Source organism: Ochotona curzoniae, unplaced genomic scaffold, assembly GCF_017591425.1.
Source record: "Ochotona curzoniae isolate NIBS_2020 unplaced genomic scaffold, NIBS_Ocur_1.0 contig_4895, whole genome shotgun sequence".
In the NCBI taxonomy this organism is placed as follows: Eukaryota; Metazoa; Chordata; class Mammalia; order Lagomorpha; family Ochotonidae; genus Ochotona; species Ochotona curzoniae.
Genome location: NW_024466413.1, coordinates 3,232,380 through 3,362,147, shown reverse-complemented (window position 1 = coordinate 3,362,147; position 129,768 = coordinate 3,232,380). Strand labels below are relative to the sequence as shown.

At 43.2% G+C, this 129,768-nt stretch overlaps 1 protein-coding gene across 1 annotated transcript; it reads left to right on the top strand.

Annotated features, from left to right (window-relative positions):
* The first annotated feature begins 10,173 nt into the window (after positions 1 to 10,173).
* On the top strand, positions 10,174 to 84,923 carry KHDRBS3 (KH RNA binding domain containing, signal transduction associated 3). Its single transcript, XM_040988508.1, has 9 exons — positions 10,174 to 10,288; positions 10,819 to 11,018; positions 14,224 to 14,340; positions 16,844 to 16,990; positions 26,281 to 26,420; positions 27,905 to 28,100; positions 55,441 to 55,523; positions 82,607 to 82,665; positions 84,320 to 84,923. Exons 1-9 carry the CDS (start codon positions 10,174 to 10,176, stop codon positions 84,409 to 84,411), a joined length of 1,149 nt encoding a protein of 382 aa, XP_040844442.1. The 3' UTR covers positions 84,412 to 84,923.
* The last annotated feature ends 44,845 nt before the right edge of the window (positions 84,924 to 129,768 follow it).

The following is a 129,768-nucleotide window of genomic DNA, read 5'->3' as shown; positions in this document are numbered from 1 at the left end:
AGAAAAATAGAAATTTACAATGCCATGAAGTTAAATAACATGCTGCCAGATGTGACTAATGTGTCGCTAAAGAAATAAAAAAGAAAATCAAGAGCCTACTTGAAGAAAACAGTGCTACTGTATGACCTATGAGTCAGTGAAGAATTTAATGAGAAAGAGTTTTGAAGAGATGAAACTAAAAAAATCAAAATCCAACAGATATAGTTTCCACTGATCTTTGTTGGCGAGATATGTCTCCTGTATGCAACAAATAGGTGGGTTTTGTTTTTTCAATCCAGTCTACTCATTTGTAACATTTGATTGATGAGTTTAAGCCATTTACATTCAGATTTAATACAAATAGGTGGTAATTTGGTCCTGTTATCTTAGCAATGGATTGTTCATTGATTTAGTCTTCTGTTGTCATTTTACTGGGATGTTCTTCGCATTTGCCTTTGGTTTTGTTGGGTACTGTTCCTTTTCTCTGTCAAGGGAACATCTTAAAGTATCATTTGTAGGGCAGGTTTGGAAGAGGCATATTCTTTTAACTTTTCTTTATTGTGGAAGAATTTTATTTTATTTTCAAAGACCAAAAGAAAGCTTTGTTGGATATGTTATCCTGGACCGACAATATTTTTCTTTTACAATCTGGAATATATTGCTCCATTCTCTTCTTGGATTTAGAGTTTCCTGTGAGAGGTCTCCTGTGAGTTTAATTGCCATTCCTCTATGTATCGATTGATTTTTTTCACATGCACATTTAAGGATCTTTTCCTTATGTTCAATTGAAGAGAGCTTGATTTGTATGTGGTGATGAACTTCACTTTTGGTCAAGCCTATTGGGAGTTCTGTGCTCTTCCTGCATGTTGTTTCATAATTCATTCTCCAGATTAAGAAAACTCTCCTTTAATATTTCATTAAATGCCTTTTTAAACACAAGTTCTCTTTCTGCACCTTCCGGCACTCCCGTAACGCTAATATCTGTCCTTTTAATAGTGTCTTTCAATTCTTGATTACTTTTTTTGTCCTGATCTAGCTCTACTTCCAGCTTTTTGTTTGTTTCCCCCTAGTGACAAGAAATATTTTCCAATTCTGAGATTCTTATGATTCCTTCATTCTGTTTTGGAAACTCTCCACTGTACTTTTAACTTGCTCCACTGTATTCTTCATTTCTGATATATCAGCTTTCATTTGATTCATTTCCAATGTGACATATTCTTTAAATTCCTTGAACTCCTGCATTACTTGCTTCTTTTTGTTGATATTGGCAGAGTAGAGTAAGGACATATTTAAACAGAGAAACATTAGCCGGTGTGTAGCAGAGAGGGCACATTCCAGCAAGTAGGAGAGGACAGAATGATAGCAGAAGGTCACCTCTAAACTGACAGACACAGGGAATTAGTGGACACAACTGTGTGGTGTGGCAGTGACCAATACCCCAGTGACATTCAGTGAACGGCAATCTGAACTTCACCAACAGTTGGAACTGCACCATCTGCAAGCTGTGAAGGGACGTTGCCCAGGAGCTCCGGAGGTGAACCCAGACAAAGAACTGCCAATCCTGCCTGTCTGTTTGATTTGACCAGTAGCAGAGACAGAGCAGCAGGTCCCAAATGGGCAGTGCGAGAACAGGGTGGATTTCACAGCCCAGTCCACCCTCAAAGAGCCAGTCGGGCGCCATTTCGTTTAAGGAGACAAAGGCTGTAGGACTGGATTGTGCACGCACTGAGCTGGGAGAGAACTCACATCTTGCTTGGTGAACTGCACAGGTTCCACCCAAAATAGATGGCTAGCAGATCAAAAACTCTAATAGGGGCACATCAAGTGCCATTTTGCACAGTGTAGCAAACAAAACCTTTAAGAATGCAGGGTACAATATTGAGCTACACATGCATTGAGCTGGGAGTAAACTCACCAAGTTCATTGCATTGCACTGGTCCCACAGAAAAATAATAGCAACTTCTTCATTGTATGGGTTCAAAATAGGTTCATGTGGTCCAGAGATCTAACAGCCAGCAGGTTCCCACCAGATCAACACCACCAACAACCTAGCTATATATGATTCCTGGTGTCTTCCTAATCGTAGGAACTGCTCAAACTGGAAGTGGGAGAATGGTTGTACAGAGAGCAGTGCAGCCTCAGCATGGTATCTCGGGAGGAGGAGAGTGGTAAACCAGGAGCTGGGGCTACAGAGACCATGGTGGAAATCTAACATTAAAACCCATTCTGGAACTTGGTGGAGGGAGTGGCACAAGTGACTGTAAATAAAGAGCCGTGTACCAACCACAATATGTAAAATTGAATTGTACACCTGTGGGTGACACAGCTTAGAAACCTGCCCCAAGGAGAAGACTCTGTTAAACAAGGACAATGACCAAGAGCCAAAGAAGAGACAAAGGCACCATGAATATTACTGAAGATTCCCCTGCAAAGTAGCAATGGCGTTGCCAGCCTCAGACTTAACTGAGGAATACATGAAGAAAATTGGGGATACTGAATTCAACATACTTGTTATATAAATATGTTTCTCTTTAGAAAGTGTTTGAGTTATTTAAAGAGAAACACATCTCTCAACTATTGATTCACCTTTCATATGCCTACAGTAACCTTGGCTAAGTCAGATTGAAACTGGGAGTGTTAATCAATCCCCATGTGAATGGCAGGGACCTAAAAATTGAGTCATGATCTGTTAGCTAACAGGGTGTCCTTTGGCAGGAAGCTGAAGTTAGCAGCAGAGTCTGGAGTGGAGAAATTGAGGGTTAGTCTTGAATCCAGGCACTTGAGCTATCAGCATTGACTCCCAGAATCTGGATTGGAAGGAAGCTAGAGCCAGAGGCAAGATTAACTGAGGTACTTCAGTTGTTGGAGGCCGTAACTGCTGGGCTAAATGTGCAGTGCGCCAACCTCATCTCTTCTGTAGGAATTGGAGGGAAGAATACGTTAGTTCTTGGGATCCCAGTCACACAGCCCATGTACCCCGTGACTGGGAAAGTCAGTTAATTATTAAAATAATTTTTGAAAATCTTTTAGAGGGATTACATACTTTTTTCACTTTTTTAAAAAAAGATTTATTTTGTTGGAAAAGCAGATTTTACAGAAAGTAGAGACAGAGAGAAAGATCTTCCATTCAGTGTTTCACTACTGTAATGGCTTCAATGCCCTGAGCTGAGCCTGTCTGAATTCAGGAGCCAGGAGCTTCTTCCTGGTCTCCCATGTGGGAGCAGGATCCTAAACCCTTAGGCCCCAGGGAACTGTATGGGAATTGGAACATTCCGGATCTGAACTTGGGCCCATATGGGTTGCCACTCTTGGAGGTGGATTAGCCAGTTGAGCCGTTGTTCTGGCCCCTCTCTTACTCCTTTTTTTTTGGGGGGGGGTGACTAAGATCGTATGTCATTATATTGTTATTTTTAAATCATGCTTTAAAAAGAAAATCTAAAACATTATCTTATATATCTAATAGACAAAAATAACAGAATTTTTTCCAACATGCTCTATTTTCATGCAGAAACTAGGAAAATTCTATGAACAAATAGGATTGAAAGTTGCATAAGATGAATATCAAAGCTGTTGTTATTTAGACAAAAATATGTAATATTTAAAAATTATCTTTGATCTCATCTCTGCAGTAGCTTTAGTCCTGCAGGCCAATTAAATTTTTATTTTATTATTTATCTTTTATTATTATTATCATTTTATGATACATTTTGTATCCTCTCATCTGGATATGATAGTCTGGATTGCACAGCTACTATACATCCCCTTAAAAATGAAAAACCACAATATAAAATCAGCAACAGGAAGAGAAATAGAAATTTATGACGCCAAGAAGCTAAATGACATCTTTTCTTTCTGTTGTTGATTTTGTTTTATGGCTTTTCATTTAAGTAGATATATGGTAACAGTGTAATGGGGACTATCTCTTGTTCTTCTTAAAAATGCTTAAATATGGAGTCAGAAAGCCTTACTGGAACTTCAGTTTGTTAGGTGGAATCCGCAAACACCCGGGTATATATTAAGAGTGTCTAGAAGAATTCATTCTTATTTCTTGATGTTTTTGCTGTGACTTTTCTCAGTCAGTCCAAATTTTAGCATTTGGTATATATAGACTCTGTGAGACGTTCTTGATGTCATTGCAGTCAGGGCTGGAATGGCCCAGTACACATGCTTTGAACATGAAGCACTGAAATAATTCGTTTTTGTTGATTATTATTATGAATAGCTGAATCACATGTTTGCTTTTTGGTTGAAGACTTGTTAGAGAATAGATCATGTGTGTTACTGAGAAAAAGATATAAAATGTTTTTAGTGCTTTTGCAATATGTTACTGGCTTATGTATCTTGGTTTGGGCTCCCTTAAAATGATCAGTTGATCAGTTGGAAGTTGAATGACTGCAGTGGTATTGGAGGTGGGAAAAATGAGCAGATTTTTGTCCCTTGAATGAATCTCTTAATTTTAAATGTTTGAATTCCAAAATTTGTATGTATCAATACCGTGGAGGATGCGCCTTTTGGAGCTGGTTAGGATTAGCTGAGGTCATGAGGGCAGGCTCCTGACAGTGCATCCCGTTAGTGGACAGCGTGGTGCTCTTGGAGGTGTCACAGTGCAGCATGGTGGTACTCCCCGATTCCTGTGCCATGCTCTTGGGAAGCTCTATTCTTTGTTGATTTTAGGGAGTTTCGTTGTAGTAACTAAACATTTAGACACCTGTCTTCTGATAATCAGTCTATTTGAGAAAAAATGGCAGAATCTCATACCATCGACCAAAATATAAGCCTGTATCAAAGCTAGACGCTGTTGTTGGATAGTTCTGTGAGACAGGGAAATGCCACAGAAACTTTGTTACAGACTAGCGTGAACTCAGGATTAGCTGCGAGTCCGGCTTCTCTTTTGTGCAGCTGTTTTTATTGGCACTGAGTATGTCACCCTTGTTTTTGCTGAGTGTCATACCAAACCCCTGCTAGACACTCCTTCTTGGATTCCCAGAAACCCCTTTTGATTTGATGTAAATAACTGAAATTTGTACTGCCACTTCCTAGCTCTCCTGAGGTTCTTCTTGTGTTCCAAATTTCAGTAAATGGCAATCAACAGTGTGTTGAAGAGCCACTGCCAGCACTTGGGACATTGGTTTGGTCTACTTTCCTTCTGGTTAACTTCTTCCTTCAAAAGCTGTTGATTTACTTCCTCATTGTTACTGTTTTTTCTCTTTGCATTCCATCATCACACCTAAATCAAAACCATTGTCATCCCTCATTCTGTCTATTATAGTAGGGTTTTATTCATGTCATGTTCTTACTTGTAGAATTCAATTTTCCAGTTAAATTTTCATACTTGTAGATGAAGTGTTACAGTCTTGAGATTTTCTAATTTGTAATTTCAAGCTCATTAATATGTGATACATGATTATTCTTTTGTAATACTGACTCTCAAAGACAGGTGCTGAAGCATTGTAGAAAACATGTGATGCTGATTATTTCAGGTTGTGTATTAGTCGTATGTGTTTGTACACGTGTGTGTTTATTATTTGACTCATATCCCATCCTGAAAAGTTGGTTGCATTAGTTGCTGAAGCTCCTAGTGCTGCAGGGCTGTGTCCTTTGCTGTTGACATTTGAGGACGTCCTTGTTGTCAGATTCCTGCAAAGGCAGGGCAGCGCTCACCCTGTAGCAACCATGCAGCGGCCAGCCTAGGCTTGGTTCTTCCTTTCAGAGGGAGCTGATTCTGATTGTCTGCATGTACGTTTTACATTTTACTAGTCTTTTGTCTTCTACACTGGAATAAAAAGCTCATAAGTACAGGGAGCTAGGTATTCTTTGTTTACTGACCACCACAGAGAATGTGTTTACCAGCACCAATGTCTTTTTTTTTGCTTAAGATTTATTTGTTTTTATTGGAAAGCCAGATGTACAGAGAGGAGGAAAGACAGAGAGGAAGGTCTTCCGTGCACTGATTCACTCCCCAAGCAGCCACAACAGCCAGAGCTAAGCCGGTCCAGAGCCAGGAGCTTCTCCTGGGTTTCCCATGTGGGTGCAGGGTCTCAAGACTTTGGCCCATCATCTGCTGCTTTCCCAGGCCACCTGCAGGGAGCTGGATGGAAAGCGGGGCAGCCAGGACACAAACCAGTTCACATATGGGATCCTGGCATTTGCAAGGTGAGGACTTCAGCCATTAGGCTACTGCTCCATGTCCAGCCATCATAGTTGTAGCAGCACCAATACGTACTAGGACAGGACACTGTATAGATTTTGTTGAATTTGCCAGTATTAAGTATGATCAGTTTTCTTTTCCTTCCTGTTGTAGATTTTGTTTAGGAGGTGTAATGAAGCACTGGACTAAGAGATCTGCCAATTTGAGCAGTGGCTGCTTCCCCCTCCTGCTAATCCTTTCGGGGGTGGTTCCAATATTGCCCATGTCCTGGCCTGCATTGTAAGCATCTGGGGTTGCAGAGTGGCCCTGCAGAACAAGCCTTTTCAAAGGTTTCCAACCCTCCTTCCTGCATAGTTCACTCTAGACAAGCAGATGCTTGAATTTGTGCTGTCCCTGCTGATGCTTCTTCTGAGATGTGGGATCAGACTTTAATTAGCTTTTTGTTTTATTTTATGCATTTCAGAAGGGGGATAATGTTCTCTGCAATTTTTTGCCTCCAAGCTGAGTGGGTAATTTTTGGAGCATAGTAACTTTGAGAAACAAATGCAGAATGGATCAAATTAAAAGCAGAAATGATGAGGCTTAAAAGAGGCAAGGGCTCATGATATGTAGATCCATTACAGCAGTGTCAGCAAATTTGGATTTAGATCCTAAATGTAGCTGAACAATAGTATTTGAATTAGATATGGAATAAAGCCAACTTTGTGGGTTTCTGGGGTTTTGTTTTGTTTTATTTTTGTAAACCTTCTTTGCAGTGAAATTATGTAGATATGCATACAGAGAAAGGACACTGGTTACACAGTGATGTCCTTGAGAGACGGTGACCTAGACCAAGACAGATATATTGGGACTTCAAGACCTTTGGATACGTGAAGACATGAATAGAAACATTTAAGACATAGTTAATAAATTCATTGTCTCCGAGTTGCTGTGCTTCACAGGTGCTGGAAGTGAGGCAGTGAGCACGTGAGATCTCGTCTTTGCTGTCTGGAGAAATAGTCAGTGTGCAGGCCGCTGTCACTGCAGCGACTGGAGCATTCCCTGGACCAGGGACTCCGGAAACCCAGTGTCAGCTGTAGCCAGGAATCAGTGAAACATGCTTATGCTAGCGTTGCATTTGGTGAGCTCTCTATTAAGGGAAACCTCTTAATGGGGGAGACCTGGCGTGTTCTCAAAGTTTAGTTGTTTATGACATGACAACTTTACTGTAATTGTTCCCAAAGGAACAGCACTTGTCACAAATATAGTTTAGCTCAATTAAGGCGAGTTCAGAAACACACTTACCTTTACAATGAGGAATGTAATTGCCATTTATACATTACATCATAAAACTCAAATATTCCCTACTCTGTGTAGGTTTGCCATTTCATAATCTCTTCAGAATTTTCCCATTTAAAGTTGCAAAACTTAATGTGTTTTTTAGAGTTTTTGGCATCTAGAGTGGAGTCATTTGTCTAAGAAATAATAATATTGGCCTAAGAAATAAGTTATTAATGAATAGCTATTCATTAGAAGATAAGTGAGTTTACTTAGGTAAATGAATTATTTATAAAAATGAATACTAGTTGTATCTATTTTGCAGATATGGTCATTAAAGTATAAACTGGACTTAAACTAAAGACTTTATTTGAAAATATTACTGCAAAAGCATGGAAGTGGACTTTTAGACTGGGGAGTTCCAAATGACATCTTCAAGGTCAAGCAGAAAAAGACCTTTCACTCCTGGAAACAAATGTAGAAAAGTCTGCTGGTTGCAAGATGGCATGGTGTCAGAGAATCTTACACCCTGAGCTTGGTGTTTGTTTTTTGTTTTTGTTTTAGTATGTACTTTGTTTAAAATGTAGATTTATAAAGGAGGTGGAGAGAGGTGCCTGGTTCCATGGCTCAGTGGTTAAATCTTCAGCCCGCACTCACCGGAATCCTATACTAGCCCCAGATTGTGTCCCACTGCTCCGCTTCCCATCCAGCTCCGTGCTTGTGGACCTGGACAGTAGTAGAGGACGGCCCAGAGCCTGTGGACACTGCAGTCACGTAGGAGTCCTGGAAGAAGCTCCTGGATCCTGCTTTGGATGGACTCAGCTCTGGCTTGTGAGGCCAGATGGCGAGTGAACCAGCAGAGTGAAGATCTTTCTCCTTCTTTCTGTAAATCTGCCTTTACAATAAAGTTAAATAAATCTTATGAGAGATCTTGTCTCTACTGGGTCACTCTTCAGATGACCCTAGTTGCTGGGTTGGGCCAGGCTGAAGTCAGGACTCTGGAGCCCAGAGCTTCATTTTTTCTCCCATGTAGATATAGGGTCCTAAACAGGCCATATTCCACTGCTTTCCCAGGTGCATCAGCTGGGAGTTGGATCTGAAGTGGAACAGACAGGGCTTGAACCAGCTCTGAAACAGGAAAACCGTGTTTCAGGCAGCGTATTTGGCATGTTTACCTCAGTACTGCAGTACTTCAATGCTGGCCGCTTGGCTTGCCTTCCCTATTAGGAAGTTTGATCTATTGGGGTATGAGGGTTTTTTGTTTGTTTGTTTTCTTGAGAGAACCAGTCACCCTTATCTTTTATGAAGCAAAGTGTGGGCATGTGAGGAATCTGGTTGGCCTTGAAAGAGTCTATTTGCTGGAACGTAAAGGAACAAGTGAATTGCTTTTTTTTAAGATTTATTTTATTTTTATTGGAAAGGCGGATATACAGAGAGGAGAGACAGAGAGGAAGACCTTCCGTCCAATGATTCACTCCCCAAGTGAGCACAACGGCCAATGCTATGCTGATCCGAAGCCAGGAGCCTCTTCCAGGTCTCCCACGTGGGTGCAGGGTCCCAAAGCTTTGGGTTGTCCTTGACTGCTTTCCCGGGCCACAGGCAGGGAGCTGGATGGGAAGCGGGGCTGCCACGATTAGAATCGGCACCCATATGGGATCCCAGGCATGCAAGGCGAGGACCTTAACCACTGCGCCATTGCGCCGGGCCCAACAAGTGAATTTCTTAATCATCTCTGATTTTTCGGAGCATAGGGCTCAGAAAAAAAAGTAAATATTGTCACAGAATTTAGCACTTTATGTGATGTTTTAATTGCCATAATAGCTGCAAAGTCTTACAAGGCACACTCTGGTAAATACAGTGCAGTTGAGGGCTGGAAGGACTGACGTACCACCGTGATCGGTGCTGTGAAGAGCTGGCATGCCAGAGCTGCTTCTGCAGAAGTTCATGTCCAATGTGATCTCAGCAGGTGCTGTGAGATAAAGGCAGGTGAGAGAACTGTATTCCATCATCTGGATCCAGAACAGCCTGTTCGAATTCCTGTTGGCTAGGGTTTGTCTTGTTAGACATGCTGACTGCTGCTTGCTTATCGGACTATCCTAGTCTTTTTGTTTGTTTTTAACTACATTTATGCATATTATGGTATCCATAAAAGGATTGAACATGTAGACTGAAAGTCTAAGTAACAGAAAGTTGCCAGGTCTGTGTCTGTTCTGCTTGACAATGTTTCTTGGCAGCTGACACTCCTGATGTGTAATATACTGGGCCTTTGCCCACTAAATCCCAGTAGTGTCCTTCCTCATTGTGACAACCAAACAAACTTGTTAACGATTTTGAAACACCCCTGGAGAGGTGATGCAATCTGACCAAGCAGCCACGTATGTTGTGTGTCAGCTCTGAGGACGTGCTATATCTGCACAGTTAGATCTCAGTGTCAGATAACCTGGGCCTGGTCATATCTTTTCAGTGTGGTGGCTTCCTTGACAGCTCTGTGGATTTAGCTGGGTCATTTCTAGTGAAATGTGGCTATTATTCACATAAATAATATATATTTATATATAAGCACATACACATGCATATATAATATTATATATACCACATGTGTGTATATAATATATACATATGTGTATACAGTATATACATACACACATATACACTCAGAGAGTAGCTAAATTCAGTAATTTATTACTTGACAATTTGACACCAAGTATGTAAAATATACTGGGTGTTCTGCTGGATGACTTTTTTTTTTCTTACACATTTTTTGATTTAATTTTGTAGCTTTGACAGGCATGTGGCAGGGTAGTGAAGATGCCATTGAGGGACTTCCGTATATTAAAGGAAGTATGTACATTCAAGTCCTGGCACGACTATTGATTTCAAGTTCTCAGAAGTACAACCAGGGAGGTAGGTGGATGGCATTCAAGTGGATGGCATTCCTGGTGGCTAGTGTTGATTTAACTCAGCCCTGACTGTCGTGCACATCTGGGGAGTGAACAAGAACATAGAAGATCAATGAAGCAGTGTCTGTATTTCTCTCTCCCTCTCTCTTCCTGCTTACCTAATCCTCTGCCTTCCACTCTCTCACTCTCTGTTTTTGAAATAAAATGAAGATGAAATAATTCATCAACAGATATTGGTATAGCTCTCATCCCTGTTATAGCTGAAAATCCTGAGACTCATGCAAGTTAATTTAGCTAGGAGGCTGTGTGTGGTAGAGTAGAGCTGAGAAGGACAAAGAGAGAGATGCAAGTATGAAACCACACCATTCTGTGGGCTTCAGTGTCTTTTTAATAAAATTACATATTAGGATTGAATTATGTCTACAAACACAATTTTCATCACCTGGGATGTATTTGGACATCTAGTATACAGTATAAATGTGGAAGGAATACAGAAATTTACTCAAATTTTGACACCCGCTAAAATGAATGCAGGTGAAGGTGAAAGTGTACAGATGAGCCATTATAGGCAGATGGTGTCAGGAAAATTTCCCTTGCTACAGAGCAAATGGATAGATGCTAGAGACTCAGGAATAGGGAAAGCCTTCAGGGTGAAGAATTTAAGTGGAAGCATGGTGATTTGTATGGGGACATCTGGAGAAGATTCACAAATTGTAGATATTAATACTGTGAAGGTAGATTTATGGAGTAGAACTGAAAAGGAGGATCTTGGCTGAAACTTACACATGAAATTTTTAGACCACTGAAATGTCTGTCCATGACACCCCAAGGAGAGACTAAAGATTCCCCGAAGAGATGAATAAGGTGAATTCCAGGCTTTAAAATACATGCATGCGATTGAGGACTGTAGTGAGAGGCACATTGATTAGGTGGGAATTATTTTCATTAAATATAAGCTTGCACGCTTGGCAGAGTACTATTTGCTAGTGAACTTTTGTTGATATAATACAATACATATGGGAACTAACTTTATATAGAGACAGTGCTTATTCTTAGCTCTGATTGTTCAAGTGCAAAGTATGTGGCTCTGTCAGTTGGCTTCTGGTGAGGGTGGTGGTGGTGGAGTGCAGAATGCTGTGAGAGGAAAGATGACTTGTTGAGCCAGCAGGCAGAGTGGCTGCATCCTTTCAAATAGACGCCCCGTGACAGAAGTACTTCCCCCTAGGTCCACTCCCTAGACATCATATTTAAGTTTCTACTGTCTTAGTCACATAAACGTAGGACTCCACAGTTTAATTATTGGAATGGGTTTGGGAGCCAAACTATAGCTTTGGGATTCCAAGCATCTGGCAGCTGGACTGATACCTCTTCTTAGAAGGCTGTGGAATTCTCAAGGAAAGTGCCTAGCCTCAGAGAAAAGAAGTGCAGGTTCTGGTATTTGAGTAGCTGTTAATGGATAACCTGTGCTGCCATGTTGACAGTAAAGCCTATCAATTTTCTAGCCCACTGTGTGAAGGCAAAACTTGCGGTTAGCATTTTAGAGCCCTCCCCCTCCAGTTAAGATTTTTCCACGGATAACAGATACAGTCTATTGTGTATAAAGAGACCAGTTCTGAAAATGAGGGCACAAAAACTGTTGGGAGGAGCAAATACTATCAGCTGCTGGTAGGAAAGAGTCACTGTCATTAGTGTACCAAGAATGTTATATTTTATCCCAATATCAACAAACAGCTATAGAAAGAAGCAAGTAGAAGAAATACCTAATTAGCTGATAAACATTTAAGAACATGAATGAGAGGATCAATGGATATTCTAGACATAGAGTTAATTCTTCCATTAAATAAACCCAGAGACAAAAAGATAACAGAGAAAACCATGACTAAGTGAAGAGGCCCAATATCCCAGGGATAGAATTTCCAGCAAAATGGAGAAAGTCGACAATGAGAACAAAGAGTGCAGGTGGGTCAGGGCACTGAGTGGGGTTTTCGGGGGTTTGTTTTTCCTACCTAGACTGGCATTTGGCTTTTAAAACTCCATTAAGTTATCTTTTATAGGAATTTATAAATTTACCTAAAATTAATTTCAAAAATCACCACATTTGGAGATAAAAATGTATATTCAGTGGGCCAGTGTTGTGGTGTTGTAGATGATGATGGGGCTGCCTGCAAGTCCAGTTCATATATTGACTGTTCTGCTTCCTATCCAGCTTCCTGCTCGTGACCTGGGAAAAGCAGCAGAAGGGGCCAGGCTGCTTGGGCCCTGACACCCACTTAGGAGATTCGAAGAAACTCCTGGCTTCTGGCTTTTGTGGCTCTGGCCTAACTCTGGCCTTGCAGCCACTTGTGAGTTGGGCCAGTGGATGGAAAATCTCCATCTGTCTCTGCTTCAAAGAAGAAGTCCTTTAAGGAAGCAAAACAAGACAGCAATCTGCCTGTCTCTCGTGTGTGAGTGTGTGTGTGTGTGTGTGTGTGTGTGTGTGTGTGTGTGTGTGTGTGTGTGTGTGTGGTGTGTGTATGTGTGTGTGTGTGTGTAGAGAGAGAGAGTTTTGATTATAGGGATTGTGCAAGGAAAGAACAACATTCTGGTATTTTCCAACTGCTTACTACTTATTTATGGCAAGCAGAATTTTCATAGATTGAGGAACAGTTTCCTCTTAAAAATAGGAAGAACATAGTAGTGGCATGGATCATGGAAAAAGTATCAACTCTGAATTTGTTATTAAAAGTTTCTGCTAAACAGGGCGAAGTTCTTTGGGGGACCAAGAAGTATGCATAGTTTATTTTCATGAGACCCTTTTAAAACTGTGAAGTTTCCAATAATAATTTTTGCATTTAAAATATATTATCTGTAATACATCATGCATTGTTCTAAATTACTAAAACAGTAGGTGCTAATATCCTTTCTGCTTCACAAATGAAGAAACCAAGATACAGTGAGTTTAGGCAACCTGCTCGTGGTCACTCAGATGGAAAATGAAACAGGCTTTGTTTTTTTTTTTTAAGATTTATTCATTTTTATTGGAAAGATAGATCAGCTTTACAGAGAGAAATAAAAAAAAACCAGAGATCTTCCCCTGATGGTCATAACAACTGGAGCTGAGCCAATCCTAAGCCAAGAGCCAGGAGCTTCTTCTGAGTCTTCCATGTGGGTACAGGGTCCCAAGGCTTTGTGGAGCTTTTCCAGACCACAGGCAAGAAGCTAGATGGGAGGTTGAGCAGCTGGGGCACAACCTGGTACACAAATGGGATGCTGGCACCCTCAAGGTGAGGATTTAGCCATTGATCCATTATACCAGGCTTGGAAAAGCAAATTTTAAATGGATCAAGCTAACCTAGAGGCCTTCTCTTCAGTTGATTCACTTTTACGTTGCTTGTTAAAAAATAAACTGTTCGAATGCAGGGTGTATAAATTGTCCACATTCCCATAGCTACGTACTTTGGTGAAGATAAGTGGATTTCGTTGTTGTGCTCTGACAGTTATTGGTTCCTTAGAAGCTCATTCAGGCTAGTCCCTGAATTGGTTGCAGAAGCAGCTGAAAATGCCGAGATGGTAGAACTCAGGTGTTCCATGATGGTCTTGGACATATCATGTTACCATTTTTTGTCACTTCCAGTCTGATGCAAGCGTTGTTCAGAGGTGATCCTTAATGTGTGCGGAATAGTCAGGATTACCATCTATAAATTCTGGGAAACTAGCCTTGTTGAAATGATCGGTATAGAGAGTGTTTAAAAAAATGCAACTTTTAATTCCAGTGTATATGACTTGTGAAAAACATCACGAGTGAGTTGTACTTGTAACACATGTTGTACATGTCACAAACTTAAATATTTGTCATTGACTCTGTGTAGCATACTCTAGTGTTTCAGGTTGTTCAAGACTGATAAAGTACTTTTAGATATGAATGTTACAAATATGTTTGATTGATTTGTTTTTTTCTAGTTCAACTTTGTGGGGAAACTTTTGGGTCCACGTGGCAATTCTCTGAAACGTTTACAAGAGGAAACTTTGACAAAAATGTCCATCCTTGGAAAAGGTTCCATGAGAGATAAAACAAAGGTAATATTTGCTGCAGACAACAGCTACTTTATAGTTTATACATTTAGAACATCTATAAATGAGCAATTTATAAAAGCTAGCAAGAGCCTCAAATGGAATTAAATGAAAATGTATGTAAGGCTATAATTGTAATACTGTTTAGAAAATTGAGTCACTCTGATTAATTTCAGTGTATATAGTCTCATCTGTACCAATTGTATTAATAAATAAAACACACTGCTTATATTTTTGATTCTGGAAGAAATAAATCATCATTTAACAAGTTAAAAATTATTGAGTTATTTATCATTTTGTTACATATGCTAATTCTGAAAATTTTCACATGTGTCATGTTATTCTCTATCATTGTTTAAAGATTTACTACTGAAAATTAAATCTACATTCAGTTATCAGTTTTCATGAAATGTTGATTCAAAGTGATTTTAGATATGGAGGTTAAGACAGAGTGAGTCTTCTTCATAAAAAATTCAATCTACATGATAGCGTTTATAATACAAATAGCCACCATTTGTTTCTTGGGCACCACAGTTGCATGAGGTCTATGAGGTGTTTTGCACATGTTATTCCGTGTCATCCCGGGAAAAGGATATAAATTTCACATGTAAGAAAAATTGAAATTTAGAGAACATTTAGTATATTATCTGGGTTAATCAGGAAAATTAGTAGAGTCTCACACGCCAACTTATTTTGGATAGAAACACAAAGTGAATTTTAGCTACACAGTTGAAATGATTCTAATACATATCTAGATTGTTCATCTCTGACAGTGTACTATTATTTCAGGTGGTGGTATCTGAATTCCTTGGCTCATTTGGTTCACTCCCCAAGTTCCTACATTAGCTAAGGATAGGTCAGGTTAGAGACAGGAGTTCTGTCTGGGTCTCCCATGCGGATGGCAGGAACACTGGTACCTGGTTCATTGCTGCTTCCAAGGAAAATTAACAGGTTGGTGGATTGGAAGTGGAGTAGCCAAACTGGCACTCCCATATGGGATGTAGGTGTGTGAAATGACAGCCTAACCTGCTGTGCCACAATGCCTTCCCCCTTAAAATCTGAAATTTTTTTAACTTTGGTGTGATGGCACAAATGTGAATTACACACTTGACCTTATGGGGCAGTCTCAATCAAAATGCAGGCATGCTGAAAATATATTAAATTACATTCAGGCTGTATCTGTAAAGTACATATAAAATAAACATGAAACTCATCTTTGAAGTTGGGCTTTTCCCCAAGATATGCTATTAAGCATATGCAGATATATTAAAATATGGATACTCTGAAATCCAAAATATTTCTGTTAACAAACATTTTGGATAAGCAATATTCAACCTATAATTCTCAGACTGCATTGGTATTTATCCTTCCAGATCTTTCTTGGGAAGACTAGAATCTAGTCACACACTAGAAGTGATAGAAATTTGGTGTGCCTGCGACCTTCTTCAGATTCTGTTTTTTCCCTTTTCTGCAACTCTGAAACAAATGGGGGTGTAAGAAGTGCATCAAGGGGAAAGATGAGGCTGCCTCCTTGTTTCAAGGAACTGTCTGCCATTCCAGCAGCACAAGGACAAGTCTGAGCATAGGCTTCTGCCAACATTTGTGTGCCCAGAGTGATCTGAATGCAACCCAAAGGTTGCCAGTGCTCCTCTCGGGTTTTCTTTGTTACCCTGCCATTAACCTAAGATTTACATCAGAAAGGGTTTGAGCACTCAACCCTGTGCTTGTCTTGGGTCAGTCTGTCATTTTGTTCTTTCAACTCTTGGTTACAGTACAAAACAGTCCATTTCAGGCCAGCCCAGTGCTTTGTACTTTGCTGTTGTTTCTGCCACTGGAAGCTTCTCACTGAAGCTGACAGTGATGAATCAGGTAATGACTGCTCCTTAAGTGGGTATTACCAATGACTGTGTTATAGTCATTTGGTCATTGCAAGATCTTGAATACTGCTTTCATTTATCCTTTTTATTACTTTTGATTTTCATAAATTCTAGTTAATATGTATATTTTTAGCATTTCTCATTAGTTTTATAACCACATTCTAGAGAGATCTCACTTTTAGATTCTGAACCTAAGGGTGTTTACTCTTTGTGAATTCAGTTCATTTCCTTGTAGCTGCTACATTGATGGAATTAATGATATCCTGACTAATGTGTGTGTCAGCTGGACAGAGCACTGCAATCATGAAAATGTTGTGATCTGTATAGCTAGCCTTAGCGGGAATGGTTGGAGCATGGAAGTGAGGCGCAGTAGAAGGAACAGGCAGCAGTGGGTAGGTGATTGGCATAGGGGTTGCTCCTTGTAGACAGTATAGAGTGTCAGGCTTGTCCAGTGGCGGTGGAAAGCCAATTGGGAGTTAGTAAATTCCTTGAAGTGGAAAGAACAGATTTCGCAGTTATTTCCTTCTTTAGGGAGGTATTTGCTACTTGAGAAAACAGCTAAGTTGTATGTAGTTTTAGTCTTTTTATCTCTTTTAATGACAGATTTTTAAATATGATTTTTCCTTCTCCAGGAAGAAGAGTTGAGAAAAAGTGGAGAAGCAAAGTACTTCCATCTCAATGATGACCTCCATGTGCTCATTGAAGTGTTTGCGCCACCAGCAGAAGCTTATGCACGGATGGGACATGCTTTGGAAGAAATAAAGAAGTTCCTCATTCCTGTTAGTACAGTACTGAGCTCTAGCTCACTCAGCCTTCCAAGTATTTCCTTTGAGTTAGTCCTTGATAGTTCTTGCTAATAACTGCAATGTTCATGGATCTTCATTTGTTCAGAAGTCTCATGTGAAGTTGCAAGTAGACAGCACAGGTCCGTGTGAATACTGTCGTGTTGCTCCTTTTTGTGGATGTGAGGAAATGCGGTTTTGGAAAGTTGAACACTTTCATGTGACACTGAAAATACTTCACAAATTCATTGTTGTCCAACGTTAACCCATCATTTCCTTCTCCATGTCCAGCCCTATGCTTGGTGTTGGCCATGCAAATATGAAAAAAAAAAAAAACAATACCCAGTCTCAAGAAATTAAAAAAAAAATGTGTGGGAAAAGAGAAGTATCAGCAGGTGATTTTGTACAAACATGATAAACACAATGAACAGAACCATAATGATCATGGATTAGGGAGGGTACTATTCAAACCTGCCAGGTTCATTGTATTTTAATAGTTGATATCTGTTTTAATGCATTTAGGCACTTTTTAAAATGTGCTTATTTGTTTATTTGAAAGGCAGAGTTAAATCAAGAGAAAGATTTTCCAGCTACCTGCTTTCCCCAAATAGGCATGTGGTCAGGGGGCTGACACCAGAGCCTAGAGCATCCTCCAGCTCTGCCCTGGGAATGGGAGGATTCCTAGCATTAGACTTTGTTTTGCTGCTTTCCTAAGTATGTTAACAAGGAGCTGGATTGCAAGTGGTGCAGCTGGGACCTGAACCAGTTCTCCTGTGGTGTGTTGGCATTGCAGGAGCAGCTTAGGTTGCTGTGTCACAATGCTGTGCCCTACCTACATTAAGCTAGGAGTGTGATAATTGAAGGAGTATAGAGCTCTGTTTCTTATTACCAAAATCTGTTTTAATGTTTTGTGTGACTTAACACTTTGCTTTGTGGTCAGTTTATTCTCGAGAAGTTAACCTATCTGCCAAGTCGCTCTAGGTAGAACAGTGTTTTCAGTGATCCTGGGCTTGGCTGATTGGCTTCCATGCAGAGCACATATACTGTGGTCAGCTTGTCTCTCAGGAAGAAAACACAGAAAAAGGATGTTTTCTATCACATTTGTCTTAAAAGCTAGGATGTGGGCAAAGCCCACAGGGGGAATGTGGGCTCCCTTGCTGGGCAGCCACTCCCACTGGAGAGCGTGGGTGGGGATGGGGGCAGACTAGAACGGGCCGGGAGACAGCACCTGTGGGCCTCATGCGAGCTACATTAGGGAAAAGCCAGGTTCATTAGGGAAAAGCCAGGTTGGGCCGACTATTCCAACTGGTGCAAGCAAAAATCAGAGTGGGTGAGGGTTGGTTGGGCTTTTCCGCCGCATCAGCGGGCAGAGGCTGGCACTGGGGGCTGAATTTGTCAATTTAAGCTCCAGAACCACCTGAAGAAAGCATAATCAGGGAGTGGGAGTGGCCTGGTAGGGAAATAGAGGGCACATCCTCCTTGGGTTACCACTCCCACTGGAGAGCATGAAAACCAGGACTGGGGCAGGGGTGGCTGGACAGAACAACACCCGTCAGTATGTGTGGGCTGGATGGTAGGATTGGTTGGGTTGAACTAGGCTTCAATGCCCATTGGCATGTATGAGAGCCGAATGGGATGTGGGATAGACTGAATGAGTCTGCGGTACATAGTGGCAAGCACAAGAACCAGGGTAGGGGGCAGGCCTGGTGGGGGGTTATGGGGAGTCACCTCAGCTAGGCTGCAGCTCCCACTGGTTTGCGTGAGAGCCGAGTATGAAGTGGACAGGATCAAGCTGGACTGCAACAACCATTTGTTTGTGAGGAAGACAGGGCTGGAAACAGAACTGACCCAGCAATTGCAACGACCAGCATGTGCATGAGCTGATTGGGGCGTCAGACTTTGCCGGACCCTGTACTGGCAAGCACACACAAATATCAGGTCTTCTAGATCACCTCAGATGGAAGTTTCCTTGGAGATCCCTCCAACTGAACTGCTGATCTCAGAACCCCAACCATGAAGAGACTGTGTCAGCCAGTGGATTCTGAATAGATTTCACCGTGCTTGGAATGGCGAGATTAGCAGCAATTCAGAACCGTCAAACTATCAAAACTGCTTGAGCAAGACCCTTGGAGCATGCCCCACATTGGGGACCTAGGATGGGTGGGAGCTGGGTGGGGCTTCTCCCTTTGTTTCTCCCCTGATCGCAGATATTAGTGTGGAAGCAATGGTCTTACCCACTTTCCTGTAGCCCTTGACAATTTGTACCCTAATCAACTATGTAAGATTACAAAAAATAAATAAATAACATGCAATATGCAAAAATCAAATATAGGATGTGGGATTGCATTATTTAATAAATTAGCAACTGAAATGGTTAATGTTTTCTTCATTTTTCAGAAGCAAATATGTTATTTATTTACTTTAAAAATAGTACTTACTGTGTGATAGGTGCATATGAACACTTGGAAAACATGGTTTCCACCCTAATTTTAATAGTTTGAATCAAACAGTGCTGAGCTAATCAAACATGAGAATTTCTGTTTTCCAAGCATGACTGTACCTAGTACATTGTGGTCCATGACCTTGAAATCTAAGCAGTGGTTCCACCAAGAGGTGCGTGTAATCTGATTTTCCTCACAATCAGGGCTGCGCAAAAGAAGCCTGTTGCATCCTGTCACAAAGATCCTCTGCTGCTTTGTTCTAAATTTCATATAGTAGTATTCTATCTAAATCTGTAATCAGTTTGAGGGTTTGAGGTGTGTGTGTGGTCTGGATATTCATACGGACAATCTGGATTATAAACTACACGTGATTTAGAGTTTTCTCTTATGGAGAAATGATACATGCATGTGTATTGAGATTTGCCAAACGCTTTTGTTGCCTACGGAGTATTTTTTTTTTTTTAATGTTAGTGGTGTCTGTGGTAGTTGATTTCAGGGGTCAAGCCTTTGTATAGGTTGAGGGGTATTTTTTTATTTATATGTGGTAAGATGGGTCACGTGTGATCACAGGGCTTCAGTAGATAGAACAGTATCCCTGTAGGGTCTTTTACATTAACCTGTCCCTTTTTCATTTCTGGTGCCTTGTGTTTCTTCCTCGTGACAGAGGCCCTTGTGGTGTCATTTCTTTTCTACCTCAAGCACTTTCCTTATGTTTTCTTGTTAAGCAGATGTAGCAGCAAATGGTTTTTGTTTTTCTGGAGAGTTCTGTGTCTTACTTGTATTTTAAAGGGTAGGTTATAACATTGTTGGTTGACAGTTTGGGTGTTTCGGACATTTTGAATGTGCACTCTTGCTGCTTCCTGGTCTCTGTTGTTTTAATTAATTGTTGTTCTGCTTCATACAGCATTCCCTCCTTTCATTGTAGCTGTGTCTGGGTTTGATTTTCAGGTTTGTTTTGTATATGTTTATCCAGCCTGTTGACTAAATACCATTGATCTGTGTGTTCATGTTTTCCTGTAGGTGTACCAAGCTTTTAGCCATCCTTTCTTTGTGTTTCCCTGCCTTCTCCCTTTCTCTCTTCCCCGTAGACAACATTGTGGATGCTAACTCAAATGCTGTTGTCCTCCAAGGCTCATTTTTTTTCACTTTGTTTTTGCTTAATATTCCTCACATTGAATCATTGAAGTTGACTTGTCATCTGCTCTGCTGTTTGTTCTGCCATGTCAGCTGTGTTGTCTATCTCTTGTAGTCAGTTTTTTATTGCGGTTACACATGCTTCATTTTCTTTTTTCCCCCCAAGTCCAACATCTGTACCTTTTCTAACATAGTTTCTTATTATCATGTTTCCTCTTGAGTATGGATTATAATTTCCTGTTTTCTTTGTGTTGCTTAATTTTTGGTTGGAAATTGTATGATAGCTAACGTAGAGGCAAACCTGGTTCCTGCTTGCTTTTCTTGACACATGGGATTGGGACATCTTTTTATCTTCCCTTTCTGTTGCTTTGGTTGTACTAAATCTGTTGACTTTTTCCTTCTGCTTTTATTTTTCAATGTGACTTCTTTGTGTTTTCTCTAATGCTGGAGCGTGGTGCACTGTGCTCTATGTGTAGGCTGGGGAGTGCTTCCGACTCACCCTTCATTGGGATTTCTCATGTCTTCTCCATATGTGAGCATAGTCCTTCTGAGACAAGGATGTAGGCAGAGCTGTCTCCGTCTTTGCTATGCATATGTATATATAGCCTTGCATTTGGGCAGAAATAGGTGGGCAGCTTATTCAGGGCTTGTGTGCTCTCATTTCCTGCATGGCTGGGAGAGTTCTGACTGATGTTTTTATGTCATTTGCCCCAGTCAAGAACTTCAATACCAGGCTTGTTGATTGACTTATCATTCCTGTTCCTGTGCTACCCAAATGGCTATGGTCATTTACGTTGCTCCTGGGTGTAGGGTTTTCCACATATCATTCCTAGTTAAGTGAATCTTCTAGAGAAAATTGGGGACTGTCACTTTCCCAACTCTAGTGATACTAATGTTCCAGCTTATGCCAGGGAAGAAAGGGGCTGACACCTCATAAAATACTCAAATCCCACTTTTCTTGCCTGAGACTTAGCAATTTTTCATTAATAGGAGCATTCTCAGTTTAGTATGTGCTTTAACTCAGTTTCCAGCTTCCTTAAATGATTGCTTCGAATTACTTTATCAAGTTTTATTATTGTTTTTTGTGGGATGACACTATGCATTTCTCTCATGTAACCAAATGTCTTATTCTCTTTGTGTTTACCTTTTAAAGACTGCTTGATTTGGGGATCCTTATCTATCTGATAATACGTGAAGCTTCATTTCATTTTTTTTAATGTCTGCATAAAGCTTTATTATATGCATATACTGTAAGTGTTTAAAACATTTATTTTCATTTGAAGCATAGTGATGGGGGTGGGGCAGGGAGAGAGATCTTCTGTTGACTGATTCACTCCTGAAATTTTCACAGTACTTGACATTGGGCCAGGCAGTATCCATAAGTCAAACTCCATCCTGGTCTTGCCTGAGAAGTGAGTGGCTCACAGGCACTCTGCCATTGTCTGGTCCCTCCAGGATGCATTAGCAGGACCCTGGAGTGAAGGTGAAGGAGCCGGGGCTCTGCACTGCACTCTGACATGGAGTGCTCGCATCCCAGTCAGTCCTGAGCTGCTGGGCACAACATCTGCTCCTGGCTTATGTCTATTGCAGTACAGGCAGTTATCCCAGGATACTCAGACACAAGTTTTAAAATATTTTGGTAAACATAGATGAAGAGTAAATTCCTGGGAAAGAACTGTGAATTGTAGTATGTTACTTTTAAGAATTTAAATATATTTCCTATTCTCCATACCAGCATATGAATAGATTCTAAACTCATGGGATAGAAAAATTCTGTTATACAAACTTAATTAGAATGATAATCCCCTTCCTAACCTTAATAACTGATATTGTTAATATTCATGTTGTAATGAAATAATTTTTCAGATGAGACATTAAATGATCATTTAAAATATAACATTGTAAAAATAGAATACCATGTGTATTTCTTTTTCCCTACTGCTTTAAAACAGTATTTCTGGGGCTGGTGTTTCACATGGCAGTGAAGACACCACTCCAGGTGCAGGAATTCTTTGGGTTTATGGCTCCATTCCCGACTCCAGCGTTCCTGCTCACGCACACCCCGGGAAGCAGCAGGTGGCAGCTCCGTTGTTAGATCCTGTGACCCACTTGAGAATTCCACGTCCAGGGCTCGACTTACCCCAGGCTGTGGCAGAGCATCTGAGGAGTGAACTAGTGGATGTCAGATTTCTGTCACATTTTACTCAGAATTTGTTTTAGAAATCGTTCATTAATCTTCACACATTTAAGAAAAATTGTAGGGAGGCTGAAATAGCAATAGATGTAAATGAGTCTCTGACAGTACACTTCCCCAGGTGAGGAGTCTGTTGGATACAGGGCACTGCTCCTAGATCTTCCTTCTGACCGCGGCGATGGGATGTGTCAGCGTGTGTCTGCTCTTTCTCCCGTGTGCTTCTGGTGATTCTTCCTTTCTAATTCATGGCAGTCACCTTGCGTTCTTTCCGAATGCTGTCTACTAAAAGTTGCAAGTCATTTTTATTCTGTTTTTGAAAAATAAGGACGACATGATGTGTATCTTATCAGTTTACTAAATTTCTTTCACATTTCTAATTTTAAACAACTCATAGAGGTGATTCTCTGAATCTTGCATCTATAGTCAGATATACTTCTATTTCTGCCATCTGAAAACCTTCCCTTTTAATCCTTCCTCTTGTCTTGTTTATAGCCGTCAGCTGGAGGAAGACACCTGCCTTTTGCTGTGTCAGTGACTGAGTTCCATTCACTCCTAATTCAGTTGTTTGACAGAATGTGGCCTTGGGGAGAGAATTCAGTCTCTCGTGTTAAAGTTTTGGGGAGTTATCTGTCTCCCTTAAAAAAATATTTAAAGGCAGAAAAACCAATCCCCCATCTTCTGCATCATTCTCCCAGCCGCCTGTGTTCAGGGGAGAGCCAGGGATTAGTCTTTGTGTGTCTCCTTTGTGGGTGAAAATGACTCGACTGTTGGCACTGTTTACCTGCTGCACCGCAGAGCACATAGCAGTAGGAAGCTGGGACTCCCCCCCAGCATTCATATGAGGTGCTGCTGGGGACTTGCATTGAACTTCCAGCTCTTGGTAATGGGGTGCTGCTGGAGACTTGCATTGAACTTCCAGCTCTTGGTAATGGGGTGCTGCTGGGGACTTGCATTGAACTTCCAGCTCTTGGTAATGGGGTGCTGCTGGGGACTTGCACTGAATTTCCAGCTCTTGGTAATGGGGTGCTGCTGGGGACTTGCACTGAACTTCCAGCTCTTGGTAATGGGGTGCTGCTGGGGACTTGCACTGAACTTCCAGCTCTTGGCATTGTTCCACCAGGGGCCTTGTGCTGTTCCAGGCGTATGGAGAATGAACCAACAGTTGGGAGTTTTCTTTGTCTTTCTCTTCCCATCTGTTAAATATATAACTAAGATAACATTTGGTAGAATTCATGAGTCGTGAGTAAAATCATACGGGTGTGAGACTTTTTTGAGGAAGGATGGGACAGGAAAACTTTGAGTACTAATTTAGTCTCTGTTTAGCAAAAGAAAAGCTTTGTCCTTACACAGTATTTATGGCCACCAAATATTATGGTGTTATGTTATGTTATGTTATGTTATGTTATGTTATGTTATGTTATGTTATGTTATGTTATTTCAGCCTGCCAATTCTCAAACTCTGTAGACAGCAAGTGGGTATTTGCAGTGTTACAGTTCTGACACTCAGGGTTTGGTATTGTCATCAGCTTTCACAGGTTAAGGCTGCTCCATTGAGGTGCCGTTCTAAAGTCCCAGGTCTCCTGTACTTTTCGCCAACTAGACCTCACAATCCGAGTCTCTTAGCCCCCTCTTCCAGTTTATTAAGTTGTTATAATGACTCGCATAACACAAGGAAAGCATTTACTTGCTGGTTTAGTTGGCTATAAAGATGTAGAGGAATTACCAAATGAAGAGCTCCGTAGATGAGCTCTTGAACAGTCCTGAGTGTGGAGTTTATATACCTGCAGAACTGGAGTGCACTTCCCCATGGCCTGTCGATACACTCACCAACTCGGTAACTCTCCGGGTCCTTCAGAGTTTGTGTGGAGGCCCCGTTGTGTATGATTATTGATGAAATCGTTGGCCCGTGGTTACTAAGGCAGTTTCCAACCCTTCCCCTCTTCAGTGGTTTTAGGCAATTTGGGGCTGAAAGTTCCAGTGCTACAGTGAAACCTCAGGCACCCAGTCCTTCGACAGTCACGTCATTAGCATATATACCAGTTGGATGAAATGATGTGACTGTGAATCTCAGAAGCTTCTGTCCCCTCTGCCATTCTTGAAACTCAGAATTCTGTGGCAGAGACCAGTTCTGTTTCCTGTTATGTCACATTACTGCCTGTTGAGCTTTGGTAGATACTGTGTTTTCAAGAATCGATCCATGTTTTCTAATTGCCTCTATTTTGATGGCATGTAGTTGTGCATAATATTTCCCATATGCATTTTTTATTTCTCTCAATTCCAAATGATACTTCATTTTATTTCTAATTTAAATAATCTTGAATCTTGGTTTTTTTTTCTTCCTTGTTAGTCAAGCTAAAGGACTAACTATCGATTTTATTAATTTTCTTTTTTTTTTTTAAAGATTTATTTTTATTATTTTTTCATTGGAAAGGCAGATATACAGCAAGGAGGAGAGACAGAGAGGAAGATCTTCCGTCCGATGATTCACTCCCCAAGTGAGCGCAACGGTCGATGCTATGCCAATCTGAAGCCAGGAGCCTCTTCCGGGTCTCCCACGTGGGTGCAGGGTCCCAAAACTTTGGGCCGTCCTCGACTGCTTTCCCAGGCCACAAGCAGGGAGCTGGAAGGGAAGCGGGGCTGCCACGATTAGAACCGACGCCCATATGGGATCCCGGGCGTGCAAGGCGAGGACCTTAACCACTGCGCCACCGCGCCGGGCCCGATTTTATTAATTTTCTAAAGAGCACTTTTTAATGTTTTTTCCTTTTTTGTTCTTTATATCTATTTCTACTTTGATTTTATCTTATGTTCTTTTTGGTATTTAGCCTTTTTCCTTTTCCATTTTTGTCTCTGAATTTATCATTTCTTTTTAAAAGGTAGGCATGAAAAGCTGTAACTTTTTCTGACCATTGTTTGAGATTTACCCCATACATATTTGGGTGTGTTATTTATGTATTTTCCTTCATCCCAGGGTAATTTCAAATTTTTCTTTTGGTTTCAGTCTTGATATAATGGTTATTTTGTGTGTGTGTAATTTCACTGTTAAATATATTTGAATGCCCAACTATATAAATGAATTTCTTATTCATTCTGCTGTATTCAGAAGAAACACTCAGTGTGACTTCAGTTAATAAGTCTTGGGTAATGAGTTAGAGAATCCTATAAATAAAGTACTTGACTTTATTTATTCCATGTCTTTGCTGATGTTTAGTAAATGTTGGGGGAAATTAAATTAATAAATTTGTGAATTTTAGCTTAGTATTTTAACCATTGTTGAGTATTCAGTAGTAGACCTGCTTTAAAGGGTTATAAAACAGAACATTTTCATTTTAGTACTCTTAGAGCTTGTTCTGTGAACTCCACTACTTACGTATCCTGTTTAAAATGTTATTAATATGGAGAGAATCCATTTTGTTTATCTCATAGATTCAGTTGCCTCAAGAACTGTTTGTGTTTTGCTGTGGGTGCTGTGACATTTTGATGCGTAGCAGATCGTGTTGTCCCTGTCTTCCGTGCAGGACTATAATGACGAGATCCGGCAGGCACAGCTCCAGGAGCTGACGTACTTGAATGGTGGCTCTGAAAATGCAGATGTTCCAGTGGTTCGAGGGAAGCCCACCCTGCGTACACGAGGTGTTCCGACCCCTACAGTCACCAGGTAGCTGTTATTTGTGGAGTTGCTGTTTTTGTTTGTTTTTTATGTTAGTGTACGAAAACATTAAGTTTAGTGTTTCCCTAGGCTTAACTCTAACCTTTACTACTTACTAGTTTATAACTCTTGACAAGTTATTATTCACTGTAACATGGATTCTTTAAAATGTGGCTTGTTTTTATGTAAAAAGCCTTTGGATAAGCAGATTGAGGTAAGCCTCGGCCCTGTTCTACCTTTGAGCACAACTGGGCGTTTCACGACGCCATCCCTGCCCCGCACAGCGTTGTGCACCCAGGGTGGATCCAGATGGCTCTTAGTGACGTCAGTATAAGTATGCTGTGACATGTGCAGTTCCTTCACTGTTCAGGAAGCAGAGCTTTGCTGTGTCCCTGGATTGATGATTACTTGTAACAGAGAAGTGATTTAAGTAAATTGTTTATCTGATGTGAATATCCATGTTTAAATCTGACATGAGTGTCTCAGAATTATTTGAGAATTATTTCTTAAAATTTTATTTTAATTTTTCTCCCCACAGAAGTTAATGTATGAAATTAATGCAAGTTTTTCAACTAAATTGGTGTCTGTAGTGTTTTTATATAGACTTTTATATGAATTAATTTATAATAGCATTCTTCTGTATCTCCAAGTTAATTTGGAGAAATGAAAAACACTTTCTCCTTGGATGTTGCTGATCTCATCAGTGGCGGGGAAGTTGCACTTGATACTGAGTGTGGTACAGGTGGGATTTCTATAATTAAAGCAAAACAGCCAACAGTAGGATTGTTCTAGATGATTTTGCATGATAATGAATATAGATTCTCAATATATGATGATCTCTTTGATTTTTTCCTCATTAAATATATTCAAAATTATTGGAAATTGCTTTAAATTATTTTTCTATATCTATAGTCACAAGTTACCACAAATTTCTTGACAGAATAAGTATAGTTTTTTGTTTGTTCATGTATGTGTGTGTGGTTATGGAGGCCAAATGCTCAGAATCGGCCGATTAGGTCCAAGTCAAGCTGTTGCTCTGAGCTGTGCCCTGCCGGTTGGCTTTGGGTTACAACCTTGCCACCCTTCCTTTCTGTTTCTCTTGAAGCTGACGCTACTTAATTTGTGGCCACAGACCTGTAACGCCTCCTTCGGTCTTGTCACTGCATTCTTCTCATATTCCATGTCTAATCACTGTCTGTCGCAATCTTCAGTACTTGGAGCTGCCTGGACCTTGTAGCTTCCAGTCAGCAGTTTAACTAGAAATATAGTCTGGGTTTCTTTGGTGTTTATTTTTTCTTGCTGACTTAGCTGCCTAAGGGACTAGCTTCCTTTTGGTACAAACCTAATTCTTGTTTTCTTGAATTCTTATAGCATCATTTTTTATTCCTTGTTTCAGAAATATGGAAAATGATTTTTGTAAAATATAGATAATTGTGAATTAAGGAATATTAGCAATGTGATCAATGTGACTCATTTGATTCGCTTATTTGCAGGGGAAGGGGAGGAGTCACAGCCCGACCAGTTGGAGTTGGTGTCCCACGAGGAACGCCAACTGCCAGGGGAGTCCTGTCCACCCGGGGGCCAGTAAGTCGAGGAAGAGGTCTTCTCACTCCCCGAGCAAGAGGCGTTCCCCCGAGTGGGTACAGGCCGCCGCCACCGCCGCCCACCCAGGAGGCCTACACAGAGTATGTAAGTGAAGATGTCTCACCACGTTGTTTTGTTCATACTGCCTCAATGCAGACGTAGATTGATGTTGGAACGAAGTGCCTCCCTCTGTTTTAGTCCTTGGAATATTCTTCAGTAAGCACTTATTAAATGCCAAAGAAGTGGTCCAAAAAGTGAGAAAGAAGTCATGGCCTCTTTCGTTGAATAGCTTAAAGGTATGAAAGAGGAATTGTTGTTGGCAGAGAGATAGAAGATTAGGGTCATGGAGATGTATCTTCAAGCTCTTGCCAGAGTTTACCACTGCTTGATTATGTTGCTCCTGAATAAATCAGTTATTTAAAACTAATCACCTAATAACACCATAGTGATTTTGCTTTTAAAGTGCTTCCTTTTAGGATATGCAGCTAATCGTCTTTAGTAGTAATTCTCAGTTATTCTTTTAATACCGGGATTATACAGTGACTCTTTAGCGGTAAATCTTTTCAGTGAAGAAAGCAAATGTTTCATGTTTTTAATTAATGCAGGTTAATGTTTGATTCGCCATTCAGTAATTATTAATATGGTTCAATATGGACTTAACATAAGGCTATCCAGGCATTAAAATTGAGAGAGAGGGATTCTTTAAGAGCAAATGTTCCTTAGATTACCGTAAGTAAAGAAAATAAGGTACAGTAGATAAATGATTCCTGTTTTAGGTAATTGAAAGTAAGGTGATTGTCAGTGACTGGACATCAATGATGGAAATAAAATGCAAGAATCAGTAGGTTTTCATATTTTATTTTACAATTTCTTGCTAAGTGCATTTGTTAAACTCATCTTTACATTGGACGCCCTGAGTTTGTAAAGATTGTCTGAAGGTGCTGTGTCCTTTCAGGGCTTTAAGCCTTTGGTCATAGCCTACTTGGCCTAGAATAACTTCTCATATTTCGTTTGACGGTCTCCTGCTTGTCCTTAGAAACTTGGATTAGTGATTGCCATGGAAATTCAGAAGGTGCCAGCTGACCTGGCACAATTACTCAGATCACATGCTCTTCTCCCTCCTAGCCTGTGACCTCCTGGAAGGGCAGGAATAGGGAGGGTTTATTCCTTTTTTCTGAAGGAGTGCCTCCTGGGAGCACAGCAACATTTCATTCTGTAATTAGCAGTTCCAACATTTTACCACTCGGTGTTTTCATTCCTTACAATTGGATGTGTTCCTATTTTCTGGTTCTCCTAAAAAATTCATAATAATAGTCCTACCTTGAGTTTTTCCACAAATGCTGAGTCTTCTGAAAGTAACTAGGATGAAAAGAAAGAAAACATGTTGAATCCTTTTTAGGTAGACCTGGTGTCTGCTTACTTCCTCCTGCGTTTCCCGTGGTCTGTCTGGTGCTGGGTTTAATGTAGAGGTGCCGTGGGTAGCAGACCTACAGTCTGCTTAGTTCCTCCTGCGTTTCCTGTGGTCTGTCTGGTGCTGGGTTTAATGTAGAGGTGCCGTGGGTAGCAGACCTGCAGTCTGCTTGTTTCCTCCTGCGTTTCCCGTGGTCTGTCTGGTGCTGGGTTTAATGTAGAGGTGCCGTGGGTAGCAGACCTACAGTCTGCTTGTTTCCTCCTGCGTTTCCTGTGGTCTGTCTGGTGCTGGGTTTAACCTGGATGTGGCATGGGTAATGTGCTGGGATTTTCCAGACAAGTGCCGTGTGAAATGTAGATGCTAGACTTAACTTCACAATAAAAGTGATAGGATTTAGGCAAGCTATGTAGTTTTTTTTTTTTTTTTCTGGTTTCATAGTGCACAGGCAAGAGTTATTGTCTGCTTTGAATATATTGTGTGTCTTCCTTTTCAGTAGAGATTGGGTTAACCAAATACTTGCCTTCTCTGACTCAGAAAGTATAGAGTAGAATGAAATTTATGAATAAAAATTGAAATTTCTTGAAATATTTAAGGTCAAGAAATAGAAAGCAAACTCAGATGCAACTCAAAACACTCTGTCTTTCTCCTTGTTGCTCTGATTTTTAAAAATAGTATTGAATATCAAGTATTAATAAAATAGACTAGACTGGTACTCTGTTGAACAAGGCTTTCCACCCACTAATGTTGAAAATAACTCAATGGCATTGTGCAAGAATATTTGGCTTCCTCCCAGAACTGACAGAAGTTGGCCATCTCCAAGTGAGAAAGGAGCGTGGTGAGAGCCACACCGTCAGCCCCGTCATTCCTGTCACTGCAGCTGCAGTATTTCAATGCAGGGTCGGTACTCAGTCTTCCACACGCTAGTGTTGCCTTCAGATGACTGACAGTCATATTTGCCATTGTTGCTTTAATTTAACTGGAATGTGGCGTCACAATTTTCATCAACTTCATAAAATACCAACTGTTAACATACACAAAGCGATTGCGTCCTTTCCAGTTATTCTTCACATGGTAAAGTGAGACTTAAAAACAAATATTTCTTCAAGTTGAGTTGCTTTATTATTTAGTATCTTTTCGTAAGTATTTATTATTCCTGCGCATATCTTTAAGTAGTCAAGAAGAAGGATTTTCATCATTTAACTTAGCATTTTTTAAGCCCTGTTGATACAATATAATAAGAACTCTGATAACTCCATGTTGTTTATAAGTAGATAAAATCCCTTGCCTCACTGGCTGTAGCATGCCAGCAGCAGCACCTCCTGCCACATACGCTGTTTTGGCCTCATCTTCCCCTGAAAGTGGGAGAAGTAGGAAGTGATTTTTATTTGAGGTTTTTTTCTGTGCACAAGCACATGCATTCTTTTTAAAAAATGTTTTATAAATGTTATTTTAGATGATGTTTACATAATTGCTCAGGATGGGAAGGATCTAGGGCTAGGGAAGGGTGTGATAATCATTTCCAAATTCTCCTTCCTGTATCTGGAGGAAGGGGAGGGATAAGGGAGGAAGCCATACCCAGCTTCTCAACCACCCCAGTACCCTGGGATGGGGAACAGCTTCCCAGTGTCAACCCAGGGTCCTGATGTGGCACATGCTCCAATGGTTCTGCACAGGTGGTTTAGATCCGTAAGGCATCAATCTTGCTAATCCAGTATCCACTGGTTGACATTCCTCTCTCTCCTTCCCTCTCTGTCTCCCCTGCTTCCCCTCTCCATCTCTCTGTAAGCCAACCTTCCAATTAGCAATAAATCAGTTTTAAATAATAACATTATTTGGGGAGGGGTATAAGTAGGTGGCATGGACTGATTTCATATACCATATAGTTATGTTACTGCCAAATTACTTAGCACAATCCAGAATACATTCACAGTTAGTATACTTACAAAGGCATATCTGATACTGACTGGCAGAAGCCAACCACAGCTGACTTTTCTAATGTGAAACTGCTTGTTACCCATTGCTTCAGAGCAGCTTGCAAACAAAATGCAATTAGAATAAATGTATGCCCCTATAACTCTTAAAGCTTTAGCTATATTTACTAGCACAATGGTCTCCTCCTGCTGAAGTTTACAGTTTCATGTTAATTACTAATGAAAGGAAATTCCTGTTTCCTCTGCTCCATTACTATTCTCATTACTTTGTTTTTGCACATTATGTATGTATGTTTTCCCATACTTAACAAATTTCTTCCTAAATTTGGACCCTGTGTGGAATTAGTGTAGACTCCTGACCCCCAAGTGAAGGGCCTCATCTCACAAAATTAACCCATATTCCAGGTGCTAATCAGAGCCAGTGTTCCTGCCGTATACAGATGGGGAGATTTCTGTCTGTTTCTTTCTACAAGGATGAGCTCAGAACATTTAGAAGGAAAAGACACTTGAGGCTGTCTAGGGTAAGCCTGGGACCTCCACACCCTCTCCAGGCGTTCCCCTTGGTACCTGTGTTCTCCTGGATTCTAAGGCGCAGTTCTTTGCAAACTGTGAAATATACCAACACAAAGGGTTTCATTCTTCCCCAGGTTCCTAGTATCTCATTCTTTCATTGTGTTCTTTTTCTATAATTGGTTACTAAGTCTTCCCCTTCTCCCTATGATTATTTGAGCTGAAGCCTACGCGTTGCAATTGGTATGGTTATGATGCAGTTATGAGCACCCAGCCCCTTAACTCACAGGTGCTTTGTTGATATCTGTCAGAGTCTTACATTGAAAGTATGAAAAGTTGGAGCTTGTATCAGCTGTTGCGTATTGAGAAGGAACAGTGACTGTGTGACCAACAGGAAATTTAAAAAGTGTAAAAAGCAACAATGCCCGTAAATTCTGGCTGAGTTTCTTGAGCCCTCGAGTACTGACTGGTATTTTGGTCATTATGTTCTTCAGAGGCGTGGGCCCAGAGGTGACCAAGATCCCCGAGCATAAACTGTTCCTGAAGACACCGACACCTCCCACTCTATTTTGAAAAGCTCTTTTAGTGTTGCATTTGTCATTGTTTACCCCTGTTGTTTTATTCCTCTCTTCACATATCTAAGATGTGTTCTGCTGCAGTCCACTCTCCAACATAAGGAAAGAGAATTTTTTAATTTTTTTAATGTTTTTTTGTTTGTTTGTTTGTTTGTTTTTATTTTGACAATCCTTACATATTTAATTGGGGTAAAAAAAGGTTCAAGGCCTAAAGGGGGATATGGAGGAAGAAGCCCCAACCAGTTTTCCACCCACCCTAAGTCCCAATTGTGGGGCATGCTCTGAGATACTCGATCAAGTGGTTCCAATAGTTCACCATTCATGGGTCGCTGCCAGTCTTGCCACTCCAAGCATGATGTGGTCATTGAAGAGTTCATTGATTGACACAGTCCCTTCTAGAGTCTCCATTTGCCCAGTATTTTGCTGCCAACAGATAACTGAGGTTGTTGCTTGACTTGTTCTGTCTTTTCTTGGTTAGGACTCTGAGTCCGGTGTCTCGACTGGGGAAATCCTCAAAGAAATTTTGAGGTATTCCCAGTCCAGATTTCTGCGTGTTCTAGTGAGCATAGGGCCCGGCACAGTCCATTGCCCCGATCAGCTGGTGGTTGCAGTTGCTGGGTCGGTTCTGTCTCCACCCGTGTCCTCTTGCAGTCCGGCCTGGTTCCGCCTTGGACACACTTGGCCCTCGCACATACCAGTAGGAGTTGCAGCCCAGTCAGGGCGGCCCACGGTGACCCCAACCAGGCCTACCCCCTACCCTGGCTTGCCAGTATGTATGGCATACTAGTCCAGTCTGTCCCAAATACCCTTCTGTTCATATACTTGCCAACAGGTGTTGCAACCTACTTCCATCCAACCATCTCATCCAACCGTCCCTAACGGATGTTGTTGGGTGTCTGTCTAGCCACCCCAGCCCCTGTCCTAGTTCCCATGCCCTCCCGTGGAAGGTGATGACCCAAGAGGGAGGAGCCCACTATTTCCTTCCCAGGTCGCTCCCATTCCAGTTGTGCCCTCTCCAGTTGGCCCTGTGGTTCAACTCAACGTGTCTAACCCTTTGTACCAGCTTCCGCCAGCTGATGCTACAACTAAGCCCCAACAACCCTCACCAACTCTGATTGTAGCTTGCACCAGTGGGAATAGTCAGCCCAGCCTGGTTTTCACCCAATCTGGTCCACAAGATTTATTTTTTTTTATTATTTTTTATTGGAAAGGTGGATATACAGAGAGGAGAGACAGAGAGGAAGATCTTCCGTCCAATGATTCACTCCCCAAGTGAGCGCAATGGCCAATACTATGCCGATCTGAAGCCAGGAGCCTCTTCCGGATCTCCCATGCGGGTGCAGGGTCCCAAAACTTTGGGCCATCCTCGACTGCTTTCCCAGGCCACAGGCAGGGAGCTGGAAGGGAAGCGGGGCTGCCAAGATTAGAACCAGTGCCCATATGGGATCCCGGGCGTGCAAGGCGAGGACCTTAAGCACTGTGCCACCGTGCCGGGCCCAAATTTTTTAATTTTTTATTTATTTATTTATTGAAAGAGAGATTTACAGAGAGAAAAGACAGAAAGTTAATTTCATTGCTTCACTCCCCATATGACCAAACAGCCATAGCTGAGAAGATCTGACACCCAGAGCCAGGAGTTCCTTCTGAGTCCCCATGTAGGTGCAAGGGCCCATGGGCTTGGACCATCTTCCAGTGCGTTCGCATGCCGTAAGCCATCGATAAGCTGAATCAGAAGTGGCACATCTGGGACCTGAACTGGCACTCATACGGGATACCAGTACTGCAGGGTAGAAGGATAGCCTGTTAAGCCACCGTGCTGGCACAGGGAAAATTTGTAGGATTATGGAAGACATGGTCTTTGTATAATAAATTTGAGTCTGCTCTGCATGATGTCTGACAGCTTTCCCACCAGTCCTGACTAGTTCCCTCACCAGCTTGCTCTTCCCCACGTGTCACTTCACACTTCATCCTTCCCAGCCTGCATTCCTTACACACGAAGGAGAATTTAGAGCTGTTTCATTCCATGTGCTCGTGGTTCTCTTTTAATGAACTTGCTTACCTAGAGTCAACTCTTTTAACCATATTTGTCAGTGCAAAACCTAGTAGAACATAACTAAAATGAAGCTACAATGAGTAAGGTTTTAATTGGCTTTGGTTTTGATTCTAGAACATAGATTGCCAGAGATAGCAAAAAATAAACCAAAAAGCTGAATGGTGATTTCAAAACTACTTTCCTTGTGCAAGGAGAAACAAGCAGACAGAATGAAAAAAAAAATAGCTAAGTAATGCCAAATTATTTGTGTGAGAGAGTATGTGTAAGCATAAGGAGTTAGTGAGAATTGAGTTTTTTTGGGAACTGAGCTGGGTTGTTGGAGAAACGTGGCTGTTATCTCTAGTCCTGAGATACTCTAGTGTGAGTACCTTCACACTTGGTGAAGTGAAACTTTGATAGAAATGACTCCTTTCTGTGTTTTAGCTCTGTTTGATTTGAGCTGCTGCAGGAACTCGGTCCAAATGAATGGCATGCTATAATCTTTATGTAGCTTTAGTCTGGTCTGTTCTGTTTGCATGTGTCATTACCTCCATGTTTGCTTTGCTTTGTCCTCAGTAAATTGTGGGTGCATTGGGGTTAGCTTATTTATCCAGAGACTCTCGCTGGATCTGACATTTTGGAAAGATTTACCAAATGTGAAGAAGATGGACAACTTGCTCTTTATTTATTTCAGATAATTCCTGTTATATATTGTGTTGTATATACTTTTCAGCATATTCGCTCAAATAAAATTGAACATATGAAGCCACTTTTAGCATGCATAACATGGATCATTTAATGAACTAATAAATATGAAAGACAAGGTAATCTCATTATTCTCTGTGGCAAAATACTTGGTTTTTAATCCCTTGTTAAAGCAAAATTCTTATGATGATGGGATTTCTGGAAAAAAAGTGTTGATTGAACCTTTATATAAGCTTGCCATAAAACATCCAAATCTGAATCTTACAACTGTAGTAAGGTTACTTATCAGGTGGGAAAATCTAAGATAATCTGCAAAAGAAAACTTGAGAAAGGGAGGACCTTTTTTGTTTGTCTGTCTGTCTGTCTGTCTTCCTATTGGGCCTGCATTGGCTGTAGGTAAGAGGCGTGTGATAATGCCAAGCAAGGAAAAGTTTTAGGATAGGACAGTCCATAAAGGAATCCACTTATAGTTTCAAGACTACTTGCAATCAGTAGTCCAGGAAATTTATACTTAAACTGGTTATAGTGGCTGTGATAATCAGAGTGTGAAAGTGTCTACTATTGATTCCTTCCTTGATTGATTTGAAAGGCAGAGAGAGAAAAAGAGGCACACCTTCCAGCTGCTGGTTCACTCGTGGCCAGGGCTGTGCCAAGCAGAAGCCAGGAGCCTGCCCCTCTATTGAGACGAGAATAGGGTTTTTATTCCTCATTGCAACCAGAAGAGAGTGGAGAGACGTATTACAGATCCTAAAAGCAAAATGGTGTCAGTCCAGAATAACATACCCCGCAAAACTCTCATTTGTATTTCAAAATGAAATAAAAAATGTCCAAAGTAAACAAAAACTGAAAGACATTGCCTCTAGCAGACCTGCCCTACAAATGTTGCTTAAAGATGTGCTGTAAAAAGGAAGAAAAAAATAATACCGGCCACTCAAATTCAAAGGCAAACATGGGAACCATGCTAGTAAATTGACAACAAAAGATTAAATCAAACAATAAGAAATCCAGTGCTAAAAAGACAGGACCAAATTACTGTCTGTGGATATTAACCTTTCATGTAAGCTGCTTAAACTCATCATCAATTAAAGCCACAGATTAACAGACTGGGTCAAAACACAAGACCCATACATCTGTTGCCTACAGAAGACACATCTCACCAATTAAAATATTCAGAAACTGAGGGCAAGTGGATGAAAAAGGATATTGTAGGCTAACGGAAAGGAAAAACAAGCTGGTGTAGCCATTCTAATATTAGAAAACAGAGACTTCAATGTGAAAAGCGTTAAGAGGAATGAATGCAGAAAACACATAGTAATCAAGAGATGCATTCTCTAAGAAGTCACAGTATGTGCACATGCACCAAGTGCCAGGGCAGCCAGGTGTGTGACGCAAGTGTCAATATATGTAGAGGGAGAGACAGACTGCAGTACTCAGCAAGGAAGCAACATAGCTCACCCAGACCCAGAACAAACGGGCTTAACTGAGATCTGTAGAACTCTTCTGCCTACAGACACAGAATACATTTTTTTTTTCATAAGAACCTGGAACTTTCTCTAAGATTGATCACATTCAATGCCAAAAACAAGCCTCAATTTCAATTAAAAAAACTGAAATCATAGAATGAATCTTTTTTAGATCATCTTGGAGTCATACTGGACTCAAACAAATCCTAGTACCACAGAAAAAATGGATATATTTGGAGACTGAACAGTGTGCTGTTAAGTGAACAGTTATAGAAGAAATCAAACACGAAGTAGAATTACTTGAATTAATACATAAGCACAATATATCAAAACTCGTGGGACACAGACAACACAGTTCTAAACACAGAGTTTATTGCAGTTCATACCTGAGTCAAGAAATTAGAAATTAACCAGGTAAATGAGCTATTTGTACAACTGAAGGAGCAATAAAAACAATAGCAGAGTAACCTCAAGATTAGCAGAAAGATATAATAAAAATGTGAAAGGAAATAAACCAGATATCAAAATTATAGTACATAAGATCAATGAATCAAAGAGTTGGTTCTTTGATAAAATGAAGAAAACAGATTCCTCACTAGCCCAACTAATTAAAAAAAAAAAAGAAAGGAGAAGATACAAATCAATAGAAATATAAAGACGGATAGGTCAGACAAGTGTAGAATAACCTGGGATTACTGCAAGTAACTGTACAAACAAATAAGAAGACCTAGAAGAAATGGAAAATTCCTGGACAATTTAACAAGCTGAGTCAGGAGATAATTAAAACATAATTAGTCCTATAACCAGGATAGAGATTGAGTCCGTAAATAAATTCCTCCAAACCAAGAAAAGCCCTGGAGCAGATGGCTTCACTGCTAAATTCTATCAAGCATTTCAGCAACAAATGAACTCTATTCCACAAGCTACTTGAAATAGTAGAAAGGGAGGCAGTCCTGCCAAAGCCTTTCTAAGAAGCTAACATCACCTTAATACCAAAGCCAGGGAGAGACATAATGGAAAAATAGGACACAGACCATTATCCCTGAGAAACATAGATGCATAAATCCTCAACAAAATCCTTGCTGATTGGAATGATGGACTGTACTGGGCCGCATACTTCAAAGTACACACAAGAACCTGGTCTGGGTTCACCTCAGACAAAGTTCCTTTAGGGATCCCTTCGATTGAACTACCAAACTCAGATCCCTAAGCATGAGGACAGAACAAATCAATCAATTACCCTAGCCATATGTTGGCAGTGAAAAACAGGGCAAATGGAGACTCTAAGATGGACTATGTCAACCAGTGGATTCTGCAGCAATTTCTTCAGGCTTGGAATGGCGATATTGGCAGTAATTCATAACTGTTGAACTATCAAAATCACTTGAGCAAGACCCTCGGAGCATGCCCCACATCGGGGACCAGGGATGGGTGGGAGACTGGGTGGGGCTTCTCCCTTTACCTTCCTCTTTACCCTACATATAGAAAAAAATGTGTGGAAATAATAGTCTTGCCCACTTTCCTGTAGCCCTTGACCCTTTGTGCCCTAATCAACTATGTAAAGATTGTCAAAAACATAATAAAAAAATGGAAAAAAAATTGTCAACAGAATCTAACAGTGCAGCAGTTTATTCACCTGGACCAACTTGGATTCATCCCTGGCATACAGGGATGGTTTAACTTTTGCAAATCAATAAATGTGATATAGTGCATCAACAAAATGAAATGGAAAAAAACATTTGGTTGTCTCAGTAGAACCAAAGGAGAATTTTGATAAAATCCAATACAACTTCTTGCTAAAAACCTTAAGCAAGATAAACATAGAAGGAATATTTTGCAACACAATCAAAGCAATATGTGAAAAACTCCAAGTCAACATCAGACTGAAAAGGGGGAAGAGTGGAGGTTTTCCCACTAGGATCTGGAACTAGACACAGATGTCCATGTTCACCACTGGACTTCACCATAGTATCAGAAGTCGTTGCTAGAACTATCAGGCAACAACAAAGGAAAGGAATTCTAATGATAAACAACAAGTTAGGATTTTTCCTGTTTGTAGGTGACCTGATTGTGATATTACCTGTTTGCAAGAGGGAGAAGCAAGGCCACGCCATCAAAGGGCCTTCAAGCCCTTGCCTTGCTGTGGTTGCTCTCCAGTTAGCAACACAGTGGAGGCACTCCAGGATAAAGCAGCATAGCAACATCCACGTGATGGCAATACCCGTGTGTTTTTGTTTCTAGACCTTGAAGTCAGATTTGAAGGAGGTAGTGTGTGGTTAGGTATATGTTTGGGAAATTCCATAGGGTATTGGATCTGTGTTATAGTGTCACATCCAGCCCTCAGGAAGCCTCCCCTTCTGGAATTAGTTTGCATTGCCATTGTGTTTCAGCTACGAAGAGGTAACCAAGTGACCCAAACTTTCTAACATCAGCTCTAAAATGTTTATTCTCCAAATTCTCTCTTCATAATGTCATGGGCTGGAATACATGAGGGAAGAATACCAGAGTGGGAGCTGGAGTTGTGCATAAACTGATAAACTTACACATAAACTGGGCATAAACTTATCAAGTGCATCTTATTGACTGAGGAAGAGCCTGAGATGCCTTGACCATTCTTTGCAAAACCATTAGGGTATAGTCTTAAGGCCCATAAAGAAAGTACTGCTTTAATTCATTAAGTTTAGAAGAGTAATGATGTATTAGGAAACAATTAAAAAATGATTATTTAGGACAAACCTTTCTCTCTTTTAAAGATTTGTTTCTTTTTTATTTAAAAGTCAGAATTGCAGAAAGAATTACCTAGAGACATCTAGACATTGTGGCTTAGGGCCACAGTGTGTAGAGCTGGGCCTATCCAAGGCTGGATGTTTGGAGCTTCTTCTAGCTTTCCCACATGGATATAGGGTCTGAAGGCTTTGGGTTGTCTTCTGCTGTTTCCCCAGGCCATAAGTAGGGAGCTTGATTGGAAGTGGAGCAGCCAGGACTAGAACCACTGCCCAAATGGGATGCCAGCACCACAAGTTGGGGGATTAGCTGTTGAGCCAACACAGTATCCCACACCTGACTTTCATAATTTTCCTGTTCCAGTTATTGTAGAAAATCAGTATCTTTTTCAGTTTTCAGAGGAAAAAGATGTAGCTGATAGATATTGGATATTTGCTGTATGAAAATTGCTAGTGTTTATGGTACTTGTATTAGCTCAGTCCATCCCCACATCAACCCTGTGAAATGAATATTACCATGTCGAGGGCATAGAGTGCTCAGTTTTTCCCAAGTTGCACTTCCAGTAAGTAGTAAAACCATGTGGCTTTATTTCCTGGTAAGATTTTTTTCTGTGCCCTTTATTTCACTGGAAATACCTGTTGTCATTTAGAATAGCAGTGCACATCGTTTGAATACCGCTGTGATTTAGACACCTTCCAAAGCCAAGCAGCTGACAGGGGAAGCGTTGGGATTGGAAGCTCAGCAGTCTTGCCTTAAAGCCAAGTGTGGTACCCTGTCCATTTCACCTACATTCAAATTGTGTATTTGGTGCTGGAAAAACTGACAGATGAGAGAGAAAAATTGTTTAATCTTTTCAGGCTTAAGTTGCTATTCATAATTTAGAGCCAGTGTTACATAATTATGGAGTAATTGGCGTTAACCAGTACTTAGGCAAATATTGTAGACACTCCTCAGAAAAGATCCGACAGTGACTACTTAATGTGTTCCAAGAGTCAGAGAGGCTGTTCTGCATAGGAGCAGGCATCTTACGTCTCTGGCAGATGCGTGCTTGCTGCCTGTTGCGTAACTCACTGTTTATGTGAGGTGGACATTGTGGCAGTCTCTCTGTAACATGATAATACAGTATCCCTTTAAGGTGAAGACTCTTCTGAAACTTTAAGAAGATGGAAAAAACAAATTATTTTTAAATGTGCTTACAATTTTTAAACTTAGAATTTTGTTTGAACACTAAACTCATAATGCTTCTAATCCTATCAGAGAACTAACACTTACCTAAAGCTCCATAGGGCTACTTTGGGGAGTTGTAACATATGAAGATTTTACTAGTGGAAGATTTTCCCAATATAATGAATACCGGTGAAATCTTTGACAGTTGAATAATTTCTAAACTGCTTCTATTTCTTGTTTCCCACAATAAGAAATTGATTAAAACAGAGTACAATTTTTGAACAAATTATTTGTGAAAAATACATTGTAGATATGAACTGAAAAGCCTGCAGAAATAAGAGATAAAAGCCTGCAGAGATAAAAGTTCTACAATATTTATATTCACTTTTATATTCATTTTTTATATTCATTTTCCCAGAAGGGAGGGCAAGAGTAGAATGAAGCTTACTTGAACTGCTCTGGAGCCTCACGATCAGTATTTTGCATAAATCACTTGAAAGGTCGACTTATTTTAGAAACACAAAACTTCCAGTTGTAATTCCAGATTTTAAATATATTAGTATGGATATCCCCACCACCATTCGTTTAAACTCCACAACAAAAAACAAACCTCATCGATTATTTTTTTCTGCTTTTCTTAATTCTTGATTGGGATGGACTCCTATGATAAAAGAACATTAAAAAGTGTATTAACACATTTCTTTCATGTACGTTAATGCATGGAAGATGCGCAAAAAGTGAATAAATATGAAAAAGGAGACTAACGTCAGCGTACAAAGCATCTTCAACATAGAACAGTAGTACGTTTTCTAGAAAAGTGTCAGGACAAAGAAAAAGGACTTTGAGTCTCTGTAGGAAGTGTACTGTGGGAGAATGTGTGGCTGGTTCCCCTGTGCTGTCTCAGTGTGCCGAGGGTCAGAAGTTGTCTTTGAGGGCCAACTTGGGGATGAGAGATGTCAGTGCTTCCCATGCTGCATTATTCTAGTCTTCATTGCTTGAACTGAAAGCCAGAGAGGAGCTCCTTTGGGACAGACAGGTGTGTGTTTGTTTGTTTTTGTTTTCCAGTTCACAGTTTGAAAGTTATGGTTCATCATTGAAGTGCCATGTAGTCTGGCATTTGTGAATTTTGGTCATGGTGAGCATGAGGCATGGTCACTCAATGGCCCATAATTAGAGAAAGAGAACCTAGCCTAAACTCTAAACTCAAATTGAAAAAAAAAATCATTTCATTTGCTTGAAAGGAAGAATTACAGAAAGAGGGGAGCAAGAGAGATCTTTCCTCTGCCAGTTTACTGCCTAGATGGCTGTATGTCCAGAGCTGGCCCAGCCTGAAGCAGGGTCCTGCAGCTTTCTTCTTCTCTTTCACCTGCATGTAAGGGGTCGTGTCACTTGAGCCATTCTCTGCTACCTCCATAGTATCATTAACAGGGAGTTGGATCAGAAGTGGAGCAACTGGGGCCAGCACAGTGGCTCAATAGATTAATCTTCTGCTATATAGTGCTGGCTTTCCCTGTGGGCACCAGTTCTGGTCCTACCTGCTCCATTTACAGTTCTGACCCTGCTTGTGGCCTGGGAAAGCAGTAGAGGATTTCCCAAAGTTTTGGGACCCTGCACCCATGTGGGAGATCTGGAAGAAGTTCCTGGTTCCTGACTTTAGATCAGCTCAGCTCCAGACATTGGAACAATTTTGGGAGTGAAGCATTGAATGAAAGATTCTCTTTATCTCTATATCTTTCTCTTCCTCCTCCTCTCTGTAAATTTGTCTTTCAAATAAAATTAAATAAATCTTTACCAAAAAAACAGGGGGGAGGGAGGGCTCATATGGAATGCCGTGCCCTGACCTGTTGCACTGTAACACACACCCTCAACACTATTGAAAATCACCTTCAGAAGACATGAAGTCTGGTGACCTCAGCTCTTTCCACGAGGTTCACCTCTCAGGTGCCAAATTAGTTCAAAAAATCCAATCTTATTTCATCATTAATATTAAAACATTGGCATTTCATCATTAATATTAAGACATTGGAATTTGGGCCCGGCATGATAGTGGAGTTGCTGAAGTCCTCACTTTGAGCATGCCAGGATCCCATATGGGCACCAGGTCATATCCCAGCAGCTTTGCTTTCCATCCAGCTGTGGCCCCATCCATCCCATCCAGCTCCCTGCCTGTGGCCTGGGAAAACAGTGTGTGACAACCCAAACCCTTGGGACCCTGCACCTGTGTGGGAGACATGGAAGAAGCTCCTGACTCCTGGCTTCGGATCGGCTCAGTTCCAGCCATTGCAGTCACTTGGGGAGTGAATCATCTGCTGAAAGATCTTCCTCTCTGTCTCTCCTCTTCTCTCTATCTGCCTTTCCAATAAAAATAAATAAATCTTTAAAAAAAAAAAAGACATTGGAGTTTGATCATCAGCATGAGTTTAGAGGAGGCAATTCTTCCTCAACCATAACATTTGTTTTTAGGCCAATAATGAAGAACAGAGAGCCTTTTTTTGTATCTTCTTGTTTTCAGTTGCCTCCATCCCAAAGTAAACCCTGCTTGAAACGTGTTTCCAGGTGGTGTTTCCTACCAAAGTTTCCCCTGTGTTTTGAATCCTTTAATAATCATCTGTGCGTTAGGGGGCTGCTTGGACTCACACACACACACACACACACACACACACACACACACACACACACACACATTATGTAACATATTTTTTAAAAATAAAGTCACCCCTTTATTTGTCTTACTGTTAACTTGTTATAGTTTTTTATGTTAGAGCTCTATCTTTTCATCTACAGAGCCCAATGTGTAATAGAATCTCAAGGTTTGATTTCTTTCTTTCTTTTTTTAATAATCTTACATAGTTGATTAGGGTACAAAGTGTCAAGGACAACAGGAAAGTGGGTAAGACCATTGCTTCCACACTAATATCTGGGATCAGGGGAGAAACAAAGGGAGAAGCCCCACCCAGTCTCCCACCCATCCTAGGTCCCCAATGTGGGGCATACTCCAAGGGTCTTGCTCAAGCAGTTTTGACAGTTCAACGGTTCTGAATTGCTGCTAATCTCGCCATTCCAAGCACGATGAAATCTATTCAGAATCCACTGGCTGACACAGTCTCTTCATGGTTGGGGTTCTGAGATCAGCAGTTCAGTTGGAGGGATCTCCAAGGAAACTTCCGTCTGAGGTGATCTAGAAGACGTGATATTTGTGTGTGCTTGCCAGTACAAGGTCCGGCACCATCCGTCGTCATCTCAGTAGGCTCATGCACATGCTGGTCGTTGCAATTGCTGGGTCAGTTCTATTTGATCTCTTAATAATAATAATAATAATAATAATAAGCAGAATTAGTACTCAGGGTAAGAATGCTGAAAATGATCAACTTGTGTACCAAGAATATTCATGGGACTGACAAGGGAAAAATAAATGCCTGAAAAAATGCAGAAAGGCTTGCTAGAGTATGTGACTCCCCAAATGGCTGTAAAGGCCAACGCTGGGTCAGTCTAAAACCGGGAGTCAGGAGCTTCTTCCTAGTCTCCTGTGTGCATGCAGAGGCCTTGGGCCATCCTCTGATGCCTTCCAAACCTGGATCAGAAGTGGAGCAGCCAGGACTTGAACCTGTGCCCATTTGAGACGCCAGCACTACAGCGCGAGGACTAGTCTGATACACCAGCATGCAGACCCATGGGGTAAATGCCAGTTAAATCCAGAATGTAAGGTGACTAGGAGTGTTCGCATAGGAAAGCTGGGGGAATTTCAGAGCAGCTCCATAACAGCCCAACACATAGAAGTACTGAATGTGTGACTAAAAGCCACAAGAATTTTGTTGGTGCTATACTTGTAAATTTACATTTGCTAATCAGTTTTTTTTTATTGGTAGACCATCAAGTAGTTAAAAGCATATGGGTTCTTGAAAAATATTTTAGGATTTACAGATGTTTAAAACAAAGTTTTAAAAATTTTAAAACCTATTTGTCAGATTGTGTGATAGCAGTGGAAAGCTGGCTAGCCGTTTAGATATATCCTGCAATGTTGTTACGTATTATCCAATCTTATTTCTGGTTATCTGGAATTCACTGCAGTACAGGGTTGATGTTTGGCTTCAAAGGGACAGCCATTTCTTAAAATAGTTAAAACCAAAACCGCAGAACAAGGCAACCTCAGTCAGGTGATTCACTTACTCTGTGCGTCAGTTCCTCATCTGCCACTTGGAATATTACTGTGTATTTCACGTGAAGAGGATTAGACAGGTAAGCAACGGAAACTGGTTGAAGTAGTACCTGACGAATAGTTACATATAGGCTTTTTATTATTGCTGACGTAGAAATGTAATGATGCTGTTTCTAGTGTGACTGTGTCTTTCAAAAAAGACTCTTAATTTGTCTCACATATTAAGAAATGAAGGCAAAATTCGGAGTACCATTCATATTCACTGGAAATTCTAAAGTTTAACAGGTCATTTCAGGTGTTGGTTAGCATGAGCATGATGAGACTTTGGCACTGCTGTAGGATTGCAGACTGGTACAGCATTTGGCACTACTGTTAAAGCTGAGCAGTTTTTTTTTTTTCACAAATTTATTTTTATTCAGAGAGGAGAAACACAGAGAGAACTTGCATCCATTGGTTCACTCCAGAGCTAAGCCTATCTGAAGCCAGGAACAGAAGTTTCTTTTGGGTCTCTTCTTTCAGCTCCCTTCAGGGGCCGAAGGACTTGAGCCCTTCTCCACTACTCTGCTTTCCCAGGCCGTAAGTAGAGAGCTGGATTAGAAGTGGAACAGCCATGTACAAACCGGAGCCCATATGGCGTGCTGGCGTGATAGGCTGGAGGATCAGCCTGCTGTGCCACCATTCTAGCCCCTAGATGGGTCCAACATTGTGCAGCAAATTAAGTTGCTGACTGGTTCCTTATTGAGTGAGTTCAGCATTGTTTTTCAGCAAGTTGAACTGCTGCTTGCAGTGCTGGGCTTCCCATGCTGAAGCAGTGCTGCCAGTCCAGCGCTCAGGTCCCATACCTTGGAAATCAGCAGACGAGGACACAGGTCCTTGCCGTGTAGAGCTGAGTGGCAGTAGTCGTGCCTCCTAAGCAATCAGCACTCAGCCACCACAGATTGACTTCCAGTCCCAGAATGTGCCAGGCCCAGCTGGGGCACTGTGGGCACGTGAGGCAGTGAGCCTGCTTCTTTCTCTTGCCTTAGCTCTCCTTCTGTCAGATCAATGAAATTTTAAAAACCAGTTACATAAAGACACCTGGAGTCTTTGTTCTGGCCAGTCTTCATGCAAACAGGAATCATTCTTGCTGCCGAAGCACAACTAAAAAGGAGTGTGTCTGCAAACGTATTGCTGTCTTCCATAAGTGAGGACTTACTGATTGAATGTTTTATTTCTTCATTCTGTGCCAGGCTCTGGAACCTCAGTAGTTAATAAGGCATAAGAAGCTGCTGTTCTAGTAGAGACTGCATTGTTCATGGCAGACATGGTCATAAACAAATACTGAGTATTAATAAGAAAGAATTCTCAAGTTTTCCTGCCTAGAACAGTTATAAAAGATGAAATGAAAATGACAACTACCCCAGCAAAAAACAATCTTTGAAGAAGCAAAACATAAACAAGTTTAACAAAATAAACTTATAGACAAAAGCTTAGAGAAAACAAAGCCAGAAAGATAAGCTTTGGATCTGATTCTTCCCTTGGGAGTTGCTTGTTCACCAGGGAATTCTCAAAATCTGAATCATGCAATCACAACGGTGACTCGTGTGTTTCCTCAGCTGTGCCAGTTGTAGTCCGTCATTGTCTTAGGATCAGTGCACGGGAAGGTGGTTTTTATGTCCAGTGGACACTTGAGGGCATTGAGAATGGCCCCGTCAGATTGCTGCTGGTTTCTTCCTGGAAAGCTCCACTGAGTCTAAAATTCTAATTTTTTTTAAAAAGTTAAAAAATTAAGTATAAGATTTACTAGTTTGGGTGAATGAACTGACACGTTCCAAACAGGGTGTACCTAAGAGAAAGACCCTGATAGTATCTCAGTTATCTCAGTCCTTTGTTGGATGAACGTTAATCTGGAGTTGCTAATATCCTATCCTACATTAAAATCAAGTGTAAATACTCTGTGAAAAAAGTAATATCAGCTGTCTAACAGATTTTATGTAATTATAAATATTCAGACATAATAAAAATAACAAAAAAGCAAAACAGTAGACTTCTATATTAAATACATTTTAAACTGTGCTTCTTATAATGAGTTATAAAATAGGATTGGTGATTTAAACAAAGAACTGGAAAATACAAAAAAATAAACATTCTGGAACTAAGGAATAGAAAAAGTGAAAAGAACTAAATAGATAAACATAATAGCATAATAGTTAAACTTAATAGCATATTAGATACAGCTTGACAAATAGTCCTCTGGAAGTTAGATCAGTGACCTACAGACTAAAGAGAGAGTGGCATGGAAAGTAACATGGCCAGCTCATGTTCAGGAAGTTCCGAAGATCCAACAGGATCTGACCCTTGTATTTCTGGCTCAATCCATTTTATTTTACTTCCTGCTTTACTCCATTGCTGCTATGGCAGCAAAATATCTTAAACTGCATATATATATAATAAGAATTTGTCCTGGGCCCAGCGGGATGGCTCAATTGGCTGATTCTTCCCTTTCTTCCCATATGGCACCAGTTCATGTCCTGGCTGCTCTGCTTCCCATGCAGCTTACTTCTTGTGGCCTGGGAAAGCGGTGGAGGATGGCCCAAAGCCTTGGGATCCCATACGCACATGGGAGATTTGGAAGAAGCTCCTGGCTTCAGATTGGCTAAGCTCCGTCTGTTGTGGCCATTTCAAGAGTGAACCAGCAGACCAAGGTCTTTCTCTCTTTCTCTCCTCTCCGTAAATCTGCCTTTCCAATAAATAAATAAATTTTTAAAAAATGTCCTGCTTCTGATGAATGTTTAGTTCAAGCTTAGGGCACCAGCTTGAGTTTCTTCACTTGCTTTTTGATTTCAGAAATGGCATCTCATTCTGTGTGCATGGCAGAGGGGCAAACAGGATGCAACGGAGGGAAGGCCGTGCAGTTCTTTGAATCTTTTCTTTCATGAGAGCAATGCCCCTTGTTAATCACCTCTCAGAGGCTCCCAGCCTCTTGATCCAATGACATGGTGATATTAGCTCCTGTGTAAGTTTTGGAAGGTTACCAGCCTTCAGACCGTAGCACCCTTCTGCTTAATAACTCTTGTCCTTGCTAATTATTCTACCTGAAAGGCTCTCCATGAGCCCCTGGAAAGTATACATGTTTAGTTCTCTTGTCTGTAGGGGTTTCATTGAACACCCTCTCTGGACACCCACATTAGCTTACTTACGATATGCTTTATGATGAGTTTTCTCTGCTTTCCTGCTAGCATGGACCAATGTTAATAGTTTAGTGTATCCGCAGTGGTCAGAATCATGCCTCGCGCTGAGGTAGCCAGTTAACAAAAGTCCACTTCTCAGCATCATCAGTGAAAATGGTTTAAAAACAAATATTTATTATGATGCCAAGTTAATAGGGAATCAGTAAAATTGAGTTAGTCCCATGTCTTCCTGTCTTTGATTTCTTTTTAAATTAAATTATATTTATTTTATTGTACAGTTCCATATGCTCTGGGCTTTCCGTTCCATCTTCCCCAAATCCTGCTCCCCACACACACTGATTTCCCCTATACAATGGTATAGTCTAATTTTCAATTTACAGTTTGCTTTCCTTTGTCTTGATTGTAGAATTTATGGGTTTACTTCCTGATGTTCTGTTTTCATTTTAGGTTCCTAATGAATCTGAACAAGTATAATTCTTCGCTTTGATATTTGCGCATTTCTTCACAGGGTTTTTTGTTTTGCTGGCCTGTAAGTCATGAATGTTAATCCCCAGTTGGTTGTGTTAGTGTGCAGATTTTCTCCATGCCTTTTGTTGCGTCCTCGCTTTGCTGATCCTTTCCTTTGCTCTACAGAAGCTTTTTAGTTGGATGTCATCCCATTTGTTTATTTTGGCTTTGCCTGCCTGTGCTTTTGGTGACTTTTCTAAGAAGTACCCCCATTTCTGTGTCTTGGAGGGTGCTCCCTGTGTTTTCCTCTAATAGTTTCATGGTTTCTGGGAGCGGATTTAGGTCCTTGATCCATTTAGTGCTGGTTTTTATATCAGGTGGCAGGTGGGGTCTTGCTTCTTAGCTCTGCAGGCTGCTGTCCAGTTGTCCCCACGGCGTTTGTTGAAGAGACCAGACTTTTCCCCTTGGTTATTTTCAGTTCTCTTGTCAAAGATTGGTTGGCTGTGCATATGTGGGTACTTCTGTTCCATTGGTCTTCTCTATTTCTCTACCAGAACCAGGCTGTTTGATTTTTATTCTTTAGAATAGCTTTGGCTATTTAGGTCTGTTGTGTTTGCAGATACACTGTTATATCATCTTTTCTATTTCTGAGAAGAATATTGTTGTGATTTTGATTGGTGTCATGTTGAATCTATGTATTGCTTTTGTTAATATGAACATTTTGATGATGTTGATCCTGCCAATCAAGAAACATGGTAGGTTACTCCATCTTTTAATGTATTCTTCTATTTCTTTTTTTTTTTTATGTTCCGTAATTTTCATCACAAACATCTTTCATATCTTTGGTTAGATTAATTCCAAGGTATCTGAGATTCTATTTTAAAGAGGACTGTACTTACAGTTTCTTTCTCAGCCATGGAGTGATTTATGCCATTGATTTGTGTTCATTAGTTTTGTTCCTGCTACATTGCCAAATTCTCCTATGAGTTCTGACAGTCTCTTGATTGGTTCTTTTGGTTCTCCTATTTAAAGAATCATGTTATCTGTAAACTGGAATAATGTTAATTTCTTAGTTCCAGTTTTAATTCTTTAATTAATTTTTCTTGCCTGATAGCTCTGTCAAGAACTTCTGCTTTTGCTAAACCATCCCTGTAGGCCAGAAACAAATCCCACCTGGTCAGGGTGAATGATCTGCCTGGCATGTTGTTGGATCCTGTTGGCTAATATTTTGCTGAGGATCTTTGTGTCTGTTCATCAGTTAATTGGTCTGTAGTTCTCTTTTTCTGTTAGTCTCTATCTGGCTTAGATATTAAGGTGATATTGGCTTACTAGCACTTGGAATAATTTCTTTCCTTCCTATTGTTTTTGAATAGCTTGTGGAGGACTTGGGTAAGTTCTTATTGATACCTTTGGTAGAATTCTGCAGTGAAGCCATCTGGTCCAGGGCTTCTCTTGGTTGGAAGGGATTTAATTATTGATTCAATCTCAGGCCATGTTACAGGTTTCTCTGTATTATTAATTGCCTCATGATTCACATGATTCAGGTTTTTGTAGATTTTATGTGTCCAGAAACCTTTCTATTTATTCCAGGCCTTCTAATGTTGGTATATATTTGCTTGTAATTGTTCCTAATAATTCTATGTATGTTCCACATGCCTATTGTTATATTTCCTTTTTCGTCTCTAATCCTATGGATTCATGTCTTCCGCCTTAGTATTGTTATTATTATTATTATTAGTTGAACTAATGGGGAATCAATCAAAGAACCAGCTCTTTGATTCATTGATCTTATGTATTATTCTTTTGGTCTCTATTTGATTTATTTCCTCCCTTGTTTTTGGTTATTTCTTTTTTCCTGCTAATCTTGAGATTGCTTAATTGTTTTTCTAGCTCCTTCATATGTATGGTTAACTCGTTTATTGCTGCTTTTCTAATTTCTTAACATGAACTTTCTTTTTAATGTGCCCCATAAATTTTCATGTATTGTGTTGATACCTTCATTCCTTTCAAGCATTTTTTTTTAAATTTCCCTTTGATTTCTTCTATTACCCATTGTCCATTTAGTGGTATATTATTCAGTTTTCAGGTCTTTGCATGTCTTCTTTGGGCATTTTGAGCTATTGGTCTCAAGTTTCATTCTAGAATGGTCTGAGAAGATACATGGTACAATTTCATTTTTTTTTTTTTTTAATTTTCTGAGGCTTGTTTTGTGGCCTGTAAGATGGTCGATCTTTGAGAAAATTTAAAGAGCAAAGTTTTAAAAGCTAAAATAAAAAATGAATTTCTGAAACTAGCATTTGTTTTTATTAAGTCAGTGTAGTCACAGTAATAATAAATTGGGCCTTCTAACACTGGCATATATGATTTTTTCTTTACATTTTAAAATGATCAATTATCACTGTAAAATTAAATGTTACTAGCATTAACTGTCTCCTTTGAAAGGAACTCAAAAGTAAAGCAGTGTTTTTAAAATCACTTCTGTGTAAAGTTTTCTGTTTAAAATGCCTCAGGTTTAAATGTTGGGCTTAATTTTCTTTATAACAAATTTAGAAGTGATTGGGTCATGATATTTCTTTTTCCCTCAAAAATTTATTTGCAAAGCAAGATTTCGCTGACATTTGGCCATATGTCTATTTGAGTTTTAATGGCCGAGAATGACCATGAAGAATCTGTACTGGTGTTAGAACCTGCTTGGCTTCCACCAAGTGTCCTGGCCATCGCCCTCAATGCATTGCCATAAGCTAAAAGTCGAGACATATAGCTTGGTGACTGAACAAATATTTTTATTGAGGCAAAAATGTATGCTTGTCTGCATCTGTTCTTTTAATTTTCTTCCAACTTTTAGAAATAAAATTGTTACAGAGGATTTTTTTTTTTTGGCTGAGGCAGAGAATATAAGACTTACATTTAATATTTGATAAAGGCTAATGCAGGTGATTTTTTCTATAACAAATAACAATATTTTAATACGTGCTGTTACTAATTCTACAATAGAGCCTTGTTTTTGCATTCATCTAAGGAAAAACTTGAATTTCCTGACATTTGATGGCTAATTATTTGCTTTCTTCATTCATATATCAAACATTACAGCCTGTTTGTTCAATGCCAGACAGTGTGAACATAAGGAAACTAACCCTAGTCCTTGCTCTGAAAGCCCTGCCGACTAGTGAGGCGGGAAGGAGACAAAGCAGCAGCTGTGTATTGTGTGCTGTGTATATGGAAGTTGCTAGCGATAATTCAGCCTTGGGCATTCTCATGGGCAAAGAGTGGTGGCAGAGGAGGCAGTGCCCATCTGAAGCTGTGTGGCCCCTGCAGGTTCCGCAGCACAGTACGGCAGCACTGGAAGCACCAGCCTACCGTGCTTACCAGGTGCAGCAGTGTGCTCTGTATTTGAGGAATGGAAAGGCAACACAGGAAAGCACGAAGCATGGGGTTGCATTTGAACCAGGTAGTGCGGAGAAATGTTTGAATGAAGAGGTATTAGAACCAGGGAGACATATGAAGATATCAGCTGACTCACCAATTTGGAAAAATCAGCTTGATTCTCATGAAACTTAAGAAACCTGCATGGAACTGAGATTTCTGTTGGGAATGTCAGAAAGGGGTAGATGTGTGGGAAATTTAGGAGAGTGTAAAAAAAAAATGTCAACATGTTGGCTATTTGGACCAGTGTGTGACTGTAAAACAAAAAGCACACCTTGTGTCCAGATGGAAGTGTCTTCCCAGTTGCTGCAAACTGATCGCTTTTGATCACTGTATTAGATCACAGTGCAGTTGCCTGTCCTTAGTATGACCCTACTCACAGTGCAGTATCTTTTCACAGTAAATGCAATAAAGAGGATCAAATATGTTCTAGAACTCGGAGCAGTGTGTATTAGGGCTGCTGTAGCACAGGTGTGATGGACTGTTCTTTTGGGATGGAAAGTTGGAACTGAAGGTGCTTGAGATTCATCTTAAACATTCGCTAGAGAGAAGGGGCAGGCACAAACACACAGAAACACACATGAACTGAAACTACTAGTACAGTTGAAGCCCAAGACACATAGCAGAAAATTAGGCTGATGTGTGGCCTGGGGCCATGTTGTCAGGGGATGTTGTATAAAAAAAATAGGGAAATGTGATAAATTTCCTTTACACACAGAGATTTTGGGTGTAAAGAAAATTGTCACATCATCTGAGCAGTGCCAACAATGAAGTGTGGTAAATTTCCCTTCTGACAAATTGTAAGCTTAAATGTATGGTGCTTTCTCATCTTTGACATCCCCTCTTGTGTTATATCTTCTTCCATGCAATTATATATTAAATTGTGTCAAATAAAGTATTGTATTTTCAAAAATTCCTACCTCAGCCTCAAAAAAAGTGTCAAGAGTGATTTTATAAATATGAAGGAAATAGCCAAACTGGAAGATGAAAACATTCGATAAGCAAAGAGAGGATTTTCAAAGCATCAGATCTTGCCGTCGTCGGAGAAAGCTCTGGTGTGGCCCACAGGCTCCTGTCCAGCCCCCTTACCTTCTGCTAACCCTCGTGTTAGTCACTTGATGAGCCCTTGCTGGTCCATCTCTGCTGCTCTCAGCCAGTGAGCCCTTCACCTACCTTGCCGTAAAAATAGTAAATGGTCAACAAGTTTCCTCTCTTCTCTATCTGATACATAGATACTTACCTGCTCTCATATTCAGTTTGTCTTCCTATTTCCCGTGTAGCACTGAGTCTTTGTACTTCCCTATATTTTTTTAGGTGTTGTCTGATGAACACATGGAACTTGTTATAGTAAAAGAGAAAGCAGAATTTTCACCCTATGGCCAAGTCTAACTGGCCCAAATAATCATGAAAGAAATATCATGAGAATGGCGAATTTAGTTTTTTAAAAATGTGGGTCAGTGTTGTGGCATAACAAATGAAGGTGATATCTGTGACACAGGCATCCCATGTGGGCACCTGTTCAAGTCCTACCTGCTCCATTTTCAATTCAACTCCCTGCTGATGCACCTGAGAAACCAGTGGAAAGTGGCCCAAGTGCACCCACATGGGAGACCTGGAGCAGGAGCCCTCTTGCCAGCTGGCCCAGCCCTGACCGTTGTAGCCATTCGGGGAGTGCACCAGTGGACAAAAGATTTTCTCTCACTTACTCAATCTTGGTCTCTCCCTTTCTCTGTAACTTTACTTTTTAATTAAAATAGATTTTCAAACACATTGATGTTACTACTTAATTGATGTAAACTATTTTAAATTTTAAAGCAATTGCTAGCACTCAAGTATCTGGCAGCAGCATTGATCAGGAAATTAATGACAAAACTGTACTATTGAAACAGTGCAGTACTTACTATTTTAGTTCCTTTTATCGTTATGCAATCTTGATTCTTCAGATAAGCATAGAAATGTGTCTTCACATAACACAAGGTTGTGTTCATGCTAATAACAAGTTGTGAAAGGAAACATGTTCCCTACATTTGTATGCACGATTCTGTGACCTAGTTGCAGGTCTCCCCTTCTGCACACACCTTTTCTGTTTCTGGCTCACATGCCTCCGTGAGTTCTGAAACATATAGTGGCCACTGCTTGCCATGCCAGCATCTCAGAGTTTTAAGTCCTGGCTGTTCGACTGTCTACTGATGTACCTGAAATGCAGTAATAGATGGGCCATGTAATTGGGTCCCTGCCGCCCATAGAGGAGACTGGAATGGAAGTCCTGATCTAGTTATGGCTACTGTGGCTAGTTGGGAAGCAAACAATCAAACGGAAGATAGGCAGACAGACAGACTAACCCTTTTCCCATTCTCTTCTATCAGTCTTTCAAATAAATAAATATTTTAAAATAAGATACATAGAGCATTATGGCCCTAAAAATCTGTAGCAATTTTAACTTCATGCTTGTTGATTCAGCTACATGTTTCTCAGTTTCGTTGTGTGTTTTCCATGAACTCCTAGCCAGTGTATCCAGAGTACGCTGTTTGCCTCTCCAAATGAGAAAGGTCCTTATATTTCTATAACACTACTCTTTTGCACCTGTTGTTGATTCTGTGCAATTTTAGTGTTGTGATTTTTGCTTTTCTCTACTTTGAAACACACATATAGCATTGACACTTGTGGAAAGGGTCCTTCCCCCTTACCCTGTGCCTGCTGGACTGGTCAGTCCCACCTGATTAGCGTTGACACAGCATTTATTATACTAAATCTTAGTCGTCTCCTTGGTTGTCCATCACTGCACACATGAGGTGATCATTCAGTGTATCTTAATACTGTTGTTGCTTTATGTTAATATTTGTTAAAATATCAAAAGCATTTCAGTAAAAATTTCTGTTTAGATATTTGTTTCAGCAAAGTCAATGCATTGAGGTCTTACATTTGTTAGAAGCTTTTCAGAACAAAGTGATCTATTTAAGCAGGTGTTGGCGGGGATGCGCGTTTGGGCTTGATTGTGTCTACCTGAGTGCAGCACCAACTTTTGCTTACCTTTCAGCTTTCTGCTTGTGCTAAACTCCGGGTATGTCAGAGTTCAGGGAGTGCTGACACACCCTATGCTTGAATGTTGCCTTTTAGATTCTTAGGAACATTTCAGTGCTTTTCAAAGCCGAAATGGACATTTCTTTCCCCACTTTAACTTTGAAGCTTTCTGATTAACATATTGTTTGACCAGTTTTTTTCTGCCACTTAAGTCAGCTGAAATCTTAAGCTATTGCTTTTTTTTTTTTTTCAGATATCCCCAGGGCAAAGGCTTTTCACTCTGTGTACCATCCCAGTCAAGTCAAATAGAGTGCTCAGGGAATGGGTCTTGGGAGATCCACCCTTCTCTGTCCCTCCTGGTAGCTTCCAGGCTGCTGGTGACAAGGCTTCTCCGAAGTGTGGGCAGGAGGGTAAAACGGGCTGTTACAACTGCACGAAACTTCCTCAGAAAATCAGCGCTTGCTGCTGTATTTCTGAATCCTTTGATTAAATTCCAGGATTCTGAAAAATGTGAAAATGTCCTTCCAGTTTCCTTGTAGACATGTAGAGAATGCTTGTAAATTCACAGTCTGCGATTTCCATTGAAGTCACACATGTCTTTTTTTTTTTTACACTGAAGACTACCCGAATTAATGAAAATTCACTTAGAGCAGGATGCTTCTTTGTAGAAACTTCTCTGATGTTTTTGTGCACCTCCTATTATATTTTAGGACTATGATGATGGATATGGCACTGCCTATGATGGACAGAGTTACGATTCCTATGATAACAGCTATAGCACCCCCGCCCAAAGGTAAGAGTTGTTCTTCACTACCAAACCCACAGCAGGCCCTGCCCTTTCCTAGGTGTGTCCTCTCTGGACGAGAAAATGAGGGTCTCGTTAGCTAATGAGCCTCATTTTGCTTCCCCTGTTGTGTTTTTGTTGTTGTTTCTTTTGATTATAAAAGCTCTGTCTGTTAAACAACTAGCATATATGACCTCACTGAAGTTTACTGTGCTGGTAAAGCACTCAGGCATGGGAATGAAAATGGAATTTTTTCTTTAAACATTTGGCCTATGTGTTCAGTAAATTGCTAGAAGTAACTATAGTCTCAAAATCCGTGATTATTTTTCAATTCTAAGTGGAAAAATTACATTAGAAGTGAATATACCTTAACTGGAGAAGAAATGTCAAACTTTATGTTATTATTATTATTATTATTATTTAACCTCACACAATTTTTCAATTTCTTAGCAGCACTCCTGTTTTCTAATAACTTGGAATTCCACCTGTAAATAACGGATTCTGGTTCATCTAAATAAACATTCCCTTAGAAACAATGTCATATGAGGCAAACATAACTTTATAGTCACCTGTGTGGTAATACATTAATAGTCACTGGTAGATTAAGGCAGTGTGTATTCTGTTCAGAACCTTTTTCTAGAGATATTGATACCAGAAACCTTTTGTTCTTTGTTTTAAATCTAAGTGGAATGCACAGCTAGACATACAAAAATACTGGCTTTAGTGTGATTATAAAGTGTAAATATAGTTTATTAAAACAGAGATTTACTTTTGAACTCAGCGCGTGTAAAGCTTTGAGCTCAGTCTCTGGCTTGTTAACTCTGCTGATGACTTTGTCCTTTTCACTCCTGCCAATTTCTTGTGTAAATTGTGACAATGAAGTAGTGTTCAAATTTTGACTCTGAACTGCTCTTTTGTTTTGGGAGCCTTGGTCATCGTGTTTGTATCTTTGATTTTTATTGGGAGTAGCACACTACCGTATTTATTGAGTCTGGTGACTGGTATAGCAGTGAGTGCTAAGTTAGACTGTCCGTATGGTTTCATTTAAGTGTCACGGGCACTTTGTGAAGTTTGTAGTGCTACACCCTTTATGTAGGTAAAGGAAAAGAACGTGAAAGGCCTAGCCTACTTGGAAAGATGAACTTCCAATGCAGATGCCATAACTAAAAGATTAATGTTCATATTTAACAAAAAACTGTTTTTCTAGATTTTGTTTGACAGCAAAAATGTACACAGATATCTTACGTTTACACTAACTAACCTGGCAAAGCATGCCTTCCACTGCACATCATTGCCGGACATGTGCTGTGTTTTGGCATCTGTCCTCTTGAGTGTCATCATCCTGGAGCCTGGTCCATGTGGGGAGGACCAGTCCTTCAGGCAGGTGCCAGGGCTCTTGGAGAGGATGCTGAATAGCCAGGCTGCCTGGCCTTGCCCGGGAACTCCGCGGGGGGGGGGGAGGGGTGGTTGCTCAACTGGTGTGACTGCCAAGCGCTTATTCTTAACTTTGGTGCTTTTTCTACAGTCTCACTTCATTATCCTGTTAGTTTTGTCCCCATATCAGTTATAATATTCAGTGTTGAACCTTAAAATGCATTTTTTATTACTTGATGGTGACAGTGCTATTTACAATTTGATTTGTTTTGTGGAGAAGGGAAGGGACCTAATATTTACTGAGTACCTACAGTATAGTCAAATGCTGCTTAATCATTAGGGCATATTTTGAGTTATCCCACATTCTTATTCATCACACATCAGGGAAAACATAGAGTATTTGGCCTTTTGAGACTGGCTTATTTCACTAAATGTAATAGTTTCCAGTTGTACCCATTTACTTGAAAAAGACAGATTCCACTCCTTTTAATGGCTCAGTAGTATTCCATGGTGAATATATGCCATATTTTTGTTATCTAGTCATCAGTTAATGAGCATGTAGGTTGATTCCCTGTCTTATTGTGATTTTTGCCTGTTCTATATAAACATGGAAGTAGAAATAACTGTCTCATATGCTGATTTCATTTTATTTGGATAATTTGCCACAATTAGGATGATTAGGTCATTTGGTTGATTCATTTTTTTAAACATATTATACCATTTTATGTAATTGAGGAAGAATATGTAATTTTATCATTTTTGGATCTCCTTTTAACTTTGTAAGATTAAGGGTATGATTTTTTTATTGTTGCTGTTCTTTTCTGTTATACAGTTGTGTAGTTGCAGGACTCTTCCCCTTTGCCCTCTCTCTTCTGCCTCTCCATTCTTTCCACTCACGATTTTCTCCCGTATTATTACAATGATATAACCTTTCAGCTAGTCACAATGCTAACATTTTGTTATCTAAGTATAACATGACAATGTAGTTACAGGCAATGAAAGAAAGCTAGTATCAAATTTTCAAGGAGTATGTATCAGTTTCCCTGGAACTCCTTCTGTTTGATCAGGGGTTGAGATGCACACTGCAGGGTTTCTTCACTTCCCGGTTTGCCGGTCTCTATTGTACAGTTCATTTGTGAGAATGCATGTTTATACTTGTTTACCTGTATATCCATTTTTTTTTTTGTATTTTGATCATGTTTGCCTTAAATCAAAGAAAACATACGGTATTTGTTCATTTGAGACTGGCTTATTTCACTGAGCATAATGGTCTCCAGTTGAGACCATTTTGTAGCAGATAATAGAATTATGTTCTTCTTAGTGGCTGTATAGCATTCCATGCAATAGATGTGCAGCACTTCCTGACGCTTTGCTCTTTGGATGGGCATCTGTATTGTTTCTGTGTCACTGCTGCTGTGGATCATGCTGCTGTATAAGAGGGATGCAGATTGCTTTCTCATTTGCTGATTTCATTTGATTTGGATATATTCCCAGAAGTGGGATAGCTGGGTCATACAGTAGATTCTTTTCAGTTATTTGAGCACTCTCCACACTGGTTTTCATAGAAGTTCTTTATAAATCCTGTATATCAGTGCCCTGTATGTTGTGTAGTGGATCTGTTTTCTTTAAGTATCTGAGAAATCTCCATTCTGTCTTCCATCAGGTTGGTGCTAGTTTACATTCCCACCAGCAGTGAATTAGATGACTATTATCCTCACATCCTTCTCAGCATTGATGTTTTTGATTTTGGGACTTTGACATGAGAACTCAGATGGCTTTGCAGGACAGGGAGATATGATGGACAGCAGAAGCTACATGTTCTGGTCCCAAATCACCAAGATTTAGTGTCAGAGGCAAGAGTGAAGGGCCACTGCAGAGTCGCCTGTGAAGCACTGATGTGTTTAGACTTGAATTTAGGGACATTTAAGCACATTCTAAGTCGCAGGTTCTTTGAGACTGGAACCTGTGACGGTGAGCATCTCACCTGTCCCCGGTGCTACACTCAGGCCTCCAGAGTCAGCTCTGCCGAGGCTCACACGAAGCAGGTGTACTCATACGATGAACTGGAGGGAAGTCATGGTTTTATACACTTTGTTAGTTTGCTAGGGCTGCTATGACAAAATACTGCAGTCCAAGTCTCTTGAGACAGCAGTTCCTTTTCTCATATGGATGCTGGTGGTCCATCATCAGTGTGTCAGTGGTTATGATCTGTGTGATGCTTAGCTCCCTGGCTTACATACCACTGCCTTCACACAATCTTTGCTGTCTTCTTAAACAAGGATACCAATCAGAATTGATGGGAACCCATCCTAAGAGCTTCATTTCAACCTAAGTCCCCTACTTAATGTCCTATCTCCAAAACCTGAGGAGGTAGGGCTGCAACATATGAGAGGGGTAAGCAACTGCATGAAATTATTCTGACATCGATTTAAACATAAAATTGTATGTCGCTAAATTAGGAGCCTACTATTAGCCTGTTAGGACAGCACTTTCTTAAATCACCCCCAGTATCATACAGCAAGTATTAACAGAGAGATGGTCACCATTTTCAGTTACAGCTTCCTATGTGCTTGGCTCTGCTTCCTACAGTCTACACTAACTGTCCTTCTGCATCTAAGCACTTGGTTTTCTTGCATATAAAACTGAAGAGGTTAAATTGCTTATCTACACACTCCACCTTGGCCTCCAGGCATTATCTTTTGAACTCTGCTTCATCACCTTTCTACTCATTTTTTCTTGTTCTTCCTTTCAGTTACTGGAGCTCATTCCTGTTTGTGTTTCCCGTGTCTAAGATTCAAACATTCATACTTTGTGATGCTTTCATATTTCTTAGGAATTGGATGTGAGGGCGATCTGGCTGCAACATCTGTCACCCTGTTGATTGCCAGGGTTGGTTCGGCTGATCTGGCTGGCTAGGCGTGTGTCCCCTTCCTCCCTCGCCGCTCCATGTGCGTCCCTCCCGAAGCTGCGCGCTGGGTCAGAGAGGACAGGACGACAATCCCTGCTAGAGGAGGACCGGTCTTCGGTCAAGGGTGTACGAGTAGCTGTGCTCCCCTGCTAGAACCTCCAAACAAGTCCTCAAAAATCTAAGGAATTATCCTTCAACCTTATGTAAAGCTTATCAAACTTGGAATACCTTAGTCAAACACTGAATTCCTGCTACAAGGAATGTTGTAAGCTAATACTAGAGAAATTAAGAACTTTGTTTTTTTCTAGTTTTATATTAGATCCTTCTGCAAATGACAGAGACTACTACTGCTGTCAAGGAGCATATATTTGGCCGTTTCCACCAGTAGATAAATCCATGTGACATTAATGTCTGCATTCTATGATGTCTTTTTTGATGCTTAAAGTTCCATAAACATTTCTTTCTTGAAGAATCATCTCTGGTAAAGGTGTGGTCCACTGTTGGCACAGAATCCTTTACTTTGGCCTCTCTAATGGGTCAGGCTGTTCTGAAAATGTTTATTTCCCCTGGTTTTCTTCCTTCTTTACAAATGTGGCTATGGAAAGCTCTGAATTCTGTTTTTGAAAGACAGCATTATGTTACATTATTCTGGCTGTGTCTGTGACAAACACCAGAGTGTAATATTCTCCAAGTTAAGGATATGTTCCTGCAGCAGTAAATGAGAAAATCCATACAAGGAGAAAGAAAATGGGGTTCTCACATTCATTCTTTTAGAATTTGGTTGATGTTTTGCTATAGCTGTGATAATGTAGTATCCATGCTACATGGAAATACCTCACAGTTTTAAGTTCAAAACAGTTTGTTGTTGTTTCTGATAGAAATATATTGCTTAGACACTTGGAGAGTCTCGAAGAGTCTGACAGACCTGTGAGCCAGCTCCCTCTTTCTACTTTCTGTCTGTCTGAAGCAGAACCAGTAATTTAATCTCTGTAAACTTTAACTTGTGTAATGACTGGTTTCTGATTTGGAGGGTCAACCTGAAAGTTGAAGGCGATGGCAAGCATGTGGCTGAATGAGTGAGAATGTGGTTGAATGAGACCCTGGAGTGTGTGGTTGAGTGAGAGGAGAGTGCCTGTGGTTGGTTCCTATTACTGGGATGGAGGAACAGAAGCTCCAGTCTGAGCTCTCCTCCCAGGTCCTAAAAGGCATGTCTTTCAGAGGTCATTGGTGCCTTGAGGATATTGTGTAAATTCCAGCTCCTGCCCTTGCTCTACAGTTCTCTTCACTCTGGGATGACTACAAAGAACTGGGACTTATAAATCTAGAAGGACTATGTGAATAATTGTAAAGACAACCTACAAAGGGCTTCTCCCCGTGTGAATGGCCCATAGTAACGTTACAGTCAACTGGGAGTCTGTGCCCACTTGGACAGGGCAGCTGTGTCTTGGCTGGCTGTCCCTTGGCTATTACTTACGTGAAAGAGTTCCTTTCAGTAAAGGCTTTGAAAAAACTTCCTAAGTCCTTAACATGTTCGCTTTTGTCCATGGACAAGTTTCTCTCTGTAAATTAGCTGTCTTTTCTCCCAATTTTCAAATGCTTTGTAATAAAAATTATAGCACAAATGAGAATCCTTACAGAGTGACAGAAAATTCTGTGAGTTTTAACTCTGTTCCCTATTGATTCTTAAAATGACCTTGATAATGCTAATATTATACTATAAAGCAAAGCATTATTTATCTAACTTCACACATTTAATGAGTAACATGATGTCAACACAGTTGTTAAGAGAAATAGAAAGTATTCTTTGCATTATTAGAATTATTCTGGTACCTGTTGACTCCAAAATAGTCACCATTGCTTCCGTGGCTGCACCTCTTCCAGCCAGCAGTGGATAGAAAAGGAGCAGGTGATAAATGTCCTCACCCCTTGGCTCCCCCTCCCCGTGCACAGGTGGTTTGAACTCTGATGATTGTCAAAATTATGTTGACTCCCGGAAACCCCCTGTAAGTATCCCGTTTCATTTAAGCTAGGCAGGAGCTGTTTATCAGCAGTGTACTGTAGATAATGGAAGGGTATGGAAACAGTCCACCAGGAAGGCACTGCGGTGTGTGGCGTTAGCACTCAGTGCTGTGCTCAGTCGCTCCTGGCAGTGCACAGAGGAAAGAGGTGCCTGCCAACAGCTGCTAAAAGTGGGTGTGTTTGTTGCTGACCCAAGTTTTAAATTTCAGCACATTTTTCATATCAATAAAGTCACAATCTCTCTGTACATTTGCATCTTTTCCCCATATTTTGAACATCTTCCAGATGTGTTTCATGTTTTGGGGAATTTTCTTTGAAAATCTTACATATATCGTCTCTTTAATGAGTAAGAATAGTATAAAGTGTGTAATAGGTGACTGTTAAGATTAAGTGATGTGATATTGTAAAAGACTGTGACAGTAAGTAAATGTATCCAATCCAGGTTTGAATCCTGACTCCAGTACAGTTTTAGCTGTGAGTTTGGCATGGTTAACTAACTTTTTTTCAGTGAAATGATAATACTAATGTTTGATTTGAATAGTAACATTTCAATCAATTTCTGTAGAAGACTAGACTAGAGTAGGGACCATACATGCTCTAAATGTTTCACAGCCTGAAGAAAGTAGTCGCTTTTACTATTTCATTCTTATATATGACAACATTGATTTAAAGAGATTATGAAACTTGCTTCAGTTCATAGAGAGTAAGTGCTGGCCTTTGAACCCAGGCCTTCACGCATGACGCTGTACTAACTCTCAGGTAACTAAACTACTGTAACTAAATAACTCAGGTACTAACTCTCAGGTAACTAAACTACTGTGAGTCTAGTTAGCACATCAGGAAAGTGCTTTCTGACAAACACTGCTCAGTAAAATTTCAACAATCAGCATGAAGTTATGCCTGCCATTTGGATGCCCAACTTGTGAAATAAGTTATTAAAGCATGAATTATGGTTGTGAATGTCAGTGTTTCTTAGGAATTGTTCAAGTCCATTTACTGGATTTACCTTCAAACTGAAATAATTCAGAAACTATTGGCTTGTGTTTTCTTTGATACTTATTATAAAGGGATATGTTCCTTTGGGAAGATAATCTACAGTGTCCGTCGAGACCCTTAACAAAGTGTGTGGCCTACATCCAACCTCTGCATAAGGCTTAAGAGCTCTTCAAAAAGAGTAAGCACTTCCTGACAGTTCAAGAGAAAGGGGGGGTAAATGATGAATTTAGTTTTCACTTAATCTAGTTTTCAATTAAATTTTCACTTAAAGTGGATAATAAGTTTTGGTTGGAGTTTGGAATGTGTAGTATTCAGGGCCCAAAAATTTTAACAGTTAAGTATTGATATGGAAGTATTTTATATTTGAAAAACTATCCAAATGGTAGATATAAATATTCGTCATTTTTTGCAGTTATAAAATGCTTTTTGTTACATTTTACCCACAACTTTTTGAAAAATTTTATTTTTTTAAAAAAATATTTCTTATTCTTATTTGAAAGACAGATTTAAAGAGAAGAGACACAAAGGGAAAGGTCTTCCAGCCACTAACTAGTTCACTCCCCAAATGGCCCAAAGGCGAGAATGGAGCAAGACTGAAGCCAGGAGTTCAGAGTTTCTTCCACATCTCCCATGTGGACAAAGGGGCCCAAGGACTTGAAGCATCCCCTGCTGCTTTCCCAGGCCATAGACAGGGAGCTGGATTAAAGTGAAAATCTGTGACACATGTACCCCTGTGGGAAGCCTGCACTGGTAGGTGGAGGGCTAGCTTGCTGAGCCACCAGGTCGGCCTTGTGTCTTTATTTTTGTTTAATTATTTTTTTTTAGTGCCCTCATGTGTCTGTGCCTAATGTTTTTCATGGCTTATCTCCCAGGAATAGGAAGAGGATGATCATTCTCATAGATAAAGGGGAAACAGCTGAGAGACTGTGATATAGCACCCAAACTTTTTTTTTAAGATTTATTTTTATTTGAAAGGCAGATTTTACAGAGAGTTGTAGAGAGAGAGGGGCACAGCGGGAGGGAGAGAGTGATCTGCCAGTCACTGATTCATTACCCTGATGGTCAAAATGGCCAGAGTTAAGCTGATCCAAAGGCAGCAGCTTATAGCTTCCTCCGGATCTTCCATTTGAGTGCTGGAGCTAAAGGACTTGAATCATCCCCTGTTCCTTCCAAAGCCTTAAGCAGGGAGCAGGATCAGAAGTGGAGCAGCTAAGACTAGAACCAGTGCCCATTTGGGATGCTGGTACCACAGGGGGAAGCTTAGCTTAGTCCATCATGACACTGGTCCCAGCACCCAACTTATTACTATTTTTAAATTTTATTTTCTATTTTATTGCTATATCTTTTATGAGTTTAAGAGGGGGAAAGAAGAAGTGGAGGTGTATTCTGTCTGTTAGTTCACACCCCAAATGATCACAGCTGTGCCAGGCTAGAGCCAGGAAGCCAAGAGCCAGAAGCTCCGTCTGGGTCTCCCAAGGTGGTAGCTTGAATGTGCGTATTTGGGCCATCTTCTGCTTTCCCAGGCTCATTAGCAGAGAGCTAGATCAAAAGTAGAGCAAATAGGTCTGGAGCCAGCATCTCATGTAGCATAATGTGCTGTAGCATTGCAGGCATTTGGTCCTGCCCAGTAAATATACTGTGATGCTCATGGACATCGTCAGTTTCCATTATCACAGGATAGACTGCTTCCAGATCCACTCAGGTCTGACCATGCACTGTGCAGTGAATCAGCAGCCAGACTTGGAGCAAGAGGCAGTTGTTAAAGAATGAGTGTAGCTGGTTGGTTGGTACACTGAGGTTCTTGTTCATTGGGAAGCAGAAATTTAATTAGCAAAGCATTACGTTCCTGTGTCTGCCACTTAGAAAAACTACTCTACATGTTATGTATTCTTTATCCACAATGTTTGAGACCATAGCTATTTCAAATTTCAATATTTTTCTGATTTGAGAATATTTGCATAGAAACTACTAGTTGAGCACCTTTTATTTAAAATGATTGCAAGTCAAATTATTGGAGCATCATACTTGCACTAGAAAGTTTCAGATTTCAGATTTTCAAATTTGGGATACTCGACCTGTACCACTGGAAGATAAATTACTGTTTTTTTTTTTACATATTAGAAGTAATTATTTAATGCAATTGCAACCTGTGCAAGTGGATTACTGAAAAGTATTGTATATAATCTTAGATGTTGCTAAATTTTAAAGACAATGAATGTAAAAAATAATATATTGACATATGATAGAGCTTCTAAAACTTGTTGGAAAAATGAATTATAAAAGGTATTGCACATTTTCCAAGAACTTTTTAAAATTCCCTTGTATAGCAAGACGGCCTTGTAGACAAATAAAACATACTTATATCAGTGGAGATATAAGTAGAATAATATCTCAAGGCTGAATCAAAAAATTGGCTAATGAAAAAAACCAATATTTTCCATATCTTATCTGAATCACAACTCACCCTTGTCTTAGCTCGTGTAACCATGAGCTAGCCAGTTATTTAACCTCTGCTGCTAGGTCTGACCTGTAATACGGCAAACAGGGACTACTTTGTGGGGAAGCTCTACCAGTTACCTTGTGTTGTTACCATTAGCTGCCGTCGAAGTTCTGTGATCTTTGATCTAGAACCTGGCAGCTGAATGTCTTAGGTCTGGAATTCTGGAAAGACAGTAGTGTGTACACAGTATGCACAGTGCACTGCCAGTGTACCCTGGGCATCTCCGGGGCACTGACTGTCGCATGGATTATTTGAAGTTTACAGTCAAGGAAGATTTGATTCCAGAGAAGCGAACAGCATGTGTGGCAATTTAAAAAACAAATGTGTGCCGTTAAGCTCATTGTCTGACCTCATCTCAAGTCATCCTCTCAGACTCTAACTTTATGCCAAATTGTTCTATACCTCTAATTTATAGTTTGTTCATATACATATTGAAGTCTAAAGTGGAACTTGTAAGAGTAAATTTAATGGTATGCATATCTTTATAGTTCATCGGTATTCTCTTCACTTAGACTTTATAAAGATAGTTTTTAGGATTTTATAAAATGGTACGAACATAACAATTTGGTTTTTTGTTTGTTTGGTACATTTTAATCCTTCAGTTATATATTATTTAGCCACAGTTCCTTGGATCAATAGATTATCCAGCAACCTTTTCTTATTTTTTTTTCCTAAGATAAAGTGAAAAGTAAGTACCGAGTCAATCTTTTGTTTCAACAAAGGACATTGTGGTTGTCTCTGTCCTCTAGCAAGTTTTTACTAGACAGTTGGTGATTTTTTCTTTTTTTGCTACTTTGATGGCGTAAGTCATTTGTACTCAACTTTATATAATGCCAAGTACAGAACTGGTCAGAAAAGTGATCCTTGTGGTTTTTTCTGTTAAATTGATAACATCTAAACCAATGCCTGTTGTAGGCCTCCATATTAAAATAGAATAATAAATCTGATACCATTGAACATGTAATGTGAAAATGGACAACTCCCCTGAACCGTGCTTGTGTGCATGAGTGCCCTGCATGGGATGCCAAGCAGATAACCTGCTTTCAGTCTAAACCTTGATGCTACCCAGGTGTCTCCTCTCTAGGTTATTGTGGTAAGCAGCCAAGATGCAGAGTTATCTCTAACTATGAAGTACGGTTAAATGACATTATATATATTATTTTACAATATATATTAGTTATGTATTACATATAATTATTGTTTATATTATAATGAATTATAGATAATATGTGTTACATATAATAACATATTGTGCTATATGGCGTATATATAAGCCACTTTGTACAGTACCTTAATACATCATTGCTGAGTAAATATTTCCCTTAAATGACATTGTTGGTGTTTTTCGAATGTACTGTGGCAAACAACTTCTGAGTACCCACCATCTGCCAGAACCCTCTAGAAGCTTCAGATGTTTCAGCGAGCAAACAAGGATGAGTGTTCCTACCCTGTAGAGGTTCACTTCTCACATGACATTGGAAGATGTGTTAGGCATATTCAGCTTCATTTAGGAGATAATTTAGGGCTTGAAAGCAGCGTCAGAGTTTGCCTAATTCGGTAAGTATGGAGGCAGCACTTTACTATCTGATGAAAATGTATCTCGTGTCCTGTCATCTCAGAGTTAAAATTTCCATTCATTTTAATTCAGAAGTTTCGTATTCTGAATAAAGACTTCATAATTCCCTTTGGAATAAGATTTTTTAAGCAATTGGGAATACTAAAATTAGCATTTCAGAACTACAATAACTTCTAAAATGAATACCAATGTCATTAAAAGCTTGCGCATTGGAAGTTAAGAAGTTATAGGGGAAGATTATTGCCTGTAAGCACTGACACCTTGACCTGATGGCTGTGAAAGAAATCCATATGGGATTTCCGGCTTCTGTGGTAAGGTTACTGTCCACGTGGAATGAACCTTGCAAATTTACTAAGGCCTTGAGTGGGAAGGTGAGCTTGGAAAATACAGGTGGCTTCCCTAAAGTCATTAGCAGTCGAAAGTGAAAGAGTTTAGAGAAGACCTGGCCATGGAACAAAAACAAAAACCAGAGATCCAATCCTGCTTGCCTGGAAGACTGAGGAAGGAGTAGCTGGCAGGTCAGAGTCAGTGGCCGGAAGAAGCTGGATGGGGCAGGCTGCCAGCTGTTCTCTGGAAGCTCCAGAGCAGATTGTAAACCTGCCAGCTGTTCACGCTGACGCAGTGATACTCCCTGACCTCTGAAGAGTTGCAAGACAAGTAATCTGTGCTGAGTTGTTCCGTTGTTGGTCTTTTTTTAGAGCAAACTAGGACTAAATTCAGGAACTAGCAGTGGACCAGAGGTGTGATTTTTTTTTTTAGGTATAAACCATATCTTCTGCCCTCTGTTGTTCTTTTTCATAAAGCCATTCATTCTGTTAAAAATTATTAATATGAAATAATAAATATGGTAGTTAAGAGAAAAAGTAAGAGGACCAATGTTAAGCCACATATTTGAGTTCTTCCCTGAGTCTTTAAAAGAAAATACATATATGTTAACGGATAGAGTTCAAAAAATAGACATCACACATAAAAAGGAGACATGGAAACACTTAATAAATGCTAAATGAAAATGTGTTACTGTATCAGATGAGTAAGTATTTCAGTGAGCTTATTAGATTATCCACACTGGGGGAAATATAAAGAGAACTTGGAGAATATGATAATAAAAATGATCCAAGTGACGCATAAAAAAGGAAAGGGAACATTGAACCTGAGATTTGTTAGAAAATTTAAAATAATCTGTTTGTAGTTAGAGTCCAGAATGAGAACTGAGAACATGCTACATAAGCCACACTTAGATAAGATGCATATTTTCAAAAATAATGAAAAACATCCTCACACATAGCACGAAACTTGGAGAATCCCCAGTAATGTCCATGTAGGGAGAAACACAAGGAAAAACGTAATCAAATGGACAAATGGGAGAGATACAAATCAAGAAACAATGAAGGCCGGCTGCAGAGGAAAAAGAGAAAACATTTGCTAAAAGTCAATATTCCCAAGTGAAATTGAGTAGTTCTAGATAGAAAACCCACCTATGTTAAAGGAACAAAAAAGCTGAAAAAGTAAAGATAGAACATATAAGAGGCCTGTAAAATAGTATTTCCATTCTCATATTTAACTGTTTAAATCAAAATGATAGTGTGGAATATATAGCAAATCTCACACACACCAGTGGGTCCTTGGCTCAAGCTTGGCCCAGCTCTTGTCCTGGCAAGCACAGTGCCCATACCCAAGCCGCCCACACCCCTTCTGGTTCTTTCTGTTGGGTGTTAGAGCCCATCCACAGCTCCCACATGGTGATATAGTCCTTAAATTCCTTTAATTCTTCCCGTCATTTTTCACTGTCTCTGAAGAATTTTATAATCAGTGTTTTTGTGTTCCCTGTCTGGGAGATCTCAGTATCTTCCTGCTGCAGCTCAGGTTGATACGACCTTTGACCTTCTGTTTGTTTTCCAGGGAAGTTCTGTTTTCCTCATTTCTGTTGCATCCAGTTTTTCTGTTACCCTGCCCTGTGGCCTTTCAGATCTGTGGGCCTTCAGCCTCTGGTGTTTTCTTTTTTTTTTTTTTTTTTAAGATTTATTTTTATTATTTTTTATTGGAAAGGCAGATATACAGAGAGGAGAGACAGAGAGGAAGATCCTTCCGTCCGATGATTCACTCCCCAAGTGAGCGCAATGGCTGATGCTATGCCGATCCGAAGCCAGGAGCCTCTTCTGGGTCTCCCATGCGGGTGCAGGGTCCCAAGGCTTTGGGCTGTCCTGGACTGCTTTCCTGGGCCACAGGCAGGGAGCTGGAAAGGAAGCGGGGCTGCTGGGATAGAACCAGCGCCCATATGGGATCCCAGGTATGCAAGGCAAGGACCTTAACCACTTGCGCCACCGCGCCGGGCCCAGCCTCTGGTGTTTTCTGAGGTGTCTGGGTCAGGGAAGCAGTGGAGGCCCTGGGACAGCCGCGGTGCACCTACCTCGGGAGAGTTCCTCCCTGACTTGCACTGTCCATAGCCTCTCACAGCTGCCACAGCAGACCAGGCGATCCCACCACCAGGTACTTGCAGCTGTAGCCGTGGGGGCGGGTCTGCACCTCCCTGTGCTATGCAGTGTCGAGGTCTCAGTGCTGGCCAGCTGCAGCTGACACTGAACTCTGAGCAGCTGAGGGATGCCAACTGTGCACCCACTTGAGGGGAGTTCCTTTCTGACTCAGCTCTGCAGCCTCTCAGCCACCATGGCAGGTCAGGTGAATGCCAACAGCGAGTGTGTGCAGCACGTCCATACCCTCCGGTGTCACTCTGTGTCTGGATCCTAGTGCTTGCTGACATGAGTGCGTCTGGGACTTCCGGGACCCACACAGCTGCTCCCAATCCAGACTGTGCCCCGCAAAGATCCTGCTTCTCCCTCTGGGGTCGTCCCGGTATCTCTCCAGGGGCTTTAGGGCACAGACCCCTTGGATATGGGTAGACTCCGTTCTTGCTTTGCGTGTTCTTCTCTTAGATGGTTCCCTCCCCAGAGGTGTGGCAGGATGATTGATTGGGTGCCCATGGGACTCTGCTCAGCTTTGCCTTCCTTCACCAGTGTTTTGTCCTTTTGCTTTTTTGCCTCCCACTGTCCCCAGGGGCTTTTCCTGCTAGGATCTTCCTGTTCCTGTTCACTCTGTACGGTTCAGAACTCACCAGGCTCTTGTTTGTGTGGCTCTCAACTTCCCTCTGGTGAATTCCAGGGAGTTTTAGTCACCTCGCCTGAAGATTCTCTCCCAGCTCTCTGTTCCACTGTTTCTGTCCCAAAGCTCTCTGCTCTCAGGTACACCCACCTTCCCTGTTGGCCATCCTGTCGGCTACACCAGGCTTCCCCAATTGTCTATCTTTCCATCTCTCTCCATCTGCAACTAGTTAGCCATTTTCTTTTTTAGTAGGAAGAAATGGGATGTGAGAGCTGTTAGGAGAAAATAGGGTTAGAGTACTCCATGCTAGAAAAACTCAGTACTCTCCCGGATCAGATTAAGCTGTGAGTGAATAATCAGTTTAATCAAAGTGGAGATTGATTTTTCTCCCATATGATAATATAAAGTATCTCCTAGCTAGTGTGAGAACAGTCTTCAGTAAACAACCAAGCTTTGTAAGCTGCCTTTTTTGCCCATCCTTCACCCTGACTTCTGTCCTCGGGCGACCGTCGCAGTGACTGAGGTGGTAGACCCTCCAGGTTGATGTATGCAGGAAGATGGAAAGATGGAAAGCTGCGCCTGCCGAGTGACTGAGAGTCTGTTTGGAAACTCCTAGGTGCTTTGTGCTCCATGAGTGTGGCATCTCTGCCTGTGTGCTGACCCACAAGAGCAGCTAAGGGAACGGCCACAGTATCACTGGCTTCCCATCCCAACTCCTCTGTGGAATGTCCAGGCAAAGAACATGAATTTGCACATTTCTGAACTAGTTCAGTGTACTGTTCACCTGTGGTACACCTGCGTAACCAGGAGGAAAATATTGCCGGCATCCCTGATGGATGTCTGGCCTTTTTAAACTTGGTTAAGAAATATCCTAATTCCAGTTATCTCATTCCCATGTTTCGAAAATACAATAATTGGTAGTTGAATTAGGTGATAATAAAGCAGGGAGTGTGGTAGCTGGAGGACATGAGGTGAGCAGTTTCTCTCTGCTTAGCTGCTTTCCTTGATGCCAGACAAGGTGGTTTTTCCTCATCTTTGCTTGTGGTAGTTCAAACTTTCTTTCTTTCTTTTTTTTTTTTTTTTTTTACTATGTCCTCAGAACTTCAGATGCCCTACGTCTGAGTTGCAATAGACTCTGATTTTTCAACATCATAAGTATTCTTTTCCATAGTTGCACTTGTCTGATTTCCACATTATATTTGGTGTGTTGTATCTCAAAGATACTCACTTTGAGATACTCTTGTTTACTGATGCTTCCCAAGGCCTGGGGCATAAGAATACATAATAGTTCGCCTGTAAGTAGCTGATAAGTAGATGTTGAAAAAGGTACCATTTGAAATTCCTAAATTCCTATTTTGATTCACAAAGATCAAAGAGTTATGTCTTCTTAATTGGCAGGATGGTGTTATTTTTTAACCTAAATTTACAAAATATAATAATTGACTTCTAAATTTGTCTTTAAAGCAAAATATAATCTATTTAGCGTACCTAGAGTAACAGGTTGCTAATGATAGGCATGTAATAAATGGTGCCTACTATTGCTGTTTTATGAAAAGTTTACATGTCTTTGTGTTGCAGATAGCTCGTAATAGCTATAGTAGGGCCTCTTCTGAATTAAGCTTGCCAAGAGCTGCGAGTTTATTACATGTAATGTGTCTTTCTGAGTTGCCTTACACTGAAGGTGGTGCTTGAAATCTCTGGAGAGCAGAGTGTGCAAAAAAGTCTTGTATTTCTTGAGAGATCTACTTGAAACATCCAAACAGGACTCTGACAGGTCTTCTGGATTGTGTCAGTCTGGCAGGTTGTTCAGGCATCATTTCTGGAAAGCTTTGAAAGTAGAGAGAGAATCATTTTTCTCAGCTGATTAAGGCACTTCAGCCTAGAGGCACATATGACACCTCAAGGTTGACTTCTTCCCTTTGATTCAGCAAAGTACCAGAAAGTTCGTGCACTTTGTGGTGGAGGTAAAATGTAAAAACACTGAACTATGGCGAGGGGGAGCTCTTCTGTGGAATGCATATCTCTCGCTGATTATCTGAAAAAAGTGTGTTGACATTTAAAACCTTTTTTATTTGACAAGATGATCATTATGTCTGAAGTGAAATTTTGCAAACTCAATTAAAACTGTAAGGTTAAGAGCAATAGTAACCATGCCAGCTTTATGGCATAATGTATTATTACACTGCCACTCATATTCCATATGAGTACTGGCTTGTATCCCACTGCTCTGCTTCTGGTCCATCTCCTCGCTGCTGCATTTGGGAAAGCAGCAGTTGGACACCTGCCACCCTTGTGGGGAACCAGGATGAGTTCCTGAGTGTTAGCTGAGCCCGGGCCAGCTGTAACCGTTGTGGCCATTTGGAAAGGGAACCAGGATGAGTTCCTGAGTGTTACCTGAGCCTGGGCCAGCTGTAACCGTTGTGGTCATTTGGGAAGGGAACCAGAGGATGGTTGAGCTCTCTTTCTGTTTTTCCTTCTCTCTCTGTAACATTCATCTTAAATAGATCTTAATCAAAAATTGATGTCATTTGCTTTTTGTACTAAGTGGCAGATCAGTGAAATAATTTTGTGTGTATGAACTCTTTGGTTTTTGCTTATTAATGATGATCCTGCCATGTAAGGCTTGATCTCATCCCAGTTTCCTTAGGACCTGTTCTACTTGTCACTGGACAACTCTTTCCAATAGTTTTGGTGACTCTCTGAGAACCCAATATATCCTCCCATCCAAGTGCTAACCATGCCCGACCCTGCTTAGCTTCCAAGATCAGAGGAGATTGGGTGTGTTCAGGGTGGTATGGCCGTTGATAACCCAGTATATCCTAAACTGAATTCATCACCTGTTCTCCCCCAAAAGGTGAGATGAGAAGTTCTAAATATTTCAGTGGCTCTAAGAAAAAATTAAATTGTTTAATGAGAAAGGATGAAATTTGATTAAAAAATATCTTTTTTTCCTGCAGTTGGTGTCTGGCAGAACAGGACACAGTACAAACAGTCTGGACAGTACAGTTGGCACTGTGCCTTGTCTGGGCAGTGCAGTTGGCATGCCTTGTCTGGGCAGTGCAGTTGGCACCATCCCTTGTCTGGGCAGTGCAGTTGGCACTGTGCCTTGTTTGGGCAGTGCAGTTGGCACCGTGCCTTGTCTGCTGCTGGGCACGCTAAACTACACCAGTGCTTCACTGTGTCCATCTAAGTTTGTGCAGAAATAAAACAAAGTGGTTTTTAGAACAGTAAGAAGACTGATAAATAGCTAGTGGTGCTTTGATTGTAGAATTTTGAGAGCTGTAAGTAATATGATTGCCATAGTAAAATTCAGATTTTAATAGAATCAATTTTACAAAATACGGTTACTGTTAAATATTGAAATATAACCAAATTCATTGCTTTTTAAATTACTAATTTATTAGTAAAGATGAAAGATGCTGTTTTTTATTTATCATTTTACATTTCTATGTTGTTCCGTAATAATGAGTGATTAATTTTTAGTTTTAATTTTCCAAAAGACTGTTCTTACGAGACTACAGAATCAGCTTCATAGTGTGATTATGAGGAAGATACAGAGGACTCCCTCATCCCTAACCTGTGTGAGATGCAGTTTATGGTAACTGTTAATGCAGAAAGTTTTATCTCTAATTACATTTAATATTCTTGCCAGATTGTATTTCTTATCTGAAAAATTGTGGTAAAATAATTTTGTAAATTTGTGTTTATTTTCCCTCCCCTAACAGCATTGGTGGATGTTTCTGACCGTCAGGTGTATAATAGCCACTGGGAGATCTATAATTTAGAAAAGCAGCCTTTCAGTGTCTTCGCTCAGGATTACTGAGCCCTTCTCGTGGAGAGGGAGAGAACCTCTGATTAAACCCTGGGCTTAAACTGTAGATTTGAAATGGCCTTTTCAATTTGAATTTATTTAAACATTCAATTATTTGCAAATGTGTGTGATTTTTAACTTCTACAAAAAAAGGCCATTTCAACCCTAAGTTTCCTTTTCTGTTTTCTTGCATTCATGGTGCACTAGTAAATAGTGCATACCAGTTAAGGAACTAAAGCTGTTCCCAGGCTGAAACTGATCCTGTGATTTGAGGAGAATCGGTATATTAGCATTACTCTGTATATGAAATCCCATTTTTTTTTTCTGAGTTTTTCTTCCTGTCTTCCCATAACTCAAAAGCAATTTTGTTTTGGTGTTGAGTGGTGGGGCACATCTGCCTGAGCCTTCAGCTGTTGCCGCCCAGGTCTCCAGTGACAGGAAGCTAGAATTGAAAACTGGAGTTGGGAATTGAACCCAGGCAATCTGATTGGGAACATGAGCATCTTAGCTGGAATTGTAACCATGTAGTTAAATGCCTGCAGCAGGACAGTGGCTTTGAAGCACATTGTCATGTAAGGAACTCTGTCTCTGCACCTGGTGAATTAGAGTGGATCTCCTGCACCCCTGCTCAGGTACAGAGAAGGCTCTCCATGTCCAAAACAAACAAGCAAAAGCATTCTGTAGGTAAATGTTGGCAAAGCCTGCCTGCAGTCTCCTAAATGTGTTGTAGGGTGAGTATTTTTGCAGTTTTAAGATTTTATAATCTCTGGTATACTCTAGTGAGTGCACAAAGCTTTTTAGTGTAGTGTATATGGCTTATATCTTAATGTTTCACATGTACAAATAAACCTTTTAAATGCTTATTAATTTAAAATAATAAGTTGTTGCTTGTTAACCTGATCTGCTTTTATGAAAAAAAATCACTATTTCTAAAAGAAATGCTAATATTTTTAGCATATGGGTGTTGCTAGCTTCTTCAGCAGTCTAACGTGATGTGTATATGGGTGTTGCTAGCTTCTTCAGCAGTCTAGCGTGATGTGTTGTTTCGGTTGCAGTAGTTAAAAGTGGAAAGTAATCCTTTCAAACCATTGTAGCCAGCCCCCTTTGGGTACCAGATACAGCTGCTAGTTTTTAAGTTTGTTGCAGTGTGGGCAGTAAAATATCAGTAGCGTTTTATGCTCTGTTATGTTGAAATAGCTTTGTCTGTCTTGATACTCCATGCACTTCATGACATCATGCTTTTATTCACCTGAAAAATACTGGCTAGCCAGCTCATGCACGTCTTTTCCATGCTGTGACTCTTCATTATATGATATCAAAAAGAATCATCAACGTGATCACTGAGCTCAGCCAAGAAGGTTTTTTTTGTTGTTTTTTTGGCTGAGATATGTTACATACCCAAATCTGAATAGCCATTATTTGTGACTTTCGTTCTTTCAAGTGAAAAATGATCCATGAAAAGAATATCGAGGAAGACCCACAAGGTGAAGAAGGACCAAGCACTTTTGGTGAGGTCACCGTTATTTGTGTTTGTATGCAGGGTTGTTGCAAGGACAGCAGTTCAACTCACACAGAATAGAAGAAGATTCTCTACAAAGTAGTTGAGAGTTAATGAAATTGTTTTACTACTTCACAAGACTATTCTTTACCCAAGTAACTTGGTTTTTAACTGGTATAGCTTGGTGCTAACACTAATTGTTCATAGAGAAACACCAGATATTAACACAGCACTTGTGGTGTAAATGTTAGCACAGTGAAAATGACAAGTAACATCCTAATATTTCTTAGTGTGGAAATATTTTTACTTTGGTAAACCTTTGGGAATTCATAGGCCACACTTCTAGGCCAATTTGAATGTGAATATTTTGAAATCCAACAGCAACCGCAAAATTAAGAATCCTAAGTATTGTAAAACTTGTGCATCTTTGTAAACAGATGAGTTGCTGTCACATGGTCAGCTCCTTGAGAGCAAAAATGTCAACCCCTGCCTATCCTTCACACGTGTTAGGTCGGTCACCACGCACAACCAAATTGGCCCTATTTAGTTTGGAACTCCCAAGAAGGACGTAAGATTAATATTCTTGTGTTCAGTTCATTTCGTGAAGGGTGGGAAATAGGAATGAAACAAGGTTACTGGGCCACATTTCCTGATGGGCTGACAACAGCTCCAGGAGCAAGTCCTGTTCTCCAAAGTCAAGGAAAGGCTGAAACAGCCGCAGTCAGATAGCACAGCCTTGGTTACAGCTCTTCTGTCCAGTGTAGGCAGGCTGGTTCTCACAGTTTCTGCTCAGGATCTGCCTGAGGAAGTATCAAATTTATGAAAGGAATGTTGGTAAATTAGACTTTTATCCAAAGTAGATTAGAATGACTACTCAGGTCAGTGCTGGGCTGGGCTGGAGCCAGGAGGGAGGGGCGTCATCCTGGTCTGCCCCTCAGCTGTCAGGAACCTATGTACTTGAGTCATTTTTTTCACAGCTTTCCTACAGATATTTGCAGCGAGCTGGATTGGAACTACAGCAGCAAGGACTTAAACTGTGCTCCTGTAGCTTGATCCATTGTACCACCCTGTCGGGCCCTGGCTATAAAGTTCTTGATGGTCAGTGCACTGATTCAAACTCCCAAATCGAATGGAAACTCTAGGGCAGTGAGTAGCAATTACCTGGGTTGAGCCCTGTAATTTTTCCTATCAAATAAGCATTTCATAAATGCCAGCTACAATATTAATTTTTGTCACAAGGATTACAGTTCACATTTTAAAGAACTAGGATAATATTCAGAGAAATCAGTTGTTTAGTATCAATACAAATAGTACAAACTGAAGAATTTGGCCTCTGAAAGGACTCACTGTTTTTCTTCTCCCTGCGAAAAAGTTATAAGCAAGATTTAATGTTAAACGATGCGTGAACAAACGTTTCAGTGTTCATATTTATATTGGTGTTTCATTTATCTTTTTATTTTTGGAATGCTACCAAATGTTAGGGTTAAGCATTACAGAGGAATATGAATGTGATGTGATTCTTTCATTTTCTGATGCTTTTTTTTCTTACATGTAAAATTAAGTAATGTCTTTTTCAAATAGGAATTTTGATAACTTAAGATTGTCTCAATGTATTGAGGATTAAAGAGAACCTTAAAAGAGAAAGAAAGATGAAATCATGAGGGTGGGCTAAGAACGTGTATCTGTTGCAGACTGTCCCTCCTTAAATTCTGTGAGGCAAAGAACAAGTTTGAAAAGATGTCCTGATAAAGAAGTAAATGGAACCAGAACTTATGAAAACAAAAATGCCAGATCCCCATGCAGGAAGAGACTGTTAGGGCAGCTTATGGCAGATAGAGCCCCGGGTCAGCTGAGAAGCTTCGGGTGTTCCCTGACTTAGCGATGCTCAGCAGTGGAGAGCAGTCCTGCAGTCAAGCTGCCACAACACAGGGCCAACCTCAGGGAATGTAATCCTTGGGAGCCAGGAGTCCCCAAATACAGTGTCTGTTCTCTTTTTTTTTTTTTTTTTCCATTACTGTCATAAGAAAGCTATTGTAAACAAGGTGTGACATTCATAGGCAACTCAGTTCTTGGAAAGAAGAATTAACACACATCTCTAATATACAAAGCATGTAGTAAGCTTCAAACTCACAGAACTGAGAAACTGACATACTGAGTGACCAGAATTCATCAAATAGAAGATGAAGTAATTAAATATTCAAGTGAATAAGAAGACCAGATATCCATAAAGACCAAACCAGTTGAATTACTGAAGAATTAGTAGATGGCTAAGTAGGCTGTGATGAAGAGCTAAGTGACAGGAAAGCTGGAGATAGGGAAGATGCAGCCCCCAGCTTGCCAAGTAACTGCACTGAGATCTCCAGAAAGGGAATGCAGTGCGAGCTGAGAGAGGGAAGGGGGCAGGCCTTGTGCTGCTGCAGTGAGCTACCCTGCTGTCCACTGCCCTTCTAGATGCTTGCTAATTTGTCTGGGAAAGCAGTGGATGATGACACAAGTGCCTGGGTGCTTCCACCCATATAAAAGACCTTGAGTATGATTCCAGGCTCCTGACTCCTGCTCGGCCCACCTCCAGCCAAGAGATGTTAAGAGGTTGAAGAACTGCCCCATATGTCTCTGCCTTGCAAATAATAAAAACTTTTAAAGGGGCCAGGAGAGGAAAGAATGTTTTTTTTTTTAAAGAAGAAATCAAGAAGACATGGGTTGTAATTCACATTGAAAGAGATGCTGTACTTTCTGCCATTGTCTATACCTTCGACATATTTTGTATGTACTAAGCTAATTAGTAATTCCTCTTCTGAAATCCATACAATAGTCAAACCACATTATTGTTCTTGCCGCTTGAAGCCCCTCAGTACTCCCCTTCATGGCAGCCGACACTGTGAGTGTCTTCCTTATGCCTCCTTCCAACCACCAACAAAGTTGGGGTCTCATTCTGTAGAACTGGATTTATCTATACTTGCTTCCTAGGGGCAAAGCTCATGTTCAGCACATATCTTGTAAATCATAAATGCTCAGAATACTTGCTGAATGTATGACTACAGCCTGAACTTAGTCTTCATTTTATTTAAGTCTGCTCAGCATTTATTTTAGTTCTTACCTTTTAGAAGTGGAGTGAAGTTTTAGAAGACAGAGGTTTGTGCTAGTTGGCAATGAATGTGAGAGTGCACAGCGGGAGTCAGAGTCGGGCAGGGGATGAAGACAGATGGGCATGTCGAGGCATGAAGAGTGACCTTGGAGGGCCAGTGCCGTGGCTCAACTGGATAATCCTGTCTGCAAGCACTGGCATCCCATATGGGTGCCTGTTTGTATCCAGGCTGCTCCATCCATTCCCTGCTTATCAAATGGAAAAATAGCATGGCTCAAGTCCTTGGGCCCCTGCACCCCCAAGGCAGACCTGGAAGAAACGATTGGCTCCTGGCTTCAGTTTAGCTCAGCTCTCGCCATTGAGGCCAGTTGGGGAGTGAACCAGCAGGTGAAATACCTTTTGGTCTGTGTCTCCTGTGTCTCTATATATCTGCCTTTGCTAAATAAATACATAAATAAATAAAGGGGCCCTTGGTGATCTGAGGCCAGGGAACAAGTCTCAGTGCCGTTGGGAGAGGCCCACTCTGCAGCTGTCTCAGGAATCCAGGCATCTTCAGAACAATGTAGTTCTTGCTTACTTTTAATATTTTAACTTTATCTATAAATGAAGAGATTTTCATGTTTTCTCCCTATTTTTAGTTTATCCTTGGGAAATAGGACATGTCTTCAGTTAATAGACATTTGAGGTGTGCAAAATGAAATGCTGCAAAAGCAATTGAGATGGAAGTGACAGGTGTGGGAAAGGGGCTCAGCTGCTCACAGCGCCTCGGCTTGATGACAGTCTTGCAATAAATAATCAGGAACTGGGGGGAAATGATAGCGAATGTCAGTTTAAAGTTTTCACTTGTCAAAACTGAGATTGTCTTGTCGCCACACCATTGCCGAACCAAATTATGTAGCTCTTATCTTTCTGCTCGTTGGAAAACATGCTTTTCCTCCGTTTCTCTCTTTTTTGTATCCTTAACTGCATTAGAGTGCTTCACAGACAAATTCCCAGTCTATACTGATGTTCATTTAATCAAGGAGGATTGTTTTGGTCAGAAAGCAGTTGTTAGGGTCTTCTGCATATTAGTCCTGTGCTTGTCCTTTCTGGTTTCAAATTAAGCAGTTGAGAACAATCTCAAAGGAATTTTATCCACACAACAGAGTTGAAATTGCAAGAACCTGAAGATGTTGTTTGAAGAATCATTATGTTGATGACATGTGACCTTTGAAAGAAGACTGAGGTTCATTTAATGTAGTAGAGTTCTTAGGAAACATTAGTCAATTGAACAAGATGAGATATTTCGACTCCTTTCAGGCTGGACTCCATGAATGAGCCATTGAATGTGTTAGAGCCAGAAGGGAATCCAGTCAGCTTACCGAGCAGCCCTTGGTCGGGCGAAGGGAATGGGCGGAGCCAGCCAGAGAATCGATTCTGTGGACACTGCACTGCACGCAGAGGCCCTTGTAGAAGACGGCACAGCCATCAATACTAATGCTTTCTTAATCAGATTTGAGTCTGATTTTCCTTCTCAAGACAAGGAAACCATTGTACTTTAGTGACATTCTCATCCTTAAAGCTACAGAGTTTAAGTATTAAACCTTAGTGTCTATTTCTAGGATTTTTTTAATCTTATTTTTATGTTCTGTTTACCATTTTTTGAATTTGTATATTATGACTTGAGAGAAAATAGACCAGTACGAGAAGTGGGGAAGGGCAGGGATGGGTGAGAGGCCCACAAGAGACCTCGGGCAGTTGCAGGTTCACTGTACTTATGGGGCCCTGAGTTTCACTGAACCCTGCCTGCTGTGTCTCAGCAGGAGATGGTGTGTGGGTGCTCCTCCGGAACAAATCAGAGATATTCTGGAAGAGCAGCAGTACATAGGAGATGAAGTGACAGGTGGCCTTCTATGTACAGCAAAACACACCTTTGGCATACTCACTCAGAACGCAGCAATAGTAGCATCCTGAGGTGTGAATGTAGGTGCCACCACGTCCAGGCTGTATAACCCCAGGCAGGTGATGCAAAAGTGTGACAGTGCTTTTGAACTAAGTAAGGTCATGTGCATGAGACCCTGCTGGCATGGCAAATCCTCTAAGAATCCAGTTGTAAGTTTAAAGACCATTAAAAAAACATCATAGGTCTGTGTGCCACTGAAAACATGGCACATTGCCGTGTGGTATAATAGGTCAGCTGTAGAAGCCACTGTTTCATTCCTAGGCAGCATTTAATAGAGTCAGTGGAGCTCACACAGCACATTCTAGAGAGTTCATATCATAAGCACTGTTATAGTGTGTTTAATTATCTTGTGGGGATAGGATTAAACGGTAACAAAGTGAAGCTGTTTTCTGCAGAGAGGAAGGAAGCAGCCTGTATGAGCAGCACTCTGGCCCAGGTATCGTATCAATGCTTAGCAGCTCTAGCTGGTAGCACTAATTGCAGACATACCCCTGTTTTCCGCCTCCATCCTTTGCATATCCTGCTTTTCCTGCAGAGAAGGCCCTTGCTGCCACTGCCTCAGCCCGTCCCTCCTCATCCCTTTAACACCTTCATCTTCATGGTCTTCTAGAACATTCCCCAGGCTTGACATGCTCCAGATAGCCACTTGTGACATGCCTGACACACCAGAGCGATGGAGATGCCCCTTCTCCATACATCCATGTGCAAACAGGGTCTTTTAAGGAAGGAGGATGAGAAATAATGAAAACAGACCTAACCCTGGGCAATTGCCAGCATCCTCGTTAGAGGTGGCAGGTGAAGGACAATGGGACGTGGCCTGGAGCGGGGGAGAAAAGGCCACTTCTGATAGCAGATGTGAGGACTTGCCCCCATACATGCAATACCAAAAGGAACACGGCTCCATTGCTGCAGTTTTTCTCAGAGGAATTGCATATTGTGCTGTAGTCTTTGCAGTCGATGATTGGTCTCTGGTGTCAAGTACCGAGAAAGGAAGCAGGCAAGAACCGGGCATGGGTGTAACTAGCACTGGTGACCTTTGCAGTCACGTGTGTCCCGCTGTCCTGTTGACAGTGAGATGTCAGGCAGATGTCACAGCCTTTCTCCTCCGCAGTGTCCCTGTCCATGCACTGGGGATACTCAGGCTGCTGGGTAATTCCCAGTGTAGCCTCAGCAGCGAGCGTATGGTGGGCAACCACAACGTGGATCATATGCTTCCGGTTGTAACTTCGTAAGCTGGATCATTTTCCATTTTGATTGCAAACATCTTTCCTGACTATATGGAGTTGGAGTGGTGGGGATGTTGGTTTCCACAACAATGCAAAACAACAACTTCAGAATGATTGTTTCCCTACAAAGTAAGTAGAGTATGAAAGAGGAAAGATGGAAAGGGTGTGCACGAGTTCCTCTTCAGATACTCAGGTTGCCTATGGTTTAATCATTTAGAGTTTTTCACAGGTCTGATTCAATGTTAAAAATAAAAATGGTTGCCCCTTCAGATGTTGTATATGTGTAGCCAGTATGTATATGCTGTATGCTGTCTGCACAGTGGCAGTACTGATGGGCTCATTTCTGCCTTGACCTCTGCTGTGGCAGGATGCTGCAACATAGATGTGGCAGTGCTTTGCAGAGCTCCTTGGTCCTCTGTGAACACCGATGGTCCAGCAGCCCTGCTGCAGCACTCCGTCCCTGGGACTGGAACTATGTGGCTCTTGTGCTGCGCTTCCTGCTGGCAGTGCAACAGTGCTGTCGAAAAGTGCCCATCTCTGTCCAGTTTCGATGTAAAGTGCTCACAGTTTGTTCACATAGCATTGACTTCTCTGGTAGAAAAAGAGTTCAAGCTGAAATGAAGTCTCTGTGGTTCACTGTCCATCTGCTGGAAAGAAGGGGGGAGGCTGTTTGCCCCTCCTGCACGCCCGCAGTGCCTTGGCCAGCTGTGCTCCAGCCGCTGGCCTGCAGGTCTAGCACTGTGCACACCCTCTCAGCCTGCTTCTCTGCACAGGCTCAGTCCACCCAGAACAAGTTCTGTCTCCTATTCTCATTTGCGGTGTAGAAGCTTACCATGTATTCCTTAAATTGTCCTGTCTGAAATTTGGATATACTTTTGTATCAAAATTGGAGAAGAAGAGAGGGCCTTGATAATCCTGAAGTATAAGGCTGCTGTTTTAGGGCTCTGTCATCTTAGTGGGAATTCATTTGTTTTGAGCCCTGCTGTTTCCTAGTTGTCTGTTTAAGAATGCGTTTCAACTCACAGATCATTTTGTCCTGTGTTTCCCTTTGTTCGCTGCAGTGGTGCTGGTTACTATGATTACGGACATGGGCTCAGTGAGGAGACCTACGATTCCTACGGTGAGTGACTGGTCAGAGCAACCTAAGCTGGAAATGCAACGTGGCTGCAGGAAGACCCGACAGATCAAGGCACTCTGCCTATGAAATAGAGGCTTCCTTTCAGTTCATTTGGGTGTAGCTTGCTATTTCCAGAGGTTCCTTTGCTTTATAAATTTAGTATTTAGAGAGAACTGAGGATTTGCAGAAAATGACATGGGTTCAGATGCTGAGTTAGATTTTCTGTTGGATTGCCTGCCATGTGCTGCTGCCCACATTCATGGACAGGGTGCCAAGCTGCCGATGCATGACAGCATGGGGCTTTGTGAAGTGTCCTCACCTCTTGACAGGAAAAGGAAGTGAAGCCATTGAGACAGTGTCTCTAAAATGGTTCTACTTCTTTATTAATTTAACCATTCTCAAACCCAAATTCTCTGGACAAATTACACGGGAGTCATTCCATAAAGATTACAGAAGCACTGAGGCAGGGAAGAGATGCTGGGCCGTGTAGGGCTTCAGGTTAGACCAGCAGATCCCTCGTAACGCAGTGCAGCCATTGAAGATGCTGGAGAACCCATGTCTAAAGTCTGAATATGAGGAAAGACATTAGAATGTGAACCTTTAGTGAGTCACCGAGCCCTGGTGAGTGTGTAGAAACAACACGGGCGGATCAGGAGACCAGTTGATGCTTGCGCTGGCATCGTCTAAACGCACGGAAAGCTGCTCTGTGTGTGGCTCGTGAAGTACATTGTTGTGTCACCTGCCTGAAGCCATGATGCCCGCATCTTGATTTTTTTTTTCTTTTCATTTTTTCCTTCTTTTGGTTATCTGTAACAACACTTAAGAGAAACTCAATAGTTTGCTGAATGCTGTCTACTAAAATTGATGCAAGTTAACTGGAAGGAGTGATGTTGATTGCATGTTTGTATCAAAGAAAGAGGTCATTTTAAGCATTTTTCCTTCACAGCTTTTTAAATTGGTCTCTGTGGACACATGGTTTTTAAATTGCTCTGTGTTGCAGCATGGATGTTAACTCTTTGCTGTCAGAGAGCTGTGGGCACCTCACTGGAAGTCCGGCAGGGGAGCAGCAGATCTAGAGAGGTCTGCTGATGTTGTGTAGTGTGGGTTTAGAAACGCCGAGGGCAATTGGGAGTGTAACTGAGACGTGACTTCTCACACAGTACACATTTTACAAGGGCCTGAGAGGAGGGGGCAGCATCTCTCTTTCCCAATCCTCACATTCCTCATATTGTTCTTAATCCTTTTATCCTCACAAAGTTTTATCTAGATTTTTTATGTTTTTGCTTTTAGGAGTAATCTGGGTGATCTTGTCTCCCTTCTTGTAATGTTTCCCAAAAGGCAGTGCAGTTGATTGAGTGGACTTCTGAGCTTGTTAGGATAACCGAAAGAAAGTTCTTGCAAAGTTGATTACTATTTAAGGAGCAAAAATCACTTTTCCTCTGTTGATAGGATTGTTTAGTGAGGCCGTCACTTTCCATTGTGTTTGTAATGTTCTTGATAATTCCTTGTTGTCTCCCCTCCCGCCCAGTACATCAGGGATACATATATATAATTAAGTATAACATTTGCCATTGGTTCATTATTGTTAGAGTCTAACATATGAAGCCGACGGGATCCATGGCAGTCATGTAATCATGATTCCTCTTGCTGGTTTCAGGGCAAGACGAGTGGACTAACTCAAGGCACAAGGCACCTTCGGCGAGGACGACGAAGGGCGTCTACAGAGACCAGCCCTACGGCAGATACTGATTGTAGTGTCTGATGTTGTGAAATAGCCAGTCTCCACCAGTCCTGTATACTGTTCAAAGTAATTTTTTCTATGAACAATCCCTTTTTAAATAAAATGCTTAAAAATCTGAATGGATGGAATTTAAAACTACTTTGTTGAAATACCAACCTGGGCAGAAAAAAAAAAGACATGTAAAAATTTGTTATTTCCACTCTGTATATGAAAAAATAGGTCATCAAAAGGCAAAAAAAATAACTTTGATTAATTAGTGTTAAACAAAAAATAGGTTTACTAAATATGTTAATCCATTCTTTTAATATAAGCCTCACCTTTTATTTTAAGGGTTTCCATAGAATTTAGTTATTTTATCTTTCAGCAATATGCTAGTTTTTTTTCTCTTGCCAACATGCGTAGAAAGGGAAACCAATTACAAGTGCAAATAATGTTGTATTCTTTTGTAACTCAAGTCTTGAAATGTTCTGTAGTGTTGAGCAAAGTTCTTTCTTGCTTGATACTAAATAAACTTTTGAAAGAAATTTCGTGTGTGTGAGCTAACAATTTCGTGTTTTTTTCTTATTTAAAAAGGCTTTCATAAATAGTTGTAAACAGGGAAAGAATTCATTTAACAACGCTTGTCATAACAGGGTCACACTAAACATTGTACAACTTACTTTAAAAATGGTATAAAAATAAATGTGCCATTATATATTTACCGTAGATTTAAATGCTGTATAAAGAGTCCAGATGTTATCAAGCTGCTTGAGTGGCACATTAAAACGACGCAAAACCAAATCTTGTTTAAAAACTGGTTTTAAAATAACTACTGGATTTTCTGAAAAAGATGTGATCAGTTTTCATCTTGTTGAGCATTTTTTCACTAGTGCAACTTTGGATTTTTTATGAGAATTTTGGTACCTTAATGAACACCTCGCTCCATGCTGGAAGCAATGAGCACAAAGCTTTTAAAGGCATTCTGACTTGACTAATTGAGGTCGCACTCGCCAAGGCTGAGGATGTGTAACCCTTAAACGGTCTTCATTTCCAAAGGTAAATAAATCAAATAAGATTTTAATCTCAATTAATTTCTCTTAATATAACTAATAAAGACAGGGAGATTACAACCTAGCAAATGTCATTATCCATTTTAGAAAAGTTTTAAGATCACCTAAATTCTCATTTTAAAAAGTTTAATTTGTTTTAGTAGTCTAAAAAGCCTTAGTTTAGTCAGTTTAATTGGGGCCAATTATTCCCTATTAAACAAATGTAAAACCTCATAACTAGTTATTTGTAATACATTATTTGGTTAGTATTTGAGGACACTTCTTAAAACTGACAAATATTTAATAAAGTTTTTTTCATCATTTTACTTACGTTTTAAGTGTAGATGATATAAAATGTTTAATTTTTCTTCTTGAAATGTTTCCTTCTGTTTTGAGTAAAATGATCTTTTCTTTTGTTAGGAGACAGCAGCCGTCTGGGGATGGCAGAGGAAGTGGTGGTGCACCTGCAGAAGACGCAGGTGAGTCCCCACGTGCCCGGGCTGCCGGCAGCGGGAAGGGGGAGCATGTTCTGGGAGTGGCTCAAGTCACGTGCCAAGTCTCCGAGGCTGGTTCCCGGGTGCCAGTCCTAGCAGTTTGGGCAGATTAACTCCTTGGGTCAAGGTTTGTATCTTCCCCAGTATTTAAATATGTGAACTGCCTTCTTAAGTAAAAATAGTTAGCATGAAATAGTCTTCTAAATTATTGATAATAAGAAGTAGTTTCCCAAACTTAATATTTTCGTATGGACATACCCACACATCCACACACACACTGCCAAAATTACACAGCTGTGCACAGTTTTCAGTGTTAATTATCTCAGTCTGGCGGAGGAGATCTTGATTCTGTGGAGGAGGTCTTGATTCTGTGAGGCAAACTGTCACTGTTATAAAATAAATACATAATGTATTTTGTAAAAATTTTTAATCACATTTCTAAAAATCTAGGGATCTGTGAAAAAAAGATATCATTAATCTCAGTTTTGGGGTATTTTTGCCTTGTTCTGCCCCAGCAAAGCCATAGTTTTGTCCAGTGAACTAGGGAACACTGGTGCCAGACACACAGCACAAGGAGGTGGAGTAAATGGGCAGACCCCGGCGGGGGGTGCAGGCCGGGAAGGTCAGCTGGAAGCTGATCTCTGTCTTCTGTGTCGCTGCGTTTGCCTTTCTCCTCGGTTGCAAGACTTTAGATACTCTAAGGCAAATCTGTGCGTTGTTATGATACGAAACCCCAACCCTTAGCAGAGTATGTGGTACGTAGGTTCAGTGAGAGCTGGTGAGGAAGAGCAGTGCAAGAATGAAGCTGGAATTGTAAGCACTAGCAGGGAGCGCTCCTTGGTGGTAGCTGGTTTCTGACAGTTGCAACGGAGGCATGAGCTTCTGTAACAATTAGCTATTTCAGCAGGAAATGTAAATCTGGGAAACAGAGTATGGTCTGTTATTTCATAGGCAGTCTCTGTGCTTGATTCAAACTCTGAAGCTTCCATGAAAGAATGCCCTGCCTCAAGATACCATAGGGAACTGTTAAGGTGGTTTATGCTTAAGCCTACACACACCTGCCAGCACTGTTTTCATGTATGTGATATTACACTGTTTCCTCTTTGGTTCAGTTTAGAGTCTAAGAGTTTACTTTCTATTATTTGTAATGTACACCCACATTTTGATTAGCTGAGTAATATTTGCCTGAATGAGCCATAACATAAACAACTGTGTTTCTAATGTTTTTCCTTATTAAATACAGTATAAGAAAAAGGGTTTAGATTCCGTTTTTGCACATATATGCATACATATATGTATGCAATAAATTTCTAAAGTAGATTTTCGAGGTTATTGCAACTTACTTCTCAGACAAGTCGTGTTGTATCTTAATATGCTTTGGGGAAAGAAGCAGAATCTGTAGCTGTATGGACGTATTCTGCTGTGTAACAGTTAAGACCTGTAGCCACACACATTTGAGTGTTATCCACTCCAAAGTGGCACCCGAATGTTCTCCTTTGTGGGGCACGGTGTAGACCTGTGCTTGGCTGGGTGCTGTGGGAACTTGCACGGAACTACAGGGCATGTGGTTCTTGCACAGACACCATAGGACTTATCTCAGTCTTTACCAGTAAAAACTGAGTCCCACTTCTTACTCTAACTTCTACTGGTCCCTTCTCACTAGCGGCACCTGTGTACATGAGCAGGTGTGTTTCAGGGGTGACCTGTTGCAGGCCGAGTTAGTGCCCAGCACTGCAGATATCCCAGAGTAAGGCAAGACAGCCTTTATTTGGAGAGGCCCTTGCTCCCCCAAGGAAACACACAAACCCCACTAGTATTTCCTCCACAGTGTCTTTGCCCACTTTTCCTCTTCTTTGCTTATCCATATCTTGCCAATTCATGAGGTCTTCCCCACATCCTTCAGACAAGAGGGTCCCTCTCTTCTGTGCCTGAAAGTACTGGCTCAGAGCCCTGGGTTGGCACATACCTGTTCTCAACCTGCTGCTGACATGTGGTTGTCCTATGGAGTTGTGAATGAGGCGTCTGTATTTGTTAACCTTTCAAGTACTGCTCACAAGTGATTCAGAAAATATTCATTGGTTATTTAAATGTCTGTTGAGTTACTATATTTGAGGATTGGCTTGTCTAGGTATTAGGCTATAACATTGTTTGCATCTGATTGATGCTAATTTTATGCAGAGGATGGTGGTGCTAGCTCTCCCTGATGCTCTGTCCCAATGAAAGGCTGAGTGAAAGCAGAGTTGTCTTTTGGCAAGTGTGATGGACTTGATCTGTGGGTTCTGTGGGTAGATGTAGCCTGGAAGGACTCGTGAAAGCCGACATCTTACAAGCAGGCCAGGGGAAGAGAAGTGTTAGGTGTGGTAGAGTGACAAGGCGGGCACAGTGCTGAGCAAGTCGTGAAAGAGCATTTTGTGTTGGGGAAATCAGACACGAGAAGACAAATGAAGGGAGATGGATGCATCAGGTCGGAAGCAGCTGACTCCTAGGGAGCTGTGCTCTGTGCGCTGGGTTTCTCAGAGATCCCCTAGGATGAGGCACAGGCAACCAGGGGCATGAAAGGAAGCTGACCAGGCCTGCCTCTCTTCTGGGAGTGGGTTTATGTATGAGGAACTTCAATATGTATTAGAAGTTTCATGAAAAGCAAGGCATTGCCATTTCTGAAACCCGGCCCATAAAGGCCACAATGCATAGTGTCATCATGCTAATTATAGTCAATCCTTTATCCTGTCTTTGTGAAACACAAGTAAATATACAATATCTAATTTTGATCATTCTGTTTTGCATCATTTTCCATAAAATTATTTCCAGAAATTTTTTACTTGCCTGATTCCTCTACCTAGATCCTGCCATTCTCAACAACATCCTAAAATTATTAGTTTATAGATGCATATAAATGGCTTTCATTTCTCTCTTTCAGGAGTGTGCCCTCTGCCTGTGGACTTCTCAGAGCAGTTGCCTCACCTGCGTGCCTAGTCAGAAATGAAGCTGCTTGAGAACTTGGAAATCATCTTAGTTTTTTTCTTGACAATTTGTGTTCTGTGAAATGTTTTCTAAAATGTTATGCTTTTCAATTTGGAAATCCTGTTTCTGAAAAAAAAATAATCAAGCATACTTTGTTGTCTGCTAATAACAGAAAGAGAATGATTTGTGTAATTGTTAATAAAAGTTACCCACCAGTGCCCATCAGAGGTCTTCCACTCCACTAGAAACCTAAGGGAAAAATGTCTTTGTATCAGCACAAGTAAGTGTCTCACAGGTGAGAGCCAGGTATAGCTGTGACTCACTGCCAACAGTCAAGATGCCACACGGATGCTGGGTCTGTCTCCTAAGACGTTAGTTATAAAAGCTTCTTCAGGAAGCACAGTGGCACTGCAGAGTGGAAGTCTGAGTTTCCATACCTCTGCCACTTGTTACGGCACATAACGCTCATGGCCCCTGTGGAGAATACTGTTCTGTTGGTTCTCTTTTATCATTTACTGGAACACTGTTTGCTAATTCAGCATACTTGAGTGAGGAAGGTGTGTTTTATTACTTTAGCTACTCACACATGGTCCACCTGCTCTTCAAATTTCAAAAATGGTCTAGATACTGGATATTATCCTGAGTGATGAAAGCAGCATGAGAGTGTCAGGTGGGGAGGTGCTGACAGAGCTGTGAGAACACAACACAGAAGTGCACGGTTAGACTTTAATTCAGGTGCCTGAGAAATAATATGTCACTGTATCAGACCAAAAGGAAAAAAAAAAAAAACACTGAGGTGCTTAGGTGGGAGCATACTTCCCTTCACTGAACGTGAAGGAAGAACAAGGCTGCCAGTGTAGAGGCCATGGCGTGAGCAAGAGTCAGACAAGCTCATCATGGACTCAGGTAGCTGCGTGGGAGGCAGAGCATGGAAAACCATCTTTGAGCTTTACTTGAAGCTGCTGCTGAGGGGGACAGACCAGTAGGGGCATGAGCTGATCCCATAGTACTGTGCCGGATTCGCTGGCCAAGGTGCTGAGCACAGGCTGTTATGAGCAGCATGCAAGGCTACCTGCAAGCCATGCAAGGAACACACAGGGATGGGAGCATGTTCTGGGAACTGGAGAACTGAACTGGCACGGCTTTAAAGCAGAGCCCCAAGATGGTGCACAGATCTGCTGTGAAGAGTAAGCAGTTGGGGGCATTGATGTAGAGCCACTAGGATAATACTCTCTTTGTGAGCTGGGAAGGTCTGAGAGCAGACCTGGAGGGGAAAAAAAAGCCACCAGAATAGAGTGAGTGGTGTGATCCGAGAACACACATGTAGGTTGTCACAGCACATAGAGGTCACTGAGCTGCCTGGGAAGCACAGGTGCAAGGGAGGAGAAATCAGGAAGGTGTTCAGGAGTAGTCCAGAGAAAGGATTTTGATGAAAGGGAACACCAAGAGGGCATTGTGGCTTCGGTTCACTTCTGGAGGGAAAGCATGGAGCAGGTTCAAGAAGGAATGACAGGAGTCGGGATCCTCAAGGAGTTCTTGAGGGCTGTGAGCGGACATGAAAGAGTAGAGGAGAGCAGAGAGTTGCAGGGATGTCAGTGAGCCACTGCTTACAGGGACTGACCTCAACATCAGTGACATTCCAAACAAGGTGCGTGGCTTGGACAGAAGCCAGTGCAGTGGGCATGCCCCCAACCGGTGGCTGGAACAGGAGCCAGTGCAGTGTGCACATCCCGGCTTGCAGATCTCCCCGCCACACACACCCCTGTCCCCGGGACCTATCCTGACACCACCCAGCCTCCAGGCTGTTCTGCTGCCACAACTAAGACCCACAGCCATTTGTTGGGTCATATCCAACCTGGGAACAGTCCCTGGGTTCACCCTGCAGCACCAGCTGGGCGTGCCGATTGCTCAGCTTATCGCCCACATCCACTCACCCTCCTTCCTACCACCATGAAAATGACCACAGAGCTGTCAGCCTGGCATTGCCATCCATTGCCTTTTGCAGGATGTTTCTGGTCATGATAGAGTGATTTTCAGCTGAAACATATACATTTGGGGAATTATAAGTTCTGGATTTTAACAATCTGTTTGAGCAGGCTTTAGTGAGAGAAGGAGAGTGCAGCCTGTGACAGCTGCAGATACAGCCGGTTCATGTTTCCCATTGCTCTCTGTTGAAAAGGCTGAGGGGAGGAGAGGGGGGCTCAACTCTCCTAGGTCTCTGCTTCTAAGCCCCTGACAACTGGCGTGATGTTACTGCTGGACAAAATCCTGACCTCCAAGGAGAGGCCAGATGTCTCCACCCACTTCAAGGAGGTGTCACTGCCACCAAGGGGGAACATCCTGACTGTACCACACCCAAATTGTTCCTCCAGGGCCAATGGGAGCTGCCTGAAGCTAGTTCCTCAGGGCCTCCTGCTTCCCATTCACGTGTTTCTTCTTCCACAGCCCACCTCACTGGTGGGCCGCCTCTGACCCTGAGTTCCCCACACAGAATGTGGTATGCAGAGTGTTTAGCCCCTGTGGCACCACCAGGGAACACTGCCCCAAAATGCTAGGCACCGTGCTTTCAATTCAAGGCCCTAGTGCTCTAGGCGGTCATTGGGGTGCTGCCTGAGGTTATCTGCAGCAGCACTGGGGCCATTCCTCCATTATCACAAACCTTCACTCACATAACAATATCCTGACCAGTCAGTTGGTCACATCCTTGCTTTTCCCTCCTGAATGCATTTTCTCATTTACTGCAGAGAGGCTAAAATTATGACAGATCTTTATGTTCTGCTTTCCCTGCTAATTATAAATCCCAACTTCAGTTCTTTTATTTCTTCTTGTTGGAAGATTGGAAGCAGGAGAGAAACCATGCTGCACCTACAATACTTGGCTTCATAGATTCCAGCTGCCAGCTATCCTATCATTGGTCTACAGTCCTGCCTTCCACAGAGCACCAGGACATGAACATGTCAGTGAAGTTCTTTGCCATTTTATCACAGGCATGGTGTGTTCTCTAGTTTCTGATCATGTGTACTCGCTTCCATCCGAGCCCTCATCACAGGGGCTCTAACCACCCCCCCGTTTCTCAGCTTTGCCCTCACCACCACCGAAGCCCTCTCTGCAGCATTTCCCTCCTGGACCCATGCCAGAACTGGCCTCCAAGTGCCTTCCAGGGCAACAGACCTCAGAACTCTGCCAGCCTCTGCCCACTCTCTGGTTCCAGAGTCACTTTACATTGTTAGACATTTGTTACAGCAGCCCCTCGCTCCATGGGTACTAATCTCTGTCCATTTGAGCTGCTCTAACAAGACCCCTCAGACTAATTTATAAACAAGTAAGTGCACTGCTCACCGGAATGTCCACCAGTGAAGGCACTAGCAGATTCCGTATCTAGTAACGTGACACGTTCTCTGACCCGAAGGTGGTGCCTTGTTTGTGCCTCCACAGGATAGTACTGGACAAAAAGGCCGGAGCCTTCAGGGAGTGACCATGTGCCGTGACATCTGCACCTCTCAATGCTGTCACTCTCTAGGGTGTTGGGTTTCTTCAGAGGAACGTTGGAGGGAGGCAGTGTCCAGATGCAGCAGCCTTGCACAATGCAGACTGCTGTATGTGCGTTCTCAGCCTCAGCACACAGGGCCTGACCCGTTACGAGTGCTCCGTATCACGAGGACTTAGGGCCATGTATGTATAACTCTGTGGGGGAGGCATGCCACAGGGGTTGTTAAGCAATAGAGGGTAACTAAGCAACAAAAGCCTTCACATGTGGCCAATGTTGGCCCATCCCAGAGAACCCTGATGCCCATTCACATCTTCCCTGAAGTCAACAGCTTTCCAAGTAGAGAGGATGGAAATAACCCTTGGAGCATTTGACTCCCAAAGACTCTGATGGCTACAATTTTATAAATAATAGCGTATGATATTGTCGGCGTATGCATATTGGTCCTTCAAGCCGTCTTTTTAAGGCACTGCCATCAAGGCAGTTGTGAAAATTACAGCTGCTACCGCATCAAAAGGGTTTCTACTTGCTGATATTCTGAGAAACCTACCCTCCAGGGTGATGAGAACTTTCTTCAGATGTGTGATGTGGACAGGGCATGCCCACATGTCTGATGATGTCTGCAGATGATGATGACCAGGACAAGATCAGGCACATTCAGATGAGGGAAGCAAAAAGCAGCAAAGCCTGGGTCCTGCCCATGAGTGCTGGGCCAGTGGGTCCTGCACCAGGCCACGCTAGGGTGCAAGGGATATGGGGTGACAACAGAACCCAGGAGTGGAAGGCACATGCTGTGTGCATCAGTCTCCAGGCCACCCTGGCGATCGGGTTGAGCTCTTCTTCCTGCTCATTTTACCCCAACAACCAGCTCAACTGGCTGCCAAGGATGTATTTCCCTCAGATGTGTTGTTACACTGACTGAAGTCAAATTGCATATTTTTCATGAAACAGTGGTTTCCCTGCTTGTGTGTAGCTAGGAACCCACCTCCTTTGGCCCACACAGTGCTATGGCTCATGTCCATTCTGGCTCCCTAATTCCACACCAGCATCCAGGCTCTGCTTTCCATGATACACTCACCAGGACAGCCCCTCTCTCCATGTCGTCTAGTTCCACCCTGGCCCACTGGGGCACTTCTAGGAACTGCTGCTTGCATTGGCATTGGATGCTTATAGTCCCCGCAAAGAGGCCTTTGGAATGTGAAGCACCAAGGGATCAAATTAGCTAAAAAGGTGACAGTGCAGGCCCCCAACTTCAGACCACTCGACCAAAGCTACTGCAGGTAAGGGGCAGGAGGGAAAGAGGTGGCACAGGACCCCACACAGTTGGCAACTAGACAGGTGGCAGGGCATTCCATGCTGGTGAGAGAGGAGGACACAGCAACCAGGCTTCGGCGAGAGGAGAAACTCCCCTGAGCAATAATCTAAGGCAGCCCTGCCACCTCCCCCTGCCTGTCCCAGCACCACAGGCTCTGGCTGTCCCTTCCATGCTTCACTCTGTTCCTTGGCCATGTCCAGTACTTCTGTGACTGCAGGACCCTCAGGGTGCTGAAGTGGCCCTCCTGCTCTTTCTGACCTTGCACTCTCAGGAACCATCAGAGATGTTTTACTCTGAGCTGGCTCTTTACCCACCAGCTTGGGTTTCCCAGCACCTGTGTATGACAAGAGGCCTCCATCTGGGGGTTGCTCGGAGCAGCTAGTGTCTGGGGTGCTTGCCATGCTTGGCACTGGGGACATGGAAATGCAGACCAGCCACCACCCATATCATCCCACTCAGAGCCTAGTGGCCTTGGTGGCCAGGTTCCCTGTGGTCCCTCAAGCTGCAGGCAAGTAGGAAGAATGAAAGCGGGAAAGAGCGACAGAGGCCGTGTGTGACAGCACAGTGACTCCTGCGTTTAGAGGCAGCTCCAGGCTGGGGAGCCTCTTTGTAACAGGCATTACAGAAACAGTGGGGGCCAGAGCAGGTGCTTCATCCTCCTTCTGCTCCTCTAGAAGAGAAACTGGGCTGTGTCCCTCATCCAGGTGCCCACCTCTCTTATGGACCATTTTCCCTACATAAGTGTTGTCAGCTTGGTTTGATCAGGCTGACAATAAGCACACCCAAAATGGTTAGAGTACAAATCTCAGCTGGGAACAGTCTCATACCACCCCGACACAAAGAGCCCTTGATCAAGATCCCTGTGGATGACAGGGGGTCCGGTCGGCCATTCCCTAAATGACTTCCCTCTACATCGGCACCCCACAATGCTGTGAACCCAACCCCCATCCCTTGCCAGCTCCTGCCCTTCCCTTGAAAGCTAATGCTCCCTAGATATGGAACTTGGACCCATGAGGGTGTGAGCACCCTGAGGGAGGGAGGTGAGCAGACCAACTGACCTGCAAGCTGGCCCATCACCAAGACCTGCAGAATAATCCTCTGTCCCATGAACTCAGTTACTGTCCTGACCACCAGAGGCATCCCAAGGGGGACTCTGGGATGGCAAATCCAGGCTCTGGGATTAGACAACCCAGGCGCAAACCCAGTCTCACTTCATCTGATCACGTTGACTTTGGCACTATGGTCACTGTGTGGCCCTCTGTATGGTCACCCACAGTGATCAATTCTCTGCTGAGTGTGAGCAGCAGAGAATTGATGGGTATTCCCAGAAATAACAGTGAAAGATGCTTGACACTGAACCTGACAAATAAGGGCTCTGGTACCGGTTCACTGCTACCATCATCATCATCGTCATCATCGCTTTCTCTTACGGAGATATGGTGAAATAAGAGGTGAGGGGATCTTTGGGGGGGCATAGCTTGCTTAGGATCCCCCTAAATCTTTTACTGAAGTAGGACAGACTTCCCAGCACCAGTTCTGGCTGGCTTGCAGCCAAAAGGGAATTATTAATGCCAACAGGCAGAAATGTCCAGAGAATAATAAATCTAGCTTGCTTTTTGACACTCTCTTCAGGGAGGAGTTGCCATTCCAGAACTGGCCATCCTCTCAGGACCTCAAAATGACAGTGAACTGACCACTAGGACTCCAAGACCATCCCTACTGGGCAGATTTGAGTCACGTGCCAGCCCTCCAACCAATTACTGTAGGCAGAGACTTTTACCTCAGCCAGGACTCTGTATTGCACTCCCACTGGACAGCCATGGTTTCACGTCAGACCTCCAACCAATCACTGAAGTGAGGTAATGGAGCCCCACCCCACCACCCCAACTGACCACCATGTCCTCAATCCAGGACTTGTTCCTAGCTCTGGGGCAAAGTCTGATATGAGGGAGTGTGTGTGCGCAGGAGACAGAAGTGGAACCCAGACACCACTCTCGAGTTAATAGGAGCGCATGGTTGAGGTCACAGGATTCTGAGCAAGCAGGGTTACAACTGGCCTGGAGGACAGTTGCATAGACAGAGGAGAGCAATGCAGGTGGAAGTCACAGATAAGCACCACTGCCCTTACTTAACATCACAGCATACCTCAAAAATGCATGCAGCCCATAAAATGCCTACAAGTTTGGAACTTCTGGGTTAGGGTTGCTGGGTTTCAAAATCACAGTATAGAAAGCCCAGTTCAATTTGGATTCCTGGTAGGCAATGGGTAAGTCTTCAATGTGCTCAGCCTCAGGAATATTTGCTACACATTTATAGATGCGAAATATTCACTCAGATGTCACTGGCTCTGCCACATTTCAGCAGACAGCTCTGCAACCCAGGCTGCCCCTGGGTTTGGCTGCATCCCCGGGTTTGGCACAGAGAGAGAGCTGACACTGGCCCCCTGAGTATCAGGGAAGTGCTCATACTGCAGGGGGTCTTGTGGTACGTGGGCACATGCAGGCTGGGAAGGTTAAGACAGGATTCCTCCTCCCAGTGATTCTGGTGAGCTGGGCCCTGGTATGCCTTGTGGCAAGGGGCAGGAAAGGGAAGGCTCCAGTGCGTGCGCTGGGGAGGAAGAGGAAGAAGCCTGGGCAGGTGGTGAGAGGGAACCTCTGTAGTGATGATCCTGCAGGCGCTGCTCCCTTAATGGAGCTACTTCCAGGAAACAGTGCAGGTAGGAATGAGAACCCACATGGCAAGGAGCTGCTGGCCAGTAGCAGTCTGGATCACCAGGAGACACAAGGTCCTACCTGCTGCTGCAGGTCTCCCTCAGGAAGGATCAACCCATGCTATTGTCACTGGAAAGGGCCACTCTTCCCCTGAAGATAGCTCCAGCAGGGAGTCTGCCTCTGCTTGCTCACTCGCTGATGGGAAATGAGCACCTGCCCAGGGCAGTGCAGTTCTAAGGGAGATCAGCAGAAGGTGTGGGCATGTTCAAGCTGGGGCTGACATAGGGGGCAGGGAAAGGGGCCCCGAGGAGAGGGCTCACCTGGTGCTGTCTTCCTCGGCTGACCACTGGCAGCAACAGTGCAGGGACTGTGCCTCATCCACGCCTATTCTTTCAATCACTGGTACAGTGTCTGATACACAGGACATGCTCACTGCACCTTGTAAATGGAAATTAGGAGACAAGAGGTAGGCATAAGGGAAAATTAGTGTCTGTTAACCTAGAACTTGCTTCTGTCCATTGGCTTTGCTCTGCACCACAGGCCTTTGACAGCAGCCCCAATCTCTTTTTTGAGGTGGATCGTCATTCCCCCACTACTGCTGAGTTTTCTCAGGGCCCAGTGTGTGCAGGCCCTTGTCCCTCCAGCAGTGTTTCCCGGCTCCTGACACCAGAGGTGACCTGGGAACTCTCACAGAAAAGGTGAAGAACTACAGGTTGAAAGTCTAAAGTCTTTTCTAATCACACTAGAAAGCAACTTGGAGGCAGACTGAGCCCTCCCGACTCTGGACTTAAGTCATAGGACCTTAAAGTAAGCCTCCAATTTGCACTTTTCCTTCTTCGTATTTCAGCAGGGAAAGTAGTGCAGCTTGTTCTTGGGTCCGGTCTGGGTTTGGCCCAGAAGGTTCCAATTCAGTAGGTCTGGCAAGGGTCAGGCAATCCATAGTTAGGTTGGCAATGAAGCCTGCAGTGAAGAGAGAAGTTAGGAAATCTGCCTCTGACCCTGGAGCAGTTCCAGCTCATGTCAGAGCAGACCCGGGAAAGTAGCGGGTGGGGGTGAGGGTGCCTGGGCCCCTGCCAGCCACAGGGAGACGTTGGCTGCGTTTCTGGCTCCTGTCTTCAAATGTGAAGACACTTGGGAGGTGAACAAGTGGGTAGAAATAAAGGACTTTCTTCCTTTGTTTCAAATCAGATAAAACACTCCACTAGGTCCTAATGGAATCAGCGCACCAGTGGCTGAGGGTCTGCCACGTGGAGGATGGAACAGTGGGCAGTCCTTGTCTCCCATGAGAAGGAAGTTACATGACAGAGAAGGATGGTAAACAAGCCAGTGACTTTTAAAAAAAGATTTATTTATTCATTTATTTGAAAGGCAGGGTTACTGAAAGAGAGGGAGAGATAGAGCCAGTTATAGAGTGTCTATCCATCAGTATACTTCCCAAAAAGCCATGGCAGCCTGGTCTGGGCTGTGGGCCAGCTTGAGGCCAGGAGCCAAGAGTTTCACCAAGGCATCCCACATGAGCACAGGGACTCAAGTACTTGGGCCACCTTCCACTGATTTTGCAGATGCATTAGAAGGAAGCTGAAATGGAAGTAGAGCAACTCAGACTCAAACAGGGTCTATCTAGGATGCTGGGGTCAAAAGTGGCAGCTCAGCCTACAATACCATAATGCTGGCCATGCTGGAACTAGTTCCTGCTTCTCACAGGCGTGAGCTCACATCTGTCTTCCTGGCAATCTTAACAAAGCCACCTAGTTATACTGGGCTAGAAACCCAGAAAGAGCAAGAGAGAGAGCGAGAGAGAGAGAGAGAGAGAGAGAGAAATAGATTTTCCATCTGCTGGTATATTCTCAAGTAGTTAAAATGGCCAGGGCTGGGTCAGGCTGAACCCACAAGCCAGGAATGCTATGAGTCTCCTTTTTTTGGGGGCCCAAGTACTTGAGGCATTGTTCACTGCCTTCCTAGGCACATTACCGGAACTGAATGTGAAGTGGACTACCTAGGACTTGAACATGCACTCACAATGGATGATAGCATGGCAGGAGGTGGCTTAATCTGTTTAATATCCTAATGCAGTTGTTGGAACTTTTGTAATTTCAATAAGCCCCTTCCAGTAATGTATATTACATAAAAATGTATATTGCATCAAAAATCTGAAAGGGTGGTGTAAGTAGGTGCTGACCCTGAAGTGACACTGTAGCAGCTATTATGGGTGAACTGTGACCATGAGTCTGGCCTAGACACAGTCTGGTATTCACTCATTCAGTGTCATTCCTGGAGGCTTTGTCTGAGATGGTACTGGCTCTCAAGGCCCTGTGAGGAATGCAAAGCCGGAAGGCGGAGAGATCTGGCCCAACACTGCAGGTGCCTGAGTGCCAGAGCCAAGACCCTGCCACAGGCCCTTGGCTCCACCTCCAGAGGGCGCTCTGTGGGGCTACTGCTCCATCTGTTTTTCTGCTTGGGAGTCCTGAGCAGGTGGCTTCTACACTCAAGGTGGACTTGACCTTTGTACGTGCAGCCCATGCAGGGCAAGAAGAAAACCCCAGAATATAGCAGAGGGTACGGTATGTGGGGCAGGCCCCTGGAAAGAGTGCTGCCGGCAGCCTCAGCCCGTGCTTCCCCTGAGCTTTCCTCAGGCAGGTGGAGCTGCAGGGAGGTACAGTCTGCTTCTGAGTGACCCCGTGGGGGCATGACTGCAGGGAGCCTGTGAGCAGAGCCAGGAGGAAAGGGGTGCCACCGTCCCATGCATGACAACCTGTCCCTCCCTGCTAGTCCCAAACGGCCTAAGAGACAGGCAGCTGGCCACTGAGGCAGCGGCACTGCCCACACTGGGTGTGACCTGACGCTCCTGCCGCACACCTGTGGAGGGTGGCCGCAGGGCTGTGAGCCCCTGACCGTGATGGCAGGTGAAAGGAGAGCTGCAGCTGACACCCTGGGACAGGAGGGCTCTGGGAGGCCCAGTCTGCAGGCTGGCAGCAGTGGCTGCACCAGAAGGAGCAGAGCCTTTGTGAGCCTGATGGCTGACCTGAGGTTGCTTATTCTTTGGAGGAACCTGAGAATTCACATTTCTTTTTAGATTAAAAAATATATATATTTATTTTTATTGGAAAGTCAGATTTTTCAGAGAGGAGAGAGAGGAAGATCTTCGGCCCATTGGTTTACTCACCAAATGGATACAGGGCAAGAGCTGAGCAAGTCTGAAGCCAGGAGCCAGGGGCTTTTTCTGGATCTCTCAAATGGGTACAAAGTCCCAAGGCTTTGAGCCATCCTCTACTGCTTTCCCGGGTCACGAGCAGGAGCTGTATGGGAAGTTGAGCAGTTAGGACACGAATCAGTGCCCGTATGGGATCCCAGGATGCGTGAGATGAGGATTTAGCCAGAGAGTCATCACGCTGGATCTGAGAAGTTACGTTTCTGTGGAGCTCCAGTGTGCTTCTGCTGGTGGTCCAGAGCCAGCCTTCTGGGATCCCCTGGGAACAGGGGAGGGAAGATGAGACAGGGTACAGGCCTGCCAGTCTCTGCACGCAGCAAGGAGCTTACATTTTGTAGTTACTGTGGGTGAGCCTCTGTGTGTAAGAGAGGGGCCAGGGCTGACACAACCTAGTATAACTTACCAACTAGGAGTGTGACCTGGGCGCAGTCTCCGAGCCAGGAGCCCATGTTCCCTGCCCTGTAGGATCAGGCAGGACTACGCCGCGGCCAGCAGCTCTTCAGGTTCTCAAACTTGGCTCACCAACAGACCGGATGGCAAATCCACCTCCTGCCACGATGTCGGGCCTGGTATCTGTAAAAAGAGCTTAAAGGGTAAAAAGGCAGAGATCAGCGGGAATTTGATCCGTGAGGGTCTTCCCGTGGCTGAGTATGCAGGTCTCCTAAGGAAGTCCACTGCTCTTTGAAACAGCAGCCGGCCAGGAACCAAGGAGTCCTCCCCTCGGTGCTGCCCGCACTCAGACCGGACCCGGAGGGTGGCTTCCGTCTCTCCCGGAAGAAGCTGCTCGCCGCGGCTGGACACTCGGTGCCCTGCACGCTGGCTGAGCTGGCGCTTTGTTTGAACTTGGGCTTGGACCTTGGACCTGCAGCCCACACTGCCTTGTGGTAGCAGGAGGCCCACGCGAGTCCCCGGACTTTTCCAGACCCACGCCCCGTCTCGGGAGCGGCGGGAGTCGCAGGGGGAGCTCGCACTGACCCGGTAAGCAGCCGTGGCTCGCCTCACAGCGCTCAGGAGTTTTTGGCGGAAGATTTACTAAAATAACACGTTGGGATTATTGTAATCATCAATATGATTTTTTCTTCCAGCAGAAACATGGTCTGTGATAGTTGTAGTCATCGCGGTTTATGACTGTTGATTTTCAACCGTAAACCCACTAAGAATTACTCTCAAGTGGCTCCCTTAGGTTTGCGCTGTGGCGTGGGAGGGATCTCGCAGCCTGGGCAGCTCATGCCACACTGGTGGGCTCCCTGGACAGGGGGCAGCCTGGCTCATTACGCTTATTTGAGTGACGGGAGAGCCAAGGGACGTTCCTGTGAGTGCAGGCCGAGTGGGGAAGGGGCAGGTGCAAGGGGCATGTCTGCCTTCCGCGCAAGCCTCCTTGCCGCTGTAGACGGTCGTTCTGTCTCAGATAAAATGTGTGAATGGCTGATGGTAGCCAGGGGCCAGCTAAGGGCTGCTCCGGAAGTAGCTCCCTCAGTCTCGGTTATTTGTGGGGCTGCTGTAGCCTGTACCGCCTGTGAGGAAGTCAGGCCCTGAGTTGGCCCGCTCTGTCCCCTGCCCCTGTGGTTTGCCCTGCCAGGGGCCTGCCCCAGTGCCACTCAGCCAGGCCCGGCTCTGTGCTCTGAGCCTAGCAGCGGAATGGACTCGCCTCCGGTGCAGCCCAGGTTGCTGTCCCCCGTCTGCCACTTCTGCTGCCGCCGGGTTATGAAGACACATGGGCTTGATTAGGCTGCGGCCAGGTCCCGATTAATCATCGCCTGAAACCTTTCAGAAAACGCTGTGTGTTTAAGGAGCGAGGACTTGGTGGCACAGGGCGCTGTTTTGATTAGAAAGAACAGGGAAGCCTGTTGAATCGACCCAGGAGTTGGAGTCCAGCTCTGTCAGAAGTGGCCAGGGCGGCCCAGTGGCAGCAGGACCAGCGTGTAATGAAGAAGGATGACTGGGCCTGCAGCAGTGTGCTGGGCTGGGGGAGCTGCCAGGGCCTGGCAGTTCAGAGCTGCTGCCTGCCTAGCTCCTTCTGCACGTGGGGTCTAGCGTGTGGGAGCAGGCACTGGACCGTGGGCACCGGGCAGAGGCCCTGGTTTCCTCTCAGAAGGCAGCCATCGCCTGCAGCCAGTAGGCTCATGGTCAGGCCTGATGTGGCTGTGGTGCAGTTGGTCACCAGTGGTTTGTTTTTGAAAGGAAAGGACTTCGGCTCCATGACTGGTCAGCAGATTGACCTGCTGAGTGGATTTAGCCTTCCCCAATGTCTGCAGCAGAGAATCCCTCGTGCCCCTTTGCATAGGTGTACCACCTGCGTGGGTGCCCTGAGCCTGCCCCTGCTTCTCTAGGGATTTTGAGTGCTTGCTTCTCACCTCTTGGCTCATTCACTCCTTGGAGTGTCTTAGGAGGCAAGTTATATCATGAAACCAAAGTTCAGCTCAGAAACAGAATGCATTAAATGCTGCTCAGCTGACTCATTCAGGGGGCTTCACAAAGCTGTGGGGACCCAACAGTGCCAGGGTGAGTGGCACCAGGTCGTCAGACAGCCGGGGAGACCTGTATGCACAGCCTTGTTTGGCTCTCAGAGTAAGCCTGCATGAACAGATGAAATGAAATGATCTCCTGAGGTCCTGCAGTCAGGAAGTGTCAGAACAGGGGTGTGGCCACTTCCGGAGGCCTTCACTCAGACGGCTCCTCCTTGGAGGCCACACTTCTCTTTTGTTCTGCACACAAATCTGCATGTGGAATTCCCATATCTACCGACTAGTAGATCTGTGGATGCAGGGATCCTGGAGGTCTCATCTGAGACCCATCCATGGGAGAGACCATGCCATGGGTGAGGGCCAGCTCAGATCCTGACTCAAGGCAGGCATAGCACCAGTGCAAGCCTTGTTAACGCGATTATTAATGTGTGTCTTGTGCCGGTCCTGCGGCTTCCTTCATGTCCTTGGTCCCCATCACCTTATCTGGAAAATGCATGATGTTGTACAGTTTACACATCCTTATAGTTCTAGTCCTATCTGTGATGGCAAAGAACAAACATGGCAGGCAGGAATGGCAAATGAGTAATTGCAATCACATCTTTTAAAAATCATTATAGAACCATGGGATCTGATGGTAGCGTTCAGGGACATGATCTTCATGCAGTGTGACAAATTAGGCCCAGATCTAAAATTGGCAAAGCCCCCCAAATAGCTTAACACTTTCAGAGCAGTGGTTTGAAAAACAATGATCTGCCCCGCTCCACCGCTCCCCTGTAAAAGGCCATTCAGAGCTTGCGTCTGTGAATCAAATTTTATTGGCCACATGGCCATGTCCATTTTCCTATCTAGTCTCCATTTTTATGCTGTAGGTCAGTGGTTGGGCCAGAGGCCGTGTGGCATGAAAAATCTTAAACACTTTCTGTTTTTAAGTATCTTTATATCCTAAAATACAGCCTGAGTCTTCCTTATCTGAAATGTTTGGAACCAGAGTGTTTTCAATTTTGACTTTTTTCACACTTTGGAAAATTGCTTATGTATGTAATGAGATGTCATGGGGATGGGACCCAGGTCTAAAAACAGAATTCATTTTTTTACAGATAGCCTGAAGGTACTTTTGCAGGATTTGTCATGTGCCTGAGTTTTGACTACAACCTGTCATGTGCTGTCAGGTGTGTGGTTTTCCTTCTGTGAAGTTGTATCAATGCTAAAAAAAAAAAAATTCAGATTTTGGAGACTACCTTTAAAATTTTTAATTTGGAGGTTAGGGATGTTCAATCCGTGTTACTCCAACACAGAGTTAGATAAGTGTTTGTCCTATAGGCAGTTGTGTCTTCTTGGCTTGGCCTGAACCATGTCTTCAGAGGAAGGAGCCTTGGGCCTTGCCTCTCAGACATCACAACCCACATGATTGTGGTTCCCTGGCCACCAACTGCTAGGTTGCTTTGACCTTTGCTGCCTGTCCAATGCCCCATTATTTCCCCTACTTCCTCTTGTATTCCATTGTATTTCATTTTTCATTTTTGCACAAATCACAAAGTCCCTCCAAAGAGTATCATGTGGTTGCCCACCCATCTATGCTGGAAATTTACTTTGGCATTGAAGTGGCCTCCATGGAAGCCCCTTCTTATGTCAGCCATATCTTCAGTCCATTTTCATTGAGGTGTCTGTTTTTTGGGCAAGGAGTGGGCAGAGGGGAAGTCCATCCTCTTCCGGTTGTCAGGAGATGGCAGGAAAAGACACATCATCAGAAGCAGCCAAGCACATCTGTGGCCTTATTTGTTTCGATTTTCTCTTGTTTAGCTCTAGCTTGATTTTTTTTTCAATGCACTTCTCCAGTTTCAGTTTCAACATTTGTTGTAACATACAAGACATAAATAAGTAATGGGAGAGAGAGTCGATATTCATTTGGGTTTAGAGGAGAGTTTTGCCTTTTGTTTTTTTAATGATAAGAGTAAAAATTGTGGAAAGGAACAAAAAAAAAAAGAAAGAAAAAACAGGATAGGGATTTTGGTTTGAGCGTTAGGAGAAATTACTGGTCGTGAATGTAAAAATTCTCAGTGCTAGTGCATTGCTCATGCTGGGAAAGCAAGATTGGGGCTTTATTTATAGCTTTTAGGTTGAAACAAATGCAAGGGCTAGCTTTGCAAGTTAGAGTGGCCTAACACTGGCATTTTCAAGGGATTCAAACTGACATCATGAATTCATGTGATGACTTCATTAATGTCTGTTCTGTGTGATGACCTGAAAATGCCATGGGGACAGGCATCATGTCTGTGTTTTGTTGGCTAAAACTAACAAAATGGCTGTTGGGTAGAAACAGCTTGCCAACTGTGTCCTGGAGAGAAGGAAAAATGATCCACAAAGGAGGAGTCACAGTTTGCAGGGGCTGATCCCACAGCGGGAGCCAAACCCCAGAATGAATGTGGCATTAGCTTGAGGTAAAGAGCATGCTAGGCAGAAGGAAAGGGGCCCTTGGTTGGTGCCAGCAGCTTGGAGAGACCCCTATTGGGGATTTCTGCAGGCATTGCAGGGCAGCCCACCAGGAGCTCTGAGGTTGTTGCACTAAGGACTGTACCATGATACCTCTGTTAAGGACCAGTCGTTATATGGGCTGATCAGAAAAGAGCATGAAGTTGAATAAGATTGTGTTCTTAAACAAGGCAATCCTGAGGAGGGCTAACAGGAGGAGGAGTGAGACCTTTCAGGATGCTGGTGTGCATCCCGGCATCTACAACAGGTGTGAGAAGAGGGTGAAAGTCGTGTAGAATGGTTGAAGGAGAAACACCTGCAGGCCACTGCATGAGTGATGTGGGAGGAAGGAGTCTGGGCTCCAGCTAATGCCAGAAGCACCTGATCCTCCTTAGAGAAATAGAGCCTGGAGGCTGTTGATAGCTGACTGGGAGAGCTCAGTGGGCAAAAAATCCCAGGGCTGAGCCCTATTCTGGAAGAAATGGAGCCCCAGGAGTTCCCTAAGTGGAGGAAGAGCTGAGAAATCCTCCTTTTATGTGTTTACCTCATATGAGGTATGCATCCTAGGACACATGACAAGCTCATGATTCAATATATATTTTCATTAGGAGTTTCTGAAGCTCTTTGTTAATCCTGGATGTTAGTTGTGTAGTGTACAGATTTCCCCCCACTCTATTGGTTACTTCTTCATTCTGTTGATCGTCTCCTTTGCTGTGCAGAAGCTTTGGTTGTGCTTTTGGTGATTTTTTAAAGAAGTCTGCACCAATACCTGTATCTTGGGGAGTGCTTCCCATATTTTCCTCTGATAGTTTGATGGTTTCTGGGTGCAGATCTAAGTGCTTGATCCATTTAGATCTGATTTTTGTGTAAGGTGACAGGTGGGGGGTCCTGCTTCTTACCTCTGCAGGCTGCTGTCCAATTGTCCCAACAGCATTTTTTTTTTTAAGAGACCAGACTTTTCCCCTGGGTTATTTCAGTTCCTCCCCTCTTTGACCCATTTCTCAGTGTCATGTGAACAGGCAGCTTGGGATGGTGTCATAAAAGCCCCGCGTTACTGTGTCCTTTCCCCTTTCCTAGTCACTTGTTTGAACTCATCATCACAAGGTCTTCCTTCTGAGCTTGCCTTTCTTCTGCAGCTTTCTCAGTCATTTATTCCTTCTTAGTGACATATTTCCCACACTCTCTCAAAAATAAGAATGCAACAGGCAATTGGATTCTGAGGTCACTGTCAAAATTTTGGGGTGAAGCCCATTCTGTTTGCAAGCCTGAAGGCCAGGGTGTTTTCAGGAAAGCCCTGAGAGCTAAAATAAAAGGAGTAAGTGAATGCTTTGGGCAATTGTTTAGTGCAAGTTTGGTTAATCTTAACTATACATTCTGTAATCACTAGATCATTTTTCTTCTGGCCAGAAGCCTCTTTCTGGATTTGTGCCCTTGGGGGACTCTGGATCAGGTGCTCTTGGCATGTTCTTGTCTAATCATGCATTCATTATACCCACCCCCCTGCACTTCTTACACACTGCTGAGTTCATAAATCCTGGTAGACATTTATTTCCTCTCAGGAGATATGATGTAACTGTCTTGTGGCTTCCACTGTTACCCCTGAGAAGTCAGGACTCTGTGGTCAGTCCTCCGGAGCTCATCTGTCTGCTGGCTCAGGAGGCACTGAGACTCTTATCTTTGCTCTTGGTGTCCGTGGGCTCACCCTGCTCTGCCTCCTGTGATGAGTCCTGACCTCTTGCCATACAACGCATTCCTGAAAGTCTTCTTCACACTGTCACTGTTCCGGACATTTGAACTGATAAGCTTTCACACCTGTGCTCATGTTTTTAATCCTATTTGCAAATTCCAGCTTGCCATCTTTGTGCTATGTCCTAATTTCCTTAGTCACTTTCCTGTTCATGTATTATTTTTGTTTGTAACCAGCCTACTTCTCAACTCATCGAGTTTTAGAATTCAGTGATTTTGCATTCTTGTCTAGAGATGCACTACATTTTAAGTCGGCTTGTTTATGCTTGTCTTCTACTCCTCCTTCATGTTCACTATTTCCTTTTTCTTTTAAATAACAAATGCACTACTTTTAGATTAGATGTAATTAATTGTGCTTCTAATCCCATCTTCATAGTGACTTGATTTCTTCAGTATTTTGAGCTTTAAAAAATATTGTCAGCTCACATTCCTTTGATATTATCTTCAGAAATCCTTCATGCACCAAAATGAGATTGTTCCAGCAGAAATGTTTCTCATTTGACTTCAGAATGAATTCTAAAGTAGCGGCCTATAATGGACTGGATATCGATTCTCAAGCTGGAGCTGTAAATCCCGGTGAGGCTGTATTTGGAGATGCGGCCTGTGGACAGGTCATTAAAATTAACTGAAAATTAAAGTCATTAGGACAGGACCTTGATCCAGTAGAAGTGGTGTTCTTAGGAATAGAAGGACCTCCCTCCCTCCCTCCCTCTCTCCCTCTTTCCATGCACGCCCAAATGAAGATCATGGGAGGGCACAGTGAAATGTAAATAGAGTCCTCACCAAAAACCCACCCTGTCGGGACCATGAACTGTGGAACTGTGGGAAAGTAAGCTCATGTTGTGGAGCCTCGCGGTCTGTGGTTTAGCCAGGAAGCCTGAGCAGATGAGCACATCATCTTTTGGACAGCAAGAGGAATCATAGTTTGTGCTGCAGGTGGTGACAGCCATGAACTTCGGGGAACACCTTTACTCCACTCAGTGCTGCCTTGGATGATAGATTGTCCTACTGCTTTGGCAGGGTCTTTTCTCTCCTTCACACTTACAGGGTGCCTCATTTAGAATCTTCCATCATGTTCCCCACACCTGTGTGTGTTCGTCCTAGTATATGGCCACTAGCAACTAACTCTAGTGTGCAGCAGGTGTCCCCTGTGTTAACTGACTTCAGCCCTGCTCACATTTAGCTTCCCTTTTCACTTTCACTGTCAGCTTCTGAGTATTTTTCTCATTTTCCCCCAAGCTTGGCCATCTATTACAGACATGCATGTGTAGTTCCTAGCATTTGTAGTGATTTCTCGATGACAGGGTAGCTCAGGGTGTTCAGCCTAAGATAGAACCTCTCTGTGCTCCATATTACATCTGGGAAATCCCTGTTACATCCTCAGGTGGCCCAGGGCCAGGCACTGGGGAGATGACAGGTCTGGCATTTTGTGGGGAGGATGAGTGTGGCAAATGGGTATAGGTATCCTCAACAAATACTTTTTGGTGCTTTCCTTCCATCCTACCCTAACTCTGGGTTTGGCCATGAGGCTTGCTGTGACAAATGGAATGTTAGTAATCATGTTGCAAACACAGGCTTTGGAAGTGCTTATGTATCTGGGCTTTTTCTCCTGGGCTGCAGTGACCATGCTGTCAGGGCTTTTAGCTGATGAAAGAGACCAGGTATGGCAGCTGTGGGGAAGGAGATGCTACATGGAGAGTCAAGCTCCTTGGAAAAACTGAGGTTTCCTACACAGATTCATGGCCTGGTATAGGCTTAACTGAACAAGTCACTACCTTACCAGCCCACCAATAACAGCAGGGCCCAGTGTTAGATGTGGATCTGTGTGCCTGGCAGGATGTCCTGAGGAGGACTCATGAGCACTGAGCAAGAGTGGACTGAGGCTGTCTCAGACCACTGCGTTCTGGGGGTATTTTCCATGCAGTGCAGATATGTCCGACAGTCAGAATTGGCCTGTGTCTTATGTCTCCTGGCTGGGTACGCATCTGCAGAGGAAGTCAATGACACTCCCTGGTCTTCTCATTTCCCATCCTTCTGTGTTATGGAGAGTTTACCCTCATGGGAGCCTGAGTAATTTTTCTTCCTCTTGGACATGAAATCATAGGCTAGTTTCTGTATCTACTTGGACCCATTGCACACCTGTTTGGATCTGGCCTTGTCCTAGGATCCTCAGAACATAAGAACAGAAATGAAAAGTATTGCCTCTTCCCCTTTGAAACTGGGACTCCCGTTGGAGAACACGTCTCCTGTGCAGGCATCCACCAGATGTGTGGGGTCCAGTGATATCTCTGAGGTTCCTGTGTCCTCCCTTGGGGTTGAACCAGCAGGCAGGTGCATGAGTTGCCCAACAGATGCTCAACCCTCTTCCTCCATCTGCCAGGCTATGAGCTAGAGTCTTTAACAGGTTGTGAAGGGGTCAGTCAGGACCACATACAGTGGGCATCCAGTTGTGTAGAACTTTCCTAGAAGGTGTCTTGCAGCTGAGACATGGGTGAGATATAAGTCACCCTCAAGCTGCCAGGATGGGAGAAGGAGTTTGGCAACTGCAAGAAGGAAGGATGGCCTATATAGGGCTGGTTAATGAGTAGCTAGAGTAGGTCAGGTGAGAAGAGCAGGCAGGGTTTGTTCAAGTCTTGGAAAAGAGTTGGGGCTTTTTCTTGATAGTAATGAGAAAGCAGTGAGGGATGACCTGGTTTGTGTGGCTGTCCTGAAATTGGCTCTGTGGAAGCAGCAGTGGGAATGGGATTAGGGGTTCAGTGGAAGACAGGACAACCTCAGATGAGGGGCCTTGTCCTTGCTACAGCAGCTCCCAGAATTGGGTCATGAGTTCACCCCTGAATCAATCTACCCAGGCTGGGAAGTGGAACCTTAGCCTAAATAAGCAATGTGCCAAGGGGTTTACAATGGGAATTGGGATGTCGTGTAGAGTGGGGGTATGGATAAGTAGGTCTGGGAGGGGGCATCACTCTCAGGTGGGTAGATACACTAGAGCTTGTGGGAGATGCAAGATGCCAAGCCTATCTGTCTGGTGTCTGACTGTGACCTTGGGTGGAGAATGGGGAGGCCACAGGAACACTGTTCCTGGGCAGCATCACCCCCAGACTGGCCGCTGCCTCTGTGGACTCTGCCCAGTGCCTGCAAGATCTCCCTTCCAGTTAGCTGACATTAAGCACATGACACAGTACTATTAAATAGAGTCTCAAGGCTATTTCCTTGATTTCCAGGATGTCATAGTCTTGTTACTTCAAGTAAATGCCCTTCAACCCAAATTTTCCCATTTTCACTTGCCCCAGCACTTGGCAGCCGCTTTCCTTTCTGTGAGTTTGACTTTTGTAGATCCAGCATAAACTGAGATTGTTCTATATTTGTCTCTCTGTATCTGCTTATTAACACAGCACCCAGCATCATCACTGTCATCTGCTGTGGTAGGATCTCTCTCTCTCTCTCTCAAGACTGAGTATTATTCCTGTGAATCATACCAGTTTCTTTCCCTATTCTTCTGTTGATGGATATTTACGCTGTCTTCCACAACTTGTCTGCTGGAAATTATGCTTCAGTGGCCAAAACTATGCAAAGAACCTGTACAACTCAGCATTAGAGATATGTAACCTGTTGTTAAAATGATCAGTGACTTGATATTTGTGTTGGCAAGCCCATTTTATAGAAAAACAGAGCTCAGAATGGTTATCGTTTCCTGAGCTAAGCAGCAAACTAAGTATGATGTTGACCATTCATCATACTTAAAGCAGGTATGCCCATATCTGCCATGCTTTGCTGGTACCATTGCTTGGAACAACTGTCCCACCTGACCTGCTCCCAGTGAAATGTACTTTCTTTTGCAAGCAGGAAACAAGTAAAGATTTGTTTTCTCAAGATACGGCCTTTTCATGGCCCTCCTCCCTTCTCAGACTGCACTGCAGTCTGTGCCTTGTGAGCTGCAGTCTCCTCTCGTACCCTGGATTTCCTGGTTTGGACAGCCATACTCCCGTCACTCCTTCAGTACCACTTGCATCTCCAGCATCAGGTGTGCCTGGCTTGTCTTTCACCCTCTCTGGCTTGGTTCTGATTCTTTCCAGAAGAGAACAGGATCTGCAAACCAGGATCCTGGTGCTGGGGTGTTCATTATTCAGGAAGTGCGGCCACTCCCAGGTACTCTCCTGGGATGTTTGCATTTGTGTTTATTTCTGTAGCTGTCTGCGTTTGTGGGAACCACGAGTGCATACTCAGTGACCCATTCCAATTCATCATAGACAGCCCTTCTCTGCATGAGAAGTTCTCTCTGGAGAGTACCTTCTTACCCATCCGCCTTCTTACAGTTGTTTGACCAGCTGTCTGGTGTGGGAACTCTCTGTGTCAATTGCCAACACTAGCCCTTTCTTACACCTGCCTGGACTCTCACCCCTCCCACTGGCCAATCCCATGTGCAAATGCTCTCCTCACCCTGCCTGGGCTCCCACTCTGCTGCCCTTCCAAGTCCACTAGCCTGAGCAGTGAGCGAAGAGAGGGGGGTATCTCAAATGATCTCTTTATTCCTCTCTCTTCCCCCTGGGCCCAGCCACTTTTCCCGAGTGTTAGGCTGTGTCTAGACCTCATCACAGTACTGTTACTCACTCCTCCTCTGCAGGTATGCAGAAGGCACCTATCAATGCTTGCTGTGTGAGTGAAGGAAAGGTAGTGTAGGAAAGCATGCAGGCAGAAAGGAGTTAGGAAGCGAGTCAGTCAGCAATAACCAGGGCAAAGCCCAGGAATAAATGGGGAGATGGTTGGGGAGAGGCCAGCATCCCAGCCAGCACAGAGAGCTCTGAGTTCGGTGGATAACAGGCCTGCTGGGTCTGGAACAGGCAGAGTTGAAAGCCCTGGCTTTTTGAAGCAGCCCTCTGGCCATTCCCCCTCCACCCCCTACCTCAAGGATGCTTCATGAGGCAGGAGAAGAAAGGGGAGCATGGAAGGCCATGCAGTGGCCCAGGACACAGTGGTGCCCTGCATGCATGTGCAGAAGGAACTGGGCTGCCCTCCATAGCATCACTGCAATCACAACCTTTTGGCCCTGATTGTCAGCCCTGTAGTTGCTTCTGCAGCCTCCCTCACATATGGTATTTTTGATGTTCTCATGTATAAATGCATAAAAAAGACCCTTTTCATACTTCACTTGTCAATCTCAGCCTCATTTTCAATTCCTCCTTGATGGATTTCTTGATTCCATCCTTGTGGACTGGCTTCTGAAGGGGGACAGTGTGGGTAGAGATCTCTCTTTGTGTCGATTCTGTGTGTGTGTGTGTGTGTGTTCTCTCTCCTCTTTTTGTATCCTGTAAGCTCCAAACATGTGGCCAGTTGTGCCTAGGGTTGCATCAGGTGCTGTTCTCTGGCATCACACAGTGTCCTGTCTGCTTTAGTAGGTTGGGTTGTGGAACCTGTAGAAGATGGTCTTGGGATGGGAGCTGACGGTCAGCCAGCCTGTGCTGGGGACTCCTGTTGCCCCTTGAATGATGCCCATTTTCCCACCACTGAGAAGTGTTCATGCTTTCCTCTTTAGGGAAATGGCCCTTCACTGGCTTTGCTGCTGTCCCTTTTAGCCATGTGAAGTAGCAGTAGTGTTTTACACTGCTCTTGTTCTCGTAGAGAGGAAGCTAAAGCTGTGGTGTGACTCCCAATCTCCAGAAGTGCAGCTGGGAGGTACGACACCGCTGCTGCATCGTGAGATCCCTGCTGCTGGCTGCGCTGTGCTGAGGAGCAGGATACCCTGGGTTTCAGAGTTGTAAGAATCACTTCGGATCACAGAGTCTTTGCCGCCATGAGTCGGAAGGGGCCAACACATTGTTTTTCTTTGCAAGCAGCATTGCTGTTTATTAGCTTGTGTGACATAGGGAAAAACATTCTGCTTGAGTCACAACTTTTTTAAATCGGGACTAGTGCTCCTTCCTCATTAGCTGTTCTCTCTGGTCAGGGCGTGCTCTGCCAAGTGTCCTTGCAGCTCCTTCTGCAGCTCACCTGCTGCAAAGCTGCCTGATCTGATAGTGCACCTGCACTGTAGCCCTGTGGATCCCTGCCCTCCACAGCCCCACTGTGCTTCTGATCTTGTAACTTGCCCCTGGTGTGTAAATTCATTGTGTTCATCAAGCTTTGTCAGCTCTGTTGGGTAGTTTTTTTTTTTTTTTATTTTTTCACTCCAGCAATGTGACCTGGGCACCTAGGTAATGCTTGCACATACTGAAGAATTATAACAATTACAGTTAACATCATCTGGATGCCCTTAGTACTATTCTCACTGTGTAACATGCCTGTGGATAGGCAGTGCTTATCACCAATCCCTCTCTCCACCTGCTTCGCCTTGGAGTCTGACTCCTGCTCCTCATCTTTGATCCCACTAAACTTGTCCTGAAGCGTATGTTTGAGCCTGGTGCCTGCTGTGTCTGAAACTGTCACTGTTTTGGAAAGTGACTCCCTGCCTCTTGGTGTCTGTCTCCTCTCCCTAGGATTAGATCTGTGTTGTGAACAGCAGCGTCCACTGAGGCTGTAGAGGTTCAATTAACAGGTGTGTGATGAAGGAAAGAGATGTAAGCCCATCACAGCAGCACCAAGAAGATTCAGGGCCCCAAGGAAGGGATCAGGGAAGCAAGTAAAAGGATATGGATCAGGGACCCTCTGAATGAAGTTCTGGGTAGACTTCCCATACTTGGAAGCTGGAGAGTAGTCAAGGAGTTAGCCCCTGATTGAGGCAAGGTGACTGGAGGATTTAGGAACTCCAGGCTCTCTTCAGCCACATGCAGTGGCAGTGAGCTGCACCAGCATCCTCTTTGAGCCAGCAGTGGAGCCTCTTAGAATCCACATGTCATGGCCAGGACTCTTGAGGGATGAGTATCTTCCAGACAAGGCAAATATGGAGTAGATGTTAAGGTAAATTTACAGTATGTTTCATTACTGGCATTAATGGAGCATTACTTTATGCCAGACTGCTCTGCTTTTTAAAAAAAATTTATTTATATCCATGTGAGTGTCGGCTATTAGTGACTATGATGTGACTGGAGTTATAACCGATAGCCACAGGGCAGATTTGGTTTAATCGTGGCCACGTTGGAGTTGTGAGCATCAAACTGTCTCTTTCCATATCTCTCCCTAGTTTGTTTCGTGATACCCTTTTTCCATATCTCTCTTTTTGTTGTATGGTAGCTGTGGGCACCCTTCCTTTTGGGGAAAGAGAAGGATTTCAGGTCAAAATGTCCAGTAGAAGCCTCATGTCACCTCACTGGCTTGGGTTGGTCTTGTGACCAGCTCGTGCTGAGGGGATGTGAGTATAGTACTTGGTTTAGGCTGAATCACATGCAGGTCGCTCAATTCTGTCAGAAGCACAGAGGCTGAGGTTGGAGGCAGAGAGGGCACTCCCGACCCTCCGGGGGAGTTGGAAGCCGATTAGTCAGGTGCGTCTGTAGTGAGGAAGGCAGCAGAAAGCACTTAGTGCATCCCCGGAGTGACCTTCCTACCAAGAGCTGCCATTTGAAGAAGAGAATTCTGAGGCAGAGAGTTCAGTTTTTGCTTTGTCCTGTTCTCCACCCTCACTTTGAAATGAAATAATGGGTATATGTGGCCCAGTATGGCAAGGAAAGTGCTCATGTAAGGCTTAGAGTCTAAAGGCTCCAGTGCTCGAGGGCTGGGGTGGTTTGAAGTCCCATCCCAGGGCAGGAGTCAGGGAGAGGGTTAGAGACCTGCCTGCGCTCTCTTCTGTTCTTCCAAGGACTTGAGCTAGTTGAGCGATGCCATTGGTGAGGGCAAAAGTCCATTTACTGACTCCATTGCTAATCTGTTGTGGAAGTGGCCTCACAGGCATTCTCTGAATAGTGTTTTCCCAGCTATCTTTATGTCCCTTAGCTCTGTCTGATTGATGCCCACATTCAGCCACCATGTGAAAATGCTTGAGGGCTTGGGTTAGAGATATTCAGATCTTCTCTAGAACTCAAAGCAGCAGTTAATTGTTGGGTACAGCTTCAGCTGAGGGAAAAGGGGGAGCCTTTCTGCTATCCCTGGGAAACTGATCAATAGCATGGTGCACCCCAGCGTGTGAGGAAATCTGTGTCTGCCTTATGTGATATGGCAAAAACAAACAAAACAAAACAAACAGGCACTTGGATTAAACTCTTGCTCACATCCAGCTGTGCAAACGTGGATGCGCCATTACTGTCTCTGTAGTTCGCTGTCAGCAAAATGAGATGGCAGTAGCCAAGCTCTCGGAGATGTTTCAAGTGCTTCGTCCATGGTTGATTTTCAATAAATTATGGGGGTGATGATATTGCCATTAATAATGGTGATCATTAGTATTCCTTGTTCTTAGTGAGCACCTTGCAGTTAATAGGTGTCCAGTAAATTATTCTGCTGGAGTTCATTTCCTTTAGATACTCAGAAACACAGGAATGTCCTGACTACACACAAAGTCTCACTCAATTAACTCTGTGTTTTGAAGTGTCAATAAGGACAGGGGAAAGGCATTTCTTTGCTCCATGTTTTTATGATCTTATCATCTGTGATGGTTTTTAGATGGAGGAATGTGATTGTCAATTAAGACTCTGAAAAAGACTTCCTTTTATTAAAACACACACACACAACGTAAGCACCATATTTCATGCAGAATCGGAGCTACTGCTGGCTGCTTGGAATTTACCGCCTCATGTCCCAGCAGAGAGAATTTGCAGCTGGATTAATGCCTCTTTCTCTGGTAGTAAATCAGTTTTATACATTTGGTCATATTTTCACCCCACTGACAGGAGCAATGGCTGCTATTTTGTCGGCACTGTGGGAAAACCAGGGATAAGTACTGACATACTCAGAGGTGGCTCCATGAGTAACATAGAGAATTGGCGCTTCCTGGGAGGTGTGTTTTAGAGATCTCTGTGTTGGTCATGACCAGGGTAAGAAGACTCCTCCATGGAGTGTACTTGCCTTCTCCATTGGGTTATATTCCTTGATTTGGCCTCTGGGTCCTCCTGCCATGTGCTTCCTTAGTTTTGGGCAGCTGCAGCTTCTTGGATGGGCCTCTTAGGTTGTGTTCACTGGAATACCCCAGTGCACTTTGCACAATATTCTGGTTGGCTCTGCTCTCAGCTCCTAGCTCATACTTTGTTCTCTGTCACTATCCCTCCAGATGTCTGCCTCCTGTCTAGGGCTGGTGGAGGAGCAAGGCCTGGTGTACCTGGCACCATGCTGGCAGCTTTCACAAAAGGCGAGTCCTGGGGGGTCTCAGGGAGATGCTGAAGCTTTCTGTCACCATTTGCTTGCTCAATGGCCTCATGGTTCTTTGTTGTGCTCTTTCCGTGTGCTGGACACAGTCTTCAATGATGAGACATAAGCGGACCAGACAGGCTCTCCAGTGTTACCAAGATGGCAGTCTAGGGGAGTAAGATAAACATGGATAAGCCAACAAGCTTGGGAAATACAGCCATTAGTATTACCTGGATATTTAAAACAGGCTGCTGGAACAGAGGAACCAGGTTTCTCTAGCTACAAGACAGAGAGTTTCACACGGAGACAGCTCCTGTCTCTCCTCAAATACCTACAACAGTTGGGTCTTGGCCAAGCTGAACCCAGAAGTCAGGAACTCCATCTGGATCTCCAGTGTAGGCAACATGGGTACTTGAACCTTCCAGGATGAGCATTAGCAGGAAGTTGGGATCAGAATCAGAGGCAGAAATAGAAACTAGGCACTCCAGCATGGGGTGCAGGTGTCCTTACTGCTACACCAAATTCCTATAAAACAGAGTGTCTGAGTGATGGAGGAAGGAAAGATAAAAGTGCAGTTCCTTTAAAAACCAGCAAGGAGGAAAATCAGAGGTAGGAACAGGTGACCTAGGAGTCCCATGACATTGAGGTGGGCAGGTGAAACCACATAGGGTGGGGTGAGAGGCCCAGGAGCTCGGGTGACTCTGATTGCAAGTTTGGATTTGTTTATAAGTGCAAGAAGGTAGCTTTTTTTTTATATAAATTATCTTAAAATAATCTTAGGTCTTCAGAAGGTTGTAAAGGCATTGCTGAGTTCCTGTCAGTACTTCCCTACCTTCCTATCATGTCAGCATCTTGCATGAACATGAACTGTCTATCAAAGCTGAAAAGTAGCACCCTTCAGTGAGCTACAGACTTGATTCAATTTTGCTAGTTTGTGCAATATCATCCCTTTACTGTCCCAGTCATCCTGTCTGCTTGGAGGTTCCTCCAACCCTTGACAGCTTCTGCTTTCTGACTGGAGGTTTTTGAAGAGTGGTGAGCAGGCATTTTATAGGCTGTTCCTTGGGTTGGAACTTGCCTGCTTTCTCATGGTCCACCTGAGGCTGTGGGTTTGGGGGCAAGAAAACTGCCGAGGCATAGTGCTCTTCCTGTGGTGTCACATCAGCGTGTAAGACCTGGCACCAGCAGTGCTGGCTTTGATGCTTTTGACGAATGGCAACTACCAGGCCTGTTCCCCAGAATGTTCTTTCCCACCCTCCCTTGACCTGCTTCCGTATTTCATTGACAGAAATTCAACTTCTTGAGGGATGCAGGCTGAAACCTTCAAGGTTTCAGCAGGATCAACATTCCTTGCAAGACTCCATACTGTGCAATCCTGAGTAACCCACTCTACATCTCTGTTTCTGAGTCAGTCGTCTCTGTTTGCCTCTGTATGTCTGTGACCCCTCTTCTTTTAGGTGTTTTAGTAACATTGGATTTCAGGCCCCAGTTGCACCCATGTAACCTCAATGTTCTAACAAGATCACATTCACAGGGATAAGGAGTTAAAATGTCAACATCTCCAATTTGTGTTAACAATGGTCATGTTGGCTGTATTGCAGAGCAGGCTCTGTTGTAGGGAGTGGAATCAGAGTGAGGCTAAGAGGCTGTCATTCTCATCCAGGTGAGGAGCACTGCAGGTCTGGATAGGGTTGGATACAGGCTATGGAGAGCAGGGGCTGCTGTCAGAATATGTGCTGGAGTCAGTAAGATTTGCTGGGGTGGGTGTTGCAGGTCAAGGGAGAATCCCAGATGACCCCGGATGTTGGGCCTAAACTATGATGGTGGGCTGTCACTGGAATGGAGAGCAGCAGGGTCCCGGGCCTTATGGTGCCCCAAGTCACAATAAGACATCACATGGGATGCAAAGTGAAGCCCTACATACTGGAGTCTCCCAGCAGTACAGTGACTGACTCAGGAGTGGGGGCTCAGCTCTCCTGTCCTCAGTAAAGGTTCTCCAGGACTAGATGGGGCTGTGGGCAAGACGATAAGAAGACTTCTCTGGTTTGGCTCACTTTGATGCTGAATGAATTTCCTTGGGAGAACCAAAGGCACAGACTTCCCAACCAGCTCTGATGAAAGTTCTTAATCTCCTTCTGCAGCCCTTGACACTGTGGTTATGCCTGTTGGCCTTAGTAGTGACCGCACTGCCCAGTGTGTGGAGTTTTCTTTTCTCCTTCACCTTGTGAGTTCTGTTTTGGGGGCTGGGACTTCTTGTGTTGAGCACTCAGTGCCTTAATGGCTTCACATTGATCTGTGCTATCGACCTCTTGGTTTCAAATAACTGAGATGGTTTCCAATGGATCCAGATAATTAAGACTTCTCAAATGGCAACTAATAATTTGCATTGCAGTGTGGCTATTCTCCAGGAGCTTGGGGGATCCATGCTGGGGAGAATTGAAAGGAAAATCTTGTCCTGGTGGTCATCTGATCCTTGCTAATGGAGCCTTAGAAAAATCACTTCACCCTCCTGACCTGTCTTAATGACATTATCAAGTGAGCTTAGGGAGTTACTTGTATGTACTGGGAAACAGTTGGGACTGGCTCACAGCGTTAGGGGCTTCATTGTGCTTCCCAAGTTGATCTCCTGTTCTCCCTCCGTTACTCCACAGGGCTGGGCTTCTCAGCACCCAATGTTCTTCTTTGGGAAGTGGTCCTACTCCCAGCCCCTTCCTCCTCAAATCCATCTTTTTCATCATGACAGTATGATCTCCCTGCACTGTACCTGTAGTGTATCAGACTTTAGTCCAAGTTCCTGTGGGAAAGGGGTCCTCATTTTCATACCCCTACAGGTTTTATCCTCAGCCCTTAGACCTGTGTGGGTAAGTGTGTGTGAATTCTAGGTCTGGTAGGGATCAGGGAGTGAATTTCTAAGGCCATTGGTATGTCAGTGGCTGAACCATGAATGGAGTCCTAAAGTACAAGGTATGTGGCTGGGCTCACCCTCTGGGTTCTGGTCATCTGCCTGTGAGAAGGACTTGCATGGGGAAGCTGCCTGTCTAGGAGGGAGACTCAGAACCAGCCATCAGCCTGGAGTCCAGCCCAGTCAGGTCCAGTGTAGACTTGCTACCCTTCTGCCCACCCACTGAGCTGTAGAGGATGAGAGCTCACACGAAGTGAGGTAAGCCACTAGGTTTGGGCTGGCTTGTTCTGCAGCACAGTTGAGAAGGAGCAGTGGCCATAACTACTACAACACACAGTGGTTATTTATCTGCTAAGACTAACATCTCATTTTACATGCTTGCATTACATGAATAGTGATAGCAAGTGTTGACTAAGCATTCACTGACAGGCACCATCCTGACACTTTTGATTTTTTCACTGATGGTCTTAATCCTTGTTTACAGGTAGGGAAACTGAGGCTCAGGGTTTGTTCCAAAGCACATGGCCACTGAGGATAGTACCCTTCCATGCATATGGTTCTTCCTTGCACCACAAACAGTAAGGCTACACTGCCCCATCCGCAGGAGGAGACTTGCCAAAGTTGACCATGGGAAGAACTGTGGATTTGAACCAATTCCTGTGATTCCCCAGCATCGCCAAGATAGGGGTGGTTCACTGCTCATCTGGCACAAGATGAGGGTGAGAAAAGGCTAAGGGAACAGGTGTTGAATGTGGGGCTAGTGAGCATTGGGGCTGTGCTGAGAACAGACAGAGGGCTCAGAAGGGCCTGAGTGTGGGCTTGTGGTAAGCAGTTGGGTTCCATTCTGTGGATGGAGAAGATTTCAGCTCCAAATGTGCAGAGCACAGGTGTGAGCACACCTACCTTGTCAGCTCATTCTCCCAGGAATCCACCTGAGCCCTGGCTCCTGCTGACCTGACTTCCTGGCCTTGCCTGGACTCCTGTGGCCACTGAAACCCATCCTTGCTGATGAAGTTCCCCCCACCCACAACTCCTCAGCCCTGCCTGTATCTTATTTGTAAGCATGAGCCAGTGCCCAACACCTGTCACAGTAGCAAGCAGGAGCCTCTGAATGATGCGGGGATAAACATGGTCCCTGCGGCCATTCATGTGATCCTGACCCTGACTCAGGAGGGAGAGTTGACCTTGTCCTCAATTCACAGAGAAGGAAACTGAGCTACAGGTACTAGTAACTGCCCAGTTCACGTAAGTAGTCATTAGGGAGGCCAGGATTTGTAGCTATGGAGTCTGACCACTCTGACAAGGATGCCAACCATAGTCATGGTTGTTAAATACAAAGATTCCACTCCCTTCTCTGCCTTCTTCATCTTCCTACCAATACTACCAGGGTCCTGCTTGCCTACAGGAAGCTTTTTCTGATTTATGAAAAGGTGTCCTTTCTGTGAGGCAGGTGCATCCCCACTCTCACTCTGCACACCTGAGTGGGAGGCTGAATGATGGTGTGTGAAGTGAGCTCAGCTTTGGCTTGTAGACCCTCCCTCCTCTACCAGCTAAACCCTCCGACCCTGGGTTCACATTTGGGAATACCTGTGCAGGCTCCAACTGAGAGTTCCTCTTGGCTTCTGATATTGTCACACAGAGTCCTGACTAGTCCCTTTGCTGACTCAAATAGCACCCCTGTGAGAATAAGAAAATAGTGCCCATTATTCAAGATCACTCATTGCCATCTATTGAGGAAATGTCCCAGACTGGATCTGACAAATGTGGCAGTGCCTAGGGCTGTGAAGTTGTACATGGAGGCTATGATCTTGGCAGGCCACAATAGTTTGAAATCATGATGTTATGATCCCTAAACCGGGATTATAGTTCTAATAGAAACTAGTTGAAAATTGCTGATGGTAATAATATTACCACTGTTGTTATCAGACTTTAATCCCAGCGCAAATGATTCTGTACTGCTGACTCATTTAGTATGTAGAGAAGAGCTCTACTTTTCCAGTAGGGTTTCAAGCTAACTTTCTAATTGTCTTGTGTGGTCACAAAGCAATCAGTGTTATATCCATTTTACAGACTAGAAAATTGACTTATGTATTATTCAACAGCTTGGATAAAACAAGACAGTCAAGAAAACCGAGAACAACACCTCCCTCCCTCTGTATTTCCATCAAACTCCTCTGGCCCTAGGAAGCAGCTGTGGTGGTGGGTGTGAGAAGCAGGGTGATGTGCAAGGTGTGTGTGTATGTGTGTGTAGTAGGTTTGTAGCATTTCTGTGTGTGTAGTGAGGAGTGTGTGGTAAATGGCATGTCATGTACATCTGGTACCTAGTGTATGATGTGGTCTGTGTTTTGTCGTACTGCTGTGCAGTGTGGTGTAGAGTCTGTGTACAGTCTTTATGCAATGTAGTATGTGATGTGTGGCATTTGGGTGGTGCATATGTATAATATGTGGTGTGTAAAATTTATGTGTATGGATTGTGTGTGGTATGGTATGGGGTATATGATGTGCAGCACATGTGTGTGTATGGTGTGAACAATGTGTAGCATTGTATGGTGTGTGTGATGTGTGTGGTGTGTAGTGCGTGTGGAGGACTGCAGATCTTCTTCAGCAGTGTGTCTCTGTCTGGGGGTCTTACTCAGTTGCCTGTGTCATGGATCTGGATTGATCACTTCAATTTGCTTTGGTTTCTTATACGCAGAAACTGTGTTTTCCTATGTTCTGCCTCAGGTTGAGCCTGCCTGTAGGGTGTAGAAACATAGTTTTGTATTTCATCTTGTAAAGTTTTCTTCTCTGGTGAAGAGCATTAAGCAAGAAAGTGATTTCCTCTGGACTTAAGAGGCAGCAAACTGCTGTCATTTTTATGGGGGAACTCACCAACTTGTGTATGATGCTATGGTTACCAGAGCCAGGACTAGTGAGACACAGCAGGGTGAGCCTAGATATCCAGGGCAGTGTGGTGTCTGTGGTCTCTGCAGCAGCTCACCACATTCCCATCTGTCTCAGTGTGCACTGCCTGCCCCATGGAGATCTTCCAGCAGTGCTCTCTGAGAGGGCACTACCAGACCTCCATGGAGACCACTTTTTTTGAACTCAGTCCCAGCCATGCACCTGCTGAGTTGCCTGTGAACTGACCATGCACAGGCAGCGACCACAGCTCTGTTAGTCCTCACAGAGGCTGCTTGCTCATCAACCCACTCCCTGCGGAAAAGGCAACATGGACCTGGTGCATTATCATTCAAACGTAGAGAAGCTCATATTATATGTGGGAGGACACAGAGAGTAGCAAAGGAGGGAGAAAACGTCAAGGAAGGGGGCTAGAGCCTCTGATATGAGCTTTGACAGACTCTAGGATTCTAGCCTTTTTCCTGCTCCTTCCTGGAGATGTGGTGGGTCCTCCTTGCCTCTCTGGATGGTTGCCTCCCATATTCACCAGCGCTTGGCACCCCACACTCCGGAGGTTCATCCCGAACCCTCATTCACCACCCTCTGATTCATCAACAGGTGTCACTCTTTCCTTTCCCTTATGTCCGTTTTCCTGCTTGGCTTACAACTTGTGCGGCTTCCCACAGGGTCCTAAAACCTGTCTCAAGATAGCAGCTCCCAATATTCTGCACAGAGTTCCAAGGCCTTTGTTGCTCACAGAGCAGGATCCAGATTTTCTCCCTGATCTGCCCTGCCCTGGGCAGTGTGTTGGGGCTCTTGGCTTTATAAACCACAGAATGCATTCTGCTACCATAACAGAAGAAGTTATGCAAGGATGGCGTCTCTGGTGGACAAGGAATCAGCCTGAGGCTCCTGGGCTGCTCCCACAGCAAGGCCACCCTTTCAGGTTGAACTCATGTGGCACCTGCTTCCATATCTCTCATCCCAGGGTGTGGAATTGGTGATTCTGGCATCATGAACTGCTTTCTGCTTTGAAGGGATGGGGAGGCCAGTTCCTGGTTTTTGATTATGGTAGATACAGTCTGGGGCAGGTGTTCTACAAGTGTTGAGATATCAGGATACCCCCATGCCAACTGCCTGCCCTCTGCCCAGCCATTCCACAGCCACTTCCCACTGTGTGATATTTTCTTCTTTTACCTACCCACCTTCCATGATTCCTTCAGCTGTTCTTAGTGGCCTCTTTCCCCGGCACATCCATCTGTCCATGGTTGGGTCACTTCCCTCTTGCCTGCTGCCTTCTGCTTTTACATCACATTGCATGGCCTGGGCCACTTCTGATGTGAGCTGAGTCCTGAGTGGAGAGATGATAGGGTGTGGACATGCCTGCTGCCAATGGGGGCCAACAATGGTGCATATCAGTGGCCTATCTCTTTATCTTAGATTCTGATCCCTGTAGAGCAGCCACCTGGAGAATTGCCAGTGAGGTCAGCTCCCTTGGGGATGGCCCCAGAGCTGTGAGGGGGAGCCCTGGGCAGAACCAGCCTCCCACCCATGGGTTGTATTCCTGTTCACTGCTCTGAGGTTCTAGCCTCCCAGCCCTGACATCAGCAGCAGCAACCTCACAATGTATTACTGCCTTCACCTTTCTCTTTCGAGTGTCCATTTGTCTCCTCTTTCCTAGAGTCACTTCCAATTACAGTCTGTTCATCCAAGTTCTGGTCTTGTGTTGGGGAAGCTGAGACTAAGTCTGCTCTCCAGCCTGCCACCATAGGCCTCACTGCAATCCTTACTTCCGCTTTTTTTTTTTTTTTAAGATTTATTTATTTTTATTGGAAAGGTGGGTATACAGAGAGGAGGAGAGACAGAGAGGAAGATCTTCCATCCGATGATTCACTCCTCAAGTGAGCGCAATGGCCGATGCTATGCTGATCCGAAGCCAGGAGCCAGGAGTTTCTTCTGGATCTCCCACGTGGGTGCAGGGTCCCAAGGCTTTGGGCCATCCTTGACTGCATTCGTAGGTCACAGGCAGGGAGCTGGATGGGAAGCGGGGCTGCTGGGACTAGAACCAGCACCCATATGGGATCCCAGTGCGTTCAAGGCAAGGAGTTTAACCACTACACTATCATGCTGGGCCCTCTTCAGTTCCTCTTGTGGGTCCTGTGGCCTGTGGTGTAGATTTTCCCTGGAGGGTGAAGTCAAGATAAGGTCCCCTTTGACTGAGATCCATCACATAGCATCATGGAGCTGGTCCAGAACCAGCTCTTCCTCAGGGTTGGAGGGACATCTGCGAAAATGCCTAGGATGCTGATGAGTTCAGAACACATTACTGTCCTGTGATTCTCCTGTTCTGAACAATGAGATTTCTCAGGGAATGAGTTTTCCCAGAAAAGAATTTAAAACCATGGCCTAAAAGCTCTTCTCAAAACCGCACCTAAAAGCAGAAGCCATGCCTCTAACTCTCTGGCCTCCAGGCAAAGAAGACATGAGATAGGCCAAGGAAAGTTGTGTAGGTTTTGGAGGGGCATGCAAGAGAGCAGAGTCTTGTCCTGGGGAGGGGAAGGTTTGCTATCCATCAGCCTTTTTCTCAATCAGCTGGATTCTGTCCTTTTTAAAAAAGATGTATTTATTTGAAAAGTAGAATTACAGAGAAGGAGGGACAGATATCTTTCATCTTTTAATTCACCCCCAAAATGCTTGCAATGGCCAGATTTGGATTAGTGCAAAGCCAGGAACTAGGAGCTTCTGGATCTCGTGCATGAGTACAGGTGCCCAAATGTTTTGGCCATCCTCCACTGCTTTCCTTGGTACATTAGCGGACAGGTGGATGGGAAGTGGAGCATCTGGGACTCAGGACTTGAACTGGTGCCCATATGGGGTGGCAGTGCCACTTTACAAACAGTGCTGAGCTCTGCCCTCTACTGCCTTAAAGTGGGGACATTACGCAGTTCTAGCAAGTCTGTGTACTGAGCACTTGGCAAGTTATAGTATATGTGCTAGACCTTTATCCCCTGGTTTGAACACTGGGCCTAGGAAATCTTGCTCTGCCCAATAGTTTAGATGATACATAAAACAAAGTTGGTAAAGCTGTAGGCAGGTGCCTGACCTGTCAAGAGAGCTCAGCTGAGATGAATGTCAGGCTCACTTGATGTGGTTGGTATAATTCTTCCATAGCCTAGGGTAGCATCTCAAGTTTCTTTGCTTGTTTTAACTCAGAAGGCAGTCAGGACAGAGTGCAGGTGGACCCTGGGTATTCTTGACTCTGGAGTGCCGGGTCGTGGCTTCTCATTCTCTACTTGACTGTCCTTTAGGTTATATGCCTGTTAGCGCTTTCCTGTCTCTATAAATCAATGTTTAGGATCAGGAGCACGACACGCTGGGTTTGGACTCAGGAGACTAGAGTATGGTCTGGACTTTGCCTGACGTGAATCCTGCACCAGCAACTCCCTGTCTGGCCCTGCTGCCTGCACTTGGTGCTGGCAGTAGCACCTGCCCTCATCTAAGACTGCCTGTGGTGAGATGGTGCAGGCAGGCGTGCTCAGAACACGACAGTTGGCCCTTTGTGCTGCTCCAGACTTGTCTGCACAGAAAACCACTCCATCTCATGGGGGTGCCTCTGCAGGATAAGTGGCCCTAACCCCCTTCACTCCTCACTCAAAACTCGACTCTCCAGAGAGGATGAGCACTTGTGATGAAATCTGTTGTCTGTTTCTAATGTCCCTAAAGAGCTTCAGTCTCTGGGAGAAGATACAGTGGGCACACAGCCTGGCATCGCACATGCTGTGCCCTCTGCCTGATGCTGCCACCTTCTTTGATCATCCATGTCCCTTACCAGCCTTCCAGTGTCCAGCCTGACCATTCTGTTCTGTTCTCTGAGCCCTGCCATGGCTCATGCTCCACTGACTCCTTCCACTGGCCAGATAGGAGCTTTTTCTTCCTGTCTGTGCAGGACTGTAACCTTAGCCCATGTGTGCCCTCAGCTGCCAGCTCCATTAGACTGGCTGATACCTTCTCCACCTGTGTGTTCTTGGGCTCCACCTCAGCACAGTTGATGGAGTGAGCAAAGAAGGCACGCCCACTTTTCTCTGCTCTTGGTTAATACCCAGGACCAGCCCTGGAGGCTCCAAAATGCAAATCAAATGCATCTGCCTTGAATTAAGCTTGTATTCTGGCCTAGTGGGGGCAGAGCTGTTTCTTAGGCAATAAATATTAATAAGGAAAATAAACCAATCCTTTAGGTTCCTTCCCCTTGACTGCCACCCCAGGGTTATAAATTATGTACTGCCTAAGTCTGTTTTGACAGTTGTGATGAAGTGGTCTTCAGTCTTGAGGAGCCTGGCTCCTGGAAGATTGCAGCAGCGTGCATTTTTTTGATATAATCGCCACCTGCCCAACCCCTCTTTCTTCCTTCTTAAAGGGAGATTTGACAGGACTATCTCTTACTACGCTGAGGCCTGCTGGTTACTATGCCAGACAGACACTGTGATTTTTTGTTTTTTTTAAGTTTCAAACTCGTCATAGAAAACAGATAATAACATGGTTAGGGAGGCAGAAGCCTGCCTTCAGGGACGGCCGTGGTGGGGATAAGTCCTCCCCTCCTGGCCTTTCCACCCCACTCCTCGTTCTCTGGGGTCCAGTCCATCTGAGCAGTTCTCCAGAGCAGAGTCCCACCTACCCAGGAAGTCTGCATGAAGCCCCTGCTGCTTCTCCCCACTCCCAGCTTGCCCCGCGGTCCCCATCTGAGGCTGCACTGCCATAATTTTCCTTATCCTTTCCTACATTCTGCCTGACTGATGTCCAGTTACCCTTGTTCTGTCCCCTGGTAGCTGTCACTGCCCAGTCCCCTCTCCCAGTGTCTGTGCCACCTGACTCTTCTTCAGGGTCACTCAGGCCATCATTGAATTTCCTGGAGAAGTTATCTGCATGTAGTGGGGTGCACAGTTACCAGGTGTCCCCTCAAGAGTTTCTCACGTGTCTTACTTGTGCTGTCTCCAGATCACTAAACGAAGAGTCCTGCACTGCAGTAGCCTCCCCTGACACCCTCAGTGGACAGCCACAGGTATGATGATCCTAACCACCTCCATCGAGGTATCTTCCACCTGCTCCTGAGTTTCTTATAGAAGGAGGCACACAGTATGCACTCCTGTGTCCAGTTCTTTCCATTTGCACCATTATCACTGTGAACAAATCCAAATCCAGTAAGTAGGATTTTTCCTTGCTAAAAAGTGTTTCACAGAAAAATAAGTGCCAAGGGTGTGTTTGTGTGTGCAGCTGTCTTCCATCTATCTAACTGTCATCTGGCATCTATCTCATTTGATTTACCCACAAATTCTCTTGATGGATGTTTAGTCATGTCCAGCTTTTGGTTGCTACGAGTAATGCTCTCAACAATCTCATTTCTATCTTTCTGTAGATATTAAGTCTTCATTTTCCTTGGGGATAAAGCTAAAGCCAGCCGTGCAGTTTCCAGTTTGTGGGGGATCTGACTTTATCTGACATTACCAGATGGATGTTGAACCGACTTGTAGTCCTACCCACATCCTAGGAGAGCCTCCATCACTCCATGCCATCAGTGTTGTGGGCTATTCCTATGAGGCTTGTGGGGTTCCCTTCAGGTCCATTTTTAGGTTGATATGCCAGTCTTGTATTTGCAGGAGTTGTTTCTGTGTTCTATATATGAGTCCTTTTTTCAGATCCATGTGTTTCACATATATTTTCCCAGGCCATAACTTGCTTCATCACTTCATTAATGACATCTTTTAATGAGCATCTCAGAGTTTTAATGCAATCCAACTTGCCAGTCTTCACTTTTACAGCCAGTGCTTTTGGTGGCATGTTGAAAGGATCTCTTCCTGCCCAGAGGTCATAGTGATGTGCTCCTGTGTTGTCTTCCAGAAGCAACATTGCTTTACCGTTCACATTCAGGTCTATGAATGTGTACATAGACCTGAATGTGTACTCTGTGGGGTTCACCTTGATTTCTGAAGTAGACCCTTCCTTGGTATCCCAGTGTCTCCTAAATTACCCCAATGTTTGCTGCCACTATTGTCTGTTCTAAAGCCAGATGCAGCCGTGGGACTATGCCACCTACAACCACTGTCTAGTTCCCTGACGTGCAAGTCAAGAGTCCTCAGCAGGATTTAGGATGCCTTTTGTTATCAGATGGCAATTTGCCTTCCTGACTTCATATTCTGTTAATTTTCACAAGAATATCGTAATCTTATTACCTTGTGGGTTGCAGTGCACCTTTTTTTCTACCCAAAAGATATGTTGAAGTCCTGCCTCATAATCATAAAGAGGTAGCCAAGTGAACGGCCATTAGGGTGACTCTAGTCCAATAAGAATCCCAAGACACACCCCTGGAGATGATCATGTGAAGACAGAGATAGGGCTCTGGGTGTTGCATATGACAGCTGAGGGTCTCTGGGGACTGTCAGGAAGCCAGCAGAAGTGAGGGAGAAGAGGCAAGCATATCCTCCCTCCCAGCCCTGAAAGAGAGCCAACCTTGCTGGCACCTTGACTTTGGACTTCTAACTTCTGCACTGATGAGACAACACATACATGTTTGTTATTAAAGTATGGTACCTTGGCAGGGCAGTCCTGTAAACCAGCGTGCCTAGGAACATGCCTCTATATGTCTGTACTTTTCTCTGTTCACTCTACCCTGCTCCCCAGATTTCTAGTAGCCTATTCAACAAGCATCCATCCATCTTTTTAGTAAAGAAGTCCTGCCCTGCCCACACTGATTCTACCAGTCCACACTCTTTGTGATTTCTAACCAGGAGTTTACATGTGTCTCTGTTGTAGCCAGAATCTGCTTGATCGTCATTCTGTCCCGAACACCTGTCCCTACTTCCCTCTGTGTGTCTTCTGTTACTGTGGAGCTGGGAAAGTCAGGATCCATCTCTCCTGGATTCCCCTGTGGGTGAATGGGAATGCTAGATGAGTTCTGTCAGACACAGAGTGAAATTCAAGATGGAAATGAGTGGGTGATCTACTTGTTTTTTGCAGGTCACAACCATGTGAATGTGTGGAGACTGCTGAGCCTGCCAGACTCAGCTGCACAGTGTCTAGCCTCCAGCTTGCAGAGAATTTGCACTGCTATAAAAAAATCCATAAAGCAAGTAGCTTGTAAGCAACAGGACTTTATTTCTCATGGTGCCATGGGCTGGGCAGTCACTGCCTGCTGAGGGCCCGCTCTCAGGTTTCTCAGTCCTCACCCGGTGGGAAGAACAAGGCAGCTTTCTGGATCTTTTTTTTTTAAGAGATTTATTATTTTTATTATTTTTTTATTGGAAAGGTGTTTTTTTTTTTTATAGGGCACTGACCTCTTCATGAGGGCTCCACCCTCATGACCTGATTGCTTCCAAAAGTTCCTGCCTCTGAATGTCCTTACATTGACATTAGAACTCATCATGCAGATTTTGGTGGAATGCAAGCATTCAGTCAGTCTATAGCAGAATTGGAATTCCAGTGAAAGGACTGAGCCCAGGGTCTGTGTCATTGAACTACAATCAACCAGAAGCGTGATAATCTACCCAAACTTCAGTCCTCCTTTCACATAGTTTCTGTAAATTAACTCTCTGTAACATCAGCATGATTCTGCTGTCAGATACTTAATACTGAGTAGCAGACCGCTCAAATATAGTGACTTTCAGTGATGGCTTTTCTCATTTCTCCTGGTTCCAAGATTAATATATTACCAGAGTGATCGAAGTCGGATGGCAGCTGATGCTGTATTCAGCTGGACCGGCTATCTTAGATGGCTGTGAATTGTATCTGGTACCTTGATTGACATGATCAGAACCCTTGGAGGCTGACCATGTGTCTCTCCCCATGCATCTTTTTCACTTAGCTAACTTGGGCTTCCTCACATTACGGCACATCAAACTGCTTACATAAACCCTTGTTTCCTTAAGAGTGAATGTTCTAAGAGGTGAAGGAAGAAGTTGCATTATTTCTTCCAACCTTTCCTCAGAAGTCATGTGGTGCCACTTTCTCCACATTCTATTTGTGAAGGACACCAAATCGGCCTAGAGTAGAAGGGTGAGCATCATGTAAGGCAAAGTGTACTGGGAGGAATGATTCATTAGCACCCACTGGGAGACTGGCTAAGATGACTGCTTTGTGTATCCTTCTTAACTGTGAGCTGATTATCTTTTGCTCCCTGAAGGCTCTGATAGGAGTCAGGAAATGGTATTAATTAGACAAGTACTTTATTATGCTGTCTATTTCCTCCCATAAATGTATGCCCAGTTCTCTCTTATCGAGGTTTTAGAAAACCTAGAGGATTGCCTCAAACACCTCCTCTGAATAACGTAGCCTCAACAAGTAGATATTCCTCACAAAGCATTATACAGCACACTGCACTAATTAATTAATGGCTTGTCTGGAGTATCAGGACTGATCAGCATGTATGTTAAAAAACATAAAATAGGAGCCGGTATTGTGGGCATGGTGGGTGAAGCTGCCATCTACAATGTTAGCATCCCGTG

What these genes read in the sequence shown, in the direction of transcription:
- KHDRBS3 (XM_040988508.1), top strand. Translation starts at nt 10,174, where the DNA reads ATGTGGCAGGGTAGTGAAGATGCCATTGAGGGACTTCCGTATATTAAA. An exon ending in CCATGAGAGATAAAACAAAG is followed by an intron (nt 14,341 to 16,843) that starts GTAATATTTGCT and finishes TTCCTTCTCCAG; the next exon opens with GAAGAAGAGTTGAGAAAAAG. An exon ending in TAAAGAAGTTCCTCATTCCT is followed by an intron (nt 16,991 to 26,280) that starts GTTAGTACAGTA and finishes TCTTCCGTGCAG; the next exon opens with GACTATAATGACGAGATCCG.